This window comes from Macrotis lagotis, chromosome 8 (genome assembly GCF_037893015.1).
Source record: "Macrotis lagotis isolate mMagLag1 chromosome 8, bilby.v1.9.chrom.fasta, whole genome shotgun sequence".
In the NCBI taxonomy this organism is placed as follows: Eukaryota; Metazoa; Chordata; class Mammalia; order Peramelemorphia; family Peramelidae; genus Macrotis; species Macrotis lagotis.
In genome coordinates, this window is record NC_133665.1 from 97,896,988 (window position 1) to 98,041,166 (window position 144,179).

Here is a 144,179-nt window from a genome sequence, read left to right on the forward strand (position 1 = left end):
ATATATATACAGATATATATATATATATATATATTTGGTATGTATATAGTTGTTTGCATGCTATCTCCTCTACTAGAATATGATTTCCTTGAGGGAAGGAATTGTTTTTGCTTTTCTTTGTATCCCTGGAGCTTAACACAGAGGCTGGCACATGGTCAACTCTTTTTTTTTTTTACCATTTCTTTCTGTTTCATTTTATTTTCCCAAACATAAATAAAACAATTTTTAGTACTAAATTTTTAAGAAAGATTTTATTTATTTTGAGTTTTACAATTTTTCCCCCATTCTTGCTTCCCTCCCCCCACCCTCCACAGAAGGCAATCTGTTAGTCTTTATATTAGTTCCATGTTATATATTTATCTCAGTTGAATGTGATGACAGAGAAATCATATCCTTAAGGAAGAAAAATAAAATATGAGATAGTTAAGATAATGGGTTTTTTCCTAATTTGAAGGTCATAGTCTTTGGTCTTTGTTCAAAGTCCATAATTCTTTCTCCAGATACAGATGGTATTCTCCATTGCAGATACCCCAAAATTGTTCCCGGTTGTTGCACTGATGGAATGAGCAAGTCCATCAAAGTTCATCATCACCTCCATGTTGCTGTTAGGGTGTACAATGTTTTTCTGGTTAGCATTCATTTTAAATAATTTTTGAGTTCCAAATTCCCTTTCTCTCTCTCTCTCTCTCTCTCTCTCTCTCTCTCTCTCTCTCTCTCTCTCTCTCTCTCTCTCTCTCTCTCTCTCCTCTCTCCTCCTTGAGAAGACAAGCATTTTTATATAGAATATATATGTTCAGTTATGCAAAACATATTTCCATATTAGCCAGGTTGCAAAATAACAGAGGTTTAAAAAATCCAAAAAATTAAAGTAAAAAAGTATGCTTCAATATGCATTCAGGCCCCAAGAACTCTTTCTCTGGAGGAAAACAGCATTTTTCATCATAAGTCTTATAACACTGTATTACTGAGATTAACTAAGTCATTCACAGTTGATAATTGTACAATATTACAGTTATTGTGTACATAAGACTTTTATACTGGAAATTATTTTTTCATAATATAAAATAATAAATTTGTCAAGAAAGCTGATATATTAAATGATGCACATAATAAATTTGTCAAGAAAGCCAATATATTAAATGATGCACATTGTTTTCAGAATTGTCCATCTTTGCTTCTTTGCAGGTTTTCTTCCTTTCTCTTCTGTACACTGCTTATTTTGGACCCTCCTCCCAGGCTACAATTAAGCATAGAAAAGTGTATACATATACATATACATATACATATACATATACATATACATATACATATACATATACATATACATATACATATACATATACATATACATATACATGCATATGCATATACATATTATATATACTTATATGCATACACATATATCTACACACATATTCACATAGATACATATTGATATACACACATATGTATTTATGGATATCTATATGTTTGGTTTGTATTTCTCATTTTTTAAAAATTTATTTATTTATTTATTTTGGATTTTACAATTTTCCCCCTAATCTTGCTTCCCTACCCCCACCCCCCATAGAAGGCAGTCTGTTAGTCTTTACATTGTTTCCATGGTATGCATTGATGTAAGTTGAATGTGATAAGAGAGAGAGTATTTCTCATTTTTAAAACATTTCCTCCGCATTCCTCTACTGTACTTCTACTTGCTGCCTTGCCCTTCTATTCCTTGATCCTTCCAAGAATCCCTCTCTTATATACCCTTCTATATTCCTCTCTCCAGTGATTTATGCACTCTTTTATATATATATGTACCCCTTGTTTCTATTCCCTTACCCTCTAATTCAGTACTCTCCCTATTCCCTCCTCTTATTTCTTTTTCATTTCATTTTAAAAATATATGTATATATATATATATATGCACACACATACACACCATTTTACTTTTTAGAATCCCATCCTACTCAGCTCTACTTCAAACTTTCCTTTGAAATATCCAATTGCTAAAAGCAATCTTAGACATATGATTAACATTTCCAAGTATAAATAGTAAACAATTTGTCCTTTTTAAGTCCCTTGTAATTAGTCTTTGATATTTTCTTTATATTTCTCTTGGATCTTATAAGTCAAATTTTCTATTAAGTTCAGATCTTTTTGCAATAAAATCCTGAAAATCTAGCAATTCATAGAATGTTCATTTTTTTAAAATCAGGAGTATATTTAACTTTGCTGAGAATGTTATTTTCAGCCACAACCCAGTTCTTTTACTCTTTTTTTTCTTTTTTTTAAATTTATTTTTTGTACAAATTTTTTTTTACATTAATAAAATATTCTTCTTTACAAGTAAACAAAATACCCCTCCCCCCATGAATATAGATAGACTTGCTTGGGCGAAAAAAGTAAAGGGGAGAGAAAAAAAATTAAAATTAAAAAAAATAATAGTAATAATTGTAGGTATGGCCAGGTGGTGCAATGGACAAAGCACCAGCCCTGGAGCCACGAGCACCCGAGTCCATATCCAGCCTCATAAACCCAATAATCACCCAGCCATGTGACATGCAAGCCACTCGATCCCCACTGCCCTGCAAAAACCAAAAAGAAGAAAAAAAAAGACCCAAAATAAAATAAAATAGTAATAATAATAGGGGTGGCTGGGTGGCAGACAGAGCATTGGCCCTTGAGCCAGGAGCACCTGGGTCCGAATCCAGCCCCAGACACCCAAAGATCACCCTGCTATGTGGCCCCAGGCCGGCCATCCAGCCCCACTTGCCCTGCACCCGCCCCCAAATAATAATAACAAAAAATGTGCTTCAGTCTTTGTTCCAACACCAACAACTCTGTCATGGGTGGATCACATTCTTTATGATAAGTCCATCATAAAAGTTACTTCCATATTTTTCCAACATTGCCATTGCTGATCGCAACTCCCTCCTTTCTTATTTCTCCACTACCATGTACTATATTTTCTCTCTCCTTTCACTCTGACTCTGCTGTAGGGTCGCTGAGTGGCATAGCAGACAGATCCCTGGTCCTGGGGCAAAGAAGCCCTGAGACCCCATACCATCCCTTAGGCCCAGAATCCACCTGGCCCTATGGTCCTGGTCAGGCCTTCCAATCCCAGCCCCTTGCAAGAAGTAAAAAAGAAAATGTGTTGTATCTGACCACTCTCCCCCCATGGTCCATCCTCTCCTCCTTTATTCACATCCCCACCCCTTCCCCCTGCTCCCCCCCTCCTTCTTACTCCAGATGTCTATACCCCATTGAGTATATTTGCTGTTTCCTCTCCTAGCCATCTCTAATGAGAGCAAAGGTTCCCTCATTCCCCCTTGCCTCCCCCCTTCCATATCATTGCAATAGCTCATTGTAATAAAAAAAAATCTTATTATGTGAAATATCTTGGACTATTCCCCATCTCCTTTTTCTTTCTCCCATTCCATTTCCCTTTTTTTCTGTTGACTCCATTTTTACACCATATTTTATCTTCGAATTCAGCTTTCTCCTGGGCTTCAACTATAAAAGCTCCCTCTACCTGCTCTATTAACTGAGAAGGTTCATATGAGTATTATCAGTGTCATTTTTCTATGCAGGAATACATGCAGTTCATCCTCATTAAGTCCCTCATATTTCCCCCCTCTCCTCCAATCTCCATGCTTCACCTGAGTCCTGTATCTGAAGATCAAACCTTCTGTTCAGCTCTGGCCATTCCAAAAGGAACATTTGAAATTCCCCTGGTTCATTGAAAGTCCATCTTTTTCCCTGGAAGAGGACATTCAGCCTTGCTGGGTAGTTCATTCTTGGCTGCATTCTAAGCTCTCTTGCCTTCCGGTATATTGTATTCCAAGCCCTATGAGCTTCCAATGTAGCTGCTGCTAAGTCCTGTGTGATCCTGACTGCAGCTCCACAATATTTGAACTGTGTCCTTCTGGCTGCTTGTAATATTTTCTCTTTGACTTGGGAGTTCTGGAACTTGGCTATAATATTCCTAGGGGTTGGTTTTTTGGGGTCTCTTTCTCTGGGGGATCGGTGGATTCTCTCCATTTCTATTTTGCCCTCTGCTTCTAGAATATCAGGGCAATTTTCCTGTAGTAATTCTGTGAAAATGATGTCAAGGCTCTTTTCCTGATCATGACTTTCAGGTATTCCAATAATTTTCAAATTATCTTTCCTAAGTCTGTTTTCCATATCAGTTGTTTTTTCAATGAGATATTTCACATTTTCTTCTAATTTTTCATTTTTTTGGCTTTGAAGTATTGAATCCTGATTTCTGGTAAATTCATCAATCTCCCTGAATTCTATTCTTTGTCTGAAGGATTTGTTCTCCTCAGAGAGTTTTCTTATCTCTTTTTCCATCTGGCCAATTTTGCTTTTTAAAGCATTCTTCTCCTCAATAAGTTTTTGAATTGTTCTATCCATTTGACCTAAGCTGGTTTTTAGCATTCTATTTTCTTAAGCATTTTTTTGGATTACCTTGACTAAGCTGCTGACTTCATTTTCATGTTTTTCCTGCATCTCTCTCCTTTCTTTTCCCAGTTTTTCTTCCAACTCCCTCATTTGATTTTCAAAGTCTTTTTTGAGCTCTGTCATAGCCTGATCCCAATTTCTGTTTTTCTTGGAGTCTTTAGATGCAGGAGCTTGTGCTTCCTCATCTTCTGACTGAGTATATTGATCCTTCTTGGCATTGTAGATAATGTATTTCTCAATGGTGTTCCTCTTTTTTCTCTGCTTGCTCATTTTCCCAGCCTAAGCCTGTTTTGGGGGTGCTTCCTGAGCTTTTGGGACACTCCCACAAGGGTCTCAGTGTGTGAGGCTCTGTCTTCCCTCCTGGTCTGTGAATGACCATATGCGTCCCCCTCTGCCACAGGGCCGAGGTGGGGGGGGGGCCCTGTTGTTCTGGGGGGGGGGCCTAGACTGCGATCAGAATCTGAATGTGGTCAGAGCCCCAGAGCCCTGTTCCAGGGACAGAGGACAGACCTCGGCAGTCTCTCTCTCTTTACTCCCCTCCCTCAGCTCAATGGGCTCATGCCCTGGGGGCTCCTGCTTACTGGCTCATGCTTCTGTTTCCGGGTCTGGGCTGCTGACTGTGTGCCCTGAGGTCTGGGCTCCACATGATCGCTCTGGCAGAGGTCCCTGCTGTTCCCCCACTTTGTGTGCGGTGCTCCCTGGGGTGCAGCTCAGGAGACTCCCCCGCTACTGTGAGCCGGCTCCCAGTGCCCTGGGGCTGCCTCCGGGAGGCTGAAGTTCTTTCGCTCTGGCAGGCCACCCCTCGGGTGGCCGCCCCTCCAACCCCAGGGAGCAGAGCCTTTCTGCTCTTTTCCAGGTTACCTTGAGTAGGAGAACTGCCACATTGGGTCCCTTTGTGGGTTCTGTCTCTCGAAAGTTTAGTTAGAGTCCTTAGCTTATGAGTTTTTATCAGAGAGATCCTAAGACTCGATCCCTTCATGTTGCCATCTTGGCTCCGCCCCTCATTTACTCTTCAATAGATAGAATTCTAAGATCTATAATCTTTTAAATTATCCATTGTATGGTCTTGCATAATTCTAATTGTGGTTCTGCCATATTTGAATTGTTTTTTTCTTCTTCCTCCTAATATTTTCCTCCTTAACCTGGGGGTTTAAGAATTTAGTTATGATATTCCTGTCAGTTTTCCTCCTGGGATCCATTTCAGGTGGTAATCAGTGATTTTTCTATTTCTACTTTCCCCTCTTGTTCAAACACTTCAGGACAATTGTCTTCAATTATTTTTTGTATTATTGTTATCAAGATTATTTTTTATCATAGCTTTTGGGCAATCCAATTATTCTTATGTCTTCTTTTCTAGTTCTGTTCTCTAGATGAGTTGTTTTTCTTATGAAGTGTTTCACATTCTCTCCTAATTTTTTTCATCATTATATTTTGTTTTACTATTTCTTGGTGTCTGATAACTTCATTGATTTTCCCTTGCCCAATTCTAGTTTTCAAGGAGTGATTTTTTTCTTTAAGATTCCAGTTGATTAACTTTTTTTCATAATCTTGTTTTTCTTGGCTAATACTTAGGTTTTTAAGTGGGTTTTTTTGTCAATTTCTCTTATTTGGTTTGTTGAATTCTTCTATGAATTCTTTTTGATCAGATAGACATTTAACATTAATCTTTGAGTTAAGATAGGCTTTTTTTGCTTCAGTATCTTCCTCTAAAATCAAACCCTGGTCTTCTCTATTCCCAAAGTAATTGCTTATGATTAGATTCTTTCTCCTCTTGCCTGCTCATTTTAAAAAGTTTTTTTTTAGCAGTTTTCTTTTGCTATATTCACCTCTAGTCCTAGGTTGTGTGTGTGTGTGTGTGTGTGTGTGTGTGTGTGTGTGTGTGTGGCTGGGGGGGCGGGGCACAGATGGTACCTCTGACCTCAGGAGTTTTGTCCTGGTCCCAATCTCCACTGCACACAGTGCTGTAAATGCTCTTGTTCCCTAAGAACCCTCCCATGGCTCTAACCTGGAGTCTCTCCTTTAGCCTGGAGCCACAACTGAGAATTTAGTTCTCCTATAAAGGTCCATAGCCCACAGTGCCCTGGAGCTTCTGCATTTACCTCACAGATAGTAGCTCCTGCTTTCCCAGGATCAAATTGGCAGTCTAGTTGAACCTGGCATCCCTGGGGTTATGTGGTCAGGAGTGGCAGGGGAAGCAGAACTCCTTTGACATCACAAACAGTAAAAAAAAATAAAAATAAAAATAATAAAATAAAATGAATATTAAAATTTACTGATATGTATTATATGTAATTTCTGAATGATTCTAATCATTTTCATAGGCAAAAAGCTAAATTTTGATATTTTAACTTCAAATATGAGGCAGTGGTGAGCTGTGCCTCATCTCAGATTATGGAATTCTCTCACAAAATGGGTTGAATGCCTAAAATAAGTGCCTGCTTATTACCATTTCTCTATCATTGATGTAATGTTTTAGACCCTTTATTAGATCCTTTTATTATACATGCTTTATAACACATGCTCATTTTCCACAGTCTAAGTGAGAAGAGAATTTTTGTCAAAAAGTTAAGCACCTTAAGAAATTTTGTGGATTATGATTTCAGAAAAACCTGGGAAGACCTATATGAACTGATACAAAGTGGAGTGAGCAGAACCAGGAGTTCATGTTCATGCTCAGTTGTGAAAGACTTAGCTGTTCTTAGTAATACAATGATCCAAGACACTTTCAAAGGACCCATGATAAAAAAAAATGCTATCACCTTCAAAGAGAGATCTGATGAATTCTGAGTATCAATTGAAGTTTAATTTTTCACTTTGTTTTCTTGCATTTTTGTGACATGACTAATATGGAGATAGGCTTTCTCAATTTTAGGGGTGTAAATAATATCGTATTATTTGCTACTCAGTGAGGGAGGGAGGGACTGAAGGGAGAGAGCATCTGGAACTCAAAAAAAAATTTTTTTTAATGTTACTGAGGGGCAGCTAGGTGGTGTAGTGGATAAAGCGCCGGCCTTGGAGTCAGGAGTACCTGGGTTCAAATCAGGTCTCAGACACTTAATAATTACCTAGCTGTGTGGCCTCGGGCAAGCCACTTAACCCCATTTGCCTTGCAAAAACCTAAAAAAAAATGTTACTGTTTCATATTAATGTAAGGGAGAAGTCCACCAAATGGGTAACCTCTAGTAAGGATACACTGTTGTGGTTCTCCCTCTCCCCCATATTAGGACTTTAACAGTTACAAAAATTATATAGGATCTTATCAATAAAGTTTCCAGAGAGAAGAGCATGCAAAGAAAATCTATGCAAATAATGACATTCATCCAGATAGAAATTGTTTACGAGTTGAAACAATGAAGAATATGTTGTCCATACAAAGAAATAACAGGAAACTGCTGTGGGGTAGTGGGAAACAAAAGCTCCCCTCCTTTGGGGAGAGAGATTAACTTTTTAAAAATACTTAAGTGCTTGAGTATACTTAATGCAGCTGGCATTACTGTTACATTTGAAATAAATTTAAGTTATGCTTTGCACTGGTAAGAAAAATAGAGTTTGGCAGAAACAAGATATAAAGTGTGTATATGGCTACATGATATCCACTTAAAGGGTGATACCATTAGGAAATTAAGAGAGCATAGAACCCTGAAGAGATTATGAAAAAGGATAAAAACATCACTTGTACAAAAATATTTATAGCAACCCTTGTTTGTGGTGGCAAAAAATTGGAAATTAAGTGAATGTCCTTCAATTGGGGAATGACTTAACAAACTGTGGTATATGTATGTCATGGAACACTTGTTCTATTGGAAACCAGGAGGGAAGGGAATTCAGGGAAACCTGGAAGGATTTGCATAAACTGATGCTGAGCAAGAAGAGCAGAACCAGAAAAACATTGTACACCCTAACAGCAACAAGGGGGTGATGATCAACCATGATGGACTCGCTCATTCCATCAGTGCAACAACCAGGGACAATTTGGGGCTATCTGCAATGGAGAATACCATCTGTATCAAGAGAAAGAATTATGGACTTTGAACAAAGACCAAAGACCTTCAAAATAGGAAAAAAAACCCATTATCTTATTATGTAATTTTGCTATCTCATACTTTATCTCTCTTCCTTAAGGATATGATTTCTTTGTCATCACATTCAACTGAGATCAATGTATAACATGTAACCAATGTAAAGACTAACAGAATGCCTTCTGTGGGGGGTAGGGGGAGGGAAGCAAGAATGGGGGGATTGTAAAACAAAATAAATAAAATTTTTCTAAAAAAATATTCATAGCAGCCCTATTTATGGTGGCAAAGAATTGGAAATTAATTGAATATCCTTCAATTGGAGAATGGCTTAACAAACTGTAATATATGCATGTCATGGAACACTATTGTTCTATTAGAAACCAGGAGGGATAGGAATTCAGGGAAGCATGGAAGGACTTGCATGAACTGATACTGAGTGAGATGAGCAGAACCAGAAAAACATTGCACACCCTAACAGCAACATGGGGGTGATGATCAACCTTGATGGACTTGCTCATTCCATCAGTACAACCATCAGGGACAATTTTGGGCTATCTGTGATGGAGAAAACCATCTGTATCCAGAGAAAGAATTGTAGAGTTTGAACAAATACTATTATCTTCAATTTGGCGGGGGGGCTGTTACCTTATTATGTAATTTTGATATCTCTTATACTTTATTTTTCTCCCTTAAGGATGTAATTTCTCTCTCATCAGATTCAGCTTAGATCAGTGAATACCATGGAAACAATGTAAAGACTAACAGTCTGCTTTCTGTGGGGGGTGGGGAGGAGGGAAGCAAGAATGGGGGAAAAAATTGTAAAACTCAACGTAAATAAAATCTTAAAAAAAGAGAGAGCATAGAATAGTTTGTCAGATTTATGGATAAGAGAAGAATTTAGGAACAAAGAAGATATAGAGAACATTATAAAATATAATATAGATAATTTTGATTATACAAAATTAAAGTTTTTGCACAAACAAAACAAATGGAAACAAAATTATAAGGAAAGCAGAAAACTAGGAAAAATCTTTGCAATAAGTATCTCTAATAAAGGTCTCATTTCTCAATTTTAAAGAGATTGAATAAAATTCATATACAAGTCATTCTCTAATTGATACATGATATTTGATTCATAAATTTTTAACATTTGTTTTAAAAACTTTAAGTTCCAAATTCTCTTCATTTCTCTCCACTCCACCCCCATTGAGAAAGCAAGCAATTTGATATAGCTTTTAAATGGTACACATTTTATAGATAAGGAAACTAAGGCTCAAAGAAACTGACTTACTTATGGTCACATAATTAGTTTGAAGGCTGATATACAAACCCAGCTCTCCTAACTCTGAACTTAGTGCTCTTTCTACTAAGTCACACTGGCTCTCTCTTGGTAGAGGAGGATTCCTTGGTGAATCTGGAAAACAGTCTGCCTGTCACTTTCACTTAGACCTGTTATTGGACCCCATTGACTTGAGTTATAAATGTCACAGGCTTCCATACAAGTTGAATAAGGAAAGAGAAATCCTATGCTTATAAGCAATATGGGAAACATGCTTCTTGATTTCCAAAGAGAACAATGGATTTAACTGACTTTGAAGATAAGTTGGATACAAAAGGAGAGATTGCTTAGCTTCATCTGTCTCCTACCCCACTGCCCCTCAACACAGTTTACTGTCTGAAGACCTTAGATCATATCTCTCCATGCCACCCTCAAGCCATGTCTATATTTAGACAATGTGTGTGTCTGTGTGTGGGCACAATATCTTACATTGGGTTGAGTTTCTAAGTAGCATCAAGGAAGTTAGTTGGAATTAGAAAGTTTCAGGATGTGGTTTTGTGGAGGGTGGTCTTTCTTCCCATGATAGTCTTTCGATTTTATAAGCTAGCATAGCAACAATAGGTCATATTTGTGTAGTGCTATAAGGTTTACCTTGTTTCCCTATAACTCCCTGGGATAGGAAGTATAGGTATTACTATCCCCATTTTACAGATGGAGAAATTGAACTCCAAAGGGGGTTTGCCTATGATTGCAAAGGTAATAAGTAACTAAATGAAGCAGAATTTGAAGTTGGGTCTCTTGGCTATTGGTACAGATCACTATTCACTCCTCCATGTTGTCTCTCACTGTGATGTGAAGTTAAATGACAATGACCTAAGAAAAAGACCTTCCAGTCTTACCTTATCAGATACGTTACATGGCAAGATAATTTCCTTTCTTGTGGCTCTGCTTGGAAGGATTATTCTCTTCCAGTAGATGGCACCATTCCCCAAAGGGAGCATTAACCAATCAGGAGCTCAGGTTTCCAAATACAGCAATTTTGTCAAATAGCTGTGATCTGTTGGGAATAAAAAGAAGAGGTTTCGTCTAATTCAATAATTGCTACCTCATATTTAAGGAAACAAAAACAGTAATCTTTTTAAAAATATTAATTTCCTATTTATTGAATTTTTAATTTATATTTTATTTTATTTTTCCAATTATATGTTATAATAGTTTTTCAACATTCATCCATTTGCAAAATTTATGTTACTCAATTTTATCCTACCCTCCCTTCCCTCCCCCCTCCCCTTGGAGGTCAACAGTGTGGTAAAAGTTATACATGTAGATTTGTGTTTAACATTTTTACATATTAGTCATTTTGTGTAAGAGGAATTAAAACTAAGGGAAAAGAAAGAAAACCAGGAGATAGGAAGGCAGAAGAGAAGAAAAACTGTAATCTTAATGAAGTCTATGATAGGCCACATTATTCAAATGGAATGGGCATGGAGACCTTATGGTCCTGGAGACCTGCTCATATCAATTTGTGATCTACACATAAGGAGACAGGTTGGTACCAAAATATTTATAGCAGCTCTTTTTGTTGTGGCAAAGAATTTGAAATTGGAAATACCATCAATTGGTGAATGGCTAAACAAGTTGTAGTATTTGAATGTAATGGAATGCTACTGTTCTATAAGAATTGATGGGCAGGCAGATTTCAGAAAAATCTGGAAACACATGAACTGATACTGAGCAAAGAGAGCAGAACCAGGGGAACACTGTATACATTAACAGCAACAATGTGTGATGATCAACTCTGATAGACTTAGCTCTTCTCAGCAATACAGTGATCAAATTCAGTTCTAAAAGATTTGGTGATGAAAAATGCCATCCACATTCTGAGAAAAAACTGTAGATTCTGAATGCAAATCAAAACATTATTTTCATTTTTTAAATTTATTTTTTCTTTCTCAAGGTTTTTCCTTTTTGTTCTGATTCTTCTTTCACAGAATGACAAATTTGGAAAAAATATTTAACATGATTGTGCATGTATAACTAATATCAGCTTGCTTGCTGTTTTGGGGTGGGGGAAGGGAGGGAGAAAATTTTATAAAAATGAAAGTTGAAAATAATCTCTACATGTAACTGGAAAAAACTAAAAAAAAGAAAAAAGACAGGGATTAGAGGTTAAAGAGATCATCTCTATTTGACACCTTCCTATTTTAATGAATAATTCTTGCTACCTAGTGCAATGTTTAGGAGTTTCTAGCTGTTAAACGAGTACCCAAGTCTTGTTGGCACCCTCTAATTTTTGGTGTTCTGGAAACAAGTCATTTTTACTCTTCCCAGATAAAGTGCTACTTTTTAATCTTTGCAGACACCCTGGAGACATTTGAAATATAAACATATTCATATTCTTATAAGTCCAGGAAATTATCAGTGCTCACAAACTGAAATGTTGAAAAAGTATGATATCATTGTACTAACAACATCTTTTACTTTTAACTCAATTCTGATCTTGGGCAAGACATTCAGTTTCCTCCTCTGAAAAGCAAAGTCTGAGCTCCATTCTAGTTCTAAAGATAGAGATATATTCAAGTATGATTCAGATTCTCGAAGATCTGACGTACTATAGTAGAAAAGGCATTCAGCTTTGAGTAATGAAATTCAAGCTGAAGTCAATCAGTCCCTAGCTGACATTCCAACACTAAGAAGAGGTTTTGAATGTCATTAGGCTCCTTTCAAGTGGCAAAGCACCTGGTGCTGATTCTATCCCAACTGATATCTACAAGATGGAGAGGTCCATTGCTCATCCAAAAAATGACTAAAATTTTCCAGATTATATGGCATGAAGAGGTTATCATGCAAGAATTCAAGGATGTCATTGTCAACTCTATAAAAGTAAAGGAACTAAATTGTCCTGGGACAATAGAGTGGTGGATCAATAGAATAGACTAGGTGCAATAGCAGGAAATTATTTTAGTAATCTGCTGTTTGATAAACCCAAAGACTCCAAATATTGAGATAAAAACTCTCTTTTTAATAAAAACTGTTGGGAAAATTGGAAGTTAGTATGGCAGCAAGTTGGATTAGACCAACACCTCACACCCTATACCAAGATAAGATCAAAATGGATACAGGATTTAGACATAAAAAAATTATTATAAGAAAACTAGGAGATCAAGGAATAGATCTATGGAAAGGGAAGTAGTTTATGACCAAAGAAGAGATGGAGAACATCATTAAAAACAAACTAAGCAATTTTGATTACATTTAATTAAAAATGCTTTTGCATAGACAAAACCACTGTAACCAAGATCAAAAGAAATGTAGTAAATTGGGAAACAATTTTTACAACTAGTATTTCCGACAAAGCACTCATTTCTAAAATATACAGAGAACTGAGTCAATTTTTTTTTAAAAAAGCCATTCCCCAATTGACAAATGGTCAAAGGATATGCAAAGGCAATTTACAGATGAGGGAATCAAAGTGATCTTTAGTCATATGAAAAATTGCTCTAAATCACTACTTATTCAAGAAATGCAAATTAAATCCTCTCTGAGGTACCACCTCACACCTCAGATTGGCCAATATGACCAGAAAGGACAATGATCAATGTTGGAAGGGATGTAGGAAACCTGGGACACTAATACATTGATGATGGAGCTGTGACCTTTGGAATTACACCCAAAGGGCAACAAAAATGTGCATACCCTTTGATCCAGCAATACCACTACTGGGTCTATACCCTAAAGAGATTATGAAAAAAGGGTAAAAACATCGCTTGTACAAACATATTCATAGCAGCCCTGTTTGAGGTGTCAAAGAATTGGAAATTAATTGAATGCCCATCAATTGGGGGAATGTCTTAATAATGGTATATATATAATATATATGTATGTGATGGAAAACTGTTGTTCTATTAGAAACCAGGAGGGATGGAGGGACAGGAATTCAGGCAAGCCTGGAAGGATTTGCATGAACTGATGCTGAGTGAGATGAGCAGAACTAGAAGAACGTTGTATACCCCAACAACAAACAACATTGGGGTAACGATCAGTCTTGATGGACTTGCTCATTCCATCAGTGCAACAGTCAGACACAATTTGGGGGTATCTGTGATGGAGAAAACCATTTGTATCCAGAGAAAGAATTGTGGAGTTTGAACAGACCACAGACTATTACCCTTAATTTTAAAAAAAAGTCCTGTTATCTTACTATGTAATTTTGCCATCTCTTATACTTTATTTTTCTTCCTTAAGGATATGATTTCTCTCTCATCACATTCAGCTTAGATCAATGTATACCATGGAAACAACGTAAAGACTAACAGATTGCCTTCTGTGGGGGGGGGGAGAAGAAAGATTGGGGGGGAATTGTAAAAATAAAATATAAATATAAATACAAAAAATATAAAAAATAAATAAAATCTTTCTTTTATAAACAAAAAAAGAAAAAGAAAATTATGCCAAAATTTGGTTACCCAAAAAATTGAAAATTGAGTGAATGTTCACTGACTGGGGAATGGCTGAACAAACTGTGGTATATGTATATTATGGAACACTATTGTTCAATTAAAAACCAGGAAGGATGGGAATTCAGAGAAGCCTGGAAGAATTTGCATGAACTGATGCTGAGTGAGATGGGCAAAACCAGAAGAACATTGTACACCCTAACAGCAACATGGGGGTGATGATCAACCTTAATGGCCTTGTTCATCCCTTCAGTGCAACAACCAGGGACAATTTTGGGGTATCTGCAGTGGAGAATACCATCTACATCCAAAGAAAGAATTATAGAGTTTAAACAAAGACCAAAGACTCTTACCTTTAATTTAATTTTTTTTTTAGGTTTTTGCAAGGAAAATGGGGTTAAGTGGCTTGCCCAAAGCCACACAGCTAGGTAATTATTAAGTGTCTGAGACTGGATTTGAACCCAGGTACTCCTAACTCCAGGGCCAGTGCTCTATCCACTGCACCACCTAGCCGCCTGTAATTTAATTTTTTAAAAATATCTTATTATTTAATTTTGCTATTTCAAATATATATACACACACACATTATACATATACATATATATATATATATATATATTCCTTAAGGATATGATTTCTCTCTCAAAACATTCAATTTTGATCAATGTATAGCATGGAAACAATGTAAAGACTATCAGATTGCCTTTTGTGGGGGGTGGGGGAGGGAAGCAAGATTGGGGGGAAAAATTGTAAAATTCAAAAAAACAATTAAAAGAAGGAAAAAAAATAAAGTTCAATGCCAGATCAGGATTGAAAAAAAATTTGGTTGCCTGGAGAAGTTCATCAGTATTGTATGTTAGTTCCATGATAGCATGCTTCCCTAGGTTCTTGATAATGGTTGATACTCTTCAGGTTTCCCAGTTACCAATGAATAATACAAGGATGTGTCCTTGCTCCCATAGTTTTTAGTATGATGTTTTCAGCCATGTTATCAAATGCCTTCAATGAGGATGAACATGGCCTCAAGGTCAGCAACCACACTGATGACAAATTCTTCAACTTGGAAAGACTACAAGCCAACACCAAAGTGGAGGAAGTATTGGTGCATGATCTTCTGTTTGCAGATGATTGTACACTCACTGTAGCCTCTGAAGCTGAGATGCAGCAAAGTATGGATTGATTCTCTGCTGCTTGTGCTGATTTTGGTCTAACAATTAACACCAAGAAAACACAGGTGCTCCATCAGCCAGTATCACGCTAACAGTATGTGGAATCATTGATTACAGCAAATAGAGAAGTTTTTAGTATTATGAACAAGTTCACTTATCTTGGGAGTGTCCTTTACAAGGAGGTACACATTGATAATGAGGTTGATACTTGCATTGCCAGAGTTAGCTCTGTATTTGGGAAGCTTGATCTGTAGAGCTGTTGTGCTGACCTCATTACTATATGCCTGTGAGACCTGGACAGTCTATCAGTGCCATGTCAGGAAACTGAATCTCTTCCATTTAAATTGTCTTGGGAAGATTCTGAAGCTCACCTGGCAGTATAAGATAGCAGACACCAAGGTCCTTTCTCGAGCTAAACTGCTGAGCATTCCAACATTACTACAGAGAGAGCATCTACAATGCACTGGACATGTTAGAATGTCAGACATACTCTGGCCAAAAAAACTATTTTATGGAGAATTCACACTGGGCAAGTGCTCACAAGGGTGTCAGAAGAAGTGATATTGATTCACCCTAAAGGTGTCATTGAAAAACTTTAGAATTGATTGTACAGCATGGGAGACATTGGCACAGGACCATCCTACAATGCATGCCCGCATCTGTAAGGGTGATACACTCTATGAGGAAGTCAGAATTGAAGCAGCTCAAAGGAAACATGACCCCTGTAAGTTTAGAGTACCCACCCTAGATTTTTCACATGGACAGCTTGTACCCAACCTGTGGTAGAGCATTCTGAGTTTGTAATGGTTTGATCAGCCACAGTAGGACACACTGTAATTCATCTCAAACATCATGATGTCATTTTGGTCTTCTTTGATAAGGAAGGAGAAGAATCAACCAACCAACCAATCAATGAAAGTCATAGTCTAATTCCAGATCTGTTTGATCTGGGCAAGCAAAATGATGATGCTCTAATTAATTCCCCTTTGTAAATTGATTGTCTATGATATTTTGAGTACTTCAAAATATGTATAATATTCTCAAAAGAAATAGTATGTGTATATCACGTTATAGGTTCATTGGAAGTCCAATTTCATAAATCAGTGAACAATCCTCTGAAACCATTTTAAAAGTTCCTATAGAGGTTATGCATATATTAACTATGACCTAGAATTATTTGAAGGACTTCTAAAACAGTCAGTAATGAATACAAGACTCTACTCCAATATCTTTTTAATCTCATTAAGCATTGAACTATTAAGACATTATATGTGGTATAAAGAACTAAAAATAAAACATGTGCTTATTCATCAGTAAATGACCAAATAGCATATAAATGTCATAATATATTACTGAGTCATAATAAATGGAGAGCACAAAAATATTCTGGGAAGATCCATTCACTAATGCAAGGTGCAGTAAATCAAACCAAGAAAATAATATGGAAAGAACAAAAACAAATGAAAAAAAATCTTGAATACTGTGTAATCATGATCAACCCTGCTCTCATAGAAGAGATAAGAAAATGCACCTCCCTCCTTTTATTGAAGAGATTGGGAACTACAATTGTGGAATGTTACATATACAGGCAGATCCAATTGATCTATTGGTTAGTTTTCTTGAACATTTTTTCCTCTTTCTTTTTAATCTTTATAATAGAGTCTACCTCTCTGATGAGAGGAAGAAGGGAGGGAGGGATACATTCAGAAATTGATGTATCTCAGAACCAAAAAGCATCAATAAAAATAAGTTATTTTTATTTTAAAAGTACCGCCATTATTGCCTTCCTCCAATGATTCATTATGTTATAGACATTGTTGATATGTGTGAATGATGGAAATATTCTTAGTGATGAAATCATAGATTATATAAAGTATTAGAAGTTTAATAATATAATTTTTGGTTTTACTTTAACAGTTTATATGACACCACTTCATGAATAAGGTGGGCAGACACATTGATGGGTGAAGTAGAAAAATGAGTAAAGGATGAATTTCTCTCTAAGAGAAAATGTGTTTTCAAATGGCATTTACCTAACTGGTCAGTCAGCAGGGTAATGCAGAGGGAAGTGTTTTCCCTCTGAGATTATATCTCACTTACCCCATATGTACATAAGCTGCTTGCAGGTTGTCTCAGCTTTTGTCTCCCTTTGTATTATCAAAGCTCAGTGCTTTCCAAATAGTAAGAGCCTAATTAATACTTGTTGATTGACTGGAACACTGAAAATTAGAATTCTTTCTAAATAGGTACGCTTATGAGTTATCAGCTTTCTGGGTCCAGGACTCTTTATGGTTGTTCAGATGGGATCTGATACCACTTTTTTTTTTTTTAGGTTTTTACAAGGCAAACTGTGGCTTTTTTTGTGTCCATGTGGTTTAAGTGGCTTGCCCAAGGCCACACAGCTAGGTAATTATTAAGTGTCTGAGACCAGATTTGAACCCAGGTACTCCTGACTCCAGGGCCAGTGCTTTATCCACTATGCCACCCCATGATACCACCTTCTAAACTGGCAACATTCTCCCCTTGAAATGAACTTCAGATCCAAGGGACAGAGATTTTTCTCTCATTAGGGGTGCTAGAACTGAATTGTGTTCCAGAGAATGCTGGGACTGGCAAGGAGAAAACTGAGGATTCCAAGGATAACTGAGAATTACAAGGCCTGTATTACTTCAAATTGAAAATGGTAACTAGAGGCAATGGAAAGAAAGGGTAGCATCTTGTTTGTAACAGATTCAGCATTGAAAATGACATCTATCAATTTTCTGTGCTTCAGGAGAAATGGCCTTAAAATTGATATGGATGTTTTGGGATATTAGTAATCTGTTTCCTAACCTGAAAAATTAAGGGGAGAGATAGGATAGACTTGTGGCTCTTAAATGAATGCTTTGGGACATTGCTAGTCTGTTTCCTAATCTGCAAAATGAAGACAAGACATAAAATAGACCCTTTGGGGATTCCCAAGATCCTTTTAGAGGGTCCACAAAGACAAAATTATTCCATAATAATGTTTTTATTTCTAATATAATAACTGTTTTTAGATAAAACACACATAAACAAAAACTCTTCAATTTTTCAGAGTTAATTTGAAAACCTCTGTCTAAGGTCTATGAGTCCATAGCATAGACTTCTTTATCTTGTTCTTTCAGAATTATTCCTTTGAGGAAGATCTGTACAGTCTTCTGTTATTCTTTCTCCTTAAAAGGTTCTCTCTCTCTCTCTCTCTCTCTCTGTCTCTCTCTCTCTCTCTCCTTCCCTCTCACACAGACACACACACTGTCTCTCTCAAACATTCCTAGAACACTTTATAGCTTATATTATACATATGTGTTTAGATGTACATGTCCTAATCCAACCATATCCACTCCCATAGAGAGCAAGTCAGCAGCAACATATACCAAGTACTTAATGCTGTTGAATTGAATTGAATTAAATGGAATGTAATGGTAGACTTATTATGATGTGAAGAAAGTGAGGACAAGGGAATTTGAGTATTGAAATAAAAGTATCCGAAAAACATTGAAAGAATAAAAGGAAGACTTCAAGTCATATACTTCCTAGTTGTGTGACCTTGAATAAGTAACTTAATTTCTGTCTGCCTCAGTTTTTTTAACTGCAAAATGGGGATAATAAACCCACCCACTTCCTAAGGTTGTTGTGAGGATCAAATGAGGTATATTTGTAATGTACTTAGCACTTTATAGTAGGTACTTAGAACAAGTAATTGCTTGTTCCTCTTTTGTAGAAAGAGGATTCATAGATGAACATATATAACCATCATTGACTCATGAACAGATTGTAATGTGTACTGAAGCAGGGAGTACTCACATGGAGAAAATCAGATCCATCAGTAAATTGAAATAATATTTAGAGTTCTGTATTTTGAATCTGAGACCCTGGGTTTAAATTCTGACTTCACTCTTTATACTTGTTTAACCTTCAGTTGGCCAGTTTCCCCTTCAAGAACTCTTTCCTCATCTATGAAATGAAAGAGTTATACTAGATGGTCTTTAAATGTTTTTACAACTACTAAACTAATCCTAAAATCCTATGCTCCTTTGGCCTTGGGGCATAAGAAAAATTGCCTAATTGCATTATCCACTCTGAAAATCCTACTTTCTCAAGTGATCAGTGATTTCACTGACATAAGTATTCCCTCTACCAATGGAACTCACAATCCCTCTGTCCTATGGTAGACAGTTAATGAATTTCCATGGGATGACAAATCAATCCCTGGCACCAATCCTGTAATGGAGAGTTGTGTAAAGTAATACTTCCTTTTTATTTTTCTGAAACTAGGTTATGACACCATGACTCTGATTCTATTTGGAAAGAGAATTGTCTTTTTACTCATTACTGTAGGTCTTGAATAGTTTTCGTATTTTAAAACCTGTATTAAAGTTTTAGTTTAGTGAAATGTGTTCACATCATGCTTTGTCATAAGGGTAAATGAACCCTGGATTCTCAAAACCTATGCTAGAAGAGCAAGAGTCTGCCATATTGGAAAGAAGGAGATGCAGATGTAAAAAAAATATTTAGTCACACATTTTGTTGTAGTAAAGAACTAATATCAATAGATTGAGGGATGGCTGAATCAATTGTGGCATAGGAATTTGTTAGAGGGAGAGAGGAAAGACTCATCTGTTGTGCAGTTGGAACAGATGCTCCATGGAATTACCCCTTTTAAAAAATGGAATGGAAAAGTATTGCCCCTTGAAAAATGATCTTAAGGGATGTTTCTATGTTTGTGGTTACTGGTTTGAATTTTGTTTTTTTGCCCATATGGGTTATGTGTGCCCACATGGGTCTGTCTAGATGTGGCTCACAGCAAGGCAAGAACATATATTTCTAGCATCTTCTCTTCCCATCCTTTTTAAAGGAAGAATTTAATTCATCCAAGAATGGGAAGAAGAAGAAAACTAGGACCAGAAGTTGGCCTTTCTGTTATCAGAGAATGGGGACAGTGGGCTAAAATTTTATCTCTCTGTTCCTTCAAATATTGCTTGAATAGAGGAATTAAGGTTTAGGTTCAAACTGTACTCCTGAGTGGTATTATTTAATGAGTGAGAAAGGAAGGCACCAAACTAGAGATCCAAGGTTTGACTTTTCTACAAAATAACAATGCCACAATTAACAAGTATAGCAAATAGCAAATAAACACATTTATACAAACAAAAGAAAACAGAAATCAGGGAATATACATATTTCAATAAATTCAGACTCTACATATATAGACACACAAAGATATATGTGTGTCTATAAATGTATTTATATATATGTATGTGAATGTATACACACACACACACACACACACACACACACACACACACGCGCGCGCACATGTCAGACGATAAAGTGAAGGATATTTTCCACTGGTAGTAAGATAACTTAGCTCAACAAAGAGACAGTCTCAGATCTCACCCAAGTCCAAAATGTCTAGTGTGGCAAGTTGAGGATAGGGACATAAGAGAGATTTATCAACTCCTCTACATAATGATTCTTCCTTGAGTCTTTCTCTTCCTTTGGGATCTGAAGAAGGGTTGGAATGGTGCAATTTCTTTTGCAAAGCTGATAGCCAAAAGAATGCAGAGATATCTAATCTATCTAGCTCTCTGCAACTCTGCTTTCCTCCTCCAGCTTCCCACCCTCCCCTCCACCATACAGGCACAGAGCATTCATTTCCACTAATAAGAGAGTCTCATATAATTGTCCTTTGAGCTAAAGGTAACATATGAATATGAAGAAACATGGAAAGACTTGTATGAACTACTGTGAGAAAAATAAACAACAATTTACATGATAACCACAGTCATATAAAGAAAAATGACTTTTAAAAACTTCAGAACTCTGGTTAAAGCAGTCACTGATCATGACTTTAGACTAATGATGAAAATGCTTCCCACCTCTCTGAACAAGGCATGGACAAAAGGTTGATCTTTTCCCACTCAACTATACTTATGTGTTAAAAGGAAAGAATCTATTTTGTGAGGTGATGGGAAGACATTAGCAAGAAATTACATTGGCGCCCCCCCCCAAAAAAAGATAAAAGAACATCAATAAAACATTAAATAAAAAATGAAAAGAAGTACAGATGAGCTTACAGATATAAAATTCAGGTCTGAAGGAATGTAAAAGATTAGTAAGTAGAGAGCTGAGGACTGGGTTTGAGGGAATACAATTTACATTAGCAAAGTTACTGTATAGGTTGCCTTTACTTAAATATCTTGGATTTTGTTGCTTATATATTTTATTGTTGTAAGGATTCAATAGTAAGAGGAAGGTTAAGGGAGAATGACTAGTAGAAAAATAAAAGACCTCACTCAACCTTTTTAGAAAAGAGAACTTACCAATTTTAACAATTATTCTTGTTTACTAGGTACTAACCTCAGCTGTTTCTCCCCATTGCCAGAATACTCTTTTAGATAGAGCTGTCAGTGCCCTCTCAATTTCAGTGCCCAAAAGCAAAGCTCTGATCTCTCTGTCCAAGTTAAACTCCTAGTTTTGAAAAAGACAGTCTGAAACACTGGGGGATTCTTTGGAAAATTAATTAGAAAAGTACCTTCCATGAGCCAGATGATTCCATATCCAGAGATAGGTTGATGATAGGAAACTGAAAATACAGACGGCTTCAGCCAGGAGAATTTATCTCAGCTGGAAACCCTAGCCTAGAGTATGATCTGGCCAAGACAGGACTAGACCAGCTGACTCAGGGAACAATATCTGAAAAATAGGAATTCAATCAGACAAGAGAAAAGAGAGAGGAAAATGTGTGGATATAAGCCTTAGTTCCTTAAGTACTTGAATGGAAGACTAAGGTTAACTTCTATAAGTTCTCATTTTTCTCTCTGTTATTTCAAACAGCTTATGTTTCTCTTTAGGAGAAAACAATCCTTAAAAAAAAGCCTGAAGAAAATTTGTACACTATGTGCAGAAAATTGAGCGAGAAAGAAGGAGGTGAGGGGATAGGATACAACTGGTTTATTGCATGGTCTACTACTTTCAAGTTTTCAGATCTAGCTATATCCAGTAGTTCCAGACTTGATGAACCATTGAAATTTTAAAGAGCAAAGACTGAAGAATTTATTCGATTCAATTGAACAAGAATTTATTACATGTCTACAATGATCCTGGCACTAGGGATCCAAAAATTAAGAAAGCTGTTTCTTGACTCTAAACTTACACTCTCTGGAGGGTGGGGGAGGAGCAGTGTGATGTATACATAGATAGTATTAAAGAAGTCCAGGACTGAAAACTCTAGTTGAAAGAAAAAAGCAAAGCAAAGTGTTAATGGGGAATTGGAGGTTTAAGAAATACTACCTCTGATAGCTATACTAAATACTGTTTCATCTTTGCTTGGTCTTCCCAAGACAAACCATTTAAATGTCTTTGCAAACAAACATTTTATCAAACCTTACTTATAGACAGGAAGATTGGTGAAGTTTCCCAAAATCATAGAATTTCAGAGTTGGAAGAAACTTCAACAGCCCTTGAGTACAATCTGAAAAAGAACCTCCTTTTATAATATTTATACAATTCAGACCTTTTAAAACTGCTATTTTCTTTTGTCCTCACCATAAGCCTATGAAGCCGATATCATTATTGTGTTGTTGTTTTTCAGTTGAGTCTGATTTGTCATGACCCCAATTGGAATTTTTTTGGCAAAGATACTGGAGTGGTTTGTTATTTCCTTCTCCAGTTCATTTTGCAGATGAGGAAACTGAGGCAAATAGGGTTAAGTGACAAGTTAACAAGTACTCTTAACAAGTTAGTTAACTTAGTCAAGTGTCCTTAACAAGGGACTCCCAGGTAATATGCATCTAAGGCCAGATATGAACTCATGAAGATGATCTGATTTTAGGTTCAGCACCTAACTGCCCCATCTAACCACCACAGCAAAAACAATGAAACAACCACTTGAAGCAGTTGACATTACTATCCCCATTTTACATATGGGGAAACTGAAGCAAAGAGCAATCCAGAGTCACACAGCTAGTAAGCTTGCTTCGGATATAGGTCCTCCTGACTCCAGGTCTAGCATCCTAACCATCATCCTACATAGCTGTCTTTACAATACATATAGAAAATAGTTATCTAGCCACTATCTGAACACTTCAAATGAAGGGAAAGCCTATCACCTCCCAGGGCAGTCAGTTGCTTTTCAGACAGCTCTGTTAAGCAATTTTTTTTTCCATTATCAAATATGTCACCTTACCACTTCTACCCATTGCTTTGATTTCTGCCCTTTAGGACCAAAAAGAGCAAATCTAACCCTTCTTCCATATTAACAGTCTTTTAATGTTTAAAGACAATTATCACATCCCTTTCTCTTCTGCAGAATAAATATCCCACATTCCTTCAAGTGTTCTTTTTATGACAGAAACTTAAGATCCTTTACTACCTTCTGTTTGTTCTGGATGTCTCTCATCTTATTAATGTCCTGGCATTCCCAGAGAGGAAGATCCTATTACACATATGATCTGACAGGACTAACAGTTCCTGATTCCTGGAAGCCATGCCTCTCTCATTTCAGCCTGAGATCCATTAAGCTTTGGGGCTGCTCTGATACATCATAAAATAAAGCTTGCAGTTCCCTAAATACCAAATCTTTTCTGTTTGAGAGTCTTAGAGACTTCCTTTCCTAAATGTAAATGTTATTCAATCAGCTAATAAAACATAAGAGAATTACTTTTTTTATCTCATTGATTCATTGCTTTCTCCAATTTCTGGGGAAGTGATCTATGGAGAGGACCATACTTTATGATTTCAGCACAAATGGTTTTCCCTCACCTATGGTTTCAGCAAATGGGTTTGGAGTAGTGCTAAGGTAAAGGGGAAATAGAATATAGGGATGATATCTGTATGTTGTTGGAATTTGCTTTTTAGTTCTTCTCTTCCTTTTATTCTCCTTGAGATTCAGACTTTCTAAAGAGAAAAATAAGAGTAACTGGGATAGTGGGGAGATGACTTGGACAACATAGAGAGATCCAGAGACTACAACTAGCACCTGATAGAAGCTATAGCACTAAAGAGAGCTTCTGAGCCTACAGTAGAGATGGTGACTTAGAACAATTGGCAAATCTAGTGGCCACGCAGCCAGCAGCTATGAATTTTGCCTGGCTCTTGAGGTGGGGAAGTTGATTCCACTTTTTAGTTCATGAGTCAGAATGGGGAAGTGGAAGCTCTTCATCATCTTACCCACTTTTCCTCTTTTGGTCCATCATTCTGAGAAAATGAACAAACACTACTCCTCTTAATTCCTTTTCCATGAGCTATGGATACGTGTGGTTGGGAGTTCCCTTAACCACACTCAAAGATCTGGGAGGAAAAAGAGAGGAATGCTGAGAAATGGTTGGAGGCAAATGACTCCATAGAGGACTATTTGATTCAGTTTCCTTTTCATTTTTATTCTATATACAATAAACTATGTGATCATAGGGACAGTTAGATGGTTTTTTGACTGGAGTGCCGGGTCTGGAGTCAGAAAGACCTGAGTTCAAATCCAGCCTTGGGCACTTATTGTGTGACTCTGGGCAAGTCATTTAGTCATTATTAGTCTAGAAGGCAGCTAGGTGGCTCATAGACTAGAATGCTGGGCTGGAGACATGAACTTCAGACACTAGCTATGTGATTGAGCAAATCACTTAACCTTTATTTGCCTTAGTTTATTGGAGATGGAAATGGCAAACTACTCCACTGTCTTTCTTGAGAAAACCCCCATAGTAGTTTGGTCCATAGGGTTACAAAGAGTCAGACATGACTGAACAACAACATGTGTTCATAGCATGCTAATTTTCCAAATCTAATGGTCATTGCACTGAGATAACGGAAGCTGCAATGGATTGAGGGCTCTGAGTTAGATGGAGAGCAAATTTAATATTTTATAACAAATGTTTAATGTTTCCAATAACTTCTCATAGAACTATAGCATCCTAGATCCAGATCTGGAAGGGACTTTAGAGATCATGTGGTCTAATCCACCCACTTTAAAGATGAGGAAATTAAGGTCCAGCAAAAAGAAGTGACTTGCCCAAATTCATAGAAGAAATTAGAACAGAAACCAGATTTGAACCTATGTCTTTTGACTGTAGTTGGGTTCCTTCCTTAAGGAAGGAACTTCTAATATTAGATTAGATACTTCTAATATTAGATTTTTATCTCCTAAATTAATTTCAGAGCTCACCAGAGAGTATATCAAAGTACTTAATCCCATAGCTGCTGGATGGGCTTTGCAGTAGAGGAGCAACTTATGTACAAGCTAAGAGCCTTCTGGTGGCTGGTAGGAATAATATAGCCTCTTAAGATACTAGTTTCTTATGAGTCAGTTGCTAGACAATGTAAATATTGCTGGGCTGATGGTTCAAAGTTAATGCCTTCTGGTGGGCAATTTAGATAATGCACTCTTTCACTGGATAATGCATACAAATACATACAGTCTTGCTATATAGGTTTAAGGAAGGCAATATTGAACCCACAAAACCCAAAGATCCTAAGTGTGGGGCTAGATTATCTTAAAATCATAACTCCTGTCAGCAAATGTTTCTGTTCTCTCACCTGTGAAATCACAGTTGGTATATATGTGAATGGGGGTTATTTGAAGGCTTTTGGTGTTAGCTAGATGAATTACTAATCAATTTTGATATAACGAAGCTTGAGCATCAGCAAATCTATATCAAGTGATTAGTACATACACCCTAGTTATGTGTTTCTTTATAAACCAAATTAAAAACTGATACAATCTCTGCTCCTTGAGGTGATGACACATACAATAACACATTTATGTAGCACTTTCCTCACAACCATTCAGTTCAGATCTGTGATTTCACAGGTGAGAGTGAACTCCTGTTCACCACTATTTCAGTACAATTCCCCTCTATCTTATGGTCTGAAGAGTTCTGGGAGAGGGAAGGGCATGTATAAACAGAGGTTAAATGATTTGCCCAAGGTCACAGAACTACAATGACTCTGAAACAGGATTCACAAGATAGGGTTATCCCAAGTAATTCCAGGTCTAGAACTTGTTTCACTAACCCCAAACTATCTTCATATTGGGAATTATTCTGACTTTAAAGCCTTTGAGTGACCGTTGAGTTACTAGGGATGACACAGTTAACAAGTAGGAAGGAGCAGGAGCTGTTATTATGTTCCATCATTTTGCTAAGTACCCCAAATTTTTAGGCAAGGCCTGAGAAGGTTTGTTCAGTGTTCTGAGGAAGAGGGAACCTAGGATCTGCTGAAAAAAGGTAAAACATGTTTAAGTTGGAAAACTCCTTAATGGGTATGGATAGGATCACAGAATCATACAGAAAAAGAATTTTAGAGTTGAAAGAAGCCTTTGAAGCTAAATGATCCAAACTGTGCTTGAAAATGATACACCTTGAACAAACACAACAAATGATCATCCAGCCTCCACTTGGAAGTCTATTTAGCTAACTAGATGGCCATTTCTTACCTTATTATTTCATAATTATTCACAATATCTCTTTCCCAGAAGAATATGAGCTCCTTGAGACCAGGTATTGTTTTGTCTTTCTTTGTATCTCCTATGCCTTTAATGAGGGTCCTAAGAAATACTTGGTGATGTATTGACTCATGAGATCTTCAATGAAATCTCTTCTTTCTGGTTTCAGAATCTCTCTAATTTGAAATTTTTTCCTTGACATCCAGTCTCAATTTATCTTTTTGATACTTCCATTTTGGCCCTATTCCAATCTGGGCTAAACATCCTCAGATTCTTTGTTGACTTGTTCAGCACTTTCATTGCTCTCCTCTGAATGCTCTCTTTCTTACCCAACCTCATTGATGTCTTATAATCAGCATTTGTAACATTAGGAAAAGATGGCGTCCTAATGACATGGACTGTTTCTAAACTCATTTATTCCCATTAGTTTGGGAGAGGGTTAAGGCAATCTTCCCTGATCGACTAGCAGGAGATCTGGGCTCTCAAGAATGACCTTTGTTAGAGTCTAGAGAAGGTGGAAAGAAGGGGCAGAAGGAAAAAGTGGATAGGGGAAACTGGAGAAGGAAAATGGTTTGACTGAGAAGAAAGATCTGAAAGTACCAGCTGAGAGCTTCTTCCTCATGGGGTGCAAACCTTTGTTCAGAGAATCTCTTCCTAAGCCTACTGGGTCACCTCTCACCATTAGCATCTACACTGGCTTTTGGTCCTCATCACCCACAGCAGTGGGAGGGGAGTGGGGGCAATAGAGTTTCAAGCCTAGGGCAGGAAGGAGGGGGTGGTGATAGTATTGGGGAACTGCTGCTGGACCCGAGTTTCCTTCTCCTTCACAAGGAAGTGGTTGCAAGTAAGTGGGTTGGCTGCAGCGAGAAGGAAGAAGAATCAGGGGATGTGGCTAAGCAGGGCCAGCAGCTGAGCATCTTAGATGTGTCCAAATGACTGGTGGGAGCTTCATCTCGATGACCTGTAGAATACTGAGTTCACCGAGGAGATCCCTTGGGCACACTTTTTACCTGAAGCTTTTCCTGATGTCCTCATTCCCCTCCCCCACAACCTTTTTAACTGCTCTCTCCCTACATATATACAGCAGTCTGGGAAGTAAATTGCTATTATTATCTTCATTTTAGAGATGATGAAACTACAGCTGATGATAATGTTTAACCTTTGTTCTTTTTTCTTTTTTTTTAGGTTTTTGCAAGGCAAATGGGGTTAAGTGGCTTGCCTAAGGCCACACAGCTAGGTAATTATATCCTTTGTTCTTGAAGAAGACCATGACAAGCAAGTAAATTGGATTTGAATGAGGGAGGGGCTGTGCTCAGTCACTAGCCTCTCTTTCTCCTCCAGAGTCATCTGGGCTCAGTGGCCAAATGTGGATCAGGATAATTGGAGATGGTCCTGGATGTGAGACAATCAGGGTTAAGTGACTTGCCCAAGGTCACCCAGCTAGGAAGAATTAAGTGTTTGATACCAGAACTGAATTCAATTCTTCTTGACTCTAGGTCCAGGACTCTCTATCCAGCATATCACAAGTTCCTTCAGGACAGAGTTTTTATCTTCATACCTTTATAAAAAGACCTTTGCAAATATTAGGCATTTAATAAATGTTAATAGAATTGAAATAGAAAGAACATTATACTAGAACCCAAGATCTTAGCATCTAGTCTGCCCATACTTCAAAGTTCAGATCAAAATCATGGTAGCTATTGTCTACAACTTCCACGATGGCCCCCTTCCTTAATGAGTTCAGTACCTAGCGCAGAATATTCTTTTTTCTTTCAAACCTCTGCCCCATACTATGAACATATTGATTCTTCCTCAAATACCTTAATCTCTCAGTTTTTCAATTTATTAATCTCCTGTGACCATACTCCTACAAATCACCTCAGCCATCAATTACTAATGAACCATCTCCACGATAGAGAACACTGAAATTCTTTTATCTGATCATAATCTATTAGTTTTCCATCTCTCCCTCTGCCTTCTCCTAACTTTGCCTTAGCCACACTCCTCCCTCTTTCGCCATCTTCACCCCTTGGTGAACCAATTCTACCCTGTCCTATTCTCTTGAGTCCCTGGCCTCATTATCATATCAATGATTGTGCCCTGCCAAGCCTCAGCCTTGAATCATTTCCACCATCTGCTGCCTTGGCTCCTACACACATGCTGCTTGAATGAAGGGTAGAGAAAATCACAAAATGATACTGACTGACTCCACTACAGATTTATGTTATAGAACCTTAACTGGGCCCTAGCTGCTGCTAACTAATCACTATCCTATTCACCTCAGACTTTTTCCAAACCTTTTCATCCCTCCCATCTCCCATGGCTTCACCTGCCTCTAGCCTCTCAGCTCAGAAAATTGCCTCTGAAAAAAATTTAGGCCATTATTCAAGAGCTCCCTCTTCTCCCCTCTTCTTTATCTTTAATCATCCAGATGCTTTCTACCACTATCTCCTCCTTTACCCCATGTCACATGAGGTGATAGCATTTCTTCCTAAGGCCAATCCCTCTACATACACAAGTTATACCATTCCACCCTGTTTTCTCTAACAAATTGTCCCCCTTTTCTTTTCCATTTTTTTCAGTGAGGTTTTGATTATTGAAATTCGACACAAGAATTTAAATAGGAATATTTGGGGATGTTTGCAGAAGTTTCAGATGACATGGGATGGCCAACAGATGACACAGAAAATGTTTAGAAACTAAGAAATGAATATATGTATAGCATTGTATAATACAGCCTATGACCAAATATTTAACCAAAATTTTAAAATGAGATATTGTAAGCATTCCATAAAAGAAAAAGAAAAATATTCAGACTTCTCTGCTATGAAGGGAGAATCAAAAAATTTGACATGAATAACCAGGTCTACTGACCCTTGAGATATGGAAGGGATAACTATATCTTCAATCTTTTACTGATGCCCATAATGCCTTCTAAACTCCAATGGTCTTTTCTCCATCCTCATCTTAACTTTTCCAAAGCCTTTGACACTGTCTATTACTTTCTTCCCTTTGATACCCTCTTCTTTCTAGATCTTCGGGACACTACCTCTCTCAATTCTCCTCCTACCTATCTGCTGCTCAATCTCCTTCCCTGGAACTTCATCCAGGCCACATCCACTCTTTGTTGCCTTTTGTTATATTATCCTTGCTAAATACTTAATAGAGACAATAAATGCTTTTTAGCATGACCACTTGAGTACTAAACATGGGGGATACAAAACAACAACTGACAATACTTGCCCTCAAGGAGATTTTGTTATAGAGTAGACCCCACCTAAAGGGAACTAGAAGGGGGAGGAGTGTTGTTTCCTTTGGGGTGAAGGCAGAAGTAGAAATGGAATTGTTGAAGCTGGTGATCTGGAAGTGAGGTAGAGGCTTAGTTCAAGGCAAGATAAAGAATAAAGGTCACCTGTCATAGCCCAGGGTGTTTCTCAGGGTGGAGTCCAAGTGTGGGTTATAGGTCAGAATGTCTAAGACTTCATTTGGAGCAATGGTAAGGAAGTGAAGTCATGGATAATCAGTCTACAAAGATATGCTGGAACCAGATTGTGACAGCCTTTAAATGTCAAACCAAGTATTTTTATTCTAGAGTCTACTGGCCACTCTGAAGTTTTTTGAGCAAAGGGATAATATCAATTTGGCAGCTTAATTATCATCAATAATCTCTGTGTCTGGGCATGGTTGACTGTTGGAAACTATTCTGGCAAGAAAATATCTAATTTTTCATTCCCTACGCAAGTTTACACTCATTTCATTCAAGTAACCTTTCCTGATATCCCATTTATTAATGTTCCTCTCCTTATGTATGCTCCTCTGATTTATCTAACGGATCAATCAATAAGCCTACTTATTATTATTATTATTAAATGCCTACTGGGGCACTTAGGTGTCAAAGTAGATAGAGCACTGGACTTGGAATCAGGAGGACTCGTTTTTATGAGTTCAAATCCAGCCTCAAACACTTAGTAACAGTATGACCCTTTGCAGGGATCCAGCCTCCACGGGGTCCTTGGAACCTGACAGGAGGGATAGAGTGGGAGAAATGAGTTGAGTCAACAAGTGGGTAAAGGCAGGAGTAGGTTGACTGACTGTCAGCTGCTTAAATTTATTTTTATAGTTTCAGAATCATGTATGTTTCAAGCAAGCAAGCTGAGATCATTTCCTTGGTTACAAAAGTGTACAATTTTCACCATCAATCATATAGTTCATATGGTTACAAGTTTTAATCATGTGATTACAAGTTTAAGTAATAATCATATAGTTAATTGATTTCTTATCCCTACTCAGACCATGATGACCTTAACCTGTCTGTTACCATATTTATTACTACACGATAATTGTTAATTCATTTAAAGTTATTAATTAAGCAATTCTTTTAATGGAAAGTTTTTTATATTTTTTGTGTTAAATAATGTTTTTCAATACACTTTCTTAACAATCTATAGTGAGGGTCTTTATGCTTGTCCACCCATCTGTTAACTCTTACAATAACCAATTTTTCTTTCAGGCCTTGTTGGTAGAAGCCACAGTTTCTGTGACTTTTTTATTCTTTCCCATGAAACTAAGGCTGCTGGAGTTCACATATTGGTCGCCTGTACTAACTACTTTCTCACCATCTTTTTCATATATTCCTGTGTATGGTAAGGGGGGGAAAAACTATTAATTTCCCTGTAATTCTATCTGACCCATCTTGTATCTGTTTTCCCTGTATATATTCTGGCATCTCCTTGGAATTCCCAGTGTTGGGTTTTCCAGAGATTTCATAATGCTGAATCCTTTTGTATGCCTCAGGGAGAGGCAGTCCCTGTTAAATTTAGACAGAGTTTACAATCTGTTTTATTCAAGGAATTTTTCTGAAATCCTTCCTTTATAGTCTAGTATTAGGGTGAGTAAATATTGTAATCAATAATAAACCTATAAATATTGGTATGCATGAAATCCCTATGTATATTGAAGAAGGAAATGTTGTTCCATCAGGCAGTCTTGAGTCTTGCCTTGAGTCTTCTTGCTGTGACTGTGTCAAACAGCTTAGAGACCCTGGCTCCTAACAACCCTTGGCAAGTCATTTTACCCTGTTTGCCTCAATTTCCTTATCTGTAAAATCAGCTGAAGAAGAAAATGGTAAGTCTCTCCAATATCTTTACCAAAAAAACCCAAATGGGGTTAATAAGAATTGCACGTGACCGAAACAACTGTTCAAGTGTCTACTCTGTAGGCATCAGGCCCTGCTGGGGATATAACAAGAAGAAAAAGACAACTCAAAGAGCTCACAATTTAATGGGGAGAAAACATGCAAAAAATGCTACAAATTATATAAAAGATAAGTAGGAAATAATTTAAAAAGGGAAAGCACTGGAATTAAGAGGTTAGGGAAGGATTCTTATAGAAAGTTGGATTTTAATCGGAACATTAGCAAGTTTGTAGATCAGTAGTCAAAGTTGAGGACGGAGAGTTTCCCAGGAATGGGGACAGCCAGGGAGAATCCCTGAATGTCAAAGCTCTTGTGTTTGTTCCTGGAAGCAGTAGGAAGCCATGGAGTTTGAGCAGGAAAAGTAACATGATCAGACCTGCACTTTGGGAAAATCATTTCAGGGGCCAGGTGGAGTGGTGATGGCAGACTTGAGTGAGGCAGAGCCACCAGTTGGCTATTACAATAGTCCAATTATGAAGTGATGAGGACCTGCACTGGTATGGTGCCAGTGCCAGAGGACAGAAGGGAACACAAGGTGTTACAAAGGTGAAATCAACAGAGCTTGGCAACAAGGACGATTCCTAGATTTTCCTAGAGATCCTCAATGAAGATTTTTCTCTAGATTTTTTTTATACCTATCTTGAGTGGGATTCCAACCTTCTACCAAAGTACTACAAAAGGTCCCTATTATCTTTCAAAAGGGTTCCCCCTTTTTGAAGAAGGAAATATGCTAGGGTAGTCTAATAGTTCACCAAAGGCTTTCTCTGTCTAGCAGAGAATAACCTCATCGACTTCAAAGATCATCTACTAAGACCCTTTGATTTTTTTCATTTTAAAATAAAGGAGGAATTGAGGCTTAGAAAGAGGTAATGCCTGGCTAAAGGCAAAGTCCAGAGAACTCAGGTTGTCTTGACTCCCTACCTAGCTCTCTTCCCAGCAAAACACCCCCAAAACTGTAACCTCTTTAGAAAACTGAGTCTTCCAATACATTTTTGGACATGGTCAAATAGTCTTTCTCCTTCATTCATTGTGCATATATGACAAAGGATTTTACTTCCTTAAAATTTCTCAATGAGGGGCGGCTAGGTGGATAGAGCACCAGCCCTGGAGTCAGGAGTGTCTGAGTTCAAATGCGACCTTAGAGGCTTAATAATTATGTTTTTATTGTTTTTATGTTTTATTGCCTCGGGCAAGCCACTTTAACCCCACTGCCTTGCAAAAACTAAAAAAAAAAATTCTCAATGAGGCAAGTGAGAAAAGATAGAGAGAATAAAGCTGATGGAAATAAAAGAGAAAAAAAGAAGGAAAAAGAAGAGAAAAGAAAGGAAAAGAAAAAGAAAGAGGAAAAGAAAATAAAAAGAAGAAAAGGAAAAAAAAAAGGAAAGCTAGTTTCTGAAAAAGACGCAGGGTGCCCCATTCCGGGCCTGGGCCAGACAGGAGGGTGGAGTAGGAGCCACGTGGTGCTACGCCATCTACGCACCTTCCGCCCACCTAGGCGGGGCGAGGACTGCGGGGGACGTAGGGCGTCCGGAGGTGTGGCCAAGCCTCTTTTCCCTAGGAGGGCTGGCGGGGCCGCTTCTTTACGCTCCGGAGAGTCCTGCCCGGGCTTTATCCACGTCCATCCGGGGCCTGGCACACCTGCCGCCGGTAGCTATGGACAGGTAAGGACTCTCAGGCCCCGGACGCTTCATCCCGCCGGGTTTGCGGGAGGGAAAACTCTGCCTTGCCGAGCTCTGAGAGCACGTGACCGGGCGCCCCCGGCCCGGGCCCGGCAGGGTGGGCTCACCCCCAGCCGCTTCTCTCTCTCTCTAGGGGAAGCGCCCGGGGACGGCAGCGGGGGAGCCGCGGAGGCCGGCCGCGTGAACGATCGTCCTCCGCACGATGAGTGGGGGAGCTCGCCTGTTACCCCGGGGTCCCCATCCGGACACCCCCTCCCCGGGGCCGCCATGTGGACCAGGCGCGGACGCGAGGCCGGAGACACAGCGGGCGGCGGGAAGCTCGCCCCCCCCCCCCCGGCCTCCGAGGATACATTGTAACAGACAGACTGTAAGCGGCGGGGCCCAGTGGTCTCCGAGGGAAGGCCCCGGCGTCGGGGAGGACTGGGAAAGCCGGCTTGGCTGGACAGGGACTCTCAGTTCAGGACCCTTGGGCAGGGTGAGCCCCCTGGCTGCTCCCCAAATCCCCCCCCCAAGAATGCTTTCCCTTTGGGGAGAGTCTTGGACTAGGAGACAGGGGACCTTGGTTTCAATCCCAGGGAGTTCTCCCGTCCCAGCCCCAGAGGAGACACTGTAAGCCCTCATTAGACTCTTTTTATATAAAGATAGTTTTAGTCTTATGTGTGACTTTTTTTCTTACCTATAATATGAGAGGTTTGGATTCCCAAGATCTCCAAAGGGACCCTTTGGCCTGGAAATTTCTTGAACTTCTCAGACTTGATAACAGCTATGGGACTAGATTATAAGGAGAAATATGAGAAACAGAAAGGAAGGTGGGGAAACATGGATCAAAGCTAACCTCCCTCTCTCTACTTAGTAATTACACAATTGGTGGGGTCTAAAATTCCTTAGAGTTAAATTCTTGATCCAGACTCTCAATAATTCATTATGCACAAAACAAAGGTGCTGCTTAATATTCCAACTCATGAAGAGGAAGGAATCAGCTGAGTCCCCCCCCACCAAGTTTTTTGTTTGTTTTTTTTGTTAAGTGAGGGGCCCATGATCCCTGCATTTGAACACAGGTCCTTCTGAAATAGGGCTTATGTTCTGTCTCTTGTGCTACCTAGCAGCCCAAATAGTTAAGTTAGGAGCAAAACCTTAGGCTTCTTACTCTTACACTGGTATTCTCTACTGCGCCATTTTCCATTTTTATTAACTAAATTCTCTTTTCTCACAGAAATCGGCCAATCCTACCTCTTGATACATGGGGCTACTAAACCAACTGGGTAAGTGCATTTGAGAGTATTCTTATGTTTGGCATAGTTAAATCTTAGTGTTACTTTTTAAATTTTCTCAAAACAGCCATTCTTCAGTTCTGGTTTATTGGAACTCCATGCATTCCCATTAACACTTTTGAAATGGTTTAAGACCCTACCCTTTCCCTTTTGTGATTATGGTTTTAGAGCAATGAGATGAGTTTTGAATATTAAGATGTTGTGAAGGTAGTTTTAGAGGACAAGATTAGGCTTTGGTTCTTTGGACTCTGGCTATCCTCTTCATGTTGTTGGTAAATAAATTGCTCTTCCTAATCATTACAACTTGTCTCAACTTTTTTACTTTAAATCTTTAGTTTCAGGTCCTGTCCGATGACTTGCTGTCAGTACTTGTGACTTTTGGTGGACTGGAATTGGTAGGTTATAGAATTTGTTAGTTAATTTGTGTACAGACCACCTTGTTGAATTGCTCCTCAATTTCCTATGGTAGATCTTCTTTGCCCTTATGTTTAAATATGATACATCCTTTAAAAGTACTGATTCCCCTCATCACTCTTTGTTTTTGAAGGGGAAAGGAATTGGATGAATGCCACAGTTGCCATCCTAAGAGAATGACCCAACAGACCTGACTGAGAGTCTTGGCCCTTACCTGATTAAGTAGTCAGTTTTCTTATGAAAACGAGTGAAAAGTTCAGTCCACCTTATGCCTCACTATTCTTTCAAAAGATTAACCCTACTTCAGTTTAGTTGGATGGGACTCTGCCCTCTCAGTCCTTAGTGCTTTCTCTGTGTGCAAGCTTTCCAGCTTGTCGGAGTCCTCTATGATTCCAGACATTCCTAAAGACTTGCTAAAGCAATTCTGAGATGGTTTGAGGCCTCACTCTGCTCTGACTTCGGAGTAAGGTTATAGAAATCTCAGACATTATAGACTAACTAGACTGGGGAAAGTAAATGTTTGAAATACTTGTGTGGAAACCAAAGCATTTTCTGCAACTCATTTTTGATTTCTCTTTTTACGTTTAGGCTTTTCATCAGTTGTGAAAGGGACAGAGTGGGATTATGGAAGCTTCAAGATACCATCTTGGAATTTTTGGACAATGGACTTGGACCTTAAATGACACTTAATAAACCTGATTTTTTTTTTGCAATAATACTGTTCACTCATGCTCATTCTGCTTCCTAGAATCTATCAAGATGGTGATTATTGTAATTAACATTTGTAGCATAAAATGAGGACAGAAGTAAGCAATGAGGATATATTACAGAGAAGATAAATTTCTGTTCTGGAGCAGTACTCTCCATGCTTAGCAAATAGTTATTTCAAATTTGAGGATACAACTTAACTAAATAAAGAATCTAAACAGTAATTCCAGGGAGGTAGGGTGGGGAGTTTATTGATTAGGAAAAGACCACTTAGAGAAGAGGACTTTGTAGAGGAGCTTGGAAATGATCCCAGGGTAGGCCACTCAGGGTACAACTTGGTCTCTCTCTCTGAGGGAGAAATGGATATTCTGACAATATCCATGGGAAGCACTTTAAATACTAAATAAATAGGCTATAGGGAACAAAGTAGTGGTGTGGTCAACTACCACTCTTGCTTTAGAAATATCAATTAGTATAGTGAATCAATGGAGCATTTATTAAATATGATGGAATTACAAGATAAAGCCTCTGTCTTCAAGGGATGATGAGGTGGCAACAGGGAAAAAGATCTTTTCACAGTAAAATGCTGGATGAAGAAACCCTAAAGCTGAGCAAGTTAAGTATTTCTCATTTCAAGGGATAGATATTGGAAAATTCAGGAATCCCAGATTCTGAGTTGGGAGTGACTTTGGAGGTCATTAAAAAAAAGTAGGCTCAGATTGTGATAACCCTGGTCACAAAAGATAAGTGGCAAAGCTTTGATTTAAAATTGCTCTTGTGTATCCCTGCAAATGAGAAATCTGACCTCTGGCTTTCAGCTTTATTTAAATTATTGAGGCTGATTTTTCATAAGATTTAGCTGGAAAGAATCCAGAAATCTAGTCTCAGCTCATTTGCAAAAATGAAACCTGTCTAAATAGAGACCCAAGGTCATGCAAGTGGTACTGTTGGGATCCAAGCCTAAATTCTCTTTCTCTTTACATCAGCTCCTCTATAAAATGCTACATCTTCAGGGTTTGGGGATCAAATTGAATCACCAAAGTAGAAGTAAAAGCTGGGAATTTCAATTATGTGTTAGAATCTTAGGAAAATTAGATTTTTCCAGTCATAGGAATGATTTGAGGACTGGAGGAGTGCATCTACACCTGAGTTGAAATGATCACCTTGGGACAGGTAGGTGGTGCAGTGGATAGAGCATTAGCCCTGGCCTCGAGACTAGTTCAGATCTGGTTTCAAACACTGAGACCTTCAGCAAGTCACTTAACCCCTTGCCTTAAAAAAAAAAAGTAAAAGGTGATTACCTGTATGGGAGATAATGTTATATGAAGCTGACTGGCTCCACAATTCATTTCTCTTTGTTCAAGTAGGTTTGGGGAGCGATAAATCTCCTGTCTATTCTTTATTATCTTTCACAAATCACTTAACTTGTGAACATCAGTTTCCTCAACTGTAAAATGGAGATAATAATGACTTTATTATCTTGTTATCCCTCATGAATCTTGTGAGCAAAGTTCTTTATAACCTTAAATGTGAATTATTATCATCTCTGTAGCTTTGGGGCTTCCTTTGTGGCCTAACTTAGTTGCACTTTCCTCCATGAAGTCTATCCTGAAAACTCCTTTCCTGCTCTCCTCACAATATAACATTGGTTCTAATATTTTTCATAGACTTCCTCAGTTTTTTTAGTTGTCCTTATGCTAGTTTCCACTACTGTTGGTCTCTAAGGCTCTTCTCGCCCCACTAGATCTTGAACTCCCACATTGCAGGGCCTGGGTCTTATCAGTCCTTATATCCTCAGCACAAAACACAAGACTACCTGTGTATCAGGTGCTTTCAGAAATTATGTTGAATAAAATTTGATGTGCCTTTGTCCTAAGTTGCAATGGAAATTTCCCTGGAAAGAGAATTGCTAATCATTAATTTAAATTTATGAAGGAGTTTCTCCTTTGGACAAGGGTGGGAGACAGCATTAGGATTTTAGGTGCCTGATTAAGGTGAAAGGTATAGAAAAAGGAAGAATCTGGATTTTTTCTTTTTTTGTTATTTTTTCACAGCATGACTAAAGTGGAAAAATGTGTGACTCTCTTGAACATGTAAAATCCTTATCACATTACTTGCTATTCTAGGTTGGGAGGGAAGGGTGAAAGGGAGAAAACTTTACAAAATGAATGTTGAAAATTATCTTTACAGATAATTGGGAAAATAAATTTAAATAAAGAGAAGAGTTGGGAAGAGTTTAGTGAAGAACAAAAAATGGGAGAATCTAGGTGTTCTTAAAAGATCTTTTTCACAATTTGGGGATGGCTAACCCCACTCAAAGTTGAGGGTCAGGATTTTTAGTAATTCAAAAAGGAACTTTAGGAACTATTCCATTTCTCAGTTCTTTCTTGACCTTTTCTGAGTACTGGACTTTGTTCAAGTAGGTTTGGGGAGTGATAATCTCCTGTCTATTCTTTATATTATGTTATCTTACACAAATCACTTAACTTCTGAACATCAGTTTCCTCAGCTGTAAAGTGGAGATAATAATGATTCTATTAGCTTGTTATCCCTCATGAATCTTGTGAGCAAAGTTCTTTATAACCTTAAATGTGAATTATTATGTCTGTAGCTTTTGGGGCTTCCTATTGGTTGGGTTTGATCTGGGGCCTCCAGGAAATTTTTTTAATGTCACCAGCAGAGGGCATAAGGGAGGGGACCACTGTCATGAGAAGATGCTGACTTGAAGCTGAAAAGGACCTTAGAGACATCTCATTTCATACGCAATGAAACTGTGACCTAAAGAGAAGTACCCAAGGCCATATGAGTTACTTAAGTGACAAAAGAACCAAGTCCTCTGATCGCAAAGCCAATGCTCTTAGTCAATTTAGTATCTAGGATTCAAAGAAAAGCAAAAGGCAGTCCCTACTCTCAAAGAGTGTGTGGTCTAATGAGAGAAAAAAAACCATGCAAACAACATGTATACATGATAACTTGGAAACAATAAAGGGAAGGCACTGTTGTTAAGGGAGATTGGGAAAGGCTTTGTATTTATTCTGTGGTTTCTATGCACATCATCTAGTCGACTTCATTTTATAGATAAAAAAACAACAGGGTAGAGGAAGTGATTTACTTAATGTGACACAGCAAGGGGTACAGTCAGAATTTGAATTCAGGATCTCCAGTTGCAAATTCAATGTTCTACCCCATATTGACTTCAGCATATCAGACATTAACTATGAGCCCCAAACTGTCTAGATGCTATGAACAGATCAGTAAGCTTTAAAGCTAATAAATACTAAAGTATTTATTAATTACAAAGTTAGTTAATAGTTTTTTCTGGACCTCAGTTTCCTCACCAGTAAATATTGTTAGATTAGGTAAATTCTGGGGCAACTAATTGGAATTGGAAGGAGAGCTGGGCCTGGAGTCAGGAAGACCTAAGTTCAAATTCAACTTCAAATAATAGCTTTGTGAGGCTGGGCAAGTCACTTATCCCTTTTTACCTCAGTTTTCACATCTGTAAAATGTGCTGAAGAGGGAAAGGGCAAACCACTCCAGTAAATCTTTGTTCAAAAAAACCCCAAATGGGGCAGCTCGGTGGTTCAGTAGATAGAGTACCAGCCCTGGAGTCAGGAGGACCTGGGTTCAAATGCAGCCTCAGACACTTAATAATTAATCTAGCTGTATGACCTTGGGCAAGTCACTTAACCCCATTGCCTTGCAAAAAATTAAAAAAAAGAAAACACCAAATGGAGTTATGAAGAGTCAGAGAGGATTGAAACAACTGAACAAAGATGAACTTTAAGCCTTCCAGTTCTAACAAGCTGGGAATCTGAGTTCAGAATATGGAGGATATGGTGGAAAAGGGCAGTGTTCAGTCTGATTCGATGGAAAGAGAATTGAATTTGGAATCAAGATACCTGGGTTCAAATCACCACTCTATCACTTACTACTTCTAGGACTTTGGATCCTCCTCTTTGGGACTCAGTTTCCATTTCTGTAAAAATGAGCAATTAGACCAAATAACTTCTTAAAGTTCCTTGAGAGATGAACCTATGATCTCTGACCCTAAGGACCATGACCAGGATTTTAGAGGAGAGAGAGAGATTCCTACAGGCAGATATGGTCAGGGAAGGTTTCCTGGAAGAGATGAGGTCTGAAAAGGATAAGCTTCAGACAGATGAAGACTCTATATTCTAGGAGAAGAAAGAGGAAACCAAATCAAAGAGAGTATGGTACTTCTTGTGGAAGTCTAAGTAATCACTGCTGACTGGGAGAAGCTCCGCCACATGAACCGTTAGGCACACCCTCTCTGAGGGGAAGAAGGAAGTAGGGGTCACATCACCTCAGGGTGGGGGGTGGAGGGAGCCCTGCAAGTGGTGAGAACAGGAACCTCCCAGAACCCAAACCCACTTCCTATTGCACTCCTCAGTGGTGGCAGGGAGGGGAATTGAGTATATGACAAGAGTCTATGTTGGTTGCCCGGGCACCCAACCCCACTGAGACCCTGGCTGCCTTTCAGCCCCATTATAGCAGTTACCTGCCTGCCTGCAGGAGCCACTCTCCCTACTGAAGGTATTTCTTGTATACTGCAGTAAGGTTCAGAAGAGGTTTGCCTCCACGGCCCCAGGAGCACTCAGCACTCCGGCGGCAATTATGGAAGAAGAGGAAGGTCCTGAGTTTGGTAAACCAGACTTTGTTCTGCTAGACCAGGTGAACATGGAGGATTTCATGGACAATCTGAAAATCAGGTAAGCATCAAGAAGATCCGAATTTTTAGTCCTGTCTCAGACACTTACTGTGTGACCCTGGGCAAGTCACTTAACCTCTATTTCCTCAGTTTCCCCATCTTATAGATGAGGATAGTAATAATAACAGCAACAATAATGGATATAATGTGAGCTAACATGTAAAACACTTTGAGATAATTATTTGGGAAATAATAACAATAATAATATGGGCACAGAAAGAGTTCCTGGACTGTCTGTGTATCGGTTAAGGAGTTGAGATGGTTGAACTGTGAAGCTGTAACATAACATAATAACCAGAGATCACACCCACAAGTGGTTGAGAATAAATGGAGATATAGGCTACATATTTAACATGTAAGAGTCCATTCAGAAGCATGTTCTGAGATCTCTAATCATTTCATTTCTTCTCTCTCCTCTCCTCCTCTTTCCTTCCTCAGGATCAGTGGTTCCCTTCTCTTCTCAATGACTTCAAGTCATTGGCCCTTCAGGCAGAAAGGAGGGAGCCTCAGAACTTAACATTAGTCTGTCCTTCCCTATCTTACCGTAATAAACTCCAGACACTTCAGTTTGACTTTTCCCTCCTAATCATCATGGGCCTTTCCCAGACTCAATCTGGGCTTTTCTTCTACTTAACATGGGTTTTCCCTGCTACCCACCTCCATTCCCTTTCCTTTTCTATACATTACACGAGCCTTCAACTCCACCCCCTTACTCAACACGAACTGTTTCCTAGCATAATACAATGGGAGAGAAAAGAGCTGGATTTGGAACCTAGTAATCCGGACTCTACCATTTTTACTATTTCTGTGACTTTGAACAAGTCACTTAACTTTACAAGACCTCAGGTTTCTCAGCTATAAAATCAGGACTGTGGCCTAACTAACCTTTAATTTCTCCTTCATCTCTGTGCCTATCACCAATCCTACTAGGACTGTAAATCTTCTGTAAACATAGGGCAGCAGGTAGAGGCTGCCCTGTCCTTCCTACTTCTCTGCTGCTGTCACACCCAGGTCTCTGAACAGGAAACAATTAGGCGTTGAGCCCAGGCCGCTCCCTTTGAGTCAGTCCTCTTGGGTCTCTAGTTACTCACTTTATCTCCCTTCTCTCTTACTCCTTTTGTGGATCAGTCTCTCTCCCCTCTCTCAGGTGTCAGTCCCATCTAGGATTTTAAGATGTAGAACAGCAAAACAAATAAACCCCCAAATCCAGAGATTATCTAGTCTATATTCTCCATTTATTAGAAAGTTAAAACTCCAATAAGATCACATAGCAAGTTGGTGACTTCTGGGAAGACTCTCCATATGTACATAAAAGGATAGGATTTGGGGCTGGATATGTACATAAAAGGATAGGATTTGGGGATGGAAGAGACCTTAAAAGTCATTTAGAACAACCCCTTCATTTTTCATATGAGGAAACTGATTTACTAAGAGGAAAAATGTCTTGACTGAAATCACAAAGATTAGAATACTGTTCGTAGAGTCCAGATTTTTTTTTTATTCTGATGGCCCCCTTACTAGTTAAATTGTAAGTAAGGCTATTCCAGGGATTGATAATCTAAGAAATTTACAGAAAAGGAGGCATGTGAGATTATTCTTCCTCCTTCCACACAGCATCCTTTGTTTACATCTGAGAATCTTCCTATTCACCTTCCCATAAGAGAGCTGAATCTGGAGCCAACTCCTACTGACTCTCCCTCTTCATATTCATCCCATTTCTCTGTACCCTCCTAATCCATCACTTCTTACCACATAGCCAGCCCTTAATTCAAGCTTTCATTACCTCTGGTATGAGCTATGACAACAGTCTCTCTATTAGTCTCCCTGCTTCAAGATTCTTCCTATTCCAATCCATTCTCCAAATTGATTTTCTTAAAGCATAGATCTAACTATATTTCTCACCCTTCTCTCCCTACAAATAAAACTCCTGTGGTTCCCTTTAGACTCTAGAATAAAATAATAATTCCTCTGCTTGTCATTTAAAGCCCTTCACAATCTGCTAGAACCTACTTTTTCAACCTTATCATACATTACTCCCCTCCAGCATATACTTTATGGTCCAGTCAAATTAACTTTCTTACCATTCCTCATCCATAACACTCCATTTCCCATTGTTTGTAAAGTCTATCCCACCTTCACCTCTTAAAATCTACAGTTCCTTTCAAGTCTCAAATGCTACCTTCTACATAATTACTCTTCAGATTCCCCCAACTGCCAGAGTCCCTGACAAAATCACCCTGTATCTATTTTGTATATAGAGTTAATCCTCAATCAATGGAACATTTAATTTTTGCAACTTCAAGTGTTCTCATGATTTTTATTTTTGCATTGGTCATGGAACACATAGAGGAAAAACTGAGGGGTGGAATGCACACAGGTTTATAGAGTGACTGGTATCCTACCAGGTGTTTCTCTGGCCTTGTTCACTCTACCATTGTAAAGAGTTCTCATTCATTAATTGTATTTTCAATATTTGACTTGAAAACTCAAGTTCTATTTATAATTATGCCCCCAAAGCATAGAACAGGTCCTTTGAACTCAAGATCTCACCTGTTTATTAACTAAATTCCCAACAATCCCTTGATTTAAAAAAATTATTCATTTAAGGCAATGGGTTGGTTAAGTGACTTGCCCAAGGACACACAGCTAGGCAATTATTAGTGTCTGAGGTCAAATTTGAACTCAGGTCCTCCTGACTCCAGGACTGGTGCTCTACCCCCCATGTTACCTAGCTGCCCCCAATCCCTTGATTTTCAAAGGGTGGCCCAGATAGAATTATAGCAATGTAGTTTGCAGTACAATGCCCTCACACCACTGTTTTGCACAATGAAAGGTAAGATTCAGATTTTAAAATGTTTTAATTTTAAGACTTTTACTTGCTTTTTTTTTAAGGGTTTTGCAAGGCAAATGGGGTTAAGTGGCTTGCCCAAGGCCACACAGCTAGATAATTATTAAGTGTCTGAGACCGGATTTGAACCCAGGTACTCCTGACTGCAAGGCCGGTGCTTTATCCACTACGCCACCTAGCTGCCCCTGACTTTTATTTGCTTTATGGTATTTATGGTACTGGAGATTTCATGTCTTATGAAAAATGAATAATGTCTGAAATCAATGAGTTTTTTATTAGGATCTTAATGCAAAAGTTCACAGAATTCTAGGGAATTATTAACAAGAAAAGTGTTTTACATATTACCAATTTTATTTTGTGCACTGTATTTAATGGGTTATTTCATTATTAAGATATTAGGAAAAGTGCAAATGATTATTTTGTTATAAAGAATTATAAGCAGAAAAGTATATTTTCAACAATATCTAGCAAAATATTATGGTTTTTGGTGATCATTGGAACCTAAACCCCCATTTCCCATAAGTTCAATATACTGACATTCACTTTTTTTCCATGATGTTTTCTAAGAATGTTATGGCTCCCCTTCTCCCATAAAAATTGAAGATTATTTGAACCTCTCACAGCACATCTACACCTATAGAATGGATAGCTCCTTGAGGGCTGAGATTTATTTCATTTTTATTTTTACACCCATAGTGCATAGCACAATGCTTAGTACTTGATAGATACTTAGAAAATGTTTGTTATTTGATTAAATGGAAATGCCCATTGGTGCCTACAGGTTTGAGAAAGGTCGTATCTATACATATATTGGTGAGGTGGTAGTATCGGTGAATCCATATCGGGAGCTGCCCCTATATGGGCCAGAGGTCATTGCCAAGTACCAAGGACGAGAGCTCTATGAGCGGCCGCCCCACCTCTATGCTGTGGCTGATGCTGCCCATAAAGCCATGAAGCGCAGGGCCAAGGATACCTGCATTGTCATCTCAGGTCAGCTTTAACTTCCCTACTTATCTTTCCCTCTTCCTCCTCTAGGGACCTACCCCTCTTCCAAAAACCTGTCCCTTTCCCCCTTCCCAAAGCAACTTTTCTCACATTTTGTTCCATAGGATCCCTTTCTTGTGATTCCCTCAAACTCTAATTCTCTTCTTCACCTGTTTGCTCAGAGAGAGAGTAATCAAGATGTTATTTGAGCTAGTTTGGCATCCCTTGGCCCCTATTCCCAAGGGCATGTGTCACTGTAACTTGAGCTGGGACTCTGGTCTGGAAACTCAGGCCAAAGGGATCTTGGTCAGATGGATGAGTGGATGGGGTCTCATTGTTTCTATGTCTGTCCATCTTTCAGGGGAGAGTGGGGCAGGCAAGACAGAAGCCAGCAAGCACATCATGCAATACATAGCAGCCATCACCAATCCCAGTCAAAGGGCAGAGGTAGAGAGGTAAGTAAATGAGAGATGACTGGTTACAAAGGAGATAAGCAAATGTCTAGGTTCTGCCTCTTGTGATGTGCAGGTTGCTTCACCATTCTTGAGGTCCAGTGTCCTCCTCCTCAAAATGAAAGGACTGAACTATTTGATGTCTAAGCCTCCTTCAAGCTGAAGCATTCTCTGCTCCATATTAGGGACCCTTCCAACTGACATTCTATTGTTAACATTCTAAGATTCCTCCCAAGTGTAAAATGCAATGTCCTAACATTCCTTTCATCTCTGGTTTTTGTATTCTTCTAAACATCCACATCCTTTCTATCTCTGGTCTTTTATGTTTTAAGTTTTCTTTCTGCACTGATATTCTATATTCTGCATTCTGAGCTTCTTTCTAGTGATGAGTCTGTATTGGAGTTCCTTTAACTCTGACTTAGCAATTTAGAATTTGGTCAGAGCTGGAAGAAAAATGAGGTATCCCATTCACTTTCCTCCTGCATCAGATCCAGAAATAGATAGGGTGTAGTATGATCAGAATAGAAATATTCCTATCCAGATAGTCAGGAGATCTGCCCACTTCACATTGCATAGAACCAACTCATTGACTAAGTCTCTCTAGTCTGTTTCCTTTACAAGCTATTTGACAATATAGAAATTTGAGTCATATATCTGTGTTTTCTTCCCCCTTTAAGAGGTATGCTCCATGAAGGGAGAAACTTTCATTTTTAGCTTTGTTGCAGTAGTTCCTACTACATAGTTGTCACTTAATACTTGCTTCCTTGACTAACTGTTTAATCAATCAATTAGTTCATCAATAATCATTTATTAAATCACTATTCATAGTTCATCTCTCTGCCAAGCATTATACAGGCAAGAGAAGTCAATTTCAATTTAAAAGATTTCATTCTGGCTGGGGAGAGGAACACATGATGAGTAAATAATCAAATAATGCATTGTGTGGTAATAATGATAACAGGTTAGCTGACATTTTTATAGTTCTACCCTTATAATCACCCAATGACATTGATAGTGCAAGTTTTATATCCCTATTTTATAAATGAGGTATCTGAGGTTAAAATGAATTACCAGCAAGTAATTGTTAGACTGGGGATTTGGACTCTGGTCTTCTGACTACACTACTGAGTAGTAGAACAGAATAGGGAAAGGAGAGCTTGGTATGGGTAGAATTTATCAGGGAAGGTTTCAGGCAAGAGGGGAAACTTGATCTTGAGATATGCAGAAAATCTGTGAAAAGAGTACTTGGACTCAGGAAACCTGAGTGTAAGTTATAAGTCATTTCAGTTTTCTGAATCCCTGTTTCATCATCTGTAAAATGGGAATAAATAATAGTTCCACTACTTACTCCACAAAGGGCAGTCCTATAAAATGTTATAGAAATGAGAGTTAGAGTTGTTGCTGAATGTGCTTCCATTCCCCAGAACTATTATTCTGATTTAGTCTCATGGGGACAGGCTAGCATGAGGAGGGTCAATGCTGGGCCAAATTCTGGTCTCCTCAATTCCTTTCTACTATAATAAGCATCTCTTCTGTGCTTTCCCCAACTTTACCCCCTAAAAAAGAGTCAAGGACGTGTTGCTCAAATCTACATGTGTACTAGAGGCTTTTGGCAATGCCCGCACCAACCGCAACCATAACTCCAGCCGATTTGGCAAGTACATGGACATCAATTTTGACTTCAAAGGAGACCCAACAGGAGGCCATATCCACAGTTATCTGTTGGAGAAGGTAGGTCAATTGAATGGGTATAGGGGAGGAGGGTAGAGGAAAAGGGAATTATCTCACCTGGCTTTTAGTCAAAGTCTAGAGACATCTCTGTGATAGAAGGATCTGTACCCTAAAAGACAGTGGGGAGACTAACTTCTAGTCCCAATTCCCCCCCCCCACTTCCAAATCACCCTATAACTTAGGCATTTGACTTCTCTGGGCCTCAAATCTGTTCATGTTTAAAATAGGAATAACAACATTTTGCTTGTTCTATGGAACCAAGTCTTCTACTATGGTAGAAACTAGAAGAAACCAAACAAGAAGTTCCATTTACTATAGGAGTCTCAGCTTTAGCTAGGAAATCTACTTTTCAGTCCCATTCATTAGTTGCATGACTCTGGGTGCTAGTTCCTATCTCTGAGTTTCCATTTTCTCATCTGTCAGATGAGGACAATAATAATAGGTTGTTTTGAGGACAATGTTTTGTAAATTTAGACAATTGTAAATGAGAGTGTGTATATATATATATATATATATATATACACACACATATCCACAAGCATACACATATATGTGATATATATGTATGTGTAAGCATATATACATCTTTTTGTGTGTATACATACTGGATCTATATGTCCCAAATATCTTTGTGAATTATAAATTATAAATACTACAAATTTATAAAAAATATCATTTGAACATTTAATTATTTAAATTTCTTTTATACTTATTTAGTTCTGTGAATTTTGAATAAGAAATTTTTCATTTCAATTTCAAAAATACAAGGCACCCTGTCACTCACTCTGCATTGTATGTGTGACAATATGTGGATAATGCTTTTTCAGATAACTATATGGGTAGAAGAGACTCTCTTGCTCAGACACTCAGTCACATGTTTTGTATCCATTACTTTTTTCTTATGGGGTCCTGATCAAAACTAACATAATGCACCAAATCCTTATTCTTTGAATGATATTAAGGCTAGGATTACAAAAGCAATCCTTTCACTGAGTATCTATTGATAAAAGTTTTTACAAAGTTCAAAAATCAACTCTCTCTTTCTCTCTCTCTTTCTCTCTCTCTCTCTCTCTCTCTCTCTACATATATATATATATATATGTGTGTGTGTGTGTGTGTATGTGTGTGTATATTAAATGATGTTGAGTCTTTTTTATTTTTTTGATGTTGAGTCTTAAGAAAAATCAATATTTAAAACATTTAAGTATTTAATATTTTAAATATTGTTTCTTGGAGGTTTGGGTTTCTGTAGCATTTATAACCCTGAAGTTTTTAAAGGTTTAAAATTGCTTTAAGACTTTTGGAATATCCTGTATCCCCTACATAATATAATATCTCCAGCTTAAACATTTATTAAACAACGATGTTCAGAGGAAGGAAGAAAATGGACATTTATTAAGCACCTAGTAAGTATATGTTGAGCATTTAAAAAACATCCTATTTTATCCTTGTAAAAACCTTAGGAGATTGGTGTTATTATTATCCACATTTTACAGCTGAAGAAACTGAGTCAAATAGATGTTAAATGACTTGCTCTGAATCACATAGCTAGTAAGTACCTAAGTCTAGATTTGAGAACCCAGGTCTTCCAGACTCCAGATCCAGGGTTTCATCTACTGAGCCCCCCAGCTTCCTCTGAGCAGCATATGGCAGCCCAATACCATTTGATCAGTCAGTAGATATTTATTAAGACCTACTATGTTCCTGGTGTTATGTGAGATGAGTGAAGGAAAGATTAGGAAAGATTAGAAATTTTTTTTGGTAAGGTAAAGGGATTAAAGTGATTTACCCACGGTCACACAACTAGGCAATTATTAAGTGTCTGAGGCTGGATTTGAACTCAAGTCCTTCTGTCTCTAGGGCCAGAGCTTTATCTACTACGTCACCTAGCTTCCCCAAAAGATTAGAATTGAAGGTAGAAGATGGTGCCCAAGCTACACTTTTGGGGCAATTGGGGGATGGGACCCATGTACATAAATCTAAGATACAAAATTATATATGCATAAGAGCATAAGAGGGACAGAGTGCATTGTGAGGTTCAAAGTGTGAGGTATACAATTGCTAACTAGGTAGGATTGGAGAAGACATCCTGAAGGAGGTGCCATTTGAGCTGCTCCTTGAAGGAAGAAGTTGAACCAGCTGGCATCTTGAAGTCCCATGCAACATTGAGATGTGATTCTTTGAAACATTTACTGAGGACTCCTCTGACCTTATCCAACTGACTCTGGGGAAGCCCAAGGAGAAAAGTCTTTCTTCTCAAAGTTTAGTTACAGGGTTTATTTAGGCTTTGTAGGGAAAATGAAAAGGTTCATGGAAGTGTAGAATCTTGAGTTGGAATCTTAAGAGTTTAATTCCAACTATGTTTTCAGTTCTTGTCCTCAAATGGGGCATAACTTAACTGGGGAGGAGTTATAAGGAGGGAAGCAATCAAAAAAATCTAGTAGAGATGGTGGCAGGATGCTTCTCCTGGTCACAATATTACCCCTCACACTGAACTTTACTTTGTATCTCTTCAAGGCAATTGGGCAATTCGTTTTTTATCAAGATTGATGTGTTATCTCTCTACTAGACTCTCAACTTTTCAGGGATCATGTTTTATCTAAACTCTGTATTTCCCCTCCCCATGGTACTTTTTATAAAATGTGTGTTTAATAAGTGTAGTAAGAAATATGGAAATATATTTAACATAGTTATACATGTATAACCTATATCAAATTACTTGCTGTTGAGGGAAGGGGGAAGGAAAAAAATACAGAACTCAAAATCTTACCAAAACACGAACGTTGAAAATTATCTTTGCATGTAGTTGAAAAAAAATTTATATAAAAAAGAAAAAAATAAATGTAATAAAGTGAATCAAACAATGGAGAAAGTTGAATTAGATGAATGAATGTATGAATGAATGAAATAGAAGTTGCACTGGATGTTGAATTACCAGTAAGAGTTGCATTGGCAAGATATGTGATATGAACCACGAGTGTCTTATATTGGACCATGCGTCTCCAAGAATATGTGAATGTGGACCAGGTATGACTATGTATTTGTAAGCCCATGTGTTGCCAATGTGTTTGAGTGAGTGAGTGACTTAGTTTGTATGTAACAGTTTATATGCCTGTGTGCAATGCCAGAATATTCCAGACAAAGTGTGGGAAGAGTAGGATTGTGAATGGAGAAGGAAGGGTTGGAGCTTCACAGGCCCCTTATTCCCTCTCTCTTATCCTTCTTCAGTCTAGAGTCCTTAAGCAGCATCCTGGGGAGAGGAATTTCCACTCATTCTACCAGGTAAGGAATGGGGCAGACCAGGGGCTTGAAGAGGGCCAGTGGTTCCTATTTGGGAATTTAGGGTTGAGGCAAATTACCCAAAATCTTTAGCCCTCAGTTTCCCCTAACTCTAAAATGAGAAAATTGGAAAAGATGATCTTTGAGGTTCTTTGATTTGTAAAATGGGTTGGTGGGTAGGTGGTGATCAGATTACCCCAAAATTCCATCCTTACTCTAAATTTACAATCTTTTGATTAGATGGGTTGAGGAGGAAAAGAGGGAGGAGACTAAGCCTTGGTGAGGATTGTTGATATTGCCTGAGTTTTGAGGAGGATTAGGTTACTGGGAACCAGAAAGTTCTCTACTGGGATACCCCTAGAAGTCTGGAGACATGTTGAGTCAGATCCAGAAACTTTGTGGGCCTGCCTCTGACCTCCAATTCAGTAACTGGGGACATACAAGAAATACCACAACCCCACCCCTGCAGTTCTGTCAGTCAGACCTGGGGAAATCTAGAAGAAAACACACCACTCATCCCTTCCTTCCTTCCCCTCACCCAACACACTCTCCCTTAGTCATACTTATACTCATATGATGCTCTGCGCCTATGGGCAAGGTATGTGATATGAACCATGAGTGCCTTATATTGAACCATGTGGGGTTAGGTTGTAATGTGGGGCTGTGTCTATAAGTCTGTTTGCCTATGTGAGTGAATGTCTTGGTTTGTATGTAACAATTTATATGTCCATAAGCAAGCAGATGGAAGAGGTACCTTGAGATCTTTCCAGGTTGTGGGAAGTTTGCATGCGAATATATGAAAGTATGTCATTGTGTGGCTTACTCTCAGCATCCCATTGGGTGGGCCTCAGAGGTACAGCAGAAAGAGAGCTAAGGTTGGTTGAGGTGGGGCAGGTAGTTGCCAGATACTGACATGCTCTTTTTTTGGGCTACTTCTCTTTCCCTTTCTTTCCCTCTCTCCAGCTGCTGAGAGGAGCAAAAGATGAGCAGCTTCAGGCCCTGAACCTGCAGAGGGATCCAAGCTTGTATACCTTTACTCAGCAAGGAGCAGGGCTAAGCGTGAGTACTGAGGGAAGAGATGGTTAGAAACAACTCACCACATCCTTAAACTGAACAGGTCGTGGATGGAAGACCCTTTGTATTAACCCAGACTTCAATAACTTTTAGATTATATTACAACCTATGTGACCTTGAACATATCAAATAAATGTTCTGAGGATTAGCTGCTACACGTATGAAATAGGCATAATAATAGTAATACTAATAAATAGGGATAATGTACTCTTCAGTAGCTATGAGAAAGGTTCTTTATTAAGCATCATAGAGATAAAATTTGATGTTATCATTTATTATAGGGAAGAAACTTGGGGTCTTGATATATTTACTTTTCTAGGGAACCCATACATCCTTCAAGGAATTCCCCTTTCTCTTGGGAAACCCTGAAGTTCACTTCCCCTTAGAATGGGAAACTCCTCCAACCTGATTTAACTAAGTCTGGGGAAGTCCAGGTAGAAGAGTCTTCTCTCAGATTTTAGCTGTATGGTCAGTTATGGAAGACAAAGATTGAGGGTGGGGATCAGTGGTACCAGCTTTACATCCTACTCCACCCTATTCTCCAGTCCTCAGACAGTGATGAGGCCAATTACCGGGCTGTAATCCAGGCCATGAAGATTATTGGTTTTAGCCCTGATGAGATGGACTGTGTGCACCGGATCCTTGCAGCAATCCTACACTTGGTAAGCAGTGGGAGGTAAAACCTCCCTCCTATGGAAGGAGGAAAAGGGTGTATGTGGGGGTGGGTGCTTCCTTCTAGATTTCCCCAGGTCTGGTTGATAGAACAGCAGGGGTGGGGCTGTGGCACTCCTCAAGTCCCTTGAGTCAATGGGTTGAAGGTCAGAGGGATGGAAAGGGGAGGTGGAAGTAGGGTAGAGAGTGTCTGGTCTCTGTTAAGAAAGGCATTTGTTAACGGAGGGCATCACTAGGCAGAGACAAGAGCATTAAGAAAACATTTTTTTGTTTTGCATGTCTCTATTTCCCTATATGATCCTCTCTGGGACATACCACTCCCCTCTTCATTCCCTAACCCTTTAGCTATTATCTAGTTTCAATATAGTGACCCCTGAATTTAGAGAGATAAAGAAAGTGGTGGGGGGAAAGGGAAAGGACAGTGGTGAGAAGAGGAACTAAGGAATCTGACAATTAGTCACTTAGATTTCCCAACAGGCTCTATGAGATCTAAACTCTCCTATAAAGGCTGCAAAGATATTAACATCTCATTTCAGCAAAGTGGAGGGAGGGGACAGTAATGTTGACAAAAGTGACACATTAGAAGGGTTTAGGGAAGATGGAGAAGAGACAGCTATTCCTAGATCAGAACTGGGGGGGGGGGGGACAATAAGATATAAGCTGAGACTAGACCCTGGTACTCCTTTAATGTCAAGTAGAGAAGTATAGGTTCCATTCAATTTTGTTGTTCAGTCACGTCTGACTCTTTGTGACCTGACTTGGGGTTTTCTTGGAAGAGATACTGGAGTGGTTTGCCATTTTCTTCTCCAGCTTATTTTACAGATAGAGAAATAGAGGCAAACAGGGTTAAGTGACTCAACCAGGATCACATAGCTAGTAAGTGTCTGAGATCAGATTTGAATTCAGGAAGATGAATCTCCCTGATTTCAGACTGGCACTGCTTCAGTTTATTGAGTGCTTATGTTCCAGTCATCATGTGAGAAGTTGGAGATACAAACTCATAAATAACTGCTCATAAGTTGCTATTCTACTTTGAATGTGGAGCCCATATTTCCAAATTCAAGTAGGGGAAATTCTTTGGTTTCCAGGGCAATATTCAATTTGTGGAGACCGAGTCAGGATTGGAGGTGGCAGAGGAGGTACTGGTGGACCATGTGGCAAGACTGACAGCCACACCTCAACAGCTGGTGATGCGTTCTCTCCTGTCTCGAACGGTGGCCTCTGGGGGTCGGGAGCTTATTGAGAAGGGCCACAGTGGTCCAGAGGCACGATATGCTCGTGATGCCTTTGCCAAGGTACCTAGGGAAGCACCTTAGAATCCTTGTGATTCCCTCTCTTTAGTTATTTCCCAACCTCATTCTATGTCCCCTGCCCCCATCAGTCTTGAATTAAATAATCTTTAAGCTTTCTTACAGTTTTAACACTCTATATGCTAACTTCTAAGTTCTCTTCATCCTTAGACCCTAAGTCCTAGGTTCCCCTCCACATATCGTGTCCTTCACCTGGATGTTCTCTTGGGCAGGCACCTCTTTCCTGATCCTAAAACATAGACATTAACCCTTTCCCTGAAACATTTCAACATCCTTCTTATTCCTCAGCACCATGCTATTCCAATCCTTTGCTTGACTCCAGTCTGGGCTAAGGTCTTTCCTTATGTCATATACAATCTCCCCCGGAAGACTGAGAGCTTCTTCCCTCAATGGTATTGACTGTCAGCTTCTCTAGTGCAGGGAGGGAATTACTTTGGAAGTTCATCTCTGCTGGACTTCTGAGAACTCTCAGAAATGAGAAAGCAGTCTTTCTACTCTGGTCCTTCTCCAGGCAATATATGAACGATTGTTTGGCTGGATTGTGGGGCGTATTAATGAAGTGATGGAAGCACGAGGTCGGGATCCCCGGCGAGATGGCAAGGACACAGTCATTGGAGTGTTGGACATCTATGGTTTTGAGATCTTCCCTAATAACAGGTAATTTCTGCTACCCGATTCCTTAACATTCTTTAATATAACCATCCCCACATATTTAATAATTTCCCATCTCCAAAGTCTTCCCATCTCTCTACATTTCACCCATCTCTTCGGGATCACCTGTTTCATATATGTTTCCCAACAACCAGGTCAGCACGTCCCCTTATCTTGGCAATGTCTCCTCTTGTAATTCCGAACAACCTTCCCTTTCAGGCCTGGGGTAACAATGTCCTGAATTCATTTGGATAACCTGGACCCAGCTAAGAGCAAACCTCAATGGGTTCAATTGCCAAAGAGAATATTTGCTTTCTAAAAGCATTAGGAATGGTGTATGTATTTGGTGAACCCTTGCCTCTCCCATAGAGTGGATAGGAGCATTCTGTAGGAATGACTCTATTAGAAAGACAGTAATAGGAATATTTTGGAGAGACCTTTCCAGGTCCTTCCCTTTCATTACATCATATAGGCACCTGCCTCTTTTGCTAAGGGAGATGAAAACTATTTAGTGGACATATAGCGACTGGTATTTTGTCCCACACTAATGTCCACCCAACAACTAATCAGCTTCGAGCAATTCTGCATCAACTACTGCAATGAGAAACTACAGCAGCTGTTCATCCAGCTTATCCTAAAGCAGGAACAGGAGGAATATCAACGGGAGGGCATCACCTGGCAGAACGTGAGTACCCGGGTAGGGTAGAATGGAGCAGATAGCTGAGAGTAGGTCCAGGGATAGGATATAGAAGGTGGAGAAAATGAAAGTGACTGTTTAGTCATAGGACCATTTCTAAAGATGATCAAGTACAAATATGACTGTGGTGGATATGTAGTGTAGTGGAAGGATGACTAGCCTGGCAATCAAAAAGCATGGGTTCAAATCCTTGCTGTCATGCAACCTGAGCAAATTCCTTCTCTCTGAGCCTCAATTTCCTCATCTAGCAAATGAAATTATAATCCTTGTACCATTTACCTCACAGGATTGGTGTGAAGAAAGCTTTTATATATTTTAAATCCTTATTGCTTATACTCTAAAGTAACCTGGATTATTAAACTGTGATGGGGCACAGAGGATTCATTTAATGGGAGAAAGAGATTTGAGTATTGAATTGGTGCCCATGTCCAGTCTCTTGAAGAAGCAGGGGATTGAATGACTTTTCTAAGGTCTGAAAGGAGCAAAGCTAGGATCCAAATCCAATTTTTTGAGTTCAAATTCAATGTTCTTTCTATCATCGTATTATCAGTTCAGACTGCAGCAATCAGGGAAGACCTCTTGGTAGAGATGGCACAAGGGTGGTTGAGCCTAGAAGAACAGTTAAGATTTGGTGGATATACAGGAAGGAAGTGGGAAGTCAACAGAAATTGGGAATGGCCAAGGTGGGTTTGGGGAATGACATAGTCAGAGTAGAGGGCTTGTGTGTAAGTGAAGGGGGAGATAAGGTTGAGGAGGCAACTTGGGTCCATATTTTGGAGGAGTTGCATTGATCTTCCCTATATTGTTGGTCTCTCTCAATTCCAGATTGACTACTTCAATAATTCAGCCATCGTGGAGTTGGTGGAGCGACCCCATCGGGGCGTGCTAGCTATACTGGATGAGGCCTGTGCCACTGTGGGCACTGTGACAGATCTCACATTCCTTCAGAGTATGGATGTCTACCACCGACACCACGCCCACTACACTAGCCGCCAGGTATCTGCCCTCTGATTTCCTTGACCCTACCTGACCAACCCATTCCAATAACAGCAATTTCCCTAGTCTCCCCTTACACTAGCTCTCCATCCCAAAGACGTTGTCTTCACTTCCCTCCCTTCCCTATTCCCCCAGCAGCACACCATGCTCAAGTGATGTAATAGAAGGACTGGGAGTCTGGACACCAAGACTTTGTCTAATCTATACTATTAACTTAATATTCAATTCAGTTTATTTACTGACTAAGTCGATGGGGCAGCTAGGGAGCACAAAAGATAGATTGCCAATCTAAAGTCAGGAAAGCTCTTCTTTCCTAGTTCAAATTTGACCTCAGACACTAGCTTGTTACCTTGGGCAAGTCACTTAATCTTGTTTGCTTTAGTTTTTTCATCTGTAAAATAAAATGGAAAAGGAAATGACAAACCACTCTAGTACCTTTGCAAGGAAAACTCCATACAGGATTATGAAGAATCAGATAATGCTGAAACTACTGAACAACATCATCAAGTGAATTAATAATTTTATTAAGTACCTATTTGAATGAGTAATTTATTCAGCATTTATTAAATGCAAGTTTTTGCCTGGAGTAAGTTATTTATCATGGAAATCAAATGATGTTATAGCTGTAAAAACCCTTAGCAATCATCCCTCATTTTGCTGATAAGGAAACACCCATGGAAACAATATTGGGATTTGAAGTTAGAGAAGCTGGGTCCAAATCCCTTACCTGCTTCTTTCTCCTTCTGTGATTTTAAATGACTGATTCCAAAGGTCTCTGGTCCAGAAGTAAAGTGATACTTATGGTGGGATTTAGGATTCACACTGAGGTCCTGTGATCCTCAATCCAGTTCCCTCTCCCCTGGATTCTTTCTTGGGATCTCAGTTTTCTCCTCTATTAGATGAAAAGGTTGAACTAGATGTTCTTTGAATTTTGTGTTCCTATCATGGTCCAGATGTGTACTGGTGTCAACTTGGGAATTCATTGTTAAAATGTTCCATGTGAGCATTTATACCCCAGAAATCAGCAAGGGCTACAAACCAGGGCTTTAATTATTGCTTTGTTGATTATGTAAGTGATGGAGAGGGTGTTAATAATATAGATTAAAGGTGTGTCACACACATATTTTTGAGAGCCAATTGTTAAATATTTATTAGCGCCCTCCTGCTTTGACCCCTACCTGTCCTGCTCTTATCCCCACCCCCCCCAAAAAACCCAACCCTTGTTCCCACCATATAAATATTCTGATTGTGTCACCAATAGGCAGCCTTACAATATAGCCCTTTGGGGAATCCCCAGCATAACTTAGTAGATTGGTCCTGAAGCTGGATGTTAGTTTATATACCTGGATATATAAACATTTGTTGTTGTTATTCAGTCGTTTCAGTTGTGTTTGACTCTTTGTGACCCCCCTTTTGGTGTCCTCTTGGCAAAGATAACTGGAATGGTTGGCCATTTTCTGCTCCAGTTCATTTTACAGATGAAGAAACTGAAGCAAACAGGGTCAAGTGACTTGCCCAGGATCACACAACTAGTAATTATTGGTGACTGGATTTGAACTAGGGAAGACAAGGCCTCCTGACTCCAGGCCTATTAGTGGTATGGTACCACCTAGAGGCCACATCCCAACACTAACACTCTCTCAATTCCACAAACATTTAACAGCATATATTTGATAGAGTACTGGCCTTGGAGTCAGGACAGGACTTCAAATCCAGCCTCAGAACTTGACACATACTAGCTGTGTGACCTCAGGCAAGTCACTTAACCCCTGATTGCCTCATATCCAGAGCCATCTCCAGTCATCCTGATTCAAATCTGGCCACTGGACCCAGATGGCTCTGGAGGAGAAAATGAGGCTGGTGACTTAGCACAGTCTCCCATCACTCAAATCCAATCCATGTGCGTGTATGGCATCACCTCCCTAATGTCATGGTCTTCTTTGAGGATGAAGGTCAACCATCATCATCATATAGTTGATATGATGAGTAAATTTCTTAATCTCTTTTTGGGTCTCAGTTTCTTCAGCAAAGAAAAAATAAGTAATCAGTTTAGTATAGTGAAGAGATCTACAGTTGGGGAGTCAGAGAAACTGGATTTGATTCTTGTCTTTATTATTTATTGCCTGTATGACCTTGGGCAAATTACTTAATCAAATCTCTGAGAAATGAGGTGATTGGAAAGAAGATTTCTAAAAGGTCTTTTAGCTCTCTAGCTCTGATAATCCTATGAACCTCAGGTCTGCCTATCTCATGAGGTAGTTTAAGTCTCCAATAAGGTGAGAAATCTGAGAAAATCCTATAGCTATGGAAGGTTTTAGCTATCTCTTCTGACCATGAATTGTAGAACTATTGGGCATATCCCTTTGTTCTCTCTTACAGTTTTGCTAGATACCACAGAAAGGTTTGAGGTTGAGTCATGGATAAATCATTGAACCTTGAATCAAGAAGATCTCAGTTCAAATTGCACCTCAGATCCTAACTAGGTGTGTGACCCTGGATAAAGGTAGTAAACCTCAGTCTGCCTTAGTTTCCTTATTTGTAAAATGGGTATAATAATAATAGCACCAACCTCCCAGGGTTGTTGTGGAGATCAAATTTGTGAAGTGTTTTTCAAACCTTAAATGGCTATAGAAATACTAGCTATTATTAGACTTCTTGCTCCATTCCTCATTTTCTCAATTCAATATGCATTTAATAATCACTTACTATTTACCAGATCTTGTGTTCAGCACTAAATACAAAGTCAAAAATGAAGAGGTCTTACTTTCAAGGAACTTATGCTCTACCTGTACCTAGATTAATCAAAAGAAGTAAATAATAATGATAGCTAGTGATTTATCTATAGTTCTATAAATCACTTTAGGTTTACAAAGCATTTACAAATATTATCTCATTTGATTCTCATAACAAGCCTGGGAGGTAAGTGATATTATTCCCATTTTACAAATGAGGAAAGTGAAGCAAACAGAGGTTAAATGGCTTGCCCAGGGTCACAGATAGTAAGTATCTAGGTTATATTTGTACTCAGATCCTCCCAGTTCCAGGCTACCCAATTCACCTAGCTGCCTTTTTAGAGAAAACATTCAAGTTATGAGGGTTGGGGAGAAGGACACTGATAACTGGGGAGATAAGAAAAGTGTCTCCAAATTTAGCTTTAAAGGAAGTTCTCAAGGCACATTAGGAAAAATGTGAAGGTAGAAGACCCAGGAACATCTTCTGCTTCTGACACTCCCAAGAGTCACTCAACCTGTCCAGGTTTCAGTTTCCTTATCTGTAAAAGAGCTACAAACCAGGGCTTTTAATTATTGTTTTGCTGATTATGCAAGTGATGGAGAGGATCAACTCCAGAGCCATGATTTCATATATTTCTAAGAAGTGGAGGCAAGGAGAGCACTCACTCCAACCAAATGAGATCATTCCTTATTCATTTCTCCACCAGCCCCATTTCTACCACCACCACCTCCACAATCACCACCATCATCATCACTACCACCACCATCTCCATCATCACTACTACCACCAACTACCACCACTACCACAACTATCTCTATCACCACCACTGCCATCACCATCACTATGTACATCTCTACCACATCCACTACCACCACCACCATCACCACCTCCTTCTACCCTACCTTACCACTGACCTCATCTCTAACCTTTCCTTATCTCTGCAGCTCTGTCCTACAGATAAGACCATGGAGTTTGGCAGAGATTTCCGCATTAAACATTATGCTGGGGATGTCACGTAAGGATTCTATATTCCTAAGCCCCTAACCTGGGTAGAGAAACCTCTGAGCTAGAGGGAGAAGACTTGAGTGATAACCGAATGAACAACTTAAATGAATATGTGTGAATGTATTTGTGTGTGTGTGTGTGTGTGTGTGTGTGTGTGTGTGTGTGTATGGAAGGGTCAAATCAGGATTAAATGACTTTACCCAAAATCACATAATTAGCAAGTGTTTGAGGGCAAATTTGAATTCAGGTCCTAACTCTATCCATTGTGCTACTTTTCTACTGCTCATGTCTAAGTTTTAGATCAAGTGCATACTCAACTGGGAAGAATAACTAGCATCCTCAATGATGGGATTTCTTTTTTTTTTAATGACAGGATTTCTAAACAGCTAGAACACTGGGTCAAATTGACTAAGATGGGATTTAATGGAGGTACAAATAAAGTGTTCCATTGGGATTAAAAGAATCAACTCCACATAAAATAAGGGAGTCATAGCTAGATATCAATTACTCCAGAAAAAAATCTAAGAGGTCAATGGAACACAAACTATTAGAAATCAATCAAGAAAGCTAATAAACTCTTAGGCTGCATTAAGAGTCACATAGTATGCAGAATAGGAAGTTTATAGCCCTGTGTTCTGGTCAAATTACATCTGAAAGCTGTGTTTAGTTCTACATACTACATTTTAGGGAGAATATTTATAAGATGGAAAATGTCCAGGAAATGGCAACCAGAATGATGAAGGTTCTTGAATTTATACCCTCTGAGGATCATTGGATGGGAGGTTTTTTTCTGTTTTTTCCAAGGCAGTGGGATTAAGTGACTTGCCCAAGGTCACATAGCTAGATAATTATTAAGTATCTGAGGTCAAATTTGAATTCAGGTCCTCCTGACTCTGGGGCTGGTGCTCTATCCACTCTATCACCTAGCTGCCCCAGAGTAGGAACTTTTAACCTGGAGAAGATTTGTTGGGGGTCACATTTGCTGTGCTCAGGTGTTTGGAAGACAGTGGTGGACAAAGTAAACTTGACCTGATTGAAGACATTGCAGGTGAAAGTGGCAAAGAGGAAAACTGAGGCTTCTCCAAAAGAAAAGATTTCTTAAAAGTTGAGCTATCCAAAAGTGAAATATGCTGCCTAGGGAGATTGTGGACCCCCTCTTCCTAAAGATCTTTGGGCAAAAACTGTTGATCTGTCTGTGGAAAGGGATGGTGCCTTCAAGTTTGGAAATTTTGTAAAATAAAATTCTACTCAATAAATAGTTCAAATAAGATAGGCTGCATTTAGTTTCACATTAAAGGAGAAAGAGGAAACTGGGATGGTAGGCGGGGGGGTAATATGAGTCTGAGTGTAAGAGTGTGTGTGTGTGTGTGTGTGTGTGTGTGTGTGTGTGTGTGTGTAGGCAGCTGGGTAGCACAATGGTTAGAGCACTGGTCCTTGAGTCACAAGGACCTGAGTTCAAATGTGAACTTGGGTAATTGGCACTTACTAGTTGCATAACCCTGAGCAAGTCACTTAATCCTGATTGCTTTGCAACCAGGGCCATCTTCATTTGATTTAAATTAATTTAAATCTGGACACTGGACCCAGATGATTCCAGAGGAGAAAGTGAGACTGGTGACTTAATCTCCCTTACCCAAATCCAATTCATGTGCTTGTCATGGCATCACCTCCCTGATGTCATGGTCTTCACGAATGAAAGACAAACATCATCATCGAGTGTATATCTGTGTGTGTGTGTGACACAAAGATACATGCACAGAGATACACAGAGAGACAGAAAAAGAGAGACAAAGACAGAAAGAAAAAGCAATGGGGAGAGACCAGAGAGAAGTCAAGAGAGACATAGACAGAGACAGAGAGACATAGAAATAGAGATGGAGAGACAGAGAGACAGAGAGAGAAAGATGGGGAAAGACAGAGAAACAGAGACAAAGAGACAGAGAAAGATAGAGAGACACATACAGAGAGAAAGAGAGACAGAGACAGAAAGACTTAAGTATGACCTAATCAAGAGAGCAGCAAATAAAATCAGAGCAACCACAGAGACTCAGACAGTCAGAGACAGAGAAATAGAAAGAGCCCTGGATTTGAATCCTGCCTCTGCTTCTTTCTTCCTTCTGACTAACTTAAGACAAGCCAGTTCTCTCATTTTACTCACCTGTAAAACAAGGTGCCAAGAATGGGGTCACCAAGAGTCAGACATGACCGAAATGACTAAATAACAGCTACAAAAACAGAGGGTGAAAGGGTTGGACTAATTACATGGTCTCTAAAGACCCTTCAAACTTTAAATCTTGTGACCTTGTGGTGGGAGATACAATAGAGAAAAAAACATGTTCCTTCTAGGTGAGGATGGTTTCCTGGGTGGGTTGGGACTTGAACTAGGCCATGAAAGATGAGAAAAATATGAATGAATGGATGGAGGAGAGAAAAAGAGAAGAGAGGTTACAGTAGATAGGAGTGGATGGAGTAGAAGAAGAAGAGACAAAAAACTTTCTTTTTTTATTTTTATTAAAGATATTATTTGAGTTTTACAATTTTCCCCCAATTTTGCTTCCCTCCCCCCCCCCCCAGCCCACAGTCTTTACTTTGTTTCCATGTTGTACCTTGATCCAAATTGGGTGTGATGAGAGAGAAATCATATCCTTAAAGAGAACAGAATTCTCAGAGGTAACCAGATCAGACAATAAGACATCTGGGTTTTTTTTTTCCTGAATTAAAGGGAATAGTCCTTGTACTTTGTTCAAACTCCACAGCTCCTTATCTGGATACAGATAGTACTCTCCTTTGCAGACAGCCAAAAATTGTTCCCAATTGTTGTGCTGATGGAATGAGCAAGTCCTTCAAGGTTGATCATCACTCCCATGTTGCTGTTAGGGTGTACAGTGTTTTTCTGGTTCTGCTCATCTCACTCAGCATCAGTTCATGCAAATCCCTCCAAGTTTCCCTGAAATCCCATCCCTCCTGGTTTCTAATAGAACAATAGTGTTCCATGACATACATACACCACAGTTTGCTAAACCATTCCCCAATTGAAGGACATTTACTGGATTTCCAATTCTTTTCCACCACAAACAGGGCTGCTATAAATATTTTTGTACAAGTAATGTTTTTACCCTTTTTCATCATCTCTTCAGGGTATAGACCCAGTAGTGGTATTGCTGGGTCAAAGGGTATACATATTTTTGTTGCCCTTTGGGCATAGTTCCAAATAGCTCTCCAGAAGGGTTGGATGAGTTCACAGCTCCACCAACAGTGTAATAGTGTCCCAGATTTCCCACATCCCTTCCAACAATGATCATTATCCTTCCTGGTCATACTGGCCAATCTGAGAGGTGTGAGGTGGTACCTCAGCGAAGCTTTAATTTGCATTTCTCTAATAATTAATGATTTAGAGCATTTTTTCATATGGCTATGGATTGCTTTGATCTCCTCATCTGTAAATTGCCTTTGCATATCCTTTGACCATTTGTCAATTGGGGAATGGCTTTTTGTTTTAAAAATATGACTCAGTTCTCTGTATATTTTAGAAATGAGTCCGACAAAAAACTTTCAAAATCCCTTACTTGACCCCTTCATTCTGTTGTTGGTCATTTCTCTTCCTGTTGTCATTCAGTTGTGTTCAACTCTTCATGACCCCATTTGGATTTTTTTGGCAAGAAAACTAGAGTGGGTTGCCATTTATTTCTCTAGTTCATTTTATAGATGAGAAAACTGAGGCAAATGGGGTTAAAGTGATTTACCCAGGATCACATAGCTGGTAAATGGCTGAGGCCAGATTCGAGTGTATTTGAACTCAGGAAGATAAGTCTTCCCAACTCCAGGCCTGGCACTCTAACCACTGAGCGGCCACCTAACTTCCCACTCCCTTCTTGTGCCTCTGGCTAAAATTGTCTGCTTCACAACTATTTTCCTTCCAGTCCCTCATTCTTCAAACTTCCCACCCCTATAGGTATTCTGTGGAAGGCTTCATTGACAAGAACAAAGACTCTCTTTTCCAGGACTTTAAGAGGCTCCTGTTCAACAGGTGAGAGGGCAGGAAGGACTGAGTGAGTTTTGGCTGACCAGGTGGAGGGTTGGATGAAGGATAGGTTTTTGAGTTGTGCTAAAGAGGCAGGACCTAGAGTGGAAGCTAAAGGCAGAAGAATTCATGGTCAGTGTTAAAGCTGGAAGTGGACCATAGTCAAGCCCTTTCATTTTACAGGTGAAGAAACTGAGGCACAGAAAGAGGAAGAGACCAAGGTTGCCCAAGGTTAAATGACAAGTTAGTAGCAGAGCTGAGATTAGAATTGAGGTTCTCCAGTAGTATTGGGTAGAGTGCAAAAGAAACATTAACTTGGTGTCAAAAGACTTGGTTTCTGCTACTGACTAGTAGTTATGTGCTCTTGGTCAGGTCTCTCTATCTCTCTGGTCCTCAGTTTTCTTATCTGTAAAATGAGAGGATTTTACTAAATAATTTCTAAGGTTCCTTCCAATTCCAATGTTTTATGAGCCAAATTTTAGTTACTAAGTCTCTTTTTTGAGCCAAGGGGATAGTGACATAGGGGAGGGGAAAGCTGAAATCAAGGAGAGGGTCTGGCATGGGTTGGCCTCTGGGATGAAGGCTGAGAATTTGGGTCTGACATCCACAGCACAGACCTCACCATTCGAGGCATGTGGCCTGATGGACAGCAGGACATCACTGAGGTCACCAAGCGTCCTCTGACTGCAGGAACACTATTCAAGAACTCCATGGTGGCATTGGTGGAGAACCTGGCATCCAAGGTATGGGGGGCCCAGTAGGGAGGATGAGCCCTAACCTAACCTGGTGGCATAGATTGTGTTTCATCTCTCAGACTACAGGGAGGAACAATGGAAAGACTGGCTCACAAATGGAACAACTTATTTGTCAAACAGACCTCAGTAGTCTTTAGGTTAAAATAAAACCATCTGTGTGCTTGGGGGATGAGGGATTAGGGAGACAATGTGGAACAAATTTCATTATTTCCCCCCAAAAAAAGAAGAAAAGAAAATTTCATTGTTTCTGGGAGTGGGGGGGGCATATGAAAGACACTTCAATGCTTAAGGGGAGAAATCTAGAACAAACTCCAGTTTGGGGTGCAAACATTTCAATGATTTTGGAAGTGGATGGAACTTGGAATAAATCACTCAAGATAGGTTAGTTTAAGGTAGCTTTCTTTTTCAGATTTGGGATCTCTGGTTTACAGACTGACACTTCCTCTTTCCTGCTAAAAGCCAAGAGGTGAAGCAGGAATAAACCGCACTTCAGTAAAAGGAAAGCTGGAGTGACCTTTGTCCAATAATTTAATAAGCATTTATTAAGTACTTCTGGTATGCCAATGTAGGTCATTCAGTATTCCACTGCAAGGGCATACTTTAGTTCAGGTATAAATGACCTAGACTACTATACTAACCTTTGTGGATGGATATAAATGCCAAATTGATATCTGCGAAGCACAAGTCTGACCATGTCACCTCCTCTACTCAAGAAGCTTCAGTGACTCCCTATTGCCTCTAGGATAAAATGAAAATTCCTCCATTTCATTCTTTAAGTCTTTCTCCTTGTAACTTCAACCTGTCCTTCTAGAATGATTTCCATTTACAACCTCTCACCACTCTACTTCCAGCTGAAGTGGCCAATTTGCTGTTCTCTGTACTCAGAACCAACTCTCTGGAACAGTTTGTATTCCCTCCTTAGAATGCTCTACTTTCTCCTCTTGGAATCACTAGTTTCCTCCTAGAAGTTTCTCCTCCTTTCCTGATTCCCCTGGTTAGTTGTGTTTCCCTTACCCTCTAAAATTACCTTTTTTTTTGGTAAAATTAATTAAGTGTAAAATTAAATTAAAATTTTCTATATTGATGTGCAAGCTGCATTCTCCCAATAGAAAATAAGATCTTTTTTGTGTGTGTGTGGGGTAATAGATTTAAGTGACTTGCTAAAGTCATACAGCTAGTAAGTATCAATTTCCTGAGGCTAGATTTGAACTCAGGTTCTCCTGACTTCAGGGTGGTGCTCTATCCACTGTGCCACCTAACTGACCTCAAATTAAGGTCTATATGAACATTTTTGTCTTTGCAACCCTGACACCTTGAAGAATTCATAGCACATTGTAGGTACTTAAAAACAAGTTTAGATGAAACACAACTTTCCTGTTGGAGCTCACAGTCTAGTAGGGAGATAAGACAGGGCAAAACCTCTGGTTTCAAAGGTATCACTGACACTTGATGGGATGGAATCCATAAATGGAATATCACTGGAAGGATATATCTTATCAAAATGAATAGTATAGATTTTTTTAAAAGATGGGAATTCTAGAGGACTATAGAAAAATGATGCCATCCACTTCTTGCCAGAGAGCTGATGGACATAAAATCCTGAATGAGCCATGCTTATTTGGATATGGCCAATATGAGAATTTATCTGCTGTGAGGGTTAAAAAAAAATCCTATAGAGAGGCATTTGGAGGGAAAGATAATAAACTTGTATAAAGATAAAAAAAATTAAAAGGTTTAGAGAGGGGAGAGTTGTTAGAAGTGGTGAAGTAACATTATACATTAAAAAAATAATAATCTGGAAAGAAATCCAGGAACCAGATGACGAAAGTAACAGAGTTGATATTGTCAGACGAATATAATACAGATCACCAGGGCAAGAAGAGGAACTAGAAGATGGGTATAGGAAATACAACACAAACTTGGTAGAGATGCATGATAATGAGAAGGGACTTCAGGTATATGGACAACTGGTTGGATTCTCTGCCAAAGGAAGAGCGGCTTATAATTACATAACTTGCCTTAATGAAAAAATAACCAATCATCCAGAAAAGATAAAGGAAGCAATGAGAGTTGTCATTCTAGATCCGATTTTCACTAACAAGGAGGAACTGGTTATTGTGGCAGATTTGGGGGTGGGGGATTGATCCCTCCATCTTGGAATTTTTGAAAGAGAAAAGGAGGAAAGCTGGGTAGATTGATATACATCCGAGATTTGTGAAGTTCATACTTCAAAGGATTCTGGAGAAAGGTAGGTAGAAAACAGAGGATCATGGCCATTTCTTTTTTTCTCTTTAAATTTAAATTTTTATTTTCCCAATTACTTGTCAAAATAATTTTAACATTCATCTTTTTCAAATTTTGAGTTCCAAATTTTCTCCCTTCTTCTCTTCTCTTCCCCCCAATTAAGAAGGCAGTTTGACATAGGTTATACATGTATAGTCATGCAAAATACATTTCTGATCATACCTATTTCAAAGGATTCTTAGCAAAGATAGATAAGAAATAAATAGATCATGGTCTTAAATTCTAAAGAGGAAGTAGTCCAGGAAGGAGAGAATTTCTCAAGAATGAAATTGTGAAAACACAAAGAGAAACAATTATATTGTGGTGGAAAGAGGAATATCATTTAGACCAAAGTGGATGCACGTGGAATTCATAAACATTGTTTTTTTCTTTCCAATAAGCAAAAATCTGTTTTTTTCTCCTTCCTTCCTTCCTTCCTTCCTTCCTTCCTTCCTTCCTTCCTTCCTTCCTTCCTTCCTTCCTTCCTTCCTTCCTTCCTTCCTTCCTTCCTTCCTATATCCTCCTCCCTGCTTTTGGGGAAAAAGAGGGAAAAAAAAAAACAAAGTCCTTGTAGCAAATAGGTATGTCAAGTAAAATAAATTTCCACAGTCGTTATTGATGTTGCTGAGGACAACTAGGTGGCACAGCAGATAGAATGCCCAACTTGAAAATCTCATCTTCCTGAATTCAAAATCTGACCTTAGACACTAACTGTGTGATCCTGGTCAAGTCACTTAACCCTGTTTATCTCAGTTTCCTCATCTGTAAAAAGAGCTGGAAATTATTACAGTATCTTTGCCAAGTAAAACAAATTCCAAGTAAAACATTGGTTATGTCCAAAAATGTATGTTTCACTCTGCATCTTGAGTTCATTACCTCTTTTTCAGGAGATGGGTAACATACTTCACTAGTCCTCTAGAAGAGTGGCTGGTTATTGCACTGATTAGAGATCTTAAGACTTAACTCTTTAAAGTTGATTTTTTTTTAGGTTTTTTGCAAGGCAAACGGGGTTAAGTGGCTTGCCCAAGGCCACACAGCTAGGCAATTATTAAGTGTCTGAGACCGGATTTGAACCCAGGTACTCCTGACTCCAAGGCCGGTGCTTTTTCCATTACACCACCTAGCCACCCCAAAAGTTGATTTTCTTTATAATGCAGATGTTTATTATAAATGACTTTGGTTTACTTTACCCTACCTCAATTCACATAAGTCTTCCCCAGTCTCTCTGAAATTGTCCATTCATCATTTCTTATGGCACAGTAGTATGCTATTATAGTTATCTCAATAGTGAAAAGCTTTCAGTTCATGTCACGTGAGACCTGATCACAAGTTCTAGGGAATGTTTCATCTATTTAGGGGAGATCTGATAACTATTCAATATTTGAAAAACTCACTCAGAAGAGGGATTAGACATTCTCTTTGGCTGCAGAGGGAGGGGAAAGAACTAGCATTTATAGGTATCAGACATAGGGCTAAACACTTTACAAATTTTATCTTATTGATAGCGATCATTTTGATATTCAAAACTACCCTAGGGAGGTAAGTGTTATTATTGTTCCCATGCTATAGAAAATAAAGCTATGGCAGACTGTGACTAGGTTAACTCATCCAGCATCACAAAGCTAAGTAAGCATCTGAGACACTTGAACTCAGGTCTCCTATGCTTGGAATGCTCCCCCTTCTCTGCTGTGACTCCTGCCTTACCTGGCTTCTCTTAAGTCAGAACAAAAATCTCACTTTCTTCAGGAAGCCTTTCCTCACCCCGCTTAATTCCAGTGCCTTCCCTTTGTTAACTCTTTCCTATTTATCCTGTCTGTAGCTTACTATGTATAATTTTTTTCCATGTTAGCTCCCCCATTAAAGCGTAAACTTGTGGAGGGCAGGGACAATCTTTTGCCTCTTTTTTGTATCTTCATCATTTAGCAAAGTGCCTGGATACAGTAGGTGTTTAGTGAATGTTTATTGGTTGATTTATTGATTCCTGATCCCTGGTCCAGTGACTTTTCCACTGTACCACCTAATTGTCTCCTACAGTAGTGCTAGCACAGGTGAATGGAAGTTGTAAAGAGGTCGATACAGGTTTGACATCCTGATACAGGCTGTCTTTAAAGTGGGGACAGGCTGCTTGGGGAAGCTGTGTAGACATTCTCATCAAGCAAACACTTGTCAGGGATGCTATATGAAGGACTCTTGTTCCGGGATGGACTGGGCTGAGATTCAACTTCAAAATAAACAGAGATAACTATAACAGACAATATCATCTGTTACACACACTGACAGTGGAAGAACAAAGTACCAGACCAAATCTAATAGGGAAGTTCAGGACTGCCCTGAAGGAATCAGGGGAGAACCCCTGGGAAAAGCCATTTGAAGTGGGACTTTTAGGATGGATAGAAACTCAGCAGGCCATGGAGGAGGGAGGCACAACATGACAAAAATCCAGGAGAGAAGAAGTCAAATGGGTCTAGGATGAGGCTCTTGAATGGTTCAGCAATCTGAGACCCTCAGATCAGTTCCCCAATTGTGTTCATGTTGCATCTTCCCCATGGGTTTAGGCTCTCCTGGGAGGGAAATAAGAGAAAGTAAAAACAGGACCCCTGCCCTCCAGGACAGTGTGACGATGGGCAGTCAGCTTCACCCACCTGGGTCCCACCTGAACCCCAATGTCCATCCTGGCTCTAAATCATCTGATTTCTGTAGGAACCCTACTACGTCCGCTGTATTAAACCTAATGAAGAAAAGTCCCCTGGGCGTCTGGATGAGGAGCGCTGCCGCCATCAGGTGGCATACCTGGGGCTGCTGGAGAATGTGAGGGTACGAAGAGCTGGCTTTGCATCCCGCCAAGCCTATCCTCGATTCTTGCTCAGGTGACCCTCTCCCCTTCCCCCTGCCTCAGTATTCTAGTTTTCACCATATATCTACTTTCTCCCACCCCCAACCTCCATCAAGTCAGCCCCACAGGAGGAAGGCAGGTTTAGCCTCCTGTGATTTTTTTTTTTGGGGGGGGGGTTAGGGCTCTGTGTTGCATTCTCTCCATTTGTCTTCTGGGTCAAAGACTGAACCTGTAACTCAGGTACAGGTATGTCAACAGCAGTTTAGGTAGAACTATAGTCATTTGTGGGATAATGGAGCCAGGTGGTCTAATGGAAGCATGAGTTTAGAGTCAGATCACCTGGATGCAAATTCTCTCCCTTAAATATCCTTGGTGGGGGAAATGTCTCATATATAAAATGGGACAATGGAGAGAGTTTCTAAGGCCTTATTCACCTCAAACACTTTATAATTCATACCAAGAGATTTGATATAGAATGGTTAACCCAGTATGGTATTTCCATTTTCAATTAAAGATAAGTTTTTTAAATTGATAGTTTATTTTATTTTTCTAATTGCATGTTATGAAAGTTTTCAACATTCATCCACATGCATACGCGTATTTTTAAGTTACATGATTTCCTCCCCCTCCCCTCCCCCCCTCAGCAGCAAAAGATGAGAACTTATTAATTCAAAGGAAGGAAATTTTAACAGTGGAATTTCAGGGACCATGACAGGTGTTAGGAAAGAGATAGGATAGGAAGCCAGGGGCCTTTTTGGTTCCTCCACTTAGAAGTCTGGTCCAGAGAATAAGTTCTTTTCTATCCTTCTCTCTGTCCTAGGTACAAAATGACCTGTGAGTATACTTGGCCCAACCACTTGCTGGACTCAGACAAGGCAGCTGTGGGTGCTCTGGTAGAGCAGCATGGTCTCCAGGGGGATGTGGCCTTTGGACATAGCAAGCTCTTCATCCGTTCCCCCCGCACCCTGGTCACACTGGAGCAGAGCCGGGCCCGGCTTATCCCTATCATAGTCCTGCTACTGCAGAAGGTAAAGGACCTAGAACAAAGAAGAGAAGGGCAGGGGACAGTTTGGGGGGACGTCAGGAGCAGGACAGGAGCAGAATAAGGGGGATCCCTAGAACAGGATGTGGGGGTGCAGGAAATAGGGCAAGAATTGGGAAAGTACTAGTGAGATGAAGGAGGAGTTGATGGGTAATGTTTAGGACCTGGGGTGGTTGGGCGAGATGCTTTGTGAAAGTACTACAAGAGGGGTGGCTAGGTGGGATAGTGGATAAAGCACTCTGGCCTTGGAGTCAGGGGGACCTGGGTTCAAATCTGGTCTCAGACACATAATAATTATCTAGCTGTGTGGTCTTGAGTAAACCACTTAACCCCATTGCCTTGCAAAAACCTAAAAAAAAAAAGTACTACAAGAGCAGGATGGCATCAGAGGGTTCGATGGGGTAGCTTCAGAAGACTGGAGGGGAATCGAAAGGGCTTGTTTTGGGGAGATGCTAAAGGTTTAGGAAGGGGATAAGAATTAGGAGGGTTCATGGGACAGACCCTCAGGATTGAACAGGTAGGCTAGAGCTCTGAGACTGCCTCTCCTTTCCAGGCCTGGCGGGGCACCTTGGCAAGACGTCGGTGCCGGCGTCTGAAAGCTATCTATACCATTATGGGCTGCTTCCGGCGACACAAAGTTCGAACCCACCTCACTGAGCTACAGAACCGCTTCCAGGCTGCCCGTCATCCCCCCTTGTATGGGCGTGACCTTGTCTGGCCTACCCCACCTGCTGTGCTCCAACCTTTCCAAGACACCTGCCAGGGGCTCTTCCGGAGGTAACCTTCCTTCTCCTCCAGGATTCTCCCCCTTTTTGCTCCCCTCCAGTCTCTCTCCTCTCCAACCAGTTCTCTTTCTCCAGTTTTTCTTTTCTTCCCATTCCTTCCCTCTTCCTTTCCTAGTCCTTTTCCCCCTCCAGCTCCATAGAAGCCTCTATCTCTTTCCTGATCAGGTGGCGGGCCCGACAGCTGGTTAAGAACATTCCCCCATCAGACATGGCTCAGATCAAGGCCAAGGTGGCGGCCATGGGGGCGCTCCAAGGGTTGCGCCAGGACTGGGGATGTCGAAGGGCATGGTCACGGGACTACCTCTCTTCGGTGAGTGTGGCAGATGGTCAGCTTCACAGGGATGAGTATGTCAATCCTGAAAAGGTCTCTTCTCTAACTGAAGGTCTTTTGCATTCTGAACCCCTCTCCTGTGGATATTGTAGGTGACAGGAGGAGTCCCTTGGTCCTCTCTTAACGTCAATCTGTCTCACCCCTGCTCTCCACTCTAACCCCATCTGTTCATGTCTCTCTATTCTTTCTACACAGTCTTTACCCTGTGATCCTCATCCCCACCCTTGAACTCATCTGTCTATCTCTGTTGGCTTGTCTCATTTACCTCATTACCATTCCTGTTTCATGTGAATATAATAATTCACATATCAAGTCAAAGTTCTTCCAACCCAGGATCCAAGTTCTGAAATACACACTGAGTGCCTAACTGGGAAAAGAAAAACAAAAATAAAAAACCCCAAACTGGAATTACTCTCTCTATAGCTGTCCTCTTGGGTTGGATTGACCCCAAGCTCCCACCCCCAACAACTTCCTCCACTGTCTCATTAAGGGGGTCTTCAAATATAGTAATAATTCTTCTTTCTAAAATGCTTTAAATTTTACAAGCCATTTTTTTTCTTCCAATAACCCTGTGAATTAGGTGTAGTTTAAGGGTTAACATTCCCATTTTGCAGATAAAGAGACTGATGATGATAAGAATATTGAAACGATTAGCCCAGGGTCACACACCTAACAAGTCAGAGTCAGAATTCAGATTTGGGTCTCTACAGAATTACTTGTTATGTACTCACTTCACTCTTACCATTTTGCCTTTCAAGGGCGATTCCCAATCTTTTTTATTTCTGTTTCCAGGTTTACTTCCTGTCTTCTCTGGGAGACTGAGTCCTCCCTGAAAGTCACAGTAACAACTTACTTTCTCTTGTATAGATAATATTCCATTATATAGATGAGGAAACAGTCCTGCGGATCTCAAGTGATTTGTCTCCTGTCACATACCTAGTAGTATAGGAGAATGGAGTCATTATCCTCCTCCAGTGGGCAAGTACTAAGCTTGAATTAGACTGACCCTCAGTTTCCTTATCTATAAAATGGGTATAATGAAACTTATTCTCAGTTTGCTCATCTATAAAATAGTTATAATAGCTTATCCTAAAGACATCAAGTTACTAATAAATGCTTTGTATAAAGAGCTATAGAGATCATGATTATGATTATGGCTATGATTACTGTTATTAATTAATCAGAATGATTCCATGTATCCCTTAACTAAAAATACCTGAATTGCTAAGTTGTTAGAGATTTGAGACCTGGTGGAATTTTACTTAAAATTAAAACAAAACAGGAAGTAAATCAATTAACATTTATTAGATTCCTGATCTATACAGGCACAAGTGAAGGAGGTACAAGCACAGACCATAAAAGAGTCTTTCTCTGAGTATTCAGAAAGTTTTTAGAAATCTTATATTCAATCAACATGTCAGTCTCCTGGTATTTATGACACTTACATGGATCTGCTTGAGCACCATGGTGGATGCAGACACCTATGATTTGTGCTCTCCCTAAGAGCTGCTTAAAATATAACTGGAGACACATGAACATATGTGAACCAGTCAAAGAATAATTAAGTATTGATCTTAGAGGTACAAATTCTTAATTTTCTAGAGCCATTTAGAAAAAGGGGAAATGAAGGTGGACCAGGACAGCATCTTTATTGAGGATATCCTTTGTAAGCTGGGTTTTATGGTTACTCTTAGGAAGAACCTGAATTCTCATAGTAGAAGGAAGGACCGGTTAATGAAGGGAGACTTCTGGTTGTTAGAATGCTAGAATGAGAGTATTCATAATGACATTCCTAGAGCATTGGTCATGCAATAATCTGCTAAAGGTGGATTGTGAAAGTATTACGTACCCTTTTTACAGATGAGAGCACTGAGGACCAGAAAGAATAAATGACTTCCTCTGGGGTCATGTCTTTAGACAACAATAGAGATAGGACTTGAGCTGAGGTCATCTAACTCCAGTCCCAGAGTTGTCTCTATCATGTTTCCTTTTCTTTTCCCCTATGGATATTTTATTTTATTTTTCCAATTACATGTTATGAAAGTTTTTCAACATTGATCCACATGCAAATGCATATTTATAAGTTACATAATTTCCTTCCCTTCCCACCCCTCAGTGGCAAACAATCTGGTGAACTTTGTACATATACATTTGTGTTTAACATGTTTACAGATTAGTCATTTTCTGTATGAGGAATTAGCAGTAAGAGAAAAGAAAGAAAACCATGAGATAGGAAGGAAAAACATAAGAGAAAATTTAAAAAAGTAAAATGTAGTATTCATTCAGATTCTATAGGGTTTTTTGTTTTGTTTTGTTTTGTTTTTCTTTCTCTGAATGAGGATAGCATTGTCCATAACAGGTTTCCCAGGGTTGTCCTAATTCTCTGAACTGCTGAGAGTAGCTGCATCCATCAATTTGATCAAATCACAATGTTATTGTTAATGTGTACAATGTTCTCTTGGTTCTGCTCCTTTGCTCAGCATCAGTTCCTGTAATTCATTCTATGCTTCTCTAGAATTCAACCATTCATAGTTTCTTCTAGAACAACAGTACTCCATAACACTCATATACTATAACTTGTTCAGCCATTTCCCAATTGATGGGCATCCCCTCAATTTCCAATTCTTTGCCACTACAAAAAGGGCTGCTATGAAAATTTTGGAACACGGGGGACTTTTCCCATTTTTTATGGTTTCTTCAGGCTGTAGACCAAGTATTAATATTGATCATGTCTCCTTTTCTTCATCCCAAACTGATATCTTCCCAGCATTTTGGGTACCCCTTGGTTTTAGCATTACACCATGATCAGGGATCTGGTTCTGCCTATTTAACTTTCCAGTTGTACCCATCTGTTCCTTTGTTCCCCCAGACTATTGACAACCCCACTGCAGCAGTTCCCTTTGCTCAGCAACTGAAGACCCTTCAGGAAAAGGATGGCTTCAAAAATGTGCTCTTCTCCAGTCATGTCCGAAAGGTAAAGACCAAACCATGAAGGGTAGCCTTAGGGGTCTATATGTTGGAGGAAAGACTGGGTTTGAATCTAGGCTCTACAAATTACTATCTTGTGATCCTATGACAAATTACTGGGATTTTGTTCTGTGTCTATAAAATGAAGTCTATGATCTTATATGATCTAGGAATCCCTAGTTAGAACTTAAAAGTTCTAATCATTTGACAAAATTCTTCAAATTATCTTTAGTCTTGATGCAAGGAGAAGTTTCCTAATAATTGGGATGCCCCTAAGTATAATTAGTGGGGCTGAATCAGGAGGTAGTGGTGAGCTCTTCTGGTAAAGGCTGGATGATCACTTATAAACGATGTTGTAAAGCAGGAATCCCTAATCTGGGGTCCACGGGGTGGGGGTGGGGGATGGCAGATATCAGTGACCTTGTGGGAAAAAGTAAATTCTATCTTCATTTTCACTGAGTGAAAACCTCTAAGTAAAATTTAGCATTTCCTTTAGTTCTTAATATAAGCAACAAACCACAGCAGTATCAGCAGGGTCACACAGTCAGTATATGTCAGAGGCAGGTTGGTCTTCAAGCCAGGAGGATAGATCTCTATCTACTATACCATACTGCCTCTCTAAAGTGTTGAATAAGAACAATTTCTTATTTGGTGTAGATTGTAGAGTGGGCAAAAGGGAGGAAAACTGCAGAAGATGCTCCCAGAAGAGGGGGCCTGAGAAATGCTAACCTTATTTTCTCTGCCCTTCAGATAAACCGATTCAACAAGAGCCGAGATAGGGCACTGCTGCTCACTGACAAGCACCTTTACAAACTGGAACCCAACAAACAGTATCGTGTAATGCGGGCAGTTCCCCTCAGCCATGTGAGCAGGGGTACTAAGAGGGAAGATGGCATTGGTTATGGGAGGTGAGGGGGGATGCTCAGAGCACTGGGTGGGGACAGTTGGTCCAGCAACAAGTATATTGTTGAACCCTCATTCTGAGTACCTGATTCATTATCATATTAAGGGGAATGGAGGGAAAGAGAAAAAGAAAATGAAAGGGGAAAAAGAAAGAGGATGGGAAGAGGAAAGGGAAGGAGAAAAGGAAGAGGAAGGGGAAGAAGAAAGAGAAGAGGAGGGCAAGGGAAGAGGAAGGAGAAAGGGGAAGAGGAAGGGGAAAGGGAAGAGGAAGGAGAAAGGGGAAGAGGAAGGGGAAAGGGTAGAAAAAAGGAAAGGGGATGAAAAGGAGAAAGGAAAGGGAAAAGGAAAAGGAAGAGAAGGCAGGGGAGGAAAAATGGGGGATTCAGTTCAATTCAATTCTATGCAGCTAATATTTATTAAGTATATGTGCTTGATGCCAGGGACCTAAAGATGCAAAAAGGCATAGTCCCTGTCCTCAGGGTGCTTGTAATCTACTAGGAGTTGGAGGGTCAGTGGGGAGGAGGAGGGAAGGAATATAATATGTACACAAATAAGTGTAATCTAAGATAGATAACATGATAGGGCAAGGGAGAGGTTCTAAGTTCTCTAGAAAGTTCTCTAAGAAAGTTCTAGTTCTCTAGATAGAGGAGTATGAGATCACTTTGAGCTATGTCAAGAGAAACCAGAGAAGACTTCCTATAGAACACTATCTGAATTATTTCCCAAAAGTGGAGAAGAATTCTGAATGTTGAGAAATGAGGAAGAAGTCAATTCCAGGCTCAAAATATGGTTCTAAATACTACACACATTTCAGGGACATTAGCACAAGTTTGGAGAATGGCAATTTATCTAATTCAATTGAAACATAGAGATTAGAGGGGGGTAGTATTGTAGAATGAAACCAGAAAGTAGTTTGGAGCAATAAGATATAGGACCTTAAATGTCAAACTGAAGAATTTGTATTTTATGCCAGAGACAATGGGGAGCCATTGAAGGTTTTGTTTTGCTTTGTCTTTGTAATGGACACTTGTGGGAACAAAGAAGGATATAAGGCAATATTCTATTCAGTTCAATTCAATAGTTGCTTTGTTGAAGGTATCATGTCTTATACACGAAATCATTAACATCTGTAATATAAGCATTGTTAATATGTTTATAATAATGTTACAAACATTTATTAAACACCAAACCTGCCAAAATAAAGAAAATGCAGGCCCAGCTCACAAAGAACTCAGTCTAATAAGAGAAAGGAAAGTTCACAAATGTCTGTCATTCACAAAAGTGAGGTGAAGACAAAGGAGAGGAAAAAAGCAAAGGTTGAGGGAAATTTGAGAAGGAAGAGCTTCCTTTCACCTTGGTGGTTCAGCAAGTCTTCTTGAAGGAACTATGTCTGAGACTGACCCTGAGGATAGGAAGAAAATCAACAGACAGAGACAGATTCAAACAGAAAAATATTTGGCATGCAGGAAAGCATGAACAAAGGCAGAGTGTTGGGAAATAGCCTTGGCTGTGAGGAATGTACAGTCTGAAAAGGGGAGAAGTATGAGATGAGTGAGACTGGCAATGTAGGTTAGAACCCGACTGGGAAGGACCTTAAAGGCCTCCATCTTGAGGATGAATAGACTAAGAGGAAGAGATGTGAATGTAGATGTTTAAGAACCCCAAGAGTAAGTCAAGGGCACTGTTCCTTGACCCATGAAGACTATAGCATGAGGAAAAATTGCAAGACACAGGGAAGGGCAAGTCAGATATAAGACAAAAGAGGTGGGCTTCACAATTGGGTCAAAATCATAAAAGTTGGATATTTGAATATCTCAAAACCTCTGATTGCCTTGTTTCTCTCTTCCCCTCCAGGTGACTGGGTTGAGTGTGACAAGTGGTCAAGACCAGCTGGTGGTGCTACATGCCAAAGGCCGGGATGATTTGGTAGTATGTATTCACCAAACTCAGCCTAGGATGGATAATCGCATTGGAGAATTAGTAGGCACACTGATTGGACATTTCCAGGGGTAAGAAATGGAGCAGACAACACTGGGGTGATGTAGTCTGAACAAGAATAGACTCTGTCTTGGAGGAAGTGTAATATGGTAATGTGGACTCCAGAGTCCTCTGCCAGGAGCAGGAGATAGTGATAAACAAGAGGCTAGGTCCCCTCTCTCAACACCACCATGCCTTTCTATAACACTGGAAAGGCAAGTATAGAAGTATAGGAAGGGCCCTAGGTGTCCTGCGAGCTCTATGGGAGAACAATTACTCAGAATCAAGAAGAATGGGATGATGTAGCCACCTTGCATCTAGCCTATAAGACTGGGAGAAACTATCAAGCTATGTCTAAAATTCAAGGTCCTGATGTTTCTTTTGCTACAGAGTGGGGCAGGACCTACAAGTACGGGTTTCAGACTGCATCCAGCTGAACCAGCGTGGGCGTCGGCGCCATGTCTCTGTAGAGACCAAACCTGATCAGCCAATGCCAGATTTTCGTCGTAGCCATGATGGTTTTGTCCTCCTTTGGCCAAGTCATTGAGTCCTATATGTCTCATTTCTTTCCATTGTTGTGACAGGGTTCTCTTGGCCTAAGTATGGAGACCATATCACAAATAGATTTTTTAAAATTCAGTTCTAGAATGTTGTCTTTGACTATATGTATTCATGTACATACATGTTTGTGTGTGTATATGTTTGTGTGTGTGTGTGTGTGTGTGTGTGTGAGAGAGAGAGAGAGAGAGAGAGAGAGAGAGAGAGAGGAGAAAGAAAAGATTTTTCGGGGTGGCTAGGTGGCAGAGTTGATAGAGCACTGGCCTTGAAGTCAGGAGTACCTGAGTTCAAATCCAGCCTCAGACACTTAATAATTACCTAGCTGTGTGGCCTTGGGCAAGCCACTTAACTCCATTGCCTTGCAAAAAAAAGAAAAAAAAGAAAAGATTTTTCTTTGCTTGTTACAGGGTAACTTGAACACTTTATGATAAAATTAGTGAGTGTAACTGTTTTACTTGATAATTGGTATATACAACACATGAAGATAATGGTACAGCATAACTCTACTCAATTCTTTTTTTTTGTTGTTTTTGTTTATGCATGGGAATGGGGTTAAGTATCTTGCCCAAAGTCATACAGCTAGGTAATTATTATGTGTCTGAGACCGGATTCGAACTCAGGTTCTCCTGACTCTAGGGCTGGTGCTCTATCCACTGTGACACTTAGCCTCAGACAGCTAATAATTTCCTAGTTGTGTGAGGTTGGGTTGGACAAGTCACTTAATCCCATTGCCTTGCAAAAAAACAAAGAAAAAAGAAAAGAAGATTTGTATCCTTGGTTCCTGTAACAACTTGCTTTCTTTCCACCATTTTATCAAAGATTACTGATAGCGGCTTAGCCATCACACCCAACTTTTCTCAGTACTCTGAGAAGTAAATTGGCTAGGCTTGGTGACTTGAAGTCATTAAGGCCAGTTAGGTGCTTTCTTAGTATTTTCTTAATTATTCTATGTTCCAAATCTTATCAGTTAATTTTTTTTCTGTCCTTTCCATTCAAAGTATCATTCCTGGAAGGGAAAACAGAAACAAAATTAAATAAATAGCCCTCTTTTCTTTTCCTAACCCATCATTTTTGCCACATTCATCATTTTTGTCATGCCCATCAGGTCCTAACCCTTTTTTTTGACCTTCCTCTTTTCTCAATATAATACCAAAGAAATCTTTTTTCCCTTTAATATTTAATATTTCATCACTAGCCTCAGCTCATTCTGACTTTTGGTACCTTTAATTCTATTCTTAAAGAATCATATGTGAATGGATATAATTCCCCCCCCCCCCATAAGTGTGTCTGGTCATGTGTCTTGCCCAAAATAGGCATATTTAAAAACTGAAATAGGTCAGTGAGTTCCAAATTTATCTACATTGTTCTTTTAAAACAGTTCCCCTATTTCTTCCCCATTTCAATAGATTTTATTTTGATTTCTGGAACTTAAAGTTAAAAGTATATCACATGACAGCCCTTCATATATTTCAAGTTAGCTATCATGTCATGGGATCATAGTTTTAGAAACAGAAAGGAACTGAGACCCTGCAGAGTTTTAGGCTAGGGCATTCTTCTCACCTTTCTTTAAACCTTTTGAAATCCATTCTCTTTAAATCTATGGTTTATGTCAGTCTACAAAATGTCTTTTTTCTTCTCTCCCATGAATTCAAAGATAAATCCTCCACTGTCCCCCAGCCAATTATGGAGTGTTCATATTGATGGTACAACATTGTGATACAAGCAGCAATGCCCTCATCAGTTTATTGATCATTCGTGAAGTTAAATTGCTGATCAAAGACCAATAATATTGCTACAAATAAACTTTCAGTGCTCTCACAAATATAGGCAAAGCAGGGGCAGCAAAACATCTCATGGCTTTTGTTGGCTTATATAAATCTTTCAATCATAGCACAGTTCTGCTCTGGGCCCATATTCTGTTTGCTTTGAGTCAGAAAGAGAGTCTTTCTTCATAACAATCTCAAGAAACAGTCTGCCATAAAATTCTTCCAAATTTTCCAAAGCATACACTTTAAGCACAGTTTTCAGATCCCACGATGGAGACTGTATGGGTATTTTATTGCCTTCAGTTATTCAATTTTAACAATCTCATATTGTCTCCAAAATGTTTGTTGTATCAAGTAATAATAATGAGTATAGTCTTAATTTTTTTTTTAGATTTTTGCAAGGCCATGGGGTTAAGTGGCTTGCCCAAGGCCACACAGCTAGGTAATTATTAAGTGTCTGAGGCCGGATTTGAACTCAGGTACTCCTGACTCCAGGGCCGGTGCTCTATCCACTGCGCCACCTAGCTGCCCCTATACCCATTTCTCAGATAGGGTGGCAGACAGTAGCTCAGTCACAGCAAGTCTACATTTATTTCTCAAGTATATCTAGTAAGATGTGACACTGTGTCACAAGTTTGACCCTGGATAAGTCACTGTATTGGTTTGGTTTGTCTCTGTTTCCTCATTTGTATAATAAGGACAATAACAGAACCTATTTCATAGAGTTGGTACGAGGATCAAGCACTCTTTTCGCAGTGTCACTACTTGATAGTTCATCAACTCCATACGGTTGAGTTATTTAATGCAAGGGGATGGATTAAGTAAATCTTTCTGATTCTGAGAGTCCGATGCAATTTCACTGGCTAGGGCCTTGTCTGGGATCATTAATGCCAAATATGATTAGGTGGAAATTAGAATAGTTTATCAAGTTCACCAACTTACATTTTGCAAACATCACTCAAGCCTTTTGTAAATGTTAACTATATTATTTTTTTATTTTTTGACAAAGAAATAGCTCAAATTTCTGGTTTGCTAGAAATCATTTGCTTTCAGAGTTGTTCTAGTAGTTCCCCTTAGTCTTTTTTGTAGAACCATGAGTCCTTAGTTCCATGATGCAGTCACTACCACCAGATAATCCAGGGTTACTATATAGGATTACAGTGGCAAGGGAGAAAGTTCAACATCCTCTGGGTCCTTTGAAGTTGGGAGGTCCTCTTTTGGTCAAAGGTTGGGAAATGGAGAGGAATGCTGCTGGTCGGAGGGGTTGGGGGTGGGGTGTAGAGAGACCTGCTCAAGGCTGAAACCTCAGTCTGACCTTTACCATCAGGTGTTTTCTTCCCAAATTATGTACAGAAAACCCACAAACTCCAATTTCTGGAAAAGCCTCCCCTTCTCAACTAGCTAATTGCCTCCTTGGAGGCATAACAAGATGTCCAATCTTTTGAAACAGATTTCCTGTTTGGCATCATATAATTTCATTCAATGGATATTCAATGACCTTAGACAGTCTAAGGTGATTTGATTGATTAATTGAGACATGTCCTCATCTCATTAAGTCATCTCAATCATCCTGTTCCTAGACCATTTGACCCAGATGGCTCCAGAGGAGCAAGTGAGAGTAGTGACTTTGTACAATCTTCCCTCACTTAAATCCAATTCACCTACATGTCATGGTATCATATCCTGGATGTCAAGGTCCTCCTTAAGAATAGAGGATGAGACTAGTCTACCTGTCAGATCTATGGAAAGGGGAGCAGTTTATGACTAAGGAAGAGTTGGAGAACATCACCAAAAACCAATTAGATGATTTTGATTACATTAAATTAAAAAGCTTTTGCACAGATAAAACCACTGTAACCAAGATCAAAAGAAACGTAGTAAATTGGGAAGCAATCTTTACAACTAATGTTTCTGACAAAGGACTCATTTCTAAAATATACAGAGAACTGAGTCATATTTGTAAAACAAAAAGCCATTCCCCAATTGACAAATGGTCAAAGGATATGCAAAGGCAATTTACAGATGAGGAGATCAAAGCAATCCATAGCCATATGAAAAAATGCTCTAAATCATTAATTATTAGAGAAATGCAAATTAAAGCTTCTCTGAGGTACCACCTCACACCTCTCAGATTGGCCAATATGACCAGGAAGGATAATGATCATTGTTGGAAGGATTGTGGGAAATTTGGGACACTATTACATTGTTGGTGGAGCTGTGAACTCATCCAACCCTTCTGGAGAGCTATTTGGAACTATGCCCAAAGGGCAACAAAAATGTGCATACCCTTTGACCCAGCAATACCACTACTGGGTCTATACCCTGAAGAGATGATGAAAAAGGGTAAAAATATTACTTGTACAAAAATATTTTATAGCAGCATTGTTTGTGGTGGCAAAGCATTGGAAATCCAGTAAATGTCCTTCAATTGGGGAATGGCTTAGCAAACTGTGGTATATGTATGTCATGGAACACTATCGTTCTATTAGAAACCAGGAGGGATGGGATTTTAGGGAAGCCTGGAGGGATTTGCATGAACTGATGCTGAGTGAGATGAACAGAAGCAGAAAAACACTGTACACCCTAACAGCAACATGGGAGTGATGTTCAGCCTTGAAAGACTCTCTCATTCCATCAGTGCAACAATCGGGAACAATTTTGGGCTGTCTGCAAAAAAGAGTGCCATCTGTATCCAGATAAGGAACTGTGGAGTTTGAACAAATTGCAAGGACTATTCCCTTTAATTTAGAAAAAAACAGATATCTTATTGTCTGATCTTGTTACCTCTTATACTTCTCTTCTTTGAGGATATGATTTATCTCTCATCACACCCAATTTGGATCAAGGTACAACACGGAAACAAAGTAAAGACTGACAGAGTGCTTTCCGTGGGGGGGGGGGGGGGAAGCAAGATTGGGGGGAAAATTGTAAAACTCAAATAATATCTTTAATAAAAATAAATTTTTAAAAAAAGAATGGAGGATGAGCAAAAAGATTATCTGAAGTAAAACAGGATAGGGAAGTTTCAATTCCAACTTTACATGCATAACATAGAGTCCAAAAGCATTTGCCACATGAACTGCTGATACTGAGAAACTTAATATAACTTCTGAATATTCAGGCCCTTACCCTGAATTTTACCTCTAGGTTTTGCAAACATTATATTTTTTTTGTTTTTGATTTTTTTGTTTGTTTTCTGCAAAGCAATGGGGTTAAGTGACTTGCCCTTGGTCACACAATTAAGTAAGAATTAGGTATCTAAGGGTCCTCCTGACTCCAGAGCCAGCACGCTATCCTCTGTGCAACCTAGCTACCCCTTGCAAGCATTATTGTTATATGATTTCAGGGTTCCTAATCTTAAAGCTCTGTACCACCATAAGAATTGGCCATCTAGTAATTAACATTTTTTTTTTCTGTTTTGTCAATGCTGTAGAAATTCTGTTAATCCAGGCTTCCAATGATTCTCCCTCAAAGGTACAGGGAGACATAAAAAGAAAGTCCATTCTTTAGAAAATACCTAACTTGGGCCTTTGGCTCCCTTGTGGCCCAGGATATCCAGACACCCTGCACCATCCGTGGATATAGTGACTTTATCAAGCATTTCAATTCACCATAGGCAAACTTTCTCTGAAGACTATGGTCTCAAACTCACTAAGCAAGCTCTCCTCTTTAGATGGAGGCTTGATGCTCATCTACCAAATACCACTTCCTACAGAACTTTTGGATGATCAGCTGTTGCTAACAGTTTATTTTTTGATGAACGTTTCACATTCCTCCAAATCTATTATAGCTTCTTTTAATGATTTTATGATCTTTTTCCTGCTCTCTAGATCTACTCACAGAAGTCCTCATCATGTTTCTATAGTCACTATTTGATACCACATTCTTTATCAACTTGACCTCTTTTTTTTGTTCAAATTTTAATTGAATTTGACTCAGCAAGTCAGCAGTGCAAATAAAAAGCAGACAAATGTGGAGAACCACTTAATACTAAATGCAATAAATACCAACAAAACATAATGCCTTGTTAGCAATAATTTTTAAAAGTAACCGTTAACAATATGTATATGAAAAGGCAGATAGCATTAATGGATTCGATGCCAAATACAATTAAACTTCAATGTAATCAATATCATGATATTATTAATTCCATTTATTAGTGATTAATATCAGTGCAATACCACTGTAGGCAACAGATAGAAAACATTAATAATGAATGACATCCACCAACATGATGTGTTAAGAATTCTTTGGGACACAATAAATTGATCAAAAGAAAAGAAAATTCTGAGGGAAATTTACACACGTTTATTACACAGATATATGTGTAATATGATAAAATAATATATAATATTACATATTATATAACACAATATTATAATATAGGTATATACATATTAATATACACATGAATATTTATGGTATAAATATATTTTAATATGTATTCTATAATATATTCTTTCCCTAAAATATGATTTAAAAATAATTCCAGTGAAAAAATGAGAAAAATCTCCAAATAAAGATCAAAGGAAAACAAATATTTTTAGAGAAAAAAGAGCTGAAAGAGAAATATCTTCCTGTTAAAAAAATTCAGAAACTTAAAAAATCTAAGGAGTAGGGGCAGCTAGGTGGTGCAGTGTCGATAGAGCACTGGCCCTGGAGTCAGGAGTACCTGAGTTCAAATCTGTCCTCAGGCACTTAATAATTACCTAGCTGTGTGGCCTTGGGCAAGACACTTAACCCCACTGCCTTGCAAAAAAAAAACTAAGGATTATTTCCACACATAGCAGTTGCCAGTCCTTCTATGTGACCTGAGAATATGTGGCAGAGTATTCTTCAATTTCCTGATTTGACTAAGGCCTTCCCACAACTTGTATACATGTAAGCATAAAAGTAGGTCTCAAAAACACATTCTCCTTTAATGTAGAGATTGACCAATTTGTAATCTCATGGCTCCTTTGAGCAAAAGCAAAGAAAATTCTGAGGGAAATTTATACACATTTATTATATAGACAATGTGTGTATGAGAAATAATATATACATATAATATGTAATATTATATAACAAATAATAAATTGAGGATGGGGCACATTGAAAGATGAATGGGGTGTAAATGGGGAGAGAGACATTCAAAGTCACCAAATTACAATGACAGAAGTGTGACTGAAACAATTCTAGGAGCAAAGTATTACAAACCCATGAGAAGCTTTCCATTGTTCTGCTTAAGGACTTCTTAGCATTATTTCTCATGGGAACATGGTTCTCTGTGGATTTTTTTCGTGTAAGCAATATCTAGCCTACCCACAGAGTTTTGTGATGATATCAGTCTCACTAGAACATGAGTTCTTAAGCTGAGGTCTGTAGAATATATATGTATAGATATAGATATATAGATATGCACAAGCACATACACATGTATGTGTATATATGTATATATGTATTTATGTATAGATACACACATACATATAGAAACTCATGCACACACACAGATATATACATATATATATTTCAATATAATTGGTTTCCTTTGGAATCCTATGTTTATGCATTTCGACACATTATGCTGAGAAGGCTAAAGGCTCACCAGGAGCCTTTTTCTTACCTATTATCTATTTTATATTATCTATTTCTTTAAAAAGGTTAAAAACTCCTGCTCCAGAAGCACAATTAAGAAAGGTCTAGGGTCCTGCTTCCACAATCTTGGCTTTGGAATAGGTTAGCATTGACCAATACATTGTCAAGGAGGTAACAATTTCTCCTGGGGGCAGTTTGAACTCAGAGGGCAGTATTTAATTTAGCCACCAGGTGGCAGAGTTTATTCTCTGCTAAATTTGAGTAGAGGCCAATCTCCTTTCGGGAGGTTACACAAGCTGGCTCAAGGCTTTTTCCATCTCCAACAAAGCATTTCCCAATGTATATTTTCCTCCTATTCCTCCATCCAAGTCTAAAATCCATTTCTCTAAAATGAAATATTCACCAAAATTTTAAAATAAAAAGAAATCTACTAATTATATTTTGGATCATGCCTCCCACCCCATGAGATAGTTTACTTTCTCAGGTCTTGACACTCAGATTAAGACACTCATTATGTGGCTCTATAGCCTTAATAACATGAAATTAAAAAGTAAAAGAAGATATCAACTCTCTTTTATCATACGTGCTCCATCCCAGATGGGAGTAGTTTCCAAGCATGCATACCTATGGATCATAAAGTGAAATGAGGAAGGAGCAGCACCTTGCTCCATCTCAGACTGATGGACCACAGGAAGGGGAAACAGAAAACCAGGTGCAATTGCTTGGGTCCCTTGGGTCCAGTGACACAAAATGATGTCAGAGACATTAGAGATTCCCTTTAATTTTCATCCTGCTGAATCATGAAGATTTGAGAATTTTTGCCTGCTGATTGTCCAGCAAATAAATAAATACAATTCTTGCAAGAAATGGGGTGAAGTGAAGGACAAAAATCTGCTGTGATAAGGGACTGGAGAGGAGTGGGGGGGTTGCTTGGAAGGATTTTTATGCTATGCTCTCTGGAGACACTGCTTCCTCTTCACCCGTCAGAGTATGTCATGGAGGGGAGAGGAAGGAATTCTGAGAGATTGAGATTTAAGATCAAGGTAGCCACTTCTAGCAAGATCTGGCAAATTTTAATGTTGTATCTTTTACTTTTGATCCCATTTAGGACATGTACAACTATCTATGATGTGAGTATGTAATTATTTCCAGTTATTACAATGTTGAGAAGACATGAATCTCAATGAGCATGGGGTCATAAGCCATTTTGATAAACATATGAATTATTGTTGATAATTTTTATATTTTCCACCCTTCACTAGTCAGTCCGAAACTTCAGATGATATAGAGTTGTAGGAACCAGGCAAGGTACAGAGAGGAACTGAATGGGAGCTAGGAATTGGTTGAATAAGTTCACAGTGCTCTAACTGGTGACAGATGATGACACAACACTCAGAGTAGCTGCTCCAGCCCTACCCACTCTTTCCGGCCTCTAGATCTATTAGGGAGAGGAAAAAAATATTCATTTTTACACTAAAAAGGTTCTTTCTTCTTTTGGGTGACAGTTCTATTTCTTCTTCTCTGATCCATGGCTCCTTCCCTTCTCTTAAGCAAAAAAAAAAAGTCACTCCCCTCTTCAAATATTGTAGACCACTTTGTCTAGTTTCTCCTTGTCCCCAACATATTTTAGTGCATTTCCCAGGTCCCACCCTTCTAGATGGCACCTCTTTGAGGACAGGTAGTTATTTTTCCTGTGTATCCCCAAGATTAAGCTCATGAGAAGCTCTCAAGAAATGGTTGCATTAGAATGAACCGAAATGAGAAAGGAGTTGGAGAGAATACTAAGAGAGTGGGTAAAACAGACAATTTCACACAAATTTTATTAATCCAAGGAGACCAGGGCTGAATTTGGAGCCAGAAGCAGAAACTGAGATGCAAATTCACCCTAGGATCCTACTTGTTTAGAAAAAATGTCCTGTAGTTTCTTATATCCATTGCGCAGTATTGTATATTTATCCAGCAGTTGTCTATATTTTTGATAAATGAGTTTTGCTAAACTCCGAACAATTCGAGACAAAAAACCACCACTCTTTAACTCTTCAGGCTGCAGAAAAAAGGTAAACATGACTCCTTAGGATAGAACCTCTGAGGATCAGACTGGAAAGACAAGAGAAAACTGCACACAGAGAAACCTATCCCCTTGCCCTGGTCTTCCAAGTAGAGAGTCAGGTGAAGAATGTGTATGATGTGACCCCTCCAAGATGACCATGACTGAACCCTAAGGGGGTCTTACTCTACCAAATGGAGGATGGAAAGATGGGTCACAGCCACCCTCTCCCAAGAGAGGCAGCCATGAGGTTTGCCTACAGTGTAATCACACTACCTTTACCCATTACAGCTCAAGAATCTCACATTCCACCGCTTTTGCAGTTGTGTAAGCTTTCAATCTTATCCCATCCAAGTTACCCAGAAGCTCTTCAGGGCAAGAATAACCTAACCCTAAACCAGTAGCTGATCGGTATCATTAGGAAAAATGTTACAGCATACTCACTAGAAATTTTTCTTTAATTGATTGGGTGGATTTAGAGATAGAACCCTTTAGGGTTTGGAGATGACTGCTCTTTGAGGTTGTAGCAGTTGGAATTGTGAAAGACCTCAGAATTATCTGATCCAACCTCATTTTAGAGAGAAGAAACTAAGGCTCAGATCATTACACATCTACTAAGTAGCAGACCCAATCAGTATTCATCCCCAAATTTGGGGACTCCAAAATTCAGTGGTCTTTCCACTGGTCCAAGCTAACACAGGAGGATAATTCATGTCTCAGGGGTTTCTTCTTCATTATTCATTTAAAAAAAAAACATTCATTAAATACAAAGTTTTCTCATAATACTATCTCCTGTTTTCAGTTCTGCTATTTAGTAGCTTATATGTCCTTGGGTAAGGACTCCACATATGTTGGCCTAAGTTTTCTTCTCTGTAAATTTGGATGGGAAGGAAGGAGAGTTAAGTTAGATGATTTTTAAGCCTCCTTTTAGTTCTATATCCTATGATCATTTCTTTGGAAAGCAAATCTAGGCTTCCTCTCCTAATGCCTCCTCTACTTTCCCACCCTCTTTTAAGGCTCTGAAGTCAGAGATCCCTCAAGCTCGAGAGCTGGGATTGAGTATAGTGAATGGGGAAGAGAAATGTTCCTGCTTTTGGAAATATCTCCTATAGCCTGGAAGAAGAAAGGGATGCTAGGCTGAAGTCAAGCAAGAAAAGAGAATAGAAAGGTCAGAGTTTATCCTATGCTCCTCCAGTTACAGATCTAGTTTGGAGGTATAGTTTCTCTCCCCCCAGGATCCCTTTAGGGAGACATCACTTACCCAACCACAAGAAATTTGAATAGAGGGCTGAGTGGCATCCAAGGAGATGATAATTCCATAGCATTCACTCACCAGCTGTGAAGATGTTGGGAAAACTGGGTCAGAACTGGGAGCTTGTATCATCTACCTTTGACATGCCAAGGATAGCAGCAATTCAAGTCATGTCCCCTAAGCTCTGCCCCAAATCAGCCCAGGAGGGATGTTTTTCTCTGCTTCTAATCTTGGGCAAGTCACTTTCCTCAGGGTATCAGGAAAGCTGAGTTTATCTTCCTGGAGATTATTCCCAGAAAGGAACTGCCTTGACTGTCCTCCTCCCTAGCCCATGATACACTCACCCCATTCTCCTTAAAGTCGCATTCATCCAGATTATGTTGTGGTTTGGTCTTGGGGCAGACAGTTTCCATCATGGTAAAGTTCAGGGCAGGAGGAGTAGCAGGATCATTGTTCTGGGAAGAAGACCAGAACAACCTTTAAGTTTGAAGCCTCACAGGAAGCTAGGTGGTGCAGTGAATGGCCCCCAACCCTGGAGACAGGAGGCTTTAAACTTAAATCTGACCTCAGGCATTTGATATTTACTAGCTGTATGACCTTGGGCAACTCACTTAACCCCGCTGTCTCACAAAACCAAATAAACAAAAAATAAAGATTGAAGTCTCATTTGAATTTCTTCAGTACCAGCAGTAAACTACAATCCTAGGCTAGCATTTTGTGTTGGAAGTGATCTTAGACACAATCTAATCAATCTCTTTGGTGATTCAAGAAATCAAAATTATTTTCATGATAATACTAAGATGCTTTGATTTTGATATGATATCAAAAATACCCTATATAAAAGGTCTTTGGAGAGGTATTCAATAATTTTTAAGAGTATAAAGGGAACTTGAAACCAAAAATTTGAGAACTGCTGATATAAGGAATTAGGAGAGGGAGATATAACTATGGTCTAGTGAGACTGAGGGGAGTTTGGGTTATACCCTGAGTTTAATAATGTTTGTCCTTCATTTTCAAAGAAGACCATGACATCAAGGAGGTGATGCCATGACAAACATGAATTGTATTTGACTGAGCGCTCTGCCAAGTCACCAACTCACTTTTTCCTCCTGAGCCATCTGGATCCAATAGCCAGAGATAATCTGGACAACTGGAGATGCGCCTCAATGGGAGGCAATCAGGGATTAAGTAACTTTACCAAGGTCATACAGCTAGTAACAGAGTCAAGTGTTTGAGGTTGGATTCAAACTCCTGTCCTCCTGACTCCAAGGTCAGTGCTCTATCCCACTGTGCCACCTAGCTGCCCTGGTACTCTGAGTTTAAATATGGTTGAATGAGCAGGAATGGGTAAAGCATTCTAGGTAATGGGTTTGAGAGAAACATGAAAGCAAGAATGAATGGACTGAATATGAAGAATACTTCACACCTCTAAAATACCATCTCTTTCCCAAGGTGTTTTCCTTACAAAGATAAAGTTAGCTGTGCTATTCAAAAATGTTTATTCATTTTGGAGGCAGGAAGGAGTTCAAATTTGACCTCAGACACTTAATGCTTAACTGTGTGACTTTGGGCAAGTCACTTAACCCCATTGCCTTGCAACCCCTGCCCCCCCCCCAAAAGCTTATCCACTTTTAGAGATGTAAAACTGAGGCTCAGAGAAGGAAACAGATTTTCTTATGATCCCCAAACTATTGTGAGATCTGGAACTCTTACCCAGGTCTCCTGCCTCCACAATTCTCTCCCAATTAGGGGATTAGATTATTTGAAGTGAAAGGTTCACATTGGAACACCTTGCCAGGCAGGAGTCCTTTACCCCATACTCACTGTCCTAGGCTGGAGATTCAGAACCAGGAGTCGGAAGAAGTTGCTTGAGATTGACTTCTTGTTGTAGTTGGTGATGAATCGGTCCACCAGATTCCGGTAGTTCACGGTCTGACCAGGGGCAAATAACAGTAGTAATAGCAGTGAAAGCCTCATGATCCAACCCCTCTCCATCCTTATTCTCTTGGTTTTCAAGGCTATGATCTGAAAGGTGCCATCTTTTATTTACTGCCTCCTTCCTGGTCTTACATGGGCTATAAAACGTCTAAAGCAATTGGATACCAACAGCTTTCTGAGGTCTGTGGTTTCCCCTTTTGTCACTCTTCAACATTTGTCCTCAGGGTTTGGGGTCCCCTCCAAGGGAAGGAGGTATTTCTCCCTCAGTTGCTTCATGGAGCACTGGAGTTAGTAGAAAGGAGACATTGGGGAAAGAGGAGAAATATAGTGAATAGAATGAGGAGACAGGCAGAGGGTCTAAGCTGGTGAAAGGATGTGAAGAAATGTAAAGAAATAAATGATTTCCCCTTTTTTCTCTGCCTTACAGAATCCTAGAGTCAGGTTGTATCCCGGATAGGTTTCCTTTCCAATTGCCCAATTACTTTGCACTAGATCAAGGATTGCTCAAATCTAGTTCAGAAAGCCTCTCTGTTCCTCCCCAAATCCTGGGGGTGTAAGGGTGGGGTTGTCCTCAGACAGATCTATCCAAAGCAGAGGGCTCAAAGGTTATCTGGTGCTCTACATTATTCAGAATCCCAGAAATTGGCCTTTCCAGATGGGGAACCCAATCTCCATCTCATTCAATTCAATATTTAGTTTGCACCTATGATATTTAGGACATTGTTCACTACTGGTTATGCAAGGATGAAAATATATAGTCCTTGCCTACAAGGAGTTTATAGGGAAATGAGACTAGATTCAATGTATGTTAGGTAGCTCCTAGGTGCAAAAGTAGATGAAGCCTGGCATCATGAACAGACTGTAGACCCTTCTTCTCTTTCTTGGCTTTAGTCTTTTATTAAATATTTATTTATTTATTTTTACAATTACATGCAATGGTAGCTTTCAATAACTTTTTTGCAAGATTTTGAATTCTACATTTTTCTCCCTCATCCTCTCCCCGCCTCCCCTGACAGAAAGCAATCTAATGTAAGCTACACATATATAACTACCACAACCATACTAAACATAGACCCAATTTGCTTTATAGTCTTGAGGACAAGGTGGCTCTTTTCCTTTTCAAGGCCCATCCCTCTATTAGTGCCCTTGATCTTATATCCTCCCATCCTCTCCTAGAGTTTTCCCTTTAAATCATTTTCTTTCCCTACTTTTTAATTGCTTCTTATCAAATGACCCTTTTCCTGTTGCCTTAAAATACTCCCAACTCTCCCATTCTTAAAAATTTTTACTTGATCCAATCAGTCCCGCAAGCTATCATTCTCTATCCCTTCTCAGAGTTAAACACTTAGAATAAAATAGTCTAAACTTGTTATTTCGGCAAGTCGCATACTTTTTCACCTCCACCTCCTTTAAAAAATTATTTATTTTTAACATTAAAAAAAAAAGGCTTTCAATGACAAATTTTCTCCCTCCCTCCAAACTCTTCCCCATCCACTTAGAAGAAAAGCAATATGATACCCATTATACATTATGAAATAATATAAAACATATTCCATATTAGTGATGTCACAAAAAAGTAAGACAAAAAAGCAAAACAAAAATTATACTTTAATTTCATTAGTTCTCTCTCTGCGGATCATTTCCACTTCTTAACCCTTTCTAATCTTAGTTCCCTGCTACCACTTAATTGCAATGCTCTGTTCAAGGTTGTCAAAAATCAGTTTTTTGATAAATCCAATAATCTTTTCTTAGGTTTTATCTTTCTTGAATGTTTTGCAAGATTGGACACTGTTGATCCCCTTTCTTTAAGATACTCTCTCCTCCCTGGTGATTTGTGATACTACTCTGTTGGAATTCTCTTCTTATTTGTAATATTATTTTTCTTCCTTTTCTTTATAGATTCATCATACACACCTGGCCTCTCTATATATGTATAAGTATACCCCAGGATTATGTACTTCTTCTATCAATTCTCTTGATATTCATATCAACTCCCATGGGCTCAATGATCATCTTGATATCTATTAGTTATTTATATAGCTTGGATATCATATCTGTATCAGAGAAATTTGAGATGAAGATTTATTTTCTCCCTTTAGACAAATTTTCTTCTTAACCTAAGTACACAAGTTTTATTTGTATAGAAGTTTTTTAATTTCATATAGAAGTTTTTCAGTTTCATATAATCAAATTTATTTATTTTATCTTTTGTAATTTTATATTTTGGTTAAGGGATTGGCTTCTTGTTGTAGCTGGTGATGAATTGGTTCATCAAAATTCCAGTAGTTCAGGGTCTCCTATCCATAGCTGTGAGAGGTATATGATATATGATATATGTATATATTTCAGTTCTGATTTTTTATACTGAGCTTTTATATTAAAGTCATGTATCTATTTAGAACATAGTAAGAAAAATGGTATAAAGTATTGATCTAAGCCTAATTTCTACCAGATTGCTTTCCCCAATTTTTCTAATCAACTAAGGAATTCTTTCTAAGTAATTTTTAAATCAGATTTACCAAATTTGATCAAGTTTATCAAATGATGAGTTTTTGAGTTCTATTATTTCTGATTCTCTCTTATCTAGTCTGTTCCATTCTTCTACCTTTCTCATTTTTAACCTCTACCAAATGGTTTTAAAGACTTCTATTTTATTATATAGTTTAAGGTCTAAAAGTGTTATTCCTCTTTTCTGTCTACCTTTTTTCATATTATCTCCTGATATTCTAAATCTTTTCTTTTTCCAAATGAAAGTTCTGCAAAGTATCCTTTTGACAATTTGATGGGCATAGCATTAAAACTGTAAGTTAACTTGATAACATTGTCATTTTTATTTTATTGGCATAGCTCAGCCTTGAGTACTGAATCTTCTTTCAGTCATTAAAGTTGTTCTTTATTTCCTTAAGGAGAATTTTGTAATTGTTTCTATACATTCATTGAGTGTGGAATTTCCCTATATCTTAGTGATTCTTAGATTTTATTTATTATATAGAAATTATATAGAAATGTTATATATATATTATATAGAAATGTTATTTATACACACAAATGTTGACTGTTCTATAGAAACACTATTTTTATATTTATTTTGTAGCATGCTATTATTAATTTCCTAAATAAACTATCATATCACCAATAAAGGGGGTTGTTTTATAACCTACTCACTAATCTTGATGCCTTTAACTTCTTTCTCTTGTCTTACTAAATAGCAGGCATTTTTGGAGTTCTATCAAATAATATTGTCAGGAGGAATAAGAATCCTTGTTTTATTCCTATAATAATTGGAAAAGATTCTACTATATTTTCATTGCATATAAAGCTTGCTTTTGATTTTAGCTAGATATTTATTATATGTAGTTAAAAGGTCATTTTATGTCTTTGCTTTGTAATATTTTTAGCATACATGAGCACTTTGTCAAAGGTTTTTTCAACATCTATTAAAATTTATTAATATGTGGATTTGTATGTTTTTGTTTGAGTGGCAATTTTACAGCAGGTAAACAAGAGGTTTCAATGACTACCATTGCCACTAGGATAAAATACAAATTCTTCTGTTTGGCCCCAAAGTCTCTTATTTTCTAGTTTCCATTTATCTTTCAGACTGACAACATATTGCTTCCCATCAAGTACAACTGAGCTCTAGCTAAACTAGCTTACTTATGGCTCTCCCCATGTGACATTCCAAACTCCTACATCTGGGCATAGACTATCCCCAAGATCTGGAATCCTTTTCCTCATCCTTGCCTAGAACTTCTTTTTTCTAATGACTCAACTTAAGTCCTGAGTTCAGCAAGAGACCTTTCCTCATGTACCCTCAAGAAATCATAAAAAAAAAAAAGTATAATAATGGAGGTTGCAAAGGATGCCAAACAACTGAGAGCTTTTGAAAAGGCAGAATTGTGAAGTTTATTCTGATTCTTCAGGAGGTTTGAGTTTAGGGCATGAATCCAAGGGGTGGCTGATATGAATGAATACTCTATCATATCTGGCATTTTGTGATACTGCTCTGTTGTGGTTCTCTTCCTGCCTGTCATATTGTCCTTCCTAGTGTCTTTTGTAGGTTCATCATTCTGTTCCTTACACATAAGCATACTCCAAGATTCTAGTCTGGGCCCTCTTTTCTTCTCTCTATTTTCTTGGTATTCACAACAGATCTTGTGGATTTAATGATCATTTTGATTTCTGTTAGTTGCTTATAAAATCTGGATGCCCAGAAGAATGATAGAGGATATGTGAAAAGGGTGTAGTATGAGAGACCATAATAGATCTAGGAGGAAGAGGAGTGAAGTGAAAACAGTGGTGTAGCTATGAGAACAAGGACTTGGTAATAAGAAGCAAAAGATCCAGGATTACCAAGAGCAACAAGTATTTATTGCTTTACAAATTTATCTCATTTGATTCCTCCAACCATCCTAAGAGGTAGATTCTATTATTATTCAGTTGGGAAAACTGAAGCATGGGTTGAGTGATTTGTCCAGGGTCACACAGCTAATTAATGCCTGAGGACAAATTTGAACTTCAAATCTTACTTTTGTTGAACTGTTTTTACAATAGTTTTTGAAAAATTCTTGCTTACAAAGAGTAGCTCTCTGAGATAGGATAGGAAGAGGGTTGTGTTTGGAAAGTGAAGGACTGTTAAAAATCAATTAAAATGATGAAAGAAAAGGGAAAAATGCTATCAATCTAAAGAGACTGACATGAATGCACAGGAAACTAATCAAATAGCTAGGTAATGTAGTTGACTGTCCAACTTGAGCCAGAAAGACCTGAATATGAATTTTGCTACAGAATCTAGACACTTACTAGCCATCTAATCCCGACCAAGTCACTTAATCTTTCTGGGCTTTATTTTCCTCAACTGTAAAATGGGAATAATAATAGAACATAGCAACCATAGGGAGTTATAAGGATTAAATGAGATAACATCTATAAAGCACTTAGCAAATTTTACAAAATGCTATATAAATTATCTTCTATTATTAAATTGTATTATTAGAAGACACAGAAAATGAAAGTGATGATGTTTAAGTGAGGCTAAATATTCAAGAATAACACAGTCCTATAAAAATACAGGGAATAGGGGCGGCTAGGTGGCATAGTGGATAAAGCACCGGCCCTGGAGTCAGGAGTACCTGGGTTCAAATCCTGTCTCAGACACTTAATAATTACCTAGCTGTGTGGCCTTGGGCAAACCACTTAACCCTGTTTGCCTTGTAAAAAAAACCTAAAAAAAAATACAGGGAACACCAAAGGCAAGAATGAGCTGAAGCCTTTAATATGTTAATAAATGAATGAGAAAATAAATAAATAAAACCAAAAAATAAAGTTTGGATACCAAACTCTTATCATAAAAAAATTAGGTATAGGGTTTTTTTTTTTCTATTTGACCATTTCTTTTCTTAACCCAGGTACCTATATTTTGGTTAATGCCATCCCCTAATGAACCCTAGCACAAACCTGGAAAAGAGAACCCTGAGGAAGGCTAAAGGGACATGGAAGAACTGGTGAAGATATCAAACAGCAGTGATATATATCTCAAGGAGAGGCAGAGAAAAACACTGGCCATATGCCCTGGGTCAGCTGCCTGAGAGATCTAATGACAGATAGCTACTAGGAATGGCTAGCAATGAAGAGGACTTTACCCTGAGAGTTGAGGGTAGAGAGATGAATTTCTTCTTCTCTTGTGACTTGGATCACTTGAGGACATTTAAAAAGACTTCTCTACCAAGATATTTGGGTGTACCTTGTGGAAAATCAGGTGTCGGAGGCTAGATGAAGAGAATTTGAGTCTCTAGATCATAATAAGAGTGCTGGCAGTCTAACATTGTCTATAAATTTGAAGCTGATATTATTGTTTTTATTGAAATGAAGATTACATTTTATTTTAATGTAAGTAAATCTTTCAGGATCACAGGGAGTTGAGGAAAGTCTAGAGAGCCTGTGGAAATGAATAGACAATCAAATCATATTTTGAATTATTATTAGAAATATTCAGTACTTAACAATTCTGTAAGAGGGAAAGCTAGAAACTGTCTACCAATGAGCAATGGAAGAGCTTGGAGTGCCACCTGATGGCATGTGAAGATCTTGCACCCTGAGTAAATACTAATACCTCCCATTTATGTCAACTTAGGTACATTAGTCAGGCAACCAGGTGGCACAATGGATGGAGCATGGGGCATGGATTAAGGAAGACCTGAATTCAAATCCAGTCTCAGACATTTACTAATTGTGTGACCCTGGGTACATCACTTCATCCCGTTTGCCTCAGTTTCTTTATCTGTAGAATGAATGAGAGAAGGAAATGGGAAACCAATTTGTCCAAGAAAACTCTAAATGGGGTCAGAAAGTGTCAGTCATGACTCAAAATAACTGAACAATAAAGACGCAATAACAATCCCTCCCTTTTGAAATATTTTATTTTGCTTATACTTTGTTTTCCATCTGGATATATGTTTTGTTCCTCAGGAGAGTCTTTTTTTTTTTACTTAAAAATAAAATTGTAACTTTATTTAACCGGTACTGAGAGGAATTCCTAGCATAATGGGTTGTTGTTTGTCCTTCACTCTTGAAGAAGACCTTGACATCAGAAGAAGTGATGCCACTACAAGCACATAGATTGGAGTTGAATGAGGGAGGCTGTGCAAAGTCACCAACCTCACTTTCTCCTTTAGAGCCACCTGGGCCAAGACCTTGGCCTTTTTTTTTTCACATTGGCAGATTTCCCAAAATTTATTTACATTTTGGGATCTGTGGACCTCACTTTTTTTTTCTTTTAAATTTATTTTTTATTCTCATTTTGTACAAATGTTTTTTTACATTAATAAAATATTCTTGTTTACAAGTAAACAAAATACCCCTCCTCCCCCATGAATATAGATAGACTTGTTTGGGCGAAAAAAGAAAAGGGGAGAGAAAAAAATTAAAATAAAAAATAATAATAGTAATAATTGTAGGTATGGCCAGGTGGTGCAATGGACGAAGCACCAGCCCTGGAGCCATGAGCACCCGAGTCCATATCCAGCCTCGTAAACCCAACAATCACCCAGCCGTGTGACATGCAAGCCACCCAATCCCCACTGCCCTGCAAAAACCAAAAAAAAAAAGAAAGAAAAAAAAGACCCAACATAAAATAAAATAGTAATAATAGTAGGGGTGGCTGGGTGGTAGACAGAGCATTGGCCCTTGAGCCAGGAGCACCTGGGTCCAAATCCGGCCCCAGACACCCAAAGATCACCTGCTATGCCCCCAGGCAGGCCATCCAGCTCTACTTGCCCTGCACCCTCCCCCAAATAATCATAACAAAAAATGTGCTTGAGTCTTTGTTCCAACACCAACAACTCTGTCATGGGTGGATCTCATTCTTTATGATAAGTCCATCACAAAAGTTATTTCCGTATTTTTCCACCGTTGCCATTGCTGATCACAACGCCCTACTTTCTTATTTCTCCACTCCCATGTACTCTATTTTCTCTCTCCTTTCACTCTGACTCTGCTGTAGGGTCGCTGAGTGGCACAGCAGACAGATCCCTGGTCCTGGGGCCAAGAAGCCCTGAGCCCCCATACTACCCCTTAGGCCCAGAATCCACCTGGCCCTGTGGTCTGGGGCAGGCCTTCCATTCCCAGCCCCTTGAAAGAAGTAAGAAAGAAAATGTGTTATATCTGGCCACTCTCCCCCCATGGTCCATCCTCTCCTCCTTTATTCACATCCCCACCCCTTCCCCCTGCTCCCCCCTCCTTCTTACTCCAGATGTCTATACCCCATTGAGTATATTTGCTGTTTCCTCTCCTAGCCATCTCTGATGAGAGCAAAGGTTCCCCCATTCCCCCTTGCCTCCCCTCCTCCATATCATTGCAATAGCTCATTGCAATAAAAAAAAAATCTTATGCGAAATATCTTGGACTATTCGCCCTCTCCTTTTTCTTTCTCCCATTTCCCTTTTTTTCTATTGACTCCATTTTTACACCATATTTCATCTTCAAATTCAGCTTTCTCCTGTGCTTCAACTATAAAAGCTCTCTCTACCTGCTCTATTAACTGATAAGGTTCATATGAGTATTATCAGTGTCATTTTTCTATGCAGGAATACATGCAGTTTATCCTCATTAAGTCCCTCATATTTCCCCCCTCTCCTCCAATCTCCATGCTTCACCTAAGTCCTGTATCTGAAGATCAAACCTTCTGTTCAGCTCTGGCCATCCCAAAAGGAACCTTTGAAATTCCCCTGGTTCATTGAAAGTCCATCTTTTTCCCTGGAAGAGGACATTCAGCCTTGCTGGGTAGTTCATTCTTGGCTGCATTCTAAGTTCTTTTGCCTTCTGGTATATTGTATTCCAAGCCCTACGAGCTTCCAGTGTAGCTGCTGCTAAGTCCTGTGTGATCCTAACTGCAGCTCCACGATATTTGAACTGTGTCCTTCTGGCTGCTTGTAATATTTTCTCTTTGACTTGGGAGTTCTGGAACTTGGCTATAATATTCCTAGGGGTTGGTTTTTTGGGGTCCCTTTTTCTGGGGGATCGGTGGATTCTCTCCATTTCTATTTTGCCCTCTGCTTCTAGAATATCAGGGCAATTTTCCTGTAGCAATTCTTTGGAAATGATGTCAAGGCTCTTTTCCTGATCATGACTTTCAGGTATTCCAATAATTTTTAAATTATCTTTCCTAAGTCTGTTTTCCATATCAGTTGTTTTTTTTCAATGAGATATTTCACATTTTCTTCTAATTTTTCATTTTTTTGGTTTTGAAGTATTGATTCCTGATTTCTGGTAAATTCATCAATCTCCCTGAATTCTATTCTTTGTCTGAAGGATTTGTTCTCCTCAGAGAGTTTTCTTATCTCGTTTCCATCTGGCCAATTTTGCTTTTCAAAGCATTCTTCTCCTCAATAACTTTTTGAACTGTTTTATCCATTTGACCTGAGCTGGTTTTTAGCATGCTATTTTCTTCAGCATTTTTTTTTGGATTTCCTTGACTAAGCTGCTGACTTCATTTTCATGTTTTTCCTGCATCTCTCTCCTTTCTTTTCCCAGTTTTTCTTCCAACTCCCTCATTTGATTTTTCAAAGTCTTTTTTGAGCTCTATCATAGCCTGAGCCCAATTTCTTTTTTTCTTGGAGTCTTTAGATGCAGGAGCTTGTGCTTCCTCATCTTCAGACTGAGTATTTTGATCCTTCTTGGGCTCATTTGCAAAATATTTCTCAATAGTCTTCTTTTTGTTTCTCTGCTTGCTCATTTTCCCAGCCTGGGCCTGGTTTGGGGTGTTTCTTGAGCTTTTGGGACACTCCCACAAGGGTCTCAGTGTGTGCGGCTCTGTCCTCCCTCCTGGTCTGTGAATGACCATAAGCACCCCCCTCTGCCAAGGGGCTGATGTGAGGGGGGCTGCTGTTCTATGGGGGGGCCTAGACTGTGATCAGGATCTGAATGTGGTCAGAACCCCAGAGTCCTGTTCCAGGGGCAGAGGACAGAGCTCTGCAGTCTCTCTTCACTCCCTCCCTCAGCTCAATGGGCTCATGCCCTGGGGGCTCCTGCTTACCGGCTCCACCTGCTTCTGTTTCCTGGATCAGGGCTGGGGAAAGACCAAGCTACTGACTGTGTGCCCTGAGGGCTGGGCTCCAAGTGCTCGCTCTGGCAGAGGTCCCCCGCTGTTCCCCCACTTTGTGCCTGGTGCTCCTCAGGGTGCGGCTCAGGAGACTCCCCGGCTGCTGTGAGCCGTGGCTCCCAGCGCCCTGGGGCTGCCTCTGGGAGGCTGAGGTTCTTTGGCTCTGGCGGTCCACCCCTCTGGCTGGCCGCCCCTCGGACCCTGGGGAGCAGAGCCTTTCTCCTCTTTTCCTGGTTACCTTGAGTAGGAGAACTGCCTCACTGGGTCCCTTTGTGGTTTCTGTCTCTCGAAAGTTTAGTTAGAGTCCTTAGCTGATGAATTTTATCAGAGAGCTCCTAAGACTCGATCCCTTCTTGTCACCATCTTGGCTCCGCCCCTCCAGGAGAGTCTTTATCATAGTTCTTCCCATTTCTTCCAGCTCCTTGAGTATGGTAGATAATTTCATAAATGTCTGTTGAATTGAACTGAATATATACCAACAAGTCTAACAAAGGTAGTGTGTGTTAGGGTCAAGGAAAGATGGGCACATGGGGCAGCTAGGTGGTGCAGTGGATAGAGCACCAGCCTTGGAGTCAGGAGTACCTGAGTTCAAATCTGGCCTCAGACACTTAATAATTACCTAGCTGTGTGGCCTTGGGCAAGCCACTTAACCCCACTGCCTGACCAAAAAAATAAAAAAAAAGATGGGCACAAAGTGCTTCAGTTTTTGGTTTTGGTTTTTGCAAGGCAATGGGGTTAAGTGACTTGCCCAAGGTCACACAACTAGGTAATTATTAAGTGTCTGAGGTCAAATTTGAATTCAGGTCCTCCTGACTCTAGGGCCGGTGCTCTATCCACTGCACCACCTAGCTGCTCCACACAAAGTGCTTCATAATGAGAAAGTTTCATGGAGTTCATGGCACTGATGTCTTAATTCATTGTCAGGTCTCAACCAAGATTCAAAAGGTTCTTCATTAGGTAAATGGGAATATCATCCCTAGGAAGAATTATAGTTTACCACAATGGATCTCCCAAAGAAGGAAATAGAGGCATCCTTTCCACATTGTGGGAGTTAGGGGCATGATATCTGAAAAATTCAAATAAAATTTTTTGATCTTCCCTTTGTGGAAGGCAGAATTTTTTTTTTCTTTTTCTTTTATGGGGTGTTTACAATACCTTATTGTATAATTTGGGTTAATATTATATAATACTGTGCATATATGTTATGCATTTCTGAGTTCATAAACTTTTCTGTCATGTACTGTCTCCTGCAAAACTCCCCCAAATTTCCCATTTAATTTCTTTTTTTATCTAGTGTTATTTTCCTTTTTTTAAATTACATGTAAAGACAGTTTTCAATGTTTATATTTTTGTAAGCTTTTGAGATTCCACACTTTTCTACTACCTTCCTTTTCTCCCCTTCCCTATAACTATGTGTTGGGTTTTGGAGTGTTTTTTTTTTTTTAGTTTTTGAAAGGCAATGGGGTTAAGTGACTTGCCCCAAGTCATACAACTAAGAAAGTATCAAGTGTCTGAGGCTGGATTTGAACTCAGGTCCTCCTGACTCCAAGGCTGGTGCACTATCCACTGCATCACCTAGCTGCTTTCCTCCCCATGATTAAGAGTCATGTGATATAGATTGTACAGGTACAAAAGTATTTAACATATTTCCATATTAGTCATTTTGTGGAAAAAAAAGAATTAGAACTAAAGGGGGAAAACTATAAGAAAAAGGGGAAAAAACTTAAAAAGAAGTTTTAAAAAATGAAAATAGTGTGCTCTGGTTTGCATTTAGAGTCCATAGTTTTTTTCTCTAAATGTGGATGGCATTTTCCATCACATGTCTTATAGGATTGTCCTTGATCATTGAACTGTTGAGAGGAACTGAGTCCATCATAGTTGATCATCTAAAATTTTACTGTTAATGTGTAAAGTGTTCTCCTGATTCTGCTCACTTCACTCAGCATCAGTTCATGCAAGTCTTTCCAGGCTTTTCTAAAGTTCAGCCATTCATAATTTCTTATAGAATAATAGTACTCCATCACATTCATAAACTATAACCATTCCTTAATTTATGGGCACCCCCTTGATTTCCAATTCTTTACCACTACAAAAAGAGCTGCTAAAATATTTTTGTACATATAAATCTTTCCCCCTTTTTTATGTTCTCTTTGGGATATAGCCCTAATGGTGGTATTGCTGGATCAAAGGGTATATAGTCCCATTTAATTTCTTATACTGACCCACTATAAATCAAAAGCAGAATGGGGAAAGTTGTGATCTATTAGTAATAACTGTATTGGAACAATTTCCTGGGTTTGTGGGAGTGATATAAAGACTATGTTAATGAAAACACATAGGAGAGAGAAGTATGAGATGTACTGTAATATATATATATATATATATATATATATATATATATACGTATATATATATATATATATATATATATATATATATTCATCAAAAAGACAAAAATTTTCCCTTTCATCTTTAGATGTATCATGGGGTGACTAGGGATAACTAAAAGAGAAAATAATGACATATTCTATAATTTCCAAAAATGCAGGGAGGAAACATGTGAAAGTGTACCAATAAACCTAGCCACAATCTGAACTTAAAGCAGTTTATTGGGAGAAGAGAAGAAAACTGGAGTGGTTTCTTTTTGAGGCCAGTTTCCTCAGGCACATTTGGTTCTTTTGTTCTACCCACAGAGGTTTAATAAAATGCCTCTACTGAAGAATTTAGATTCAGGATTGGATTTGAAAGAAAACCATGTCTGATGGGAAGAGTAGAAATAAGGGGTGCTACATAAATGAACATGGAGGTCAGCCAGGACTCTTTGGTAAGTCTCTTTCCTCAAACTCTTCCCCCCCCATTCCCTAAACACCCTATCAGAACTAGGTAGAAGTTGAGTGTGATAGTGAGAGAAAGGAAGACCATCTTTAACCCAAGATCTTCTTTAACTGGCATGCTGATCAAATTAAGGCAAGAACCAAAAGTCCAGGTGAAGTCCACTAAAATACTTAAATACTCTAATCTCATCACTATGGGAATTTCCTCCAACAATGCAGATTGTGACTCATGTGTACCCATTCTATGTATGTAATCCCAAAAGTTTGTCAGGAAAGGATACATCCAATGTGCTGGAGACCTTCTTCAGTCTTTTCTGGCAACTTATCTCTTGTCCCTTGCTCTTACCATGTGATCAGCATCCTTTGTCCCTTGTTCTTCTTTGGAAGTCCACATTGGGTATATGGTTTTGGTTCCTCATGTCTACCATGTGTTTCTCCATTGCCCTCTAGTTGATCATTTTTGGTTTTTTGGAGGCAGGGGAATTCTATATTGCACTCTCATATTGCCAAGAACGGCAAAATGTTGATATGGAAAAGAGTTTAATCAAATTCAGAAAATGTTATCATTTCTTTTTTTTTAGTGTTATCATTTCTAAAAAAAGAACTGAAACCTCCTTCATTCACTGTCCATCCCTACTGCCTAGATAAGGTATATATACTTTTAGACAAGTTTCATAGGTATTAGATGCATGTTGAAATCTGGGTAATAGACTTTCTTCAGTTACTTACTCTTTCCCTAGTGGAAGCACAGGCCAACCTCCTAGAGTAGATAGAGGGAGTCTCTAATTCAGAGATCTGGTAATTTGGGAATACTAGGCAAGTAAGGGGGTTGCCACCCTAACCTTGTAGTTGACAATCTGAGAGACTCTGGGTCCTTGTGGGATACACAAGATTTGGAGGAACAGGGTTAAGAAGTCTGGATCTGATTTTACTTCTGCTAGTAAAATTCATTTTTATTTAAAGGAACAAGCCTTCCTTCCCCTATTCCCATATACACTACTGATGGCTTGCTCACTAGATTTACTGGATTGGGGTCTCTCAATTTGATTGGGTTTAAGAAGGTAGCTCATTGCTAGGGTGATGGAGTGAACTTTCATTCTTTCTTCTCCACCATGAGTCCTATCAGTTGCCAAATATGATCAATTCTACATTCTCTCTAGTCCACATCACCTTTCCCTTCTAACCCCTCTTTTCCATTTCTATAACCACCAGCCTACAGCAAGCCCTCATCAACTTTCGCTTGTTGCAAGTCTCTTGACCCAGTTTCCTGTGTCTAATCCTTCCCTTCTCTACTCCATTCTCCACTCAGTTACCTAATGAAAAGATATGATCTAGTCATTTCCTTGCTAAAGAAAACAAAAACTAAAAAACAAACCACAAACCCCTGAAGATACTCTCTATTGTCTATAAGATAAATTACAAACTTCTGGGGAAGGTCTGACATTTAAGACCCTCTTGGCCCCAGTCTACTTATAACAACTTACAAACTATACCCCTTAATGCTCTCTATTTTGCTGTCAAACTAGATTTCTAGCTGTTCCATACTCTTACTTTAGCCAAAGAGAGTTCCCTGTGCCTGGAATGTATCCTTTCTCATATCTGCATCTTGAAAACCTTCCCTTCCTCCAAAGCCCAGCTCAGATACCATTTCTTCCATGAAGTCTTCATGGTCTATGACCCCTCCACAGGTCTAACCATAAAGTGATCTCTCTTTCTCAGAATTCTTAGATCATTTTGCTTGGATGTTGCCTTGTTCCAACACACTGACACATATTCATATTCCATTGTATACTTACATTTCTACTCCCACTCCCACCCCTGGTAGATTATATGTTTCTTAATGGGGGGAGTGTAGGTGGGTTTTTTCAACATTTTATGCCCACTTCTTTTTTTTTTTTTAGGATTTTGCAAGGCAAATGGGATTAAGTGGCTTGCCCAAGACCACACAGCTAGGTAATTATTAAGTTTCTGAGGCCGGATTTATGCCCACTTCTTAAAAGTGTATGAGAAGTATTTAAAGATTCAGCCTGAAATGAACTGAATGGAGAAGGAAGTCTCAGAAAACATGGAGGCAGAGAGAGTAAAACTGGAATTTATTAATCTGAGGAGACCAAAGCAGAATGTGGGGCTTTAAAACAGAATTTGAGGTTCAGTCTTACATAGGGAGCTCCTCTCCTATGAGAGTAAGCTATTAATTGCATTCTTAAATGTGTCCTTAATTTTATCACTTGCTTTTTTCAACAGGTTCTTAATTTTTTCCACAATTCGAAGCCTCTTGACCTTTGCAAGCTGCAGAGAGAAGAGAAACAGAGATCTTAGTTCAGCATCTCTGAGAGTCAAGTTGAAGAAAAGAGAAAAATCTGCCCACCTACAAGTTCACTCAGAACTTGGAGCCCCCTCAGAAACCATCTGGTTCATAGTCCCTATTAGAGAAGAGGAACCTAGATCATGATACAGCTGGCAGCTTACAGACCCACGACTCAACTCTCAAATTTTCAGTCTAGCAAAATTAAAATCAATCCCCCACTAAACAGAAAACTGGTATCTCAGGGGCTTCTTTTTTAATGTTCTTTTTTTGAAAAAGATATCAATATTTCTCTAGGAGACGTAGAGGAGAGCAAGAAATCCTTACCTACCCCTTAAAATCTTCTGCCCTTCAGGAGCACCCTGAGACCAGGCCACATTGATTATGGCTCTGGTGTGACTACACCTGAGCTCACAGACCTCACTTTAGAGCAACTGGCAGGGAAACTAGCAAAATAGCCTGAGTAAGAAGACCTATTTCTTCTCTATCATTAGTGAGCTTGAAGACTTTGGGCAAGGTCACTTCACATCTCTGAACCTCAGTTTCCTTCTCTGCAGATTGGGGGAGGGGGAGTTGGATGAGACAATTTCTATAGTTCTTTCCAGTTCAAAATCCTGTGACTGCTTCTCTAGAAACACAAGTCTAGACCCTTCCTAACCCATTAGTCTTCCCCATCTTCCTCTTCCTCCATGACTCTAAGGTCAGAGACGCCTCTGCTTCCAGAACTGGGGTTGGGTGAAGTGCATGGGGACAGAAATGCTCCTGCCTCTGCATCCCCTCCTCTCCTGGAACCTGGAAGAAGACTAGGGAAGCTAGACTGAGGCTAAGGTTGGAAGGAGGTAGAAAGGTCAAAAGAGGCCTCAAGCTCCTCTGGCTGTTGATCTAGTTCATTAGCCTCAAAGAGAGAAGGTACTGGAGATCTGGGGAGTCTGGAGGTTTGGGTTCTTCCCCAGGCTCCCACTGAGGAGTCATCACTTACCCCATCACAGTTAACATCAACAGAGGGCTGAGCAGAGTCCAGGATAATGACTCCAATGCATTCTTTCATCACCTGAGAAGGAGTTGCAGAGTTAGTTCAGGCCTGGGAGTCTGTAACCTCTGCCAGTGATATAACAAGAGAGGCAGCAAGTTCAGGCTTTGACCCAAGGCAGCCCTGGGAGGGTTCTGCTTCACATCAGATCACTTTTCTCAGGGCAGCAGGAACACAGACCTCAGCCCCCTCCCCTCTCTAAGGTGGGAATATCCCCAGAAAGATACTCCTTCAGGCAATCTTCCTCTCTAAGCCAGGACACTCTCACCCCATTTTCCTTGAAGGCACAATCATCAGGATTTTTATTTTCAGTCTTAAGGCACACAGTTTCATTGATGATGAAGCTCAGGGGTCGACGAGTAGCAGGATTATTATTCTGGGGAGGAAGAGGTAGAACAATATTTTAGACCTAGGACACATCCGAACCCTTATAGTCTCAGGAGCAAGTGATTTCTTGCTGTAAAGAGGCTTAGTCAATATATAGTCTCATGCCATGAATTGCTAGATGAGGAAACTAAAATCTAGGAAAGTTAGGTGACTTGTCCAAGATCACATTGGCAGTAGTGTAAGAACTGAGGGTACCCAGAACAATCATCCAGCCAGCCAGCATCTACTGAATGTCTTCTGGTATACCACCACTACCATCACCATGCTCAACTTTCAGATTCCCTGTCCTCAGGGGATAAGTCAGTCTGGTTAGGAGATAGAGCCCCTCAAAAATGAAAAAAAAATACAAGTTTATACCTGCTTGGGGTCATATGAGAGTTAAAGTTGTGACAAGAACCCTGGATTTGGAGTCTGAAGACCTGGAATTCATTTGTATTCAGAGTGCTTAACAATGTTCCTGGGACATAGCAAGGGATGCACTCAATGAATAAACATTTATTAAGTCCCTAATATAGTACTGTGCTAAGTACTGGGGAACCAACTAGCAAAAGACAGCTCCTGACCTCAAGGAACTTGTAATCTTATGGCAGGAGACATCCTGCAAATAAATATAGAGAGAGCAAGCTCTGAGCAGGATCTATAGGAAATCATTAAAAGAGGGAAAGCACTGAATTCAGAAATGCCTTTTCATTCATTCATTCAGTCATTCCCAGATCTGGTTCTTACTACTATATGTCCTTCATTTCTCTTCACCATGATTTCCTACTTTCCAAATTGAGGGGATTAAACTCAATGACATCTAAGGTCCCTTCCTTTAACAGCTAATGATTCTATGCAGTGATGTAGGCTATACAGAGAAAGAAAGGAAGAGAAAGAAAGGGAAGGGAGAGAGAGAGAGAGAGAGAGAGAGAGAGAGAGAGAGAGAGAGAGAGAGATAGACAGACAGACAGAGACAAAGACAGAGACAGACAGAGAGAGACAGAGACAGAGAGACAGACAAGCAGATAGACACACACAGAGAGAAAGAGAGTCAGAGAGATAGGAAAAGAAAAAGGAGAGAAATCTCTGGCTTGAGGTCACTGATGGGGAGATTGGACTCTGAGGTAGAAGCAGTATTGGAAAGTCAGGGAGATGGGAAAGGGAATTCAAGGCAAGGGAGTCCTCAGAAGAATGCTATTGTATAGTTTAAGCATTGTTTATCATTTCCATTTTACAGAAGAGTAACTCAGAGAGGGAAGATAGCTTGCTCAGAGTCAGAAAAATGTCAGAGCTAGAAAAAGTGTCAGAGCTGGCATGAGAACTTAGGTCTTCTAACTAGAATAATAATAATAATAACAGCTGGCGTTTACATAATTTACATATTTTCTGGGCATCGTGCTAAGTGCTTTACAATTAGCATCTGATCCTCACAGCAATTCTAGAAGGTAGGTGCTATTATAATCTCCACTTCACAGTTGAGGAAACTGAGGCACACAGAAAGTAAATGATTTGCCCAGGCACACAGCTAATAATTGTCTCAGAGTCAATTTGAACTCAGATCTCCCTGACCCTCAGGACTTCTGCTCCACTTTACCACCTGTCTCTCTTTCCACTTTATCACAATGTCTTCCAGTCAAGAGACCAAGGTTTGCTGGAGTGGAAGGGTTCATATTAGGGAACCTTGGCAGAAGAAGCACTTCTTTTCCATCCTAAGGCTACTTACTTCGCCAGGTTCCAGATTCAGGACTGAGAGTCGAAAGAGGTTTTCAGATTTTTCCTTCCTGTTGTAGTCATTGATAAATCTATTCACCAAATTATGGTATCTCAAGTCCTGGGCAGAAGAAAGTGAAGTCATCAGGCTGAGCAGCCCCAGAACCAAAAGAGATGCTTGCATGGTCAAGACCCTCTGGATTCTCACCCTCTTGGCCCTCAATGCTCTGGGCTGAAAAGAGCTATCCTTTATTCACTGGCTCCTGTCCAGCCTTACATAAGGGCAATGGACACCTCCACCCATTGGTGGTGTGTCTGTGGTTTCCTCCATTCTTTTGTCATTAGTTATCTCTTGTCCCCAAGATTGGGGATCCCTCCTTCAATTACTTCATAGAACCCTGGAGCTAACCAAAAGGAAGTATTGGGGAAAGAAGGGAAGTATGGAGAAAAGGTGGAGGAGGGCAGGATGACTAGGATGATGAAGGAACATGAAGAAATAAATTATTTCCCCATCTCTCTCTGTCTTTCAAAGTCCTGGGGGCCTGCAGATGGGTGGATGGTCCAGCTGACTGGCTGGTAGGGTCCTCTTTCCAATTACTCAAGAAACTTTGCAATAGTTAGAGTTGCTTAAATTGAACTCTGGAGTCACTTGTGATCTTTCTCAAAATGCTCAAGTCTCAATTCTCCAAAACCAAAGGGTCCAAGGGTCAACCAGAGATTTCTGGTTTCTTATAAGATCCCTAATTTCCCCAGGAAAACCTTCTTGCTTAGACACCTGCCTCCATCCCATTCAAATCAACAAATTCATATGCTGACAGCTCAGCCCTATAGGCAGCCTAGAGATTATCACAGGCCAGACAATAGGTCTTCAGCTAGAATAGGTGATCTCTAAGCAGAACTCTTAAAGAGGATAAGGATTCTGAGAGGAAGAACTAGTCATTGCTGTCATGAGGGATTTCTGGACTCTGCAGATGCAAGGAGATGGAAGATGAAATTCACTCTGAAGAAGAGGACAAGCATAGCATAGTAGGGGTTAAATTTCGCTTTCCTCTGCCCAGGACTTGAGATACCATAATTTGGTGAATAGTCTAACAGTTAGTAAGAGTTACTAAGAATTGGTTGATGGGGAAGGAAGTGAAGGAGAGACTTCCCCTTAGGTAGGAGGAAGGGTTTCTAAAAGCTAAATATGAGAAAATACAGTTCAAATATGGTAGAGACCATCTCTGCAAAGGTAATAGGAAATGATCTGTTCCATACAGAAAACAACAAGCAATCCAGTTTAGTAGAAAAGTAGACTATATGAAGAGCAGTTAAATGAAATCACTGCAAAAAGTCAAGTTGGAGCCAGAATGTGAAATGATTTCAATGTCCAACAGAAGTGTTGGCCTTTCATCCTTAGAGGCATTAAGAAGGCAAGGAGAGTTATGCTTTAGTGATAGCAACTTGGAAACTATATGGAGTGTAGACTGAAGAAAGGAATTCCAATTATGAGACTGATATTAATAATCCAGTTGAAGATAGGCAAAGATGTCAAAAGATAGAGATGGAGGAGAAGCTCTGCTCCTCCTGCAGCTATGGGAACCAGCTTATAGAAAACATGGAGGCAATAATTGGTTAAGGTATATTCTTCCTTGATATTTCTTTATTGTCCATGGTACCTTTTATTTCAGAGAGGTATGGGAAGGATCAAATTAGGGAATTATGCCATGTACTTTGTGAATAATAATAAAATAATGAAACATTATACCAATGTGAGAATGTAGTTACCCCATTTATCTCTTTTAGTTATAACTTTGTCTGAGATCATAATTGCTACCTCTGCAGGAGCAGGCAGTATGAGATGGAGAAGTGAGTAGTCCAGTTTGTCTTCTCAAAGACTCCCCTCTAGTTACCCCCTCTCCTTTGTAACAAAAAAGTACAGGCAAGTAAAATAAATCAGAAAGTGACTGTCTAAAAATGTATGCTTCATGCTTCCCCATTAGTTCAACAACTTCCAACCAAGAAGGAAATAACTATTTATTAAGCACCTCCTGTATATGAGGAAATTAGGTAAATAAAGCTAAAGTACCTGATGGAGGTCAAAGGCCTAAGGGAAAGTCTTTCTATTTAAACATATTTTTAGAAACACTTTTAGAAGCAGTCAAACATCAGAAGATAAATGTATACTTTTTGATTGGAGAAATTAGTAGTCTAGTGATTGAATAAACTTTTATATATTGTAGTGAAATATTATTGTTCTATTGGAAAAGACAAATATGGAAATTCAGAAAAATTAGGTGAAACATAAAGAGTAAAGCCACCTAAACCATTACCATGACAACTGTACTATTGAAAAAGGAAACAGCTTTGAAAAACTTCAGTCATCTGATCAATGCAGTGACTTATTGTAACTTTAGAGGATTTGGTGATGTGTGATTCTAGACTTGAGATAGAGAAGTGTTGCAACGGCTAGAATACTGGGCCTGCCCTTAGAAAAGATCTCAGTTCAAATCTGAACTCAGTCACTTACTAGCCTGGTGAATCGGAGGCAAATCCCAATCTCTGTTTGCTTTAATTTCCTCAAACTGCAAAATGAGGGTAATCATGGCATCTCCCTCTCAGGGTTCTTGTGAGGATCAAGTGAGAGAATATTTATAAAGTTTCTGACACATAGTAGTTACTTAATACATATTTATTCCCTTCAGTCTTGGCTGAGAACTGCGATTTATGGGTCAGAATGAGGACTGCATTTTTATAGACAGTCAATTTTTATATTTATTTCACTTGATTGTACTTTAGTTATTTGTTTGGTTTAAAATTTTTTTATTTTATGATTTTTGATTTATGATTTATGATTACAAATGAGAGTGTGTGTAGTAGCAAAAGAAGTAAAATTGATATTGTTTTTAAAAAGAATGATGGAAAGATACCCTGTTGTGTCATCATCTCATTCACTTCTTGATATCTTTTCCTTGTGGCTCCCCTTTGTATCTTTCCCCAATTTCTTTACCCATCAGTTACAGGGTTAGGGCCATTAGCTCATAACTCATAAATTTAGAGTTAGAAGGGACCTTAGAGAGCAATGAGCTTTATCTCTACATTTTTCAGATGAGGAAACTGAGGCAAAGAGATGTTAAATGACTTGTCATTCATCTACTAAGTACCTGAGGTAGAATTATGAACTCAGTTCATTAGGATTCCAAGGGCAGAGCAGTATTCCTGATGAAACAATGCAGCGTGATGGGAGCAATCTCCTCATCCCAATCTCATACAAGTTGAGTTTATGAAGGCTATTTTGGGGAGGGCAACTAGGTGGCACAGTGGATAGAGCACTGGCCCTGGAGTCAGGAGGACCTGATTTCAAATCCAGCCTCAGTCACTTAGTACCTACTTAGCTGTGTGACCTTGGGCAAGTTATTTAACTCCATTGCCTTACAATAGCCAAAAAAAAAAAAAGAATTCTTGGGACTTCCTTGGTACAGTCATCTGACATCACTTCTCAATCACCTGGGCAAATATAAATATAGTGTCAGCCTAGCTCTTTGGTTTGGCTGGTGGATCATATTGGGCAACTCAGAGACAAGAGGGTTTAAATGATTGAACAGTGTAGAATTTCAGTCTGGGAAGAGCAGGCTTCAAACAGCCTCCTGGCTCCCTGCAAGTTTCACCTATTCCCCACCTTCTGCATGAAGCTTCCCTCTAAGACTATCCCCAATTGATCCTGCATGGATGACATAGTTGTTAGCATAGTATCACCCTCGTTAGGCTTTGAACTCCTTGAGACTAGGGACCGGTTGTGACTTTTCTTTGTATTTTTATTGTTTATCTTAATAATTCCTGGTACATAGTTAATACTTATTAAATTCTAGTTAATCACAGTATGATGAATGAAAAAAGCACTGGACTTAGAAAGATGACATAGGATCAGGGCTTGGCTCTGTTTAAGGAGATTAAGTTGTAGGTAATGTTTATGTTTGTGTGTGTGTATGTATGTGTGTACACACTTTAGAAGCATATAACATAAAATGGATCTATTATTATTCCAGATGAAAAGATAAAGTGTTACCATATTGTGCAGTCCTTAAATATCAGTTTAATCACATCATTTACTATTCAGAATTTTAAGGTTAATTGCTATCTCTCAATAACCTTCTGAGGTAAATAGAACAAGTATTGTTATTTATTATTCAGCTTTTGCTTATTAATTGAATGAATGAATGCAGCAGAGATCTGTATCACAAGAAGAACTATATGGATTAAATTATGGTTGTCCCCAAGGAACAAAATAAATCAAATGTGGAAGCTGGACTAGAGGATTTATCTCAATGGTCCCTTTCAAGGCTATGATTCTGACTCTATGGTTCACCAGTCTAGATGAACGCAGGTTGCATCCCTGGTTATGGAAAAAGAAAGAAGTGAGTTGTGCAAACTCATTTCAAGATCTCTGCTCATTTCACCAGTTAACTATTGGTCAAGTTAAAGTAGTGTTGCTTGAGGCTATTTCAAGAAGGTCTGAGGGCTTGAGAGGGTGGCTAAAGCATTTCATAGGAATTGGCAATCTCAGTTGCAATGGAAATCTGGAACAGAAAAGTGTTACGTCATCCTTGATACCAACCATACCTCCTCCTTTGCCTTCCTCAATGATGTGCTCTTCTATCACTGGACAGACTATCTGGGTTTGTAATGAAAGAATATCTTGTCTTCCAGACTTTCCCTCATCCATCTTGCCACTCCAAACTTGCTAGATTTCTGAACTTGGAAAAGTCACAAAATTTTCTCCAGTCTGTTTTCTCCTCTGCAAAACAGGGAGAATCACAACTACGGGAACTACCTCACAAGACTCAATTTAATTCAATTCAATTCAATTCAGCTTCATCAGACAACAGTGCTTTAGAATGGAATCTGGATTTCTGGACCCCAGCTGAAAAATATGGAAATAACACACCACTTGTCAGGCATGGAATGCATCTAAGAAAGGTTGAGAAGACTTTATATACCTATTTCTCCTCTCACTTCTTTGAAGAAGTGAAGGACAATGCCTGTGATGTGCTACATAGAATATACAATAGATTTTTTTTCAATAAGTGTGTTAGTTTTATTGAACTTCCCACTCCCCCCCCCCCCCCCCCCTTTTTCATTTTTGGCTGTCAAGGCTGACTGTCTGGAAGGGAGAGATTAGAAAAATATATTGTTACATTTGAATGATATAAAAACAAAATATCATCATTAACTAGTGAAATCTATCTTTCATGGAGGGGAAAAGAGAAGTGAAAGAATATGTGGGTCTGGAGTCTTGAAGATTTCAACAAATTAACAAGCAAGGGAGGGGGAAATACTGTTTATTTACTAAATAAGATACCATAAACAGTATTGACTCTAGGAGGGCCCTTGTTATCTACATGTATCATGGGAATCTTTTGTGGTGGTAGGAGAACTTGCAGGTAGAAGCACCTTCCATTTTAAAATTCCTTAAAGGAGTCCCTGAACAGTTTGCTGACCATTTCATTTTTGTTTTCTGTCTTGAATAACTAGCATAATTGATTGCCCAGAATACATTTTCCATAAATATTTACTAAGTTGAATTCTGGTAACCATATAATCTCAGAGTTGAGAGAGAGTTCAGAGGCCAATGAATGCAACAAATATCTGAACATATCAAACACTCACATAAACTCTTAATGTCCTCTATGTAGCACATCCAGTACTCCACTCAGTTTTGCCATCCTCATCTGATCATTCCTCTCAAAAGTACATTGTCATCTATTCCTGCAAAACTCCAGAGACCTCCTGAAAGTCAAATTTCATGTAGTATTACCTATTTTTCACAATCTCAGTGCTACACGCTGCAAGGGAACTGACACAACTGTGCCATGGTTTCAAATCTCATTTCTTTCTCCTGGCCTTTGTCTTTTGTTACCGAAGTCAAACGATTCTGGAACATCTGGGTTCAGAAACCTACCTGGAAATGCTCCTGAGATGGCATCCCCCCCTGGAGATCTATTTAATGAGTATTTGTCACCCATCTAGAATATAGAAGACATTTGGTTCATGAATGACATTCTGACATTCCTTACCAAGGTGGGGGGGGGGGGGAGAATTCCTCCATTAACTATTTATTTATTTTTATCTTTTTTTTTGTTTTTTAGTTTTTGCAAGGCAATGGGGTTAAGTGGCTTGCCCAAGGCCACACAGCTAGGTAATTATTAAGTGTCTGGGGTCAGATTTGAACTCAGGTACTCCTGACTCCAAGGCCAGTGCTCTATCCACTGTACCACCTAGCCACCCCTCTCCATTAACTATTTAGCAGAAATTTATCTGGATTTTTAAAATTGTCAAACTGTGTAGCATTGGAGCTTTTTCTGTGTTCACAGCTGATACTGAGGCCTCCCTCCTTCCCCTTAGATCATGTGGCCCTTAGAAATGATCCATAGCCTTTGACTTTTTCCTTTATTATTTTTCATTCTGGGTCCAAGGAGTGAAGTTCCTAACTTGAATGCCAGCAAGACAAGAGCAATGGGGAATCTAGGAATCTAGGCATCTTGTTGCAATCAACTCAGCAAAGAAGCCCTGAGGAACTATGATCTAGGGACTTTATTTCAACAAGGCTTAGTGGCATGTATAAAATAATTCTCTATAAGAATTGAACTCTGACCTTCTTTCCCTTTCCAGAGACAGAAGTGGTATGTGCATAGGGATTATGACTTCAAAGTGTGGAATCAAAAATTGTATGTTTGTTTTTGCTGTATCTTTGAAGTAGATATTCCTATGTGATCCCTAATTGGGATAGTAAGTAGTTAAATGGAATTGGGGTGCTGGTCTTTGGGTCCTAATCATTGGAGGAATCAAATCAGTGAAAATCACCAAAGATGACATGGAAAAGAGAATTCTGAGGTTATTGGAGAAATAGAGGGGTAAAATGTAACAGATATGACCCTCAGAATAAGACTAGGGTTACCATCTTGTGTCAGATGTATTCAATTAGACCTTCCCAAGATGAAAAATGTCTGAAGAGAGAGTGGGAGTACCTAATAGTGGATCAGAGAGAGTGGTTAAATTGAGCTTTGAGGGAAGATAAGAATTCTGAGAGAAAGAACAGAAGTGGGAGTGTATTCCAGGATGGCTTTGTGTATTCTGAAGGAGATGGAAGATGGAATGGAGTTTGGGGAACAGGGGAGCAGTTTATTTGACTAGAATGCAGACTTCTTGTTATTCAGTCATTTTAGTTATGCACAACTTTTTATGATACCATTTAGGATTTTCTTGGCAAAGATACTGGAGTAGTTTGCCATTTCTTTCTCCAGTTCATTTTACAGATGAGAAAACTAAGACAAAGAGGGTTAAGTGACTTGCACCTGGTCACATGGCTAGTAAGTGTCTGAGGCCTAATTTGAACTTAGGTCCTCCTAACTCCAGGCCTGACTCTCTATCCACTGAACCACCTAACTGTCCCAGAATGCAGAGTATGTTAATTTAATTTAGGGGTTATTAGAAAAACATGAAGTGCTATCAATCTGACCCAGGAAGCAGAAACACCTAGGTTCAAGTCCTGCTTCTAACACATTGCTGTATGACCCTGGATGAGTCACTTAGTATCCTTAGAAATTCCTTAAAATGGAAAATTGCAGAGATCAATCAATCAATAAACTTGTTTTTCTTTTTAATGGTATTTTTTCCAAATTACATGTAAAGATGATTTAAAAATTTTAATTTTATTTTTGAATGTTATTTTATTTTTCCAAATACATGCAAAGATCATTTTCAACATCTACTTTTTTGTAAGTTTCCCACATTTTTCTACTACCTTCCCTTTCTTCCTCCCTCTTCATAATGAGTAATATGATAAACCTTATATAAGAACAATCATTTAACTTTTGTTTATTATTTCTGCCCTCCTTCTGTTTCCTCTCCCCTCTCTAAGATGGTAAGCAATTTGATTTATTTTTTATATATGTAATCACATAACAACTATTTCCACATTACTCATGTGGTGAAAGAACAAAGTTTGCAAAAAAATCCAGTTTGCCATAGGAAAAAAAATTCATAAAAATAAAGTGAAAATTATAGGCTTCAAACTGCATTCAGAGTCCATCACTTCTTTTTCTAGATGTGGGGAAAATTTTCCACAGTCAGTATTTTGCAGTTATTTTTGAGCTCAGAACACATTTAGGTTACTTAGGTAGCAAGTAGGCAGTGTTAAGCACTGGAGATACAGAAAAGAGGCAAAAGACAGTCCCTGCCACAAGAAGCTTACAATCCAATGGAAGAGACAACAAGAAAACAAATCTAAACTACAAAAAGTTGTATACAGAACAAATAGAGAATAAGTAACAAAAGGAAGGCACTAGAATTCAGACAATTTCAAGAACACTTCCTGTAAAAGATCACAATTTAATTGTGATTTAAAGGAAGTCAGGGAGGTCAATTGTCAGAATGAAGGGGAATGAGCATTCTAGGAATGGAGGTCAGCCAGAGAGAATGTCCAGAGGAGAGAGAGGAAGGATTGTCCTGTGGGACAAGAATTAGAGTTGTTCTGATAAGTTCCAGAAGACAGAACTAGAAACAACTGGGCAAAAGTTGGAAAGGGCTAAATGTAGACTTGATAATAAGGAAGAAATTGCTGAGGAGTATAGCTGTTCCTAAATGGAATTAGGCTGCTTAGAGAAATGGTGTGTATTGTGAAATATCCCTTTCATCATTTGATTGGTATAGCATTAAAACTGTAAATTAACTTTGATAGTAATTTTTTTTATTATGTTGGCATGGCCCAACCATGAGCACTGAATCTTCTTTTTACTATTATAGTTGTATTTTTTTTTAGGTTTTTTGCAAGGCAAATGGGGTTAAGTGGCCTTCCCAAGGCCACACAGCTAGGCAATTACTAAGTGTCTGAGACCAGATCTGAACCCAGGTACTCCTGACTCCAGGGCCGGTGCTTTATCCACTGCCCCACCTAGCTGCCACCCAGTTGTACATTTTTAAGGAGTACTTTGTCCAAGAATTGAGTATGGTGATAGATTGACCACTGCCAAATTTTATACATTTTATACATTTTGTAGTTGACTAGGATTTCCCCATATCTTATGCCTCTAAGATTAGTCATTAAAGTTCAATGTCAGGACAAAAGTCAATGGAAATGCATGAGATGCAACAGATGAACTTGGTATCTTATATCACCAAGTTCTAAGAGTTCCACAGGTAGCTTCAGCTACCTTCATGACCATTGGAGCAAGTTGTTTTCATCCACCCATTTTAGTAAGAGAAGTCTTCATATGCTTGGGGTAAACATCTCCTTAACTCATCAATGGATTTGAATCCCTAGGCTACTCTTAACCTGGTTTGGCCACTCTGCTGAGTGACAGATGGACAGAAAAGATGAATGAGCAGCCCTGAAAAGAGCTCAGCAAACCCTTACACAAGAGATACAAGTTCTCCCAGAAAAATCCCATAGACACTGATATTGTTAGACTTGTTCATATGAGGAATACTTTGGCAGATATACAAATCAAGTAAAATTGTATTTGTAGACAAAAAAACTATAAAATTCTGTCCATTTACATAAGAATCACCTCATCAATGCAGATTGGTCTTTTTCCCACCTAAAGCAACCTTTCCAAGAAGGGAATATGGAACCATGTTTGTTTGTTTTTATCTCTAAATGATAGAAGCCACTCTCGAACTCTTGAAAACTCTATTCATCTCACAGGCAAAGAACATATTAAGTAATAATCTCTACAAGTGAGGAATGGCTTACACAAATGATCTTTGAACAGAGAGGGTTACAGAAACTACATTTTTCACACAATCCAAATACACAAAGAGAAGTCAACTAGAGCATGCTAAGATTTGAAGAGGGAGAGGTCAATTCTAGATGAATGGATTACAGAAGACCTCATGAAGATGTGACTCATGCAACTAGAAAAAAGGGAAGGATGTCAATATATGGAAAGGTGTGATGGGGAGAAGTTCTATTGCAGGAACAAAGTATACCCTATGCAAACAGATGGACAGAAGAGAGCAAAGTTTATAATGGGAGAATAGTCCAACTTGTCTATAACAGAAAATGTGAAGAGGAGGATGAAATATAAGACTGGAAGGATCTTATGCTCACCCTCTGTCATACTGGGGACCAGGATATCCCTTTATGGTTTCTCTTCCCTTTCTCTCTCTCCTTCTTTTCTTGCTTTTGAGATATTTCAAGGTCCCTTTCAGCCTTTGCTCTGACACTCTGTTGGAGTATTATAGGATAGCAGACTATTTTCTTTCAGACAGAGAAGTGGTTACTGGGGTCGAAACAAATATGGATTTGGGAAAGAGAAAAGGAGCATAGTCTGAAATGATCTAGAACCTAGCTCTGCCCTCTTATGGTGACCAATTTAGGCTTGGAAATTCCTAAAAGTCATCTGGGGCATCACATTTAAGGTGTTGTTGTAAAGGGGTTATTGTGAAGATCAAATGAGATCATACATGTAAAGAGATTAGCAAACTTTAAAGTGCTATGCAAAACTATTATTAGTGAATTTAAAGAGAAGTAGGGCAGTGAGTGATCAGGAAGAAGGAGAGATCAGTGTTGGTTATAATGACTCAATAAGGCTGTGGCCTAGAGGGCAAGATGATTATTAGAAAGTCAGAACTGCAAGGGATTTTAGAGTCCAGAGAGTTCAATCTTTCATTTAATTCATGGTCACATACACACCCCATGATATTTTGAACAAGAAGTTATTCAATTCAACATGTACTTACTAACAAAAACATCTATAATGTACTAGCCATTGTTGTAGGTGCTGGAAAATAAGACAAAATCAAAAAATTGAAAGCAAGAGTAAGAGGATATGGATGCTTCTACTCCCTTATAATATTATAATTACATAGAAGAAGTCAGAGTGTAAGATATTCCAGAAATAAGAACTATCTTCCAGTCATTTTGAATGTGTGTGATAGAATCCAGTCAAATTACTCTGCTCAGAGTCTGTAACAGAATCTAATCAAAAGTAGGAATCTTAAAGCCAAGACAATTTAAGTTGGGGATGGGTGGAATTGAGATTAAAAGCTCATCTATCCCAGATTTAATTGGGCTCCATGTTCTGAAAGAATAGATGATGACACCCAGACAACCAATCCCTAAGAGGAGGATGGGTTTGAGGTAGGGGTAGGGATAGCTTATAGACAAGGGTGCCCTGGGATTATAAACATGAGAGAGAAGTGTCCTAAATTGGTGGAACCCTGGAAAAAGTTGTTGGCAGCTTTGAACCAGCTGAGGGAGGACAACCAAACTGGAGGACTGCCACAGGGACTAAGCATGCCTCTAGAAGTCCATTCCCTGGACAAAGCCCCCACCACTATATCTTAGTTCCATCTCTGGGCAATTTTTCCAGGGAACCACTGGACAAGGTCTTCACAGGCATTCATTCCCTTGATGTTCTTCAACAAAAGGCAGTAGGTATTGAGACTCCCTAATGAACTGACTCTCAATAGAGATGAGAGAGAGAGATAGACTATGTGAAAACCTGAGAGCTGTGTAATCTGTGTGTTTGTTCTCTCTGTTTTTGTTTTTGTTTTTTGCAAGGCAATGGGGTTAAGTAACTTGTTCAAGGTCACATTGCTGGGTAATCATTAAATGTCTGAAACTAGATTTGAACTCAGGTCTTCCTGACTCCAGAATTGATACTCTAGCTTACATTTAATTTCCCCCTGTGAGCTTGTTTTTGAGTCTAGAGTGGAGACAAGAAGCCTCTAATTGAGAGATTTGTCAATGAGGAAATACTAGGGCAAGTGAAGGGGCTGCTTCCCTAGCATTTGTGTGTAGAGGTCTGGCAGTCTGAAAGGTTCTGGGACCTGGGGTGATATTGATTGGGAGAAGAGAGATAAGAGGCCTGAGTCTGATTTCACTTATTGCTTATGAAATTCTATCTTATTCAAAGGGCCACGTCTTCCCCTCTGCTCATATGCACTACTGATGACTTGGGTTCTTTCAGATCAAATGGGTCTAAGTGGGTAGTTCATTCCCAGGATAATGAGGCAACTTTCATTCTTCCTTCTCCACCATGAGTTTTGCCAAATCGGCTCTACATTTCTACATCTCTCTTGTCCACATCATCTTTTTCACTCAACTCGTCTTTTCCATTCTAACTACCAGCTTTCAGCAAACCCTCATTTCCTTTCACCTATTGCAATAGCCTCTTCACTGATCCCTCTGGGTCTAAACCCTTCCTTTTCTACTCCATCCTCCACTCAACTTCCTAATGAAAAGATGGGATCTTTTTCTGCTAAGATAATACAATACTTACTATAAAGTGATTCTCTCTCTCTCTCTCTCTCTCTCTCTCTCTCTCTCTCTCTCTCTCTCTCTCTCTCTCTCTCTCTCTCTTTCTCTGACTTGCTGGATCAGTTTGCCTAGATGTTACCTTGTTCCAAATCACCACTACATGTTCCTTTGATTCCTTACATTTCTGCTCCCATTCCCATTCCAAGTAGATTATAAATTCTTTAGTGGGGAGAGAGTATGCGTGTATTTTTTCAGCTTTTTACGCCCATTGCCTAAAAGTATATGTGAATTAATAAAGATTCGGCAAGAAATGAATTGAATGGAGAAAGTGTGAGAAAACATGGAAGCAGAGAGAGGAAAACTGGACTTTATTAATCTGAGGAGACCAAGGAAGTTTGCAAGATCTCAAAAACAGATACTAAGGCTCAGTCTCACATACAAGTCTAGCGTCCTATTGGGACAGAAAATACAATCGGAACGTTCTTTAATGCATTCTTTAGGAATCTTCCCGCTTTTCTCACTATGTTCTTCAGCCGACCAAAACGTCTCTTGATTCTTTCAGGCTGCAGAGGGGAGAGAAACAAAGATCCTTAGTCCAGAGTCTTTGGGGCTCAGGTTAAAGAGTGAAGAAAACTCTGCCCCCTCCCCCTGAGGAATGTGATAACTTGATAACTTAGAGGTTCACAAGACTCAGAAGTTGGAGGCTCCTCAGCAATCATCTGGTCCAACACCCCATGGGAGATGAGGACACTTTGCTCATGACACAGCTGACAGACCCAGGATTCAAACCCAAATCTTCCATCTTGCTACTTTAAAGCTAGTGCTCCACCTACCACAGAAAGTTAAAGCTTCAGAGGGTTCTGCATGTTCTTTTTTGCAAAAGATAAAAACGTTTTTCCAGAATAGTCTCCTCTTACTGTTGTGCCCAGGAGATGTAGAGAAGAACAAGAAATTCCTTCCCTCCAGGACTACCCTGGGTCCTATTGACTGAGGCATTGACTGAATCACACCTGATATCACAGTCCCTACCTCAGAATAGTTGGGCAAAGTCACTTCACATTTCTAAACCTCAGTTTCTTTCTCTCTAGACTGGGGAAGGAGGAGTTGAATGGATAATTTCTAGTTCAAAATCCTGTGATTGATTCTCTGGAAACATGTCTAGGTCCTTCCTGATCCATTAGTCTTCCCTATCTCCCTCTTCCTCCATGACTCAGAGGTCAGAGGCGCCTCTGCTTCCAGAACTGGGGTTGGGTGAAGTGCATGGGGACAGAAATGCTCCTGCCTGTGCATCCCCTCCCCTCCTGGAACCTGGAAGAAGACTAGGGAAGCTAGACTGAGGCTAAGATTGGAAGGAGGTAGAAAGGTCAAAAGAGGCCTCAAAGAGAGAAGGTACTGGAGATCCGGGGGGTTCTGGAGGTTTGGGTTCTTCCCCAGGCTCCCCCTGAGTAGTCATCACTTACCCCATCACAGTTAACATCAAAAGAGCGCCGAGTAGAGTCCAGGTTAATGACTCCAATGCATTCTTTCACCACCTGAGAAGGAGTTGCAGAGTTAGTTCAGGCCTGGGAGTCTGTAACCTCTGCCAGTAATATAACAAGAGAGGCAGCAAATTCAGGCTTTGACCCAAGGCAGCCCTGGGAGGGATCTGCTTCACATCAGATCACTTTTCTCAGGGCAGCAGGAACACAGACCTCAGCCCCCTCCCCTCTCTAAGGTGGGAATATCCCCAGAAAGATACTCCTTCAGGCAATCTTCCTCTCTAAGCCAGGACACTCTCACCCCATTTTCCTTGAAGTCACAATCATCAGGATTTTTGTTTTCAGTCTTAAGGCACACAGTTTCCTTGATGGTGAAGCTCAAAGATCGAAGAGTAGCAGGGTCATTAACCTGGAGAGGAAAAGGTAAGGCAGGATTTTAGACCTAGGTCACACTCTGAGCCCCTGTGGGGCCAGGAGCAAGAGCTTTTTGTGCTGTAAAGAGGCTGAAACACCATCCAGTCTGATTTCATCAGTTGCTAGATGAGAAAACTATGAACTAGGAAAGTTAGGTGACTTGCCCAAGGTCACACTCATAGTAGTGTCAGAACTGCAGGCATCCAAAACCATCATATATCAAACTAATATCAAGAATGTCTTCTGGGACCCTACATCACCACCATGTTCTATTTCCACATTCCCTGTCCCCAGGAGACATCTCAGTCTGATTGGGAGACAAAAATTCTCAAAAAGGATAAAAATTACAAGTTTACACTTACTCAGGCTCATGTGAGTTTTACAGTAGTGACAAAAACCCTGGATTTGAAGTCTGAACACCTGGAACTCATTTGTATTCAGACTGCTTAGCATTGTTCCTGGGATATAGGAAGAGATCCAATCAATGAATAAACATTTACCAAGCCCCTAGATGTGCACTGTGCTAAGACCTGGGAAACACAGACAAAAGACAGTTCCTATTCTCAAGGAGCTTACAATCTAATAGCAGGGAGACATCCTACAAACAAATCTATACAAAGCAATATCTGCTCAGGATCAATAGGAAATCATTAAGAATTCAGAAATGCCTTTTTATTCATTCATTCATTCATTCATTTTTATTCATTCTTTCCCAGTTCTGACACTTACTCTATCCCTCATTTCTCTGCACCATGATTTCCTACTTTGTAAATTGAGAGGATTAAACTCAATGATATCTAAGATCCCTTGCAGCTTAACAGTTAATGATTCTAGCCAGTGCTGTCAAATATATGAAGAAAGAGAAGAAGAGTGAGGGGGAGAGGGGGAGAGAGAGAGAGAGAGAGGCTGGCGTAGAGGAGGAAGGAAGGGAAAGAGAGAGATCCCTCTGGCCTGGGGTCTCTGATGGGGATTGGGCTCTACTCTGAGGTGGGAGTAAGACTGAAAGGTCAGAGAAATGGAGAAGGGAATTCAAACAAGGAAGTCCTTGGGAAAATACCATGAGATAGGCCAAGCACTGACTACCATCCCCATTATATAGATGAGAAACTCAGAGAGGGAAGAAAATTTGTTTAGAATCAGAAAGATGTTATCAGATTTGGGATGGGACTTTAGTTCTCCTGACTCCAAAAATGGTGGTGATGATGATGATAATAATAATAATAATAATAATAAATGATAATTATAAAGGAGCAAATATTGTCCTAAATACTTTACAATGATCATCATCTGATACAACAGTTCCAGGAGGTGGGGGCTATTATGATTTCCACTTCACAGTTGATGAAACTGAGACACACAGAGGTTAAATGATTTGCCTAGTAACTGTCTCAGAGTGTATTTGAACTCAAGTCTCTCTGATCTTCAGGGCTTGTGCTCTATCTACTTTACTGTCTCCCTTTACACTCCATCACAATATCTCCCAGTGAAGAGATCAAAGTTTTCTGGAGCAAAGGGTTCATAATAGGGAACCTTGGCAGGTGGAGCCCTCTCCCACCATCCCAAGGCTACTCACTTCTACAGGCTGCAGTTTCAGGCTTGAGAGATGAAAGAGGTTTTCAGATTCTGTCTTCCTATTGTAGTCGTTGATGAATTCATTCACCAAATCCTGATATGTCGGGTCCTGGGCAGAGACCAGTGGAGTCATCAGACTGAGTAGCCCTAGCACAGATAGGGATATCTGCATGGTCCTGCCCCTCTGCATCCTCATCCTCTCGGCCTTCTATGCTCTGGGTAGAAAGGAGCTCTCTTTATTCCCTGGCTCTTCCCCAATGTTACACAAGGCCAGTGGACACTTCTGCCTATTGAGTAACAACAGTTCCTGAGGTCTACAGTTTCTCCCATTCTTTTGTCACCTCTTGTCCCCAGGCCTGAGGGTCCCTTCCTTCAGTTGCCTCATGGAGCCCTGCAGTTAACCAAAAGGAAATGTAGGGAGAAAAAGGAAGTATGGAGAAAAAGTGGAGTGGGAGAAGGGCAGGAAGACTAGGCAAGTTAAGGAATATGAAGAAATAAATTATTTCCCCCACCCTTACTGCCTTACAAAGTCCTGTGTGGATGGCCCAAGCAACTGGCAGGTCGATTTGCCTTCCAATTACTCAAGGAACTTCACAATACTTAGAGTTGCTTAAATTGACCTCTGGATAAGGGAGATACTGAAGAGAGAAATCCCAGTTATGAGGCTGATGTTAATAATTCAGTTGAAGACAGGCAAAGATGTCAAAAGGTAGAGATGAAGGAGCAGCCCCCCTGCAGGTATGGGACATGGCTTATATAAATTCATGCTGATGGGAGAGGGCAGGATGGGATGAAGAAAAACAAATATTACACTTTCTCTGAAATTAAGAATACACTTCCCACAGACTCCTCTACACCCACCCAATCTCCTTTGTAGCAAAAAAGTATAGGTAAGAAAAACAAATCAATAAACCGGCTTTGTCTAAAAATGTATGCTTCATTCTGCTTCATTAGTCCAACAGTCTCACTCAAGAGGTGAAGAGGCTGCCCAAGCTCCAGTCATTCAGCAACAACCTGTGGGAAGCCTGGGTCCCTGAAGGTACCTGGATCCTTGGAAGTGATGGCAGTTTCCAGACCTTGGCCCAGGGGTTGCCAAAGACAATTAGGAAGCTCAGCAGGAAAACTTTACTGTATCAGAGTGAGAATGGAGCCCAGCCCAGCATAGACCTCAGTGCAGATCCAACCCCCAGGGACCAGGAGTAGGATTGGGGAGTCATCCTGCAAGGAACAACCCAGCAAGTGCTTCCAGAGTGCTCAGCCTATCAACAGTGAGGGGGTCATGGAAGATAACAGAAGTCTCTTTGCTTTCCCTGAGGCAGGACACTGTTGCTTTGATTATACTTAGATCCAGGTTGCAGTCTGGAGCCCAGGCTCGGAAAAGGAACTTTATTGCCATAGCAGAGCAGGGACTGTCCTCACAGTTCCAGGGCAGAGGGGAGTACCTGTGGTCATCTACAGACCAGAACACAGGCCAGGAGACCAGCCAGAGCCTCTCATAAGATCTTGGAGGAATGGAGGTCCCTGGGCCATGTCCCTGAAAACAGCTGCAAAAACCCTTAAAAGCTTAGGACAGTGTGTCCTCCACCCTGGCAGCAGAGCCCCACCTTAACAAAGAGCTAAAATAAAGTCATAGGATGGGGAAGTGAGTAAACAACAGAAGAAAAAAATCCAACCTTAGACAATTACTTTGGTCCTATGGGGGATCAAAATACACACTCAGAAGATAACAAGGTCAAAGTTTCTGTATCCAAAACCTCCAAGAAAAATAAGAATTGGTCTCATGCTATGGAAGAGCTCAAAAATATTTTGAAAATCAAATAATTGAGGGAGAGGAAAAATTTGGAAAAGAAAGGAGAACAGTGTGGGAAAATCATTAAAGCCAAGTCAGAAGCTTGATGAAGGTATTTCAAATGATAAGGAAGAAAATAAGATCTTAAAAACAAGTTTGAGTCAATTGGAAAAGGTAGTCCAAAAATCCAATGAAGAGAATGCCTTAAAAAGCAGAACTGGCCAGATGGAAAAAAGAGATACAAAAACTTCCTGAAGAAAATAATTCCTTAAAATGTAGAATGGAGCTAAGGGAAGCTGTTGACATTGTGAAAAATCAAGAAACAACAAAACAAGATCAAAAGAATGAAAAACTAGAAGAAAATGTGAAATATCTTATTGGAAAACAACTGACTTGGAAAACAGATCCAGGAGAGATAATTCTAAAATTATTGGACCATCTGAAAGTCATGAACAAAAAAAAGACCCTAGACTTCATTTTTCAGGAAATTCTCCAGAAAAATTGCCTGATGTTCTAGAAGTAGAGGGTAAAATAGAAATTGACAGAATCCACCAATCACTTCTTGAAAGAGATATCAAAATGAAAACTGTCAGGAATATTAAAGCCAAATTTCAGAATTCCCAAGTCAAGGAGAAAATATTAGAAGTAGTCAGTAAGAAGCAACTCAAAAATTGTGAAACTTCAGTCAAGCTAACATAAGATTTAGCAGCTTCTACATTAGGGACTTAATAGGGCTTAGATTATAATATTCTAGAAGGTAAAAGAGCTTAGATTACAAGCAAGAATTAACTACCCATCAAGATTAAACATACTCTTTCAGTGGAAAAGATGGAGATACAATAAAATAGGGGACTTTCAAACTTTCCTGATGAAATGACCAAAGCTGAACAGAACGTATGGTCTTCAAGTACAGGACTCAGGTGAAGCATAGAGAGTGGATGGAAAGGACAAATTATGAAGGGATTCAATGATGTTGAACAGTTTATAATCCTGCATGGGAAGATGATACTGATATCACATAGACCTTCTCATTTATTAAGGCAGTTAGAAAGAGCACATATAGATAGGCAAAGCACAGGAGGTAGATGAATTTGAAGGTATAATATATTAAAAAGATGGAGTTAATGGACAAGGAAAGTATGTACTGAGAGAAAGGGAAAGGAGACCTAGAATGGAGTAAGTTTTTCACATAAAAGAGTCAAGGAAAAGCTTTTGCAATGCAGTGGAAGATGGGGAAGGTGAGGGAGAGAGAGGGTCTTTACTCTCATCAGAAGTGGCTCAGAGAGGCAATAACTTGGGTATAGAAATCTGTCTTATCCTAGAGGAAAATAGGAGAAGAAAGGGATGGGAGAAAGGGGACAGGGGGAGGTGGGGGAGGAAAGATTGTGGGAGAGAGAGTCCTCATACAACACACTTTTGAGAAGGGACAGTGTGGAAGGAGAGAGAGAGAGAGAGAGAGAGAGAGAATAGAATAATGGGGGGTAGGGATAAAAGAATGGAGGGAAATAGAGCTAGCAATAATAACTGTGGGAAAAAATATTGAAGCAGTTTCTCCAATGGACTTATGATAAAGAAAGAATTGATGATATCTGAATACAAACTTAAGAACTTTTTTCTCACTTTTTTTCTTTAGGTTTCTCTTTCTTTGTTGGGGGAGGAATTATGTCTACTTTTATAGCATGACTATTGTAGTAATCTGCTTCATGGCTACATATTTTTAACCTCACTAAGTAATTTACTTTCTTATTGGGGGGAGTGGGGTGGGAAGAAGGTAGATAATTTGAAACTCAAGGTTTTGAAAGTAAATGTTGAAATTTACTTTTGTGTGTAACTAGGGTAAAATTTTTTTTAAATTAAAAAAAGAGGGGGCGGCTAGGTGGTGCAGAGGATAGAGCACCAGCCTTGGAGTCAATAGTACCTGGGTTCAAATCCTGACCTCAGACACTTAATAATTACCTAGTTGTGTGGCCTTGGGCAAGCCACTTAACCCCATTGCCTTGAAAAATCTAAAAAATAAATAAACAAACAAATAAATAAATAAATTTGAAAAAAGAAATGGTAAATATGAAAATTCAGAGACTGTACAAACCTATTCAGAATGGAGTAAACCAAACCAGAATGAAGAATACTTGTTTTGGGAAAAACATAAGTGCTATCAAGCTGGTCCAGGAGGCAGGAAGAACCAGCCTGGAATCCTGCCCTTGACACATACTGGCTGTGAAACCCTGAGAAGTCACTCACAGCTCTGGGAATTCCTTAAAAATAAAAATTACAGAGATCAATCAATTAATAGACATTTATTTAGTGTCTACTATGTGACTAAATTTCTACCTTGTGTGTGTGTGTGGGGGACTCCTACAGTTGAGGCTATCTAGAGAATAAAAACAAAGGAAGGCACTAGAATTAAGAAAATTTGGGGAAGGCTTACTGAAAAGATGACATTTTAGTTGGGACTTAAACTGAATCAGGGAGGTCAGTAGTCAGAAAGGAGGAAGAGGCCATTGTCATAAAGTCTATGTGTCCTGAGGTAAAGTCTTAGAAGCCTGCAAAGGTAGGAGGGGATTTATATTATGGAAAGATCTGAATCCCAGAGAATTTTGTATTTGATCCTGGAGGTCCTAAGGAACCACTGGAGTTTATTGAGAAGGTGCTGACATACAATGGTAGAGGAATTTCTTTTAGGTAAATAATTCACAAGACCAGTTTAAAAAAAATTTGTCGAAACATGAGCTAATATTATTAATCAAGTGTGAATCCAGTGTCTTCTACAAATTGGCATTTAATCAGTGGATTTTTAAAATTATGTATTTTTTATTTTAAAATTCCTTTTAAAAAAATGTTGAGTTCCCAATTCTCTCCCTCCATCCCCTCCTAGACAAGCAACTGGATATCAAGTATACATGTGAAGTCATTCAAAACATATTAGCCATGTTTTAGGGGCTAAAAGCAAGAAAGTAACAACCTGTTCTTATCCTTTGACAGTTTATCAATTGCGGGTTGGCTCTTATTTTTTCTAAATTTGGTTCAGTTCCCTATATATTTTATTGATTGGTTTGTTGAAATGGCGTTGCCAATGACTGTATATTGTGACCAGTAGATGGTCTGTAGCACAATTGTGCAATGGCTGGACAGTCTTGTAAGTTGAGGTATCCAATCTGAAGTTTCCTACAAGCTGAAGCTGCCTGTAAGCCTGGACCAATTTGAAGGAAAATTAGGAAGTCTGATTCTGACATCTCATGTGACTGGAAACTTATGTTGCTCTGACCCCACTATGTGACATTTCATCCTGGCTTCCCTACTCTGGACATTGCCTCCTTTATATCTGTCACTTTATGTCTCTGCCCCAGGATTTCCTCTTCAATAAAATGAGTGAGTCGGATAAAATGGTCACCCTTGTCTCATATATAAAATGCAATTTACTTAAAATTAAACCTGGGAAGAGAAGCCAAACATGAAATTGTTGAAAATTATCTGATATATCTGTTTGGGCTAAAATAGATTTAGATTCAGAATACATAAGTTAAAATTCTGGCTCAATTATTCTGTGACTTTGAACAAATCATTTAATTTTCTAGACATTTCCTTTTCTGACTAATTGCTTTCTAAGGCTTCTTACTATAAATCTTATACTTTTTAAAAGTCCAATTCAAATTCCCCTACCCTTGAGGTCTTGAAAGGGAAACAGATTGCCCCAGAAGCCAATTTACTAAAGATTTTAATGGTTGAGAATTGCTTTGGGTCTGACCCTAACAATTATATGTTAATAGAAGCCTTTAGCTTCTAAATCCCAAAGTTTAATAAAATGTGGGAATTTTCAGGTCCTGGAATGTCTGGGTAAAGGAAGATACTCAGGGTAAGGGAGACATCAGACATTTCTTAATGACTCTTTGCTACCTGCTACTTATGTGATCTGCCCTGAATGTCAGCTGGCAAAAATGTGAAGTGTTTCTTTGACACTCAACATTCTACATCATATTTTAGTCTCATGGAGAGAATGAGAATTTTGGTCAGTGGGTTCAGAAGATCTTAAGGTTAAAGAGTCCTTGGAGGCTAACTCATCCAACCCTCTCATTGAGCAAAGAAGAAAACCAGAGAAATTGTGATTTGGCTAAGGTCACACACACAATTCAAGAAATTCCCATTTTTTATTACATTTTGGTAACTCTACTGCCTACTTAGAGAGAATAGAACAATACAATTTGTATGAACCTCTTCCTATAAAAGGGAGAAGTTAAATTTGTCTCTGATAAAGTTTCTTGTGTTCCAAGGAATGAGTCTAAGAAGCCCTAATTATAATCAGATGCAAAGGGGCGGCTAGGTGGCATAGTAGATAAAGCACCGCCTTGGAGTCAGGAGTACCTGGGTTTAAATCTGGTCTCAGACACATAATAATTACCTAGCTGTGTGGCCTTGGGCAAGCCACTTTACCCCTATTTGCCTTGCAAAAACCTAAAAAAAAATCAGATGAGAAGCCATCAATCCGTTCATAAACTCATTCTCCCCCAAGAATTTGAGTATAGACAGATCAGGTTTGACTCTAAGAACTAACCCATAAATGAATTATCTCTTTTTTGGTTTGTTTCCCTTATTTGGAATGCTCTGGAAAAATCTTCCAGTATATTTAAGATATATCTTGTATCTAGGTTTCTCCTAATTTAGGTAAAGGGCTCCCTAGTTCCTGTAGAGTCATTTAAGATCCTAAATGCATATCAGATAGAGGACAATCTTTATTTTGTGACTGCAGAAAATTCAAAAAACATGAACAGCTCACAGTCACCTCTGAACAGAAACAGAAACAAAAAGGATTCAGACAGTCCATCAATTCCCTTCAGAGAAAAACAATGAGGATTTGTCAATACTTGAAATTCTGGTACTTTCTTCTTTTCCAAAAATTCCTCATAGAGGCTAATAGTATCACTCTTCCCTGTGGTTTTGGAGCCTCCCCCTAAAAGGTAAAGATTTTAGTGGAGGTTAAACAAACAATCCCTGTCCCATCAGTACTGCACTATCCAAGAGACTCATTGTAATAGCAAGGAAGAGGGAAGTGTTACAGATTTCTTGTGCACATATGTGTATACATGCATACACAAAAACACACACACACACACACACACACACATATATCCTATCTCCATAGCATAATGTTTGGCCTTTAGCTATAGGAGACATGTTAGCAATCCTCTTCTTTCTCCAAGAAATACATTTGAAGGAAATCTCTTTCAGCATTCCTGAATTCTCAGATTTAGGAACTCAAACTTGGGAACTCTTTAACATGGATCGCCTAACAATATAATCCTCAAAGCTGGATAGAGTTCACTCTCAGGATGCTGCCTTTCAAGGCTCTATGTATGCATGTTTTACCACATGTTTCTGTAGGAATTCTATCAATACCCTAGTTGCTGCTGTCTCATACAGTGGTGAAGTCCCTTTTCAGAAACCCTAGTCTCAACTATACTCAGAAAAAAAGACCCAATAAGACCAGATAGCCAGGATCTCCTATCCAGGACCAAATGTTCAAGCATGTACAGTTTCCTATGAGCTTCTATCAAAGTCATTAAGTGCTTCTGGGAGAATGGAAAGGAAAAAAGCTACACATAGGCAGAGATTCTTCCTATTCCTTCCCTTTGCCCTAGAGGACACAGAGCTATTTTGCTGAGTGTTGGTCTGTCTTTTGAAAGAAAAAAAAGTTTACTTTTGTAGACCAGAGGGAGGAGGCAGCCCTTTCAAACAGATATCCATTTTCTTAAATACTTATCATTCTTCTCCCCCTAAAGAGGAGTGGAATAAATACTCCAGATTTTTTAGCCCATCTGCCCCCTGGGAGGTTTAGGCCTGTTCAGGAGTTCTTTTACTCTTCCCTAATTGACTACAGGAGGAAACTAAGTGGTGTAGTGAACAAAGTGCTGGGCCAAGAATCAAGAAATATCCTCTTCCAGAGTTCAAAACTGGCCTTTGACACTTATCAGGTTTGTGATCCAGTCAACTCAGTTATCCCTGCTTATCTCAGTTTTCTCATCTGTAAAATGAACTGGAGAAGGAAATGGCAAACCATTCCAGTACTTTTGTCAGGAAAGAGTTGGATACAACTGTATAATAACAATTGACTAGATCATATTGCTCATAGCTGATGTTCTAAAACAGTAATGTCATAATTTAATAGAAATGTATCCACTAAAAATGCTAATTGCGTATTACCTAGAAACTCACATTTAATATTATCTATATTTCATTGTATTTTTATTTATTTTGTTAAACATATCCTCATAACATTTTAATGGGGATAAGGGTAGAGATAGGATTGTATTTGACATCTCTGTTCTAAATCTCTTTTTTTCCTCAAGTCTCCCAAATCACCCCTTACCTCTTACCAACAAAGAATTTTGTTTCATTTTTTTAGAGAATAGAAACATTCTGTTTGAGCTCTCTCTCCTCCCTTTATCTATATCTCAAAACCTATTGACTTTATCTTGAAACCAGATGCCCAGACATTTAAAGGAGATACCATGCCCTGGGGAAACTTAATTCTTTCTGTTCAGTCCTGCCCTGGGGCTACTGCTATCCTAATAAGTATGGGTCTCATGTAATCCAACAGATTATATAGATTTAGTCACGTGGAGTGCCAGACCTGGAGTCAGGAAGATTCATTTTCCTAAGGTCAAATCAGGTCTCAGACATTTACTAACTATGTAACTCTAACCCATTTGACTCAATTTTCTCATTTGTAAAATGAACTGGAAAAGAAAATGGCAAACCTCTACACTATCTTTGCCAAAAAAAACCAAATGGCATCACAAAGGTAAACATTACTGAAATGTCTGAAAAACAATAATTATTCATACTTCAGTTAGTATTTCTAAATTTTACCAATATATTAGTGAGTTCTTCAATTCCCTTTCTCTTTCTATCTCTTCCATTTAAAATAACTGTAGACAACATTAAATACTTGCTAACACAGACTTAGGAACTATATGAACACAATTACAAAATATTTTCCACATGAATAAAGTCAGATCTAAACACTGGGAAAATATGAATTGTTCATGAGTAGGCTGAACCAATATAATAAAAGTGATAATTAATTCTATCTAAATTAATTGACTTACTTAGTGCCATACCAATCAAAGTACCAAAATTTATTTTAATGAGCTAGAACTATAGCAACTAAATTCATATGGAGGTACAAAAAGTCAAGAATATCAAGGGAATTGATGGAAAAAAAATGCAAGGGGAAGTGGCTTAACTGTACCAAATTTCAGACACTATTTATAAAGTAGCAATTACCAAAACTATCGGTTACTCCTTAGTGAAGCAATGGAATAAATTTGCTACACAAAACACAGTAGTAATTAACCACAATAATCCTAGTTTCTGGGATAAGAACTCATTATTTGACCAAAATTGCTAGAAAAACTGGAAAACAGCATGACAAAAACTAGGTAAAGACCAGCAAGTTATATCACAAAACAAGATAAGGTCAAAACATAAAGGGTAATATTAGGAGAGCAAATTAGGAGAGCAAGGAACAGTTTATCTCTCAGATCTATGGATAAGGGAAGAGTTGTTGATCAAACAAGAGTTAGAGAGAATTATGAGATATAAAATAGATACTTTTGATTTTATTAATTTAAAAAGCATTAGTACAAATAAAACCAGTTCAACCAAGATAAGAAGGATAAAAGAGAACTGGAAAATAATCTTTACAGCAAGTGTTTCTGATAAAGGCTTTAATTCTCAACTATATAGAGAACTGAATCAAAATTATAAGAAAACAAATATTGCCTAATTGATAAATGGTCAAAGGATATGGACAGGCAGTTTTCAGATGAAGAAAAACTAAGCTATCTGTAGTCATATGAAAAAGAGAAATGCAAATTTAAAAAACTCTGAGGTAGCACCTCCCACCTATCAGATTGACTAATGTGACAGAAAATCAAAATGATAAATGTTGGAGATGATATGGAAAAACTGAGACATCGATTCACTGTTGGTGGAATTGTGAACTGATCCAACCATTGTGTAGAATAATTTGGAATTATGCCCAGAGGACAATCAAATTGTTCATACTCTTTGATCCAGCAATACAATCCTAGTTCTATATCCCAAAGAGATCATTAAAAAAGGGAAAAAGACTCTGCATAAATAAAAAATATTTTAGCAGCTCTTTTTGTGGTGGCAAAGAATTAGAAATTGAAGGAATGTCCAACAACTGGGAAATGAGTGAACAAGTTGTGGTAAATGAATGCAATGGAATACTACTGTTCTATAAGAAATGATGAACAGGAGGATTTCAGTAAAATATGAAAATTCTTTTTTAAAAATTTTATTTATTTAAGGCAACAGGGTTAAAAGTGACTTGCCCAAGGCCACACAGCTAGGCAATTATTGTCTGAGGCCAAATTTGAACTCAGGTCCTCCTGACTTCAGGGCCAGTGGTTTATCCACTGTTGCCCCCCAAATCTGAAAATTCTTACATGAACTGATGCAAAATAAAGTGAGCAGAACCAGGAGAACATTATTTATAGTTATGGCAGCGTTGAGTCATGATCAACTATGAATGACCTGGTCCTCAGCAACATAATGATCCAAGACAATTCTAAAAGGTATATGATGGAAAATGCTATCCACATGCAGAGGAAAAATTGATTTGAGTTGGAATGTAGATCAAAGCATAATATTTTCATTATTTTTAGTCTTTCACAGTTTCATTTTTCCTTTCAGTCTGTTTTTCTTTTACAACTTGACTAATATGAGAATGTTTTACACGATTGCACATCTACAACCTATATCAAATTGCTTACTACCTAAGGGAAGAAGGAAGGGAGAGGAGGGAATAAATTTGGAACTCAATTTAAAATGAATGTCACGAATTGCCTTTGCATGTAACTAGAAAAATAACATGCTATTTTTTCAAAAAATTATTCCTTATAAAAGAGATGTTTTATTGACTTATTTTAAACAATCGCCAACCAAAATATATAAACTTACAAAATAATAAGTAAATAATAAGTAAAATCTCAGTCAAAGGACAAGAGAAAGACATATACTGGGCACATGCAGTTTACAACAATAAAAAGCTAGTAATTATAAACCCAGAGAGAAGGGTCCTAAATTGGTGGAACCCTGGAAGTTGGTGGCAGCTTTGAACCAGCTGAGGGAGGACGACCAAACTAGAGGACTGCCACAGGGACTAAGCATGCTTCTAGAAGTCCATTCCCTGGACAAAACCCCCACCACTATATATCTTAATTCCATCTCTGGGCAGTTTTTCCAGGGAACCACTGGACAAGGTCTTCACAGGCATTCATTCCCTTGATGTTCTTCAACAAAAGGCAGTAGGTGTTGAGACTCCCTAATGAGCTGACTCTCAATAGAGATGAGAGAGAGAGATAGACTATGTGAAAACCTGAGAGCTGTGTAATCTGTGTGTTTGTTCTCTCTGTTTTTGTTTTTGTTTTTTGCAAGGCAATGGGGTTAAGTAACTTGTTCAAGGTCACATTGCTGGGTAATTATTAAATGTCTGAAACTAGATTTGAACTCAGGTCTTCCTGACTCCAGAATTGATACTCTAGCTTCCATTTAATTTCCCCCTGTGAGCTTGTTTTTGAGTCTAGAGTAGAGACAAGAAGCCTCTAATTCAGAGATTTGTCAATGAGGAAATACTAGGGCAAGTGAAGGGACTGCTTCCCTAGCATTTGTGTGTAGAGGTCTGGCAGTCTGAGAGGTTCTGGGACCTGGGGTGATATTGATTGGGAGAAGAGAGATAAGAGGCCTGAGTCTGATTTCACATATTGCTTATGAAAATCTATCTTATTCAAAGTGCCACGACTTCCCCTCTGCTCATATGCACTACTGATGACTTGGGTTCTTTCAGATCGAATGGGTCTAAGTGGGTAGTTCATTCCCAGGATAATGAGGCAACTTTCATTCTTCCTTCTCCACCATGAGTTTTGCCAAATCGGCTCTACATTTCTACATCTCTCTTGTCCACATCATCTTTTTCATTCAACTCGTCTTTTCCATTCTAACTACCAGCTTTCAGCAAACCCTCATTTCCTTTCACCTATTGCAATAGCCTCTTCACTGATCCCTCTGGGTCTAAACCCTTCCTTTTCTATTCCATCCTCCACTCAACTTCCTAATGAAAAGATGGGATCTTTTTCTGCTAAGATAATACAATACTTACTATAAAGTGATTCTCTCTCTCTCTCTCTCTCTCTCTCTCTCTCTCTCTCTCTCTCTCTCTCTCTTTCTCTGACTTGCTGGATCAGTTTGCCTAGATGTTACCTTGTTCCAAATCACCACTACATGTTCCTTTGATTCCTTACATTTCTGCTCCCATTCCCATTCCAAGTAGATTATAAATTCTTTAGTGGGGAGAGAGTGTGCGTGTAATTTTTCAGCTTTTTTACGCCCATTGCCTAAAAGTATATGTGAATTGATAAAGATTCGGCAAGAAATGAATTGAATGGAGAAAGTGTGAGAAAACATGGAAGCAGAGAGAGGAAAACTGGACTTTATTAATCTGAGGAGACCAAGGAAGTTTGCAAGATCTCAAAAACAGATACTAAGGCTTAGTCTCACATACAAGTCTAGCGTCCTATTGGGATAGAAAATCCAATCTGAACGTTCTTTAATGCATTCTTTAGGAATCTTCCTGCTTTTCTCACTATGTTCTTCAGCCGACCAAAACGTCTCTTGATTCTTTCAGGCTGCAGAGGGGAGAGAAACAAAGATCCTTAGTCCAGAGTCTTTGGGGCTCAGGTTAAAGAGTGAAGAAAACTCTGCCCCCTCCCCCTGAGGAATGTGATAACTTGATAACTTAGAGGTTCACGAGACTCAGAAGTTGGAGGCTCCTCAGCAATCATCTGGTCCAACATCCCATGGGAGATGAGGACACTTTGCTCATGACACAGCTGACAGACCCAGGATTCAAACCCAAATCTTCCATCTTGCTACTTTAAAGCTAGTGCTCGACCTACCACAGAAAGTTAAAGCTTCAGAGGGTTCTGCATGTTCTTTTTTGCAAAAGATAAAAACGTTTTTCCAGAATAGTCTCCTCTTACTGTTGTGCCCAGGAGATGTAGAGAAGAACAAGAAATTCCTTCCCTCCAGGACTACCCTGGGTCCTATTGACTGAGGCATTGACTGAATCACACCTGATATCACAGTCCCTACCTCAGAATAGTTGGGCAAAGTCACTTCACATTTCTAAACCTCAGTTTCTTTCTCTCTAGACTGGGGAAGGAGGAGTTGAATGGATAATTTCTAGTTCAAAATCCTGTGATTGATTCTCTGGAAACATGTCTAGGTCCTTCCTGATCCATTAGTCTTCCCTATCTCCCTCTTCCTCCATGACTCTGAGGTCAGAGACGCCTCTGCTTCCAGAACTGGGGTTGGGTGAGGTGCATGGGGACAGAAATGCTCCTGCCTGTGCATCCCCTCCCCTCCTGGAACCTGGAAGAAGACTAGGGAAGCTAGACTGAGGCTAAGATTGGAAGGAGGTAGAAAGGTCAAAAGAGGCCTCAAAGAGAGAAGGTACTGGAGATCTGGGGGAGTCTGGAGGTTTGGGTTCTTCCCCAGGCTCCCCCTGAGTAGTCATCACTTACCCCATCACAGTTAACATCAAAAGAGCGCTGAGTAGAGTCCAGGTTAATGACTCCAATGCATTCTTTCACCACCTGAGAAGGAGTTGCAGAGTTAGTTCAGGCCTGGGAGTCTGTAACCTCTGCCAGTAATATAACAAGAGAGGCAGCAAGTTCAGGCTTTGACCCAAGGCAGCCCTGGGAGGGATCTGCTTCACATCAGATCACTTTTCTCAGGGCAGCAGGAACACAGACCTCAGCCCCCTCCCCTCTCTAAGGTGGGAATATCCCCAGAAAGATACTCCTTCAGGCAATCTTCCTCTCTAAGCCAGGACACTCTCACCCCATTTTCCTTGAAGTCACAATCATCAGGATTTTTGTTTTCAGTCTTAAGGCACACAGTTTCCTTGATGGTAAAGCTGATAGATTGACGAGTAGCAGGGTCATTAATCTGGAGAGGAAAAGGTAAGGCAGGATTTTAGACCTAGGTCACACTCTGAGCCCCTGTGGGGCCAGGAGCAAGAGCTTTTTGTGCTGTAAAGAGGCTGAAACACCATCCAGTCTGATTTCATCAGTTGCTAGATGAGAAAACTATGAACTAGGAAAGTTAAGTGACTTGCCCAAGGTCACACTCATAGTAGTGTCAGCACTGCAGGCATCCAAAACCATCATATATCAAACTAATATCAAGAATGCCTTCTGGGACCCTATCATCATCACCACCATGTTCTGTTTCCACATTCCCTGTCCCCAGGAGACATCTCAGTCTGATTGGGAGACAAAAATTCTCAAAAAGGATAAAAATTACAAGTTTACACTTACTCAGGCTCATGTGAGTTTTACAGTAGTGACAAAAACCCTGGATTTGATGTCTGAACACCTGGAACTCATTTGTATTCAGACTGCTTAGCATTGTTCCTGGGATATAGGAAGAGATCCAATCAATGAATAAACATTTACCAAGCCCCTAGATGTGCACTGTGCTAAGACCTGGGAAACACAGACAAAAGACAGCTCCTATTCTCAAGGAGTTTACAATCTAATAGAAGGGAGACATCCTACAAACAAATCTATACAAAGCAATATCTGCGCAGGATCAATAGGAAATCATTAAGAATTCAGAAATGTCTTTTGTATTCATTCACTCATTCATTTTTTATTCATTCTTTCCCAGTTCTGACACTTACTGTATCCCTCATTTCTTTGCAGCATGATTTCTTACTTTGTAAATTGAGAGGATTAAACTCAGTGATATCTAAGATCCCTTGCAGCTTAACAGTTAATGATTCTAGCCAGTGCTGTTGAATATATGAAGAAAGAGAAGAAGAGTGAGGGTGAGAGAGAGAGAGAGAGAGAGAGAGAGAGAGAGAGAGAGAGAGAGAGAGAGAGAGAGAGAGAGAGGCTGGCATAGAGGAAGGAAGGGAAAGAGAGAGATCCCTCTGGCCTGGGGTCTCTGATGGGGATTGGGCTCTACTCTGAGGTGGGAGTAAGATTGAAAAGTCAGAGAAATGGAGAAGGGAATTCAAACAGGGAAGTCCTTGCAAAAATACCATGAGATAGGCCAAGCACTGACTACCATCCCCATTATATAGATGAGAAACTCAGAAAGGGAAGAAAATTTGTTTAGAATCAGAAAGAAGTTATCAGAGTTGGGATGGGAGTTTAGTTCTCCTGGCTCCAAAAATGATGATGATGATGATGATGATGATGATGATAATAATAATAAATGATAATTATAAAGGAGCAAATATTGTCCTAACTACTTTACAATGATCATCATCTGATACAACAGTTCCAGGAGGTGGGGGCTATTATGATTCCCACTTCACAGTTGATGAAACTGAGACACACAGAGGTTAAATGATTTGCCTAGTCTGATTTGTCTCAGAGTGTATTTGAACTCAAGTCTCTCTGATCTTCAGGGCTTGTGCTCTATCTACTTTACTGTCTCCCTTTACACTCCATCACAATATCTCCCAGTGAAGAGATCAAAGTTTTCTGGAGCAAAGGGTTCATAATAGGGAACCTTGGCAGGTGGAGCCCTCTCCCACCATCCCAAGGCTACTCACTTCTACAGGCTGCAGTTTCAGGCTTGAGAGATGAAAGAGGTTTTCAGATTCTGTCTTCCTATTGTAGTCGTTGATGAATGCATTCACCAAATCCTGATATGTTGGGTCCTGGGCAGAGGCCAGTGGAGTCATCAGACTGAGTAGCCCTAGCACAGATAGGGATATCTGCATGGTCCTGCCCCTCTGCATCCTCATCCTCTTGGCCTTCTATGCTCTGGGTAGAAAGGAGCTCTCTTTATTCCCTGGCTCTTCCCCAATGTTACACAAGGCCAGTGGACACTTCTGCCTATTGAGTAACAACAGTTCCTGAGGTCTACAGTTTCTCCCATTCTTTTGTCATCTCTTGTCCCTAGGCCTGACGATCCCTTCCTTCAGTTGCCTCATGGAGCCCTGCAGTTAACCAAAAGGAAATGTAGGGAGAAAAAGGAAGTATGGAGAAAAAATGGACTGAAAGAAGGGCAGGAAGACTAGGTAAGTTAAGGAATGTGAAGAAATAAATTATTTCCCCAATCCTTACTGTCTTACAAAGTCCTGTGTGGATGGCTCAAGCAACTGGCAGGTCAATTTGCCTTCCAATTACTCAAGGAACTTCACAATACTTAGAGTTGCTTAAATTGATCTCTGGATAAGGGAGATACTGAAGAGAGAAATCCCAGTTATGAGGCTGATGTTAATAATTCAGTTGAAGACAGGCAAAGATGTCAAAAGGCAGAGATGAAGGAGCAGCTCCCCTACAATCACCAACCAAAATACATAAATAAACTTACAAAATAATAAGTAAAATCTCAGTCAGAGGACAAGAGAAAGACATATAGTGGGCACATGCAGTTTACAACACAGTAAAAAGCTAATAATTACACCGGATGAACAATGTAAAGTGACATCTTTAAACAGGTTGAGTAAGTTTAGGAATCCCAAAGTCCAGGACAGGAGGTACTGAACATAAGACATGACCCAGGACAGAGAAAGGAAAGAAAGCCAGCTTTATTGAGATGAAATAATCATAATAAAGTAGGACAGTCAGGGAGGGCAGTAATAAGTCAGTTTCATTAGAGCTTAAGGGAAGAAGAAATGCCCAAACTGGTAAAATCTGATAGGTTTTTCAGGATTTTTACATGGGTTAGGCAGGGACCAGATCTTGAGAGGAAGAGGAGAGACAGCTGGTCCTAAAGACTACAGCGGATTCCTGAGAGGAGGGAAGCATCTAGGGAATTGGCAGCAAACTGATAGTCCAGCTCCCCTCTAGCACCAAAAGGAGCTTTAAGTTGTAACTCCTTGTCCTCCTCTGATGGGCCACTCAAGAGATATGAGCATCCTTCCAGCTTCTTCATTCACAGTGAGGGTGGGCAGGGAGCTACAGAAGACCTTACGGAAAAAAATACACAATTTTTTCCCCTTGCTTTAATATATTTGATCTCTAGGGTGATTTCACTGGTGAGTTATTTCTAATTCCTTAGGAAGTCTATGGTCCTGCTGATTTCCATTGTGTTATTGATTCAGAAGTAGCATGAAGCTCTATAGGACACACACACACACACACACACACACACACACACACACACTCCCTCTTCTAATAAATAATTGATGGTGGCAATATAACGGGGAGATACAATCTTAGGGGGGCAGATTTGATGGTGAGAATAGGAGTGTGAGGAAGAGTAAGGACACAATTGTGGCTCTCAATGGCATTGTTAGAGACCCAGCAGGTCCACCCAGGGCTTTCAGGAGGTCAGTGCAGTTGTCTAGCTCTAGGTGGCACAGACAAGTAGTTGAAGTGGTAGTACAATTTCTCAGATATATTAAAGATGATGTTGGTGTCTATAAACTACTCTCCCAATCCACTTGTATAAAAAAAAAACCTTTTCACCTCTCCCCTTTTTCCCTCAACCCACATCACTAAGGACAGGTCGAGTCTTCAAAATGTCACCTTCTTCATACTCTCTGAGGTGTCACTCTGGCCCCCAAGTCATATCTGTTTGTTGTACAAGAATCACAAAATCAGTAAATTAGACCCAGTACTCCAAAGGCAGTTACAAAGCCAGAGGACCTAGTATCAGTGGTAGAAGCCAGAATACAGACAATTGAGAAAGAGCAAGGAAAGTGGGAGGTTAGGTGACTAGTATGATGAGGAAGAAAGATCCAACAAAAAGAAACATTGTTATACCAATGTGTATTATAACTATAAGTTCTCTCCCATGTCTTATCTTATTTAGGGAGGTTATTAAAGGGTCTAGACCAAAATGTATTTTAAAATCTATAGAGGAGAGTCAAGATAATAAAAGAATAGGATGAAGTGCATCTGGGTTCTCTAACACAGCTTCTCAATAAAGATCTAGAAAATGAACTAGACCAAGTCCTGTTTGGGAAATTCAAAAAAACTAAAATCACAAGGAGACATATTTCTAGCCCAGGTCACCTAAGAAAGGAGGGTAATCAGAGAGCTAAACAGACATTAGGGAAATAAGAATTGCCGGACCCATACAGAAAGACCCCCTCCCATGTGTAGGATTCAGGAACAGGAATGCTGCTGAACAGCGATTCTGCCCTTCATCATTCAGTTGTGGTTCACAGATCCAGGAGAGACTGAGGAGTTGGAATCTTCACTTAGGGTTGCAAGGGAAAGAGTGTTTCTGGGCCTTACACTGGGTTTTGAGCAAGGAACAAGTGGTTGTGGGGCTCTGATCCCAGGACCCTGCCTTTTAGCCTCCAAGCCAATCTGAAGCTTATAGCAAAATCATCAGGACAGGAATCTCAGACAAAATGTAGTCAGTAATTACGTAGCTCAGAGCCTGCAGAGCTTTCTAGCTGGATAGCTGTCTACTGGAACTTCCAACCAGAGGCAAACCCAGAGGTATATTGTTCAGACCTACACTCAAGTCAGGGACTTGCAGAGATCAGAATAGTCATAGAATGGTCAGATTTTGCCCTACCTCAGACAACTTTCAGAGATTTGAAAATTTGCAACTCTCCATCCTGAGCTATCTCTGAGATCTGGAATAACACAGCATTCATTTCTCCCAAGAAAACAATAGAACAAAGTTCCTATGACACATTGCTCACAGAAGTTCACAGAGCTTGATGTTAATATAAAGTCCAAAGTTGGGAAGTAGGTGAGAGAATGAGCAAACAAAAAAAGAATTCCATTATAAAGAACTATTATTGTGACAGGGATTCTCAAGACACAAACCCAGAAGAAAAGAATAAATACAAAATATCTACAAACAAATTTTGAAAGAAACACATGGCTTAGATTTCTTGGAAGAGATGAAATGAAAGTTATTACTCTTGTTGTTTTTAAAAAGGAGTTTAAAATGATTTTAAAATTCCCAAAAGCTCACTAGAAGGGAAAAAAATGAGAAAAGAAATAAAGAGCTAGAAGAAAAAGATCTAGAAAGAGAATTAAAAGCTTGCAACAAGTATAAAACCTTATTTCCCCAAAACAAACTTCTGAAAAACTAGACTGGACCAAATGGAAGCTAATGATTCCATAAGACAATAAGATATTTTAAAATAACTAGAAAATGTAATATATCTCATAGCAAAAAAATGAACTGAAAAACAAATTAAGGAGAATTCATTTGAATATCATTAGACTGCCTGATAACTATGATCAAAAGAATATTTGCAGCCAAAATCCAGAGATTTCAGTTGAATGAAAAAAGTACTGTGGAACAATGGTTGGGATAAATGATTATTAAAAAGTATCAGAGAGCTTGGCATGATATATTGCATAAGTCAAAAGATAGAGATATAAAGCTGAGAATAATTTGCCCAGAAAAACTAAGTATAATCCTACAGTAGAAAAAAATAGATTTTTGCTGAGATTTAGGACTTTCTGGCAATCCTGATAAAAAGATGAGAACTGAATAAAGACTTTGATACATGAACATAGGAGTCACAAGAAACTTTTATAAACAACTACAAGGGTCAAAATAATGATAAACTTTTTGCATTTTAATATGGAGAGTTGATGCATGTATCCCCACAGAACTCTATTACCATCAGGGGTCACTGAGGGAATCTTATTAGACAGAGGGGGGTTAGGAGGCATTCTCTTTTGCTTTGATGATGTTCAAAAAAAATGTAAAGGCAGGAGAAGAGGAATACACCAAGGGAGGAAAGGAAGAAGAAGAAGAAGAAGAAAAGGAAAAAGTATCTTATGTGACTGTGATGCTGAAGTAGAAGTATAAACAAAGGAATATTTGTGTGGGGGAGCATTTGACACTTGAATTTAACTTTCATCTGAAATGATCAAACAAAGGATGAACATACATATAGACATAATAAGTTGGATATAGAAATACTCCCTTCATCAAAGAAACATCAGGAAAGGGGAATAAAAGAAAGAGGATTGATGAGGAGTGTATGTCAAAAAAAGGACTAGTTTTAAGAAAAAGCAGAGATGGAAAAAAGAAAAGGAAAAGTATAAGAAAATAAGATTGAGGGAAATATATAATCAGCATTCATAACTTGAAATTTGAATGAGATGAAAATGCCTTTAACAAGGAAGACGACAGCAGAATGGATTAACAGAATCCAACTATAAACAGTTTCTAAGAAACACATTTGAAAGAAAGATATATACAAAATTAAAATAAGAAGCAGAAGCAAGGTCTATTATACTTCAGGTGAAATTAAAAAAAGATGGGAGTAGTACTCATCATCTAAGATTTAAAAATAGCAAAAGGAGACTTAATTTTAAAAGATAAATAGAGAAACTATATTTTACAGAAAGGTATCATAGCTAATGAATTAACAGCAATAGTAAATATATGTTCACTAAATGATTAAAGCATCAAAATACTTAAAGGAAAAGTTAAATGAGTTATAGGGAGAAATATTAAAAACTATAATAGAGGAGAACTTCTACCCCTTTCAGACCTAGGTAATCTCCCCCAAAA

At 39.2% G+C, this 144,179-nt stretch overlaps 5 protein-coding genes, 2 long non-coding RNA genes and 1 other non-coding gene across 10 annotated transcripts; 3 read left to right on the top strand and 5 right to left on the bottom strand.

Moving 5' to 3' along the window:
- Positions 1–330: 330 nt before the first annotated feature.
- On the bottom strand, positions 331–22,017 carry LOC141495865 (uncharacterized). The gene is made up of 3 exons (XR_012470882.1): positions 21,930–22,017; positions 10,647–10,804; positions 331–602 (listed from the first exon to the last, which is right to left on the bottom strand). It is a non-coding gene; the product is annotated as an uncharacterized LOC141495865 (long non-coding RNA).
- Positions 22,018–33,548: 11,531 nt separating this feature from the next.
- On the top strand, positions 33,549–37,854 carry LOC141495866 (uncharacterized). 3 transcript variants are annotated; one of them, XR_012470884.1, is made up of 5 exons: positions 33,549–33,683; positions 33,835–34,068; positions 34,915–34,963; positions 35,308–35,367; positions 35,975–37,854. It is a non-coding gene; the product is annotated as an uncharacterized LOC141495866 (long non-coding RNA). The 3 variants fall into 3 exon arrangements; XR_012470885.1 differs by lacking the exons at positions 33,549–33,683; positions 33,835–34,068 and adding an exon at positions 34,075–34,176; XR_012470883.1 differs by lacking the exons at positions 33,549–33,683; positions 33,835–34,068 and having other exon boundaries at positions 34,075–34,963.
- On the top strand, positions 35,742–35,876 carry LOC141496730 (small nucleolar RNA SNORA9). Its single transcript, XR_012471132.1, has one exon. It is a non-coding gene; the product is annotated as a small nucleolar RNA SNORA9 (small nucleolar RNA).
- A 2,636-nt stretch (positions 37,855–40,490) lies between the features above and the next one.
- On the top strand, positions 40,491–81,744 carry MYO1G (myosin IG). The gene is made up of 22 exons (XM_074197690.1): positions 40,491–40,827; positions 44,456–44,664; positions 45,020–45,113; positions 46,676–46,841; positions 50,070–50,123; positions 51,084–51,179; positions 51,740–51,856; positions 52,955–53,161; positions 53,688–53,833; positions 54,398–54,512; positions 55,350–55,520; positions 59,198–59,268; positions 63,211–63,285; positions 63,890–64,022; positions 69,018–69,184; positions 69,971–70,178; positions 70,746–70,969; positions 71,143–71,287; positions 74,178–74,282; positions 75,026–75,139; positions 77,033–77,187; positions 77,546–81,744. The coding sequence occupies exons 1-22, from the start codon at positions 40,733–40,735 to the stop codon at positions 77,700–77,702; spliced, it is 3,024 nt and encodes a 1,007-aa protein (XP_074053791.1). The 5' UTR covers positions 40,491–40,732; the 3' UTR covers positions 77,703–81,744.
- A 4,975-nt stretch (positions 81,745–86,719) lies between these two features.
- On the bottom strand, positions 86,720–90,351 carry LOC141494899 (protegrin-3-like). The gene is made up of 4 exons (XM_074196028.1): positions 90,177–90,351; positions 88,697–88,807; positions 88,362–88,436; positions 86,720–87,097 (listed from the first exon to the last, which is right to left on the bottom strand). Exons 1-4 carry the CDS (start codon positions 90,345–90,347, stop codon positions 86,939–86,941), a joined length of 516 nt encoding a protein of 171 aa, XP_074052129.1. The 5' UTR covers positions 90,348–90,351; the 3' UTR covers positions 86,720–86,938.
- A 14,447-nt stretch (positions 90,352–104,798) lies between these two features.
- On the bottom strand, positions 104,799–108,380 carry LOC141494900 (cathelicidin antimicrobial peptide-like). Its single transcript, XM_074196029.1, has 4 exons — positions 108,147–108,380; positions 106,326–106,433; positions 106,007–106,078; positions 104,799–105,011 (listed from the first exon to the last, which is right to left on the bottom strand). The coding sequence occupies exons 1-4, from the start codon at positions 108,315–108,317 to the stop codon at positions 104,898–104,900; spliced, it is 465 nt and encodes a 154-aa protein (XP_074052130.1). The 5' UTR covers positions 108,318–108,380; the 3' UTR covers positions 104,799–104,897.
- A 12,346-nt stretch (positions 108,381–120,726) lies between these two features.
- On the bottom strand, positions 120,727–124,034 carry LOC141494901 (cathelicidin antimicrobial peptide-like). The gene is made up of 4 exons (XM_074196030.1): positions 123,840–124,034; positions 122,154–122,261; positions 121,835–121,906; positions 120,727–120,937 (listed from the first exon to the last, which is right to left on the bottom strand). Exons 1-4 carry the CDS (start codon positions 124,032–124,034, stop codon positions 120,818–120,820), a joined length of 495 nt encoding a protein of 164 aa, XP_074052131.1. The 3' UTR covers positions 120,727–120,817.
- A 12,068-nt stretch (positions 124,035–136,102) lies between these two features.
- LOC141494902 (cathelicidin antimicrobial peptide-like) lies at positions 136,103–139,476 on the bottom strand. The gene is made up of 4 exons (XM_074196032.1): positions 139,279–139,476; positions 137,553–137,660; positions 137,234–137,305; positions 136,103–136,336 (listed from the first exon to the last, which is right to left on the bottom strand). Exons 1-4 carry the CDS (start codon positions 139,471–139,473, stop codon positions 136,217–136,219), a joined length of 495 nt encoding a protein of 164 aa, XP_074052133.1. The 5' UTR covers positions 139,474–139,476; the 3' UTR covers positions 136,103–136,216.
- Positions 139,477–144,179: the final 4,703 nt, after the last annotated feature.

Bases quoted from the DNA above. Each gene is read 5' to 3' on its own strand.
- LOC141494901 (XM_074196030.1), bottom strand. From the start codon at position 124,034: ATGAGGATGCAGAGGGGCAGGACCATGCAGATATCCCTATCTGTGCTA. The intron at 122,262-123,839 runs GTGAGTAGCCTT...TTTCCTCTCCAG, and splicing joins TGAAACTGCAGCCTGTAGAA to GTTAATGACCCTGCTACTCT. The intron at 121,907-122,153 runs GTGAGAGTGTCC...ACTCCTTCTCAG, and splicing joins GTGACTTCAAGGAAAATGGG to GTGGTGAAAGAATGCATTGG.
- LOC141494900 (XM_074196029.1), bottom strand. From the start codon at position 108,317: ATGCAAGCATCTCTTTTGGTTCTGGGGCTGCTCAGCCTGATGACTTCA. The intron at 106,079-106,325 runs GTGAGAGTGTCC...ACTCCTTCTCAG, and splicing joins GTGCCTTCAAGGAAAATGGG to GTGATGAAAGAATGCATTGG. The intron at 105,012-106,006 runs GTAAGTGATGAC...TTCTCTCTGCAG, and splicing joins TTGATGTTAACTGTGATGGG to CTTGCAAAGGTCAAGAGGCT.
- MYO1G (XM_074197690.1), top strand. From the start codon at position 40,733: ATGGAAGAAGAGGAAGGTCCTGAGTTTGGTAAACCAGACTTTGTTCTG. The intron at 54,513-55,349 runs GTGAGTACCCGG...TCTCAATTCCAG, and splicing joins AGGGCATCACCTGGCAGAAC to ATTGACTACTTCAATAATTC. The intron at 64,023-69,017 runs GTATGGGGGGCC...TGATTTCTGTAG, and splicing joins TGGAGAACCTGGCATCCAAG to GAACCCTACTACGTCCGCTG.
- LOC141494902 (XM_074196032.1), bottom strand. From the start codon at position 139,473: ATGAGGATGCAGAGGGGCAGGACCATGCAGATATCCCTATCTGTGCTA. The intron at 137,661-139,278 runs GTGAGTAGCCTT...TTTCCTCTCCAG, and splicing joins TGAAACTGCAGCCTGTAGAA to ATTAATGACCCTGCTACTCG. The intron at 136,337-137,233 runs GTAAGTGATGAC...TCCCCTCTGCAG, and splicing joins TTGATGTTAACTGTGATGGG to CCTGAAAGAATCAAGAGACG.
- LOC141494899 (XM_074196028.1), bottom strand. From the start codon at position 90,347: ATGGAGAGGGGTTGGATCATGAGGCTTTCACTGCTATTACTACTGTTA. The intron at 88,437-88,696 runs GTGAGTGTATCA...ACATCTTCACAG, and splicing joins GCGACTTTAAGGAGAATGGG to CTGGTGAGTGAATGCTATGG. The intron at 87,098-88,361 runs GTAAGTGATGTC...TTTTTTCTGCAG, and splicing joins TTCAAATTTCTTGTGGTTGG to CCTGAAGAGTTAAAGAGTGG.